This window comes from Camelus dromedarius, chromosome 19 (genome assembly GCF_036321535.1).
Source record: "Camelus dromedarius isolate mCamDro1 chromosome 19, mCamDro1.pat, whole genome shotgun sequence".
Classification (NCBI taxonomy): domain Eukaryota; kingdom Metazoa; phylum Chordata; class Mammalia; order Artiodactyla; family Camelidae; genus Camelus; species Camelus dromedarius.
The window spans coordinates 23,790,624-23,933,402 of NC_087454.1; the positions used below are offsets into that span (position 1 = coordinate 23,790,624).

The following is a 142,779-nucleotide window of genomic DNA, read 5'->3' on the forward strand; positions in this document are numbered from 1 at the left end:
GTGACTCCTGGGGGAGCCAGTTAAGTGGATAGAGCCCTTGTCCTTTGGGGAATCCAGTACAGAAGTGCACCCCTTCCCCCAGTCTGCCCCTCCCACCTCAGCTCTGCCCAGCCCCAGGCAGCTAGCTCAGGTGCCCTGGGGGTGGGGTGTTAGAGGGGACTGCACACCTGCCCAGAGCCCTCTCTTGGCTTTCTCTGGCTGGATCCAGCTTCCGTGCAGAGCACAGCTGTGAAGGAGCTGCCAGCTTTTCCTGGTGTCAAGGGTCTCTAAGTCACCAGGCAGGACCCAGGAACTGCAGAGCAGCACGAGGCAAGTGAGGAAACCAGCAGGAGGGACTCAAGGTAGACTTCAGAGTGAACTTCCAGGCAAGTGGTGAGTTCTTGGGGCATGCAGCCAAGGGGGCTCTAATCACACCTTAGCTTGAGGCTGATTAAGAAAAGGAGTGTGAGACTGGGCTGATGGGGCTCAGGGTGTAGAGTGAGAAGGGGAGGGCAGGGGGATAAAATGGAGCCTGGGCAACGGTGTCAGAGAAGAGAGATTTTTGGAACTGAGGGTGGCGGGATCAGAACGATAAGCATCGTTTATCAAGCCACGCACTACTATGTTTCGAGCGCTTGACTTGTATTACTTCATTTAATCCTCACATCAGCCCTATGAGATGGGGCCTGTTATTTATCCCCATTTGACAGATAAGGAAAGCGAGGCATAGAAGACTGGATTTTCCATAGTCACATAGCTAGAAAGTGGTTGAGTGGGGTTTGAGATGCAGGCTCCAGTGTCCATAAGCTTAACTGTGAAATTATAGAGCTTCTTATAGGAAGGAATGGACGCTTAGGTGGAGCAGGGCCCAGGTCCTTTGACTTTCCCTTTCCCCATTCCTTCTCCTTTCCCTCCCCACCTCTCCAGTCACATTCCATGTCTTTGGCAGGCAGGCCTGGGCCAGGTGGAAGAAACAAAAAAGCAATAAAAAATGACTAGAGAGTGGCTCAGTTATAGCATTCATCCAGGGCAGGTAAGGTATTAGGGGTGGTCCCTCAGTTCCTCCTCCCTCGCAGTTCCTGGAACCAGAGTCTGAGATGTGGGGTATTGGCGGCAGAATTTGGAGAGACCACCCCCCTCGTCTCTTTTCAGCTGCTCTCAGGCAAGTGGCTCCCATGGGGCCTCAGAGATCAACAAGTCCCCCAGGCAGGGCTCTGCAGGAGGGGCTCAGGAGACCCCCTCCCCAGCCCTGGCTCTGAGCCAGCTACAGAAGGGTTTTTCCAGCCCCCATCCCCTGTGTGGGAGAAAAGGGGATGGAAACTAGAATCGGGACCCTACTGGGCTGTCTTGTTTGCTGCTTGTTTGCTCAGCACCTGGCTCAGGGTAAACACTCAGGAAATATTCATTTATTGAGTTAGTGGACACACCTCTTCTCACTAAAGCTGGGGGCTCCTGGCCTGGTTTATGGGATGGGAGATGGCAACATCAGCCCCCAAGCCAACTCTGGGATGTCTTGACTCCATCTCTCAGCCCGAGTTCTCTCATCTGGGGGCTCCGCATATCCTCAGCATGTGGGATGGAGTGGGGATGAGGAGGAAGACCTGACAGCTGGGGTGCAGGGCTTCCCCCCACCCTGCCAGGTAACCTGCCCAGCATGATCACAGAAGGCAGTGGTCCCCAAGCTGGTCTTTCAAGGCTGCCAAATCAAATCAAATCAAAAAGCCTAAGCCAACCAAATCAGGTCTTTGAGGGTATGACCCATGTATTAGTATTTTTGAAACTCCTCAGCTGATCCCAATGTGCAGACATGCTTGGGAACGGCTGGTTGGGGCTTTATACCTTCTCAAAGCCCTTGCATATTCATTTTCCTACTTAAACTTCAAATTAAAACTTGCTCATTTCACAGGCAGAGCAAAGTTTTGTTTAATATATATATAATATTTATCAGATTCAATTTGTATTCCCTGCAGAAATTTTACAAATACAGAAATTCAAAGGAAGAAAATGAAAACTACCTGAATCTCATCCTTTAGTGACAGTTACTGTTGACACCTGTTTTATTTCCTTTATTTCCTCACTTCCATACAGTTGAGGAAGCTGAGGTAGAGAGACATGAGGAAACTTTCCCAAGGTCATGGGGCTTCCAGGAGCAGAGTTGAGAGTTGAACTCAGGGCACTGACAGAGCCTGTCCCATCAGGTTGCTGTGAGGTCTAAAGGGGCTGGTGCACTCCAAGGGCATCCATGGTGCACAGGGGTCAGTAAAAGGATGGGGCTCAACAGGGAAAGAGGGAGGCGGCCCTCAGGTTGGTTTTTATGCTGACCTTGTGTGTCCAGAGCAGAAGAATGGAGGCCAATGCCACGTCCACCGCCGGGCTCACAGCCATACCCGAGGGACTGCTCCGACTAGTCTTTGCTGGGGTCTGTGGCCTCATCCTGCTGGTGGGGCTGCTGGCCAGTGGACTGATGCTGCTGGTGGTGGGTCGGGGCCCGTGCGCCCCCCGCCCACTCCTCGCCCTGACCAACAGCCTCATGGTGAACATCACACTGTCTGACTTGCTCTTCCTGGTCTACGTGGTGCCCGTGCTCCTGCTGAGCTTCTTGCGGCGTGACTGGTGGCTGGGTCCCACCATCTGCACCACCAGCCAGGCTGCCAACAACACCACCATGTTCTGTACCTTCTACAGCATGGTAGCCACGGCTCTTCTGCGCCATGTGGCAGTGGCCCAGCCTGACGTGGCCCTTCCATCCAGCCCAGGCACCCGCCTGCTGCTCTGTGGGACCATGTGGGTCTTGGGCCTCACTGCGTCGCTGCCCAACTGGTTGTTTCAGCAAGTGGTAGTGGAAGAGGAGGCCCAGGCCTGCCTCTTGCTCCTGAACCCTGCTCAGACCTCCTGCTGCTTCACCCTACTGGGAGCCCTGGCCTTCCTGCCTTGTGTGCTGGGGCTGGGCTGCTCTTTCAGCCACGTGGGTTGGCTCCTATGGACACAACCCCGTGGCCCCATGGGAGAGAGCATCCGGGAGCACCAGGAAAACACAGGGCTCATCCTTGTAGTGTTGGTGGTCTTTGTGCTGATGTGGGGGCCCTGCTCAGTGCTGGGCTATGTGGCAGCTGTGGGTGACCTGCCTGCCACACCAATGGCTTTTGTGGCATCCAGCTTCTGCACCATCCTGGCCTACTCCAACTGTGCTGTCAGCCCCATCCTTTGCTTCTCCCTCTCCCGCCCCTTCCATGCAGGACTCAGGGACCTCTTCTGCAAGCAGGTGGCAGCCAGGCACCCCAGAGGTGTGGAAGGGGCTGATATGGTGATGGAGAGTGTCCAGCCTGGACATGGCAGGGCCCAAGGAGGCCTATGGGATCTAGCAGGTGTCTGAAAAGATAGGCTGATAAGAGGGCTGAGATTCAAGAAAGAAAGGAAGATCCCTAATGATATTAGATCCCATCCCCTCCATTTCACCAGCGGGGAGACAGATCCAGAGAGCAGGTGGCTCAGCAAAAGCGATACAGTAACTAAGTCAATGGGATTCAGATAGGTATTTATAGGCTCCACTACTTCCTAGCTGTATGACTTGAACAAGTCCCTTAACTTTTCTACACCTTAGTTTTCTCATCTGGAAAATAGGACCATGATAGTACCTTCTTCACAGGGTTGTTATGAAGATAAACCTTCTCAACACATATAAAGTGCTTAGAAGAATGTCTGGTGCTTGTAAGTGCATATGAGTATTGGTCATTATTATTATTACTATCTTATTTTTATTAATTCAGGGGTGCTTGAAGTGAGTGGACAAGAGGGTGGTCAAGGGACTTCCAAAGGCAGAGAGTAGTAGAGGAATGATCTGGGGGCCTGCCAGCCTGGGGTCCCTAATCCTGAAAGCTTGGCAACTGAATTGGGGGGAGGGGAAGAACCAGCTACAGCCTGGGGGGGGGGGGCTCATAGCCCCGGAGGGCATTTCAGTCACCTTTCCCTTCTCTGCCTGCCCTCCCCCAGCTCTGTCACACACAACTCTCAGTCCAATAAAGGAACACCATGAACTAAAGTCATGGAGCCGTGAGTCTGGGTCTATGTATTTCTCAACGGCCTCCTTTCTCCCCTGTGGTTTCTCTTCCTGATGTATCTGGGGCAGAGTCCCCTTTTGAGGCCCTTTCCTTCTCTCCAGAACCAACTGGAGGTCTTCACCTCTCCTACTCCATCCCTTCTGACAAGCTCCCAAACTCCATGCCCTCCTTCTGGCCTCCTGGGAACAGACTTCAGATTTCTGTGTTGGCTTGGGAACCAGGGAGATTGTTTTAATTGAAATTCCCAAGATCATACATTCTGCTTGGTAATGGTGTTACAGTTAAACACACACTGACCCTATGGTTAAAAAGCTTAGGAAACACTGGGTTGAACCAAGTCAAACTAATCTCTTTGCTATAGGACTAATCAGAGCCTCAAACATCCTGAAGGCCATTGGAACTCTCTGAGAGGGTCTCAGAGCAGGCAGTTTCTCAAAACCCATGCCAGTGTCCCGTGGAACACACCTTGGGAAAGAACCCAGGAGAGAAGCTACAGTGCTGAGCACAGTAAAGATGCTCTTGGTACCCTGGGGTAGTGACTCTGAGCCTCAGTTCCCCTGCCAGGCACGCATCTCCTCCCAACACTTTCCCATTGGCACCCAACGTGAGGTAAAAATGGGCTGATGGTTATGGGAACTTCCCTCTTCTCAAGCTGTGACCCCACCCGGTTTGCACTCAAAGAGGATCATAATGCAAGGCAGAGGGGCATCTAATTAAAAGGACAGCAGTGAATCAGTTCTAATTTACTATAAAATCACAAGAAGTAAGCAAGTCCCAAACTTTAGTATAATTAGTACCAACTTCTTGTGATGTGCAGGTTGGCAATGGCTGCCCAGAGGGCTAATCTGAGAGCGAACTTGCCCAGAGAATGGAGAAGTCCCCTTTCCCTGTGTTCCTGGTCCCTGATGGCCACAGGGATTTATATGTAAAGAGAGACAAGGAGGAAAGTGGTGTTTATTGTGCACTTAGTGCAGCAGGTCCTGTGCATGTCACACACTTCCTGCATACATATCTACATGTCACTCTGGCCACACAACAATCCTGCAAGGGAGGACTGACAGTCCCATTGCACAGTAACTCATCCTGGGCACATGTCCTGTGAGTCCAGCAGGCTGCCTCAGGAGCCCCCCTTTGGTGCCCACAGACCCTGACCCCTCCCCTACTTAATGCAGCTTCAACCATACTAGCCTCCATGCTATCCTTCAAACACACCTCAGGGCCTTTGCACTTGGTGTTCCCTCTCCTTGGAGCCCTCATACCTCAGGTTTCAGCATGTCTCCCTCTCTCATCTCAACCATCATCTCCTCAAAGAGGTCCTTCCTGACCACCTCATCTAAAATATCACCCTGTCACTCTCTATCCTCTTATTCTCTTATTTTTCTTCATGACTCTTATCATCTGAAATTATGTTATTTACCTATTTGTTTATGTGCTTATTGTGTTTCCCCTGTCCCTTATATGTCTCTGTTGTAGCTCTATGTAGAGACACGGCCTGTATTTTGTTCGCTGCTGCATCCCCAGTGCCTAGCACAGGTCTGGCACATAGTGGTTGCTCAGTAACTCCTTGTTGAACAAAAGAATGGAAGAAAAAGAGAGAGGAGAACCTGGACTCTGTCATGAAACAACATCTGCTATTTTTCACAGGAGAAAGGAAAACAACTTTAGTAAAAGAACAAAATTTACTTCAGTTTAAGGCAAATGCCACACAGAGACTGTCTCAGAGACGGGCACAGGACCAGACAGTGTAGAAACACCACCATCATGCATGACGGGAAGGGAAGCAGTGTCTGGCAGCAGACAGGGTGGGGCCTGGTCTCCACCCAGGCACGGGAGGTTCAGTGGGCTAAGGAGCCCCATGCGGCAGGAGAGACTGGCATGCATGACCTGCTCCGCATGTGGGAAAAGGCCGGGCAGCTGGGTGGACCCAGGGGTGAGATCATCTTTCTTGCCTTTCCCACAGCAGAGGCAGGGGCTTGGGTGCAGACGCCAGAGCCCAAGGCTGAAGGACCAGGGTTGGTTTAGTGTGATGTGATGGAACAGCGTGACCCTAGAGCCAAGACGGCCTTAAGGGGTTGCACTGGCAAGGAGGGGGGTGGGGGAAGCTGGGTGTGGGAAAATGGACTGTCAGGGCATCAGAGTTGAAGATTAACCCAGGCTCGTCTGATCAATCCTCTTGCCTTACAGATGTGGAAACTGAGACCGTAAAGGTAGACAGGCCTCGCTTGGGTTCCCACAGCAGGCAGGGGCTAGAGGCAGGACTCGCATCCTCTGTCCCCATGGGGTAGAGAGGCAGTGTGGGAGTGCTGGGGCTGGGCTGCTTTTTGCCCAGGCCTCTAGGTGGGCGGCAGAGGAGTGGGCACCAGGGACCCTGGGATGCCTCTGGGAGAAAAGGGGATGCCTGAAGCCAGGAGCCGACTGCCTGTGAGCCCAGATCAGGGAGAGGCCTGTGGATCTTTGTGTCTAGAACCAGTGTCATACTGGGCTTGAGAGGCACCAGAAAGAACCCCGTGCCTGAAAAACCTCCATCCCTTGTCCACTGTGTGACCTACATCCACCATTACAGCCTCCCCTTCATGGGTCTGCAGGACTCCCACTGCATGCAAGGGTTCCAGTGAGGGTTCACATGTTCGGGTACCTGTAAACTCAGCAGCCTCATGGGGTTCATTGGAAATAGGAACAGGATAGATACTGGGGTGGGGGTCAGGGGCCAGGTTTAAGAGTAGACACCACAGGAGGAAGGCAGGGAGAAGAGGCCTGGAGGTGGGAGGCCCAGCCCAGGCTTCTGGGTGATATACCAGATGGGATTACCCAGGTGGGCTGAGGGGGACCCCCATCGTCCTGATTAATATCTTCCTGGCTGGTCCAGAACCAGGTGTCAGGGAAAGAAGAGAAGAGAAGGGGCCCAGATCCCCACCTCTACCACCTGTACCTCCAGACTGGGTGTTTGGGCCATACAGGGAGAAGTCTTCAGAAGCCCCGCCCCTGGCCAGCTTCCCAGGCACAGGTGTTCCAAAGGCTGGGCTGGGTGGACTGTAGGGGGTCTGGGCACCCTGCCTTCCTTTCTACTGGACTAAACCCCAGCCATCTGAGCAGACCAGGCTTCAGATGTGCGTATGCAGAGGGGAAGCAGGGGGCGTGCGGGCCGGGGACTCGGGGGCCGAGTGCGCTGGGGCCAAGGGTGGGGAGCGAGGGCGGATGCCCTGCGCCTTCATGTAAGACACCAGCTGGTCCGGGATCTCAGCCAGCACGTCCCGGGCAAGGCGCGCCATGCTCAGCACGTGGTTGCCTGTGCGGTCCACGTAGTCCCTGAAGGGCACGAACTGTCCAGCGGAGAAGGCAGGGTCAGGTGAGGTCTCCCTCTGGACACCAGCCCCCCAAATCTCCAGGCCTGGGATCCTGTCCCACTCCTCCCCAGCCTCTGCTCACTTCACTCAAGCCCTCCCCCTCATGGTGAATTCCCTGAGGGGCTACTGTATCATAGTCATTGTTCTTTCATTCATTCAACAAGTAACTTATTGAACACCTAGTCCACGCCAGGACACACCATTGAACAAGATTCCTTAATCTCTGAAATCCTGGCACCAACCACATGCACTTAGCAGGCACTGAGGAAAAACTGAATGAATCCCATGGCTCCTGGAAAATGGGACCTCCAGGTCTCCTCTGACCTCTCCAGCAGAGCCCTCTCTCTGGCTCTTTGGCCCTGCTTCTCTTTCCTCTCTGGGCCAACTCCTACAGTCAGGCCCCTCTGGCATCCTCCCAGGGGTGGTCCTTCCAGGGGCGGTGGGGGGTCCACTTCTCCCAGCCCCCTGTGCCTCAGGCTCACTCCTGCTTCCAGGTCTTTGTATACACAGGTCCCACTTTCCAGGCGGTCCTTGCTCTGGTTTCTAGCCCCCTATCTTTAGTCTCTGCACCTGGAATGACCCTCCCTACCCTAATTTTTTTTTAATCCAGGGGGTATGGGGAATGTCAGTTCTTTTTTATTCCGAATCTCCTAAGCACTAGGAACTCAGTCTGCAAGAGATTCACAGAGGGATGTGCTTACTGAAGTGCGTTCTGGGGCTTGATTGGACAGGGATTCCCAGAGGACAAAGACCTGTCTGCTCCTTACATTCGCCATCCAACATGGAGATGCTAAGACACTGATTCAATCAACCGAGAAACGCCCATTCTTGGAAGGGGCTGCAGCAACAGTAAAGACACTTCCTCCACCTTCATGGGGTTGGCCATCTCACTTAGGAAGGCAGCCCAGCAGAAAACAACAGTAGGTGTGAGTAATTAGGTGTCTGTGTTCTGCAGGAGACCCTGGAGGCCTGAGGGCTCAGGGAGGGCTTGCAGAGCATTCCTGTCAGGACAGCACAATGCTAAGGGTGAGTCTCAGACATGGTAGAGAGGGGTCCAGCCCGAAGACTGACTCCTGTTTCCTTCTAGGCCAGTACCTACTGCCTCCCTCCAGGGCCCCTTTCCAGGGAGGTCAGCTCTGGCATTTTCTGTGGGGCAGGCAGGGTCTGGGCTTCACCTGGACAATGTCCCGCTCGGCCAGCTTTCCCCGGGAGGAGATCCGCACGTCATCACCATCCAGCTCCACCATGGCTGTGAGGGGAGGGAGGTAGAGGCACAGGGGTGGGTGAACTAATGGTGGGCACCTGGGCCTGGCAGGACAGAGACTGTTGGCCCAGAAGCCCACGTTAGAGATGAAAAAACTGAGGCCAGGAGACGGGAAGAACCCAACCAAGCAAGTCTCTGACTTCCAGCCCAGTGCTCCAGCTCCCCTACACTCTGCAGGCTCCCAGGTTGGAGGAGGGAAGAGGAAGGCGTGGCTCGGGGCCTCCTCCCCACAGCCTTAGGGTGTGGGCATGGGGTGCACACCCTGACACACCCCTCTCTGTGCAAACAAACGCACCCTCAACCCTGCCTGCTCACCCAGACAGTCGCACACACCTGGGCGTGAGCTCTCACTCTTTGGGAGGGATCATTTTCAAGGGCCTGAAGCCTCTGGGGAAACACGTAGGGGGATGGGGACTCACCGTCGAACTCCGCCTGGCCCACGCCGATGATGATGATGGACATGGGGAGTTTGGCAGCCTGGGAGACAGCATGAGCGGTGTGGGGTGGACCCAGCCAAGAAGGAGGTTATGGGACAGAAAGACGTGGGTCAAAAGAAGAAAGGCAGGAGGACAGGGAAGAAATGGAGGAGAAAAGGATAGAGACACACAGAAACACAGAAAAAGGAGGAAGAGAGAAGGGGAGGAGAGAAGGAGCCAGGAATACAGACCAAAGGAAACGGAGGTGGGGGCACCAGAGAGGAAGAGGGAATCGAAAGGGAGGGAGGCAGAGGGGGAAACAGGTCATAGGTCTGCTTCTGCAAAACACTCCCATTCCTTCTTCTGCCTCTGGGCCCCTATCGTGTGGGACATCTTTTATGTGGGCCTGGAGGGAGGACCAGCTGTGGCTGGGGCCCCTGTACAGGGAGACCACCCAGTAAGGGGAGCCATGTTCCAGGCCTCCCCCACTCTGGACTTTCTCTACGAGGCCAAAACGGGTTGGGTGGGATCTGGCTGGGGCAGCAGTCCTAGAGATGGTTAATGAGGGAGCGATGGGCGTCTGGAGGGAGTGGACCACCCAGGGTGATGAAGAGGTGGGTCCAGAGCTCACCAGCCAAATTCTTCATCAGCGGGCAACCCCTCCACATACCAAACCCTACTGCTGGCCCTCTAGACTCTACAGCAAGAAGCCAAGAGTGGTCCCAAAGAGGGCAGGGAGAACAGAAGCCATGCCCTAAGGGTTTCCCTAAAGGAAGGAGGGAAGCACACCTTTGGGCTCCCCATCTCTCCACCCCAACCCCTGCTCACGTTGACGATAGCCTCCTTGGTCTGCGCCATGTCCGAGATGACCCCATCCGTGATGATGAGCAGCACCGAGTACTGGGAGCCGTCCTGCACTGTGGCCGCATTCCTGGGGCGGGGCAGGGGCAGGGGCAGAGATCTGTCTGGCAGGGCTGTGGGCATGTCATCCCCACCCCTCATACAAGGACACTTAACACTTTGGTGGGGACAGCTCTTTGGCAGGGACAGCTCTTTGGCAGGAGGGGGTTTCTTTAGTGTCAGATCTCCCTGAAAAGTGGGGAAAGACGCTCCCTCCTGCCTTCCTGAGAGGACAGGGGTGGGAGGAAGCACCTTCTGAACTCTTGGGATGAGTGTCCAGTGACCTCCGCACTCACCTGGCCACATGGGTGACCACGGGGGCGAAGTTGGTGGGGCCGTAGAGCTGCACAGTGCGCAGGCTGTGGTGGTAGGCCTCCAGGATGCCATCAATGCCGCAGCACGAGGGGTTCTCCTGGTTGCCGTTCTGGGGGCACAGAGGGTGGGAGGCTAAGCCCAGGAAGGAAGGATTGCAGCTGGGTGGTCTGTGGGGGCAGAGTCAGGACGGGGGAGCCCAGCAGGCCTGGGGTCTCCTAGACTCTTCTCTGGTAGGGGCAGGGGGTGGGGGGTCAGGGAAGGGATCCTCCAGGGCCCATCCTGAAGGGCAGCGCATGCTCAGGGTAAGCAGAGTCCAGACCTGCTCCTTGCCCTACTCCCGGTCCCTGCTCAGACAGCTCCTTCGTCCCCCAACCCAGAGCCCTGACTGCTTCCCTTAGGGAACCTCTGGCAAACCCATCCCAAAATGACTGCATGGTCTGAGCTGCTCTGGAAGGGCCAGGGGCTGATCCATCCTCCTGTGTCCTGTGCCCAGCACAGTGGCTGGCACTCCACAGGCACTGAGGGACGCTGGCTGTGAGTGAGCCAGCAATGTACTCAATGTCCCCAGCTCATGGGAGGGAGGGAGAGGAGGTGGACTTAGAAGCCATCTCCACAAAGCCCTCATCTCAGCACCAACTCAGGGACTTCCTGGAATCACCTGCTATTGTCCATACCCAACCCACACCCCTTTCTCCTCATTTCTGGGGCCTCGGGGGATAGTTCAGTCTCACCTCCACCCCACCTCCACCTGGGTCTTGTTAGGAAAAGGAAGCCAGAGCTCACTGTGGGTGACTTCAGACACGGAGGGGAAGTGCTTGTGACCAAGGTGGGGAGTAGGTTCCTGGAACCTCTGATACAAGCCCTCCTCCCCACAGCAGGCAGCCTACCCTTTCAAAGGCTGCACCTTAAGTCCCCAGGCAGGGACGATGGGGAACGTCCCCCACCCCAGGCTTGTCACCACACCCCAGCCTGGTCAGCCCTCAGCCCTCTCTCCAAGGACCTCTTACCAGCGGGAACTCGTGGGACACCCTGCCATCAGGGGGCAGTTTGGCCCCAAAGCCGAGGGCAGGGAACATCTTGTCACTGTCATAGTGCTGAATGATCTCCCCGACGGCAGTCAGCGCCAGTGCATAGGCGTTCAGCTGGTAGGGGCTCATGTAGTGCAGGGACGTGGACTGCGAGGGGTTCCCTGTGACACAGGATGAGGGGACGGTGGCCAGCCTGGACACTCCAAGCCAAAGGGCTCAGAATATAGTTTATTTATTTACCCTCGACTCCTTTCTTTCTCTCTTACTGCACATTCAATCCTTTAGCAAACTGTGCCTGCTAGACCTTCGAAAGGTATCCAGAATCCCACCTGCTTATCCCCTCCTTCAAGATACCGCCACCGTCTGGCCTGTAGGATTATAGCAACCTCCTAACTGATCTCCCTGCTTCCACCCTTGTGCCTGCTGTCCCTCCATACTCGGCACACTAGCCTCAGAGACCCTGCAAACCTCAGGCAGCGAATCACACCTCTTCTCTTGCTCAAAATGCCCCAATGCTCCCATTGCACCCAGAACAAAATCCAAAGTCCTTATAAGGGCCCACAAGGCCCCACCTGATCTGGCCTCCAGTTACCTTTCTCCTCATCTCCTACCATCCTGTCACTCACTCAGTCCCAGTCTCTTGCCACTCCCACCTCAGGGCCTTGGCAATAGCAATTCCCTCTGCTCTGGGATACTTTTCCACAGATGTGCACATGGCTTGCTCTCTCACCTCTTCAGGTCTGTACTCCAGGGTACCATTCTCAACATGGCCTTCCCTGAGCGGCCTATTGAAAGTTACAGCCTCCCCCGGTACTCCCTACCCCACTTCCTGGCTTGATTTTTCACTACTATTGTCCATGTTTTAGTTACCTGTTTATTAATGAGAAGCAGTACAGCACAGACTGCCAACGTATTAATCCTCTCTTTACCTCCCCCTAGCTGTGTGATCTTGGATAGATGTTGGTTAAGAAACCACTCATCTGTTGAACTGAGGTAATAATAGTCCCTAACTCATAGGATTGTTGTGAGGATTAAACAGATGCTATTATCATAGCTCTCCTTATTGTTATCATTACTAAGGCCCCTCCCAGCTCTGACATCCCACCACTCTGTGACAGTAGGGCCTGCAGCCCTGAGAGGACACACCTGCAGAGGGTAAGACCTGGGCATTTTCTGACTGGCATAAAAATGAGCATTAAGCATGAATAACTAGGGTCCAGAACCCAAGGAAGGCTGTGATGTGTCCAATAGTGTAAAGTTTGGCATTGATTGCTCCTGGCCGCTTGGTCACAGCCCAACACTGGAGAAGGTCAGAAGACGGGAGGAAGTGGGGACAGCCTGAGCAAGGGGGACGACTGGAGCTGCTGAGCTGCATTCCTGCCCTCACTGAGGACCACAGAGCTCTGTCCTGACTCTGGTTCTCCCTTCCAGTCTGTGGGTTGGACTGCACAGGGGATGTGCAATTTGATGCTGTGAGGAAACACCTCTACTCCAGGGCTCTCCATAGGGCCAGAACAGCTGTCCCATTCCCCCAGGGAGACTGGGTATCCTTGAGGACAAGGCTGGCTCAGGGTATATGGGCCCAGAGCCCAGATATGTTAGTGACCATGATCCAATCTGGGGATACTTTCGCCACCTTGATTGTATCTTTGGTTCTCCAGGCTTAAGTTCCCTCTCTTCGGTGAGCATGAGTCCAGAGAGTATGGGAGACCTGCCTCCTAGCTAGAGTCAACCACCACAGCCCTGAAAAGCCCTCCCCTTTCCAGCCCCCCGGCCCTCATTCAGCTCCTCTGCCCATCCCCTCACTCACCATTGGAGGCCGTGAAATCAATGGCCACTGTGAAGTTGATTTGGGTCCTAGAAGAGGGAGAACAGCAGGCGAGTTACCTGGACAGAGGGAGGGCTGTGGGGAGGGTGAACCACACTGGACAGGGAGTGAGAAACCTGGCTCCCACCCCAGCCCCACTGCTTGCCAGGTGTGTAGCCTTGGTGAAGTTACTCATCTCCTTCTAGTTCTGGAAAACTGGAGTAGTAACACCAGCCACACCCTCCCCCAAAGGAGTGCTGTTAGCATCGAAAGAGTTAGGCAGTGTGAAAGCCCTCTGAAGATGATTATTTCTGTTGAGCACATGGCTGTGGCTACTTTTTCCCTTTCCAAACCCTGCCCTTTGGCCCACCTGAGGCCAGGGAAGTAGGGTCTCACTGTACTCCTGGCTCAAATTTGGAGTCAGATTCAGCGTTAAATCTTATTTGGCAAAAAAAGAAAGACAAATAGGCATTGTGCATCTCCTGAGGGAAGAACAAAACACCCCCCATTTAGTTGTCTTGCCAAAAAAATTGAACCTGAATCCAACGGAGCTTCCAGAACTATCTACCAGCTTACAGGCAACACAGAGGACAGAGGAATATGTTAAATGACACCATGGGGGATGCAGCCAGTAGAAGCCAGTCTGGGGGAAATTCTGTAGGGATGCCCGTGGATCAGCACCATCAGGATCACTTGGGGGTTTGTGAGGAGTCTCAGGCCCCCTGGAGACCTACTGCATCAGAATACCTTGGTGGGGTGCAGGAATCTTAGCAAAACTTTCAGGTGCTCGGGGGAACCACTAGATGACAAGATAATTATGAGACAAATCAATCAATTGCAATATATGGGTCTTGCCTTGATTTCTGATTCAAATAAGCCAGTTAAGAAACATTATAAGACAATGGGGGAAATTTGAACTGACTATAGTTGGTATTAAGGAACTATTCAATTTTTAGGTGTGATTATCGTACTTTGGTTACATTTTACAAAGAGAGAGTCCTTATATTTAAGAGATACATCCTGAAGTAATTGAGGGATGAGATATGATATCTGGGATTTGCCTCAAAATAATCAGAGGAAAGAGAGAGTGTGTGGAACAAGATCGGCCATGAGTTGGTATTTGTTGAATCTGACTGGAGGGTACTTGGGGCTCATTATATTTTTCTCTTCACTTACACGTGCATTTGGAATTTTTCCACAATAAAAAGTTAGGCTTTGAAGGTTCAGATTCAGGGTTAAAACTTTCTGAGGGTTTGGTTGTTCTAGATTCTGTGAAAGATGCTGATAGAACAAAGCTGACAAGGCACGAACCCCTGATAAAGTCTAGCTGTGGTTCTCACATGCAGTGAGAGTCAACAGGGGAGCTTCTTTAAAAAGATCCCACGGCCCCACTCCTGGGGATGCCAATTTAGTCGGTCTGTGATGGGGCCCCAGAATCTGTTTCTTCAATAAACATCCCTTGCCCTCATGCAGGGGTTCTAAGGAGGGGTTCTGGGATCACACTTGGGGAAACTGTTCTGGTGGCTCTGAGTTTTGGCTAGGGATGATGTAAGATGAGGCAGGGCTCACCTGACCTGCATTTAGCAGATGGTCCCTCTCAGAAACCACAGCCCTCTCTCCACTTGATCACAGCTGAGCTGCTGCTCATGGACCCTTCAATCCCCAGGAAGAGTGAGGGACATGGTTAGCAGGAGACCTAAGCCAGCATCTGCTGCCAGGTAGACCTCCCCACCCTCTTTCCCCCTCATCTGCTGCCTGTGGGCAGAGCATCCAGTAGACTGAAATCTCTGAGGGAGGAACCATAGGATGGCAAGAGCCTGGGTCCTTGCATAACTGTGTGGAGGACCTCCCCATCCATGCCTGCCACCCCACAAATGAAAAATAAGACTTTATTTGTATGAAGTCTTGAGGTCGGAGGAATTATTTGTTACAGCAGTTGACCTATCCTATTCATCTGCTGTTTGTTGTCAACTCTATGTGCAGAATACAGAGATTGTGTCTTTGTTAGAGGAAGGGAGACATCTGGAGGGTAAGAGCCCTGCTCCTGGGGCCACCCTTGGGAGGGTGGTTCTGGCTGGCAGGACTACAGCTGAGGGACATCACTGGCCTGGCTCTTCCAAATAAAGGGTGAGGAGGGAGGCAGGCTTGACTCCTTAAGTAGTCTTCCCCTGCTCTGGGATCTGAAATGGCTCAGGGAAGGAAGGGGCTGGAAAACAGGTATTTTTGTGGGAAAGTTACTCCCTTCAGGCTTGCCTTTCCTGCCTAAGGGCCAAACGCAGGCTGCTGAGCAACCAGCTTCATCTCTGATTCTGATGTGGGAGCAGAGGTGCCCATACCCTTCCTCCTGGGCCAGGTGGGCGAGGAAGGGAGGCCAGGGAGGAGATCTCTAGATATATGCCTGCCTGGACATGCACACCAGCCTCTTGCTTCCTGAAGCCAGCTTTCTCACTCAGGTTCTCCAGAGTGTGAGGAGAGGGGCGGGGGAGGGCCAGGGCTTGCAGCAGCCTGGCCTCCGTAAGCTCCTTCTGGATGAGACGATGAGACGAAGAGACGTCACAGCACCCAGCCCTTCAACTCCTTAGTCTCCATTACACCCCACCTAGTAGCTTCAAGGTGGGCAGAGCCAGGATTATTCATCACTATGGAAAAAATACAGCATTCGGTGACAGAAGAAACCCTGCCACTGGTTAGGCGTGCGGCCTCGGGCATGTTATGCAAAATAGACATAAACATCTTTACCCAGCCTGCTGGGTTCTTAAACTGGGGGAACTATGCAAATGAGAAGGATAAACAGGATGAAAATTGTTTGAAAATTATCATTGCTGAATAGGATAGAATGGAGCAGTTTTGATGGGGGAAGGGAGCAAGGGCAGAGACTGGATAGGCTGGGAGGAAGCGCAGGGAGGCCCCTGCATGACTGCAGGAAGGGTATGAGATTGGCGGGTAGAAAGAGAGCTTGAAACCTGGAAACTGTAGGCTCAAGGCAGCAGGGAGCATGTCATGGGAGAGTGAGTGTGGCTTCCCAGGGCCTGACTTTTCCCTCTGCCCTGGAGAACCAGGCAGCCAAGTGCCTGCTTGGCTGGGATGATCCTTTGGCAGCTGCCCTGCCTGTCTCCTTCCCAGACAGGTGTAATCACTCACCTGCCTGCACCTGTGAGTTCTAGGCTACCCACACCCTGCCCTGGCATCTGTCCTGGCAGGGAGCATGCTGGGCAGCACCTCACCTCAGAATCAGGCTCTTTTTTCTTGAGCTATTGGCTGGAGCCACCAGGCTGCTCTGCCCACCTCATCCTGGATGTTGACCCTTCTGGTTCTTCCTGCTCCTTAAACTTGTTTTTGACCATCCCCTGGCTCATCCCCCAAATCCTCCTACCCCTTGTATAAGTCTCTGATGATACTGGGCAGGCTAATTACTGACTCCACAGGTATCAGAAGCTCAGAGCAGGAAGGAACCTTAGAACTCACTATTTCCAACCACTTTGTGTGCCGAGGAGGAGAAACTGATGTCCAGGGAGGGAAAGTGACTTGTCCAAAGTAATCCAGCAAATTCACAACAAAGAGAGGCCTAGAGCCTGGGCCCCATGACTCTTAGTCCACGGCTCTTTCCGTCTGCCTAAGTCCTTGGGAGCTCTCTCTGTCACGGAGTCCCTACCACCTGAAGTCCCATCTCTGCACAGGAGCCTCACATGACCCAGGCTGGCCTCTGTGGCTCAGGAGCGCCCTCTGCAGCCCTTTAGATTCCAGGAAAATGCAGGGCTCTAGGCAAGTTTGAGCCCAGACATGGGGGTCTGCTCAGAGCCCAGGATCACAGGCTTCCCGCCAGGGCCTCAAAAAGGCCAGGTGGGACCAGAGCTGCTCATGTCAATGTGTGGGGCCCCTTCCCTCTCCCTGAGGCCAAAGAAACCAGGCAGTATCTCTCCTCACCCTCCTTTGATATAGTCAAGAAATGTGCACTCTGACTCCACAGCAAAGGAAAGCAGCGTGACCTTGAAAACAAAAAGGAGCTTGGTTAGTGGAAGAGCTTTGCTGACAGTTACAGGGCACTCAGCATGTGCCAGGTTTGCATACATCATTGCAAACAGTGAAAACAACAATTCTATGAGGTACTAATATTATCCCCATTTTACAGCCAAGGGAACTGAAGCTCAAAGAAGTGATGCATTGTGTCCAAGGATACAGCCAAGACATGGTCAGCTGAGAGAGGAACCCAGAGCCTGCACTCTTGACTTTGATGCCAAACTGCATCCTAGAAGAGCCCTGTCTCTGTCACTGGAGTACAGGCGCTCAAGCCAAGGAACTGAGTTTCTCCTAAGTGGACACCAGTGTGGAGGGGCGGGGATGCCTTCCTGACAAGGCCTAAGATCTGCCGATGCTGACGAGCTCCATGCTTCCATGTTCTGCTATTAATCCTGAAACGTGCCTCTTTGGTCTGCACTTGTTCCACCTCATCCCTCTAGAATCTCTTGATCTCTATCCTCTAAGGCGCAAGACTATCATAAGCAGCCTGTCCTGTCCCTGGAGGTAACTGAGTACCTGGGGCCTCCTCTCTCAAGCAGAGGCCTCTTGACCTATGCCCCTGGCAGTTCTGGCATCAGCTTTGCCCAGACAGGCAGCTACCTGGCAGCTCATTACGATAACGGTTTAGTATTGTGGAAACAAGTGAAAGCCTGGCAGCTGAAGTCAATTGAATGAGGCCGGATTGGGGCAGGGGGAGTTTTACCTATGTCAGGGAACTCCACTCTAGGATTTGGGGCACTCCCCAATTGGTGTAGATTCAGTCATCTTTATCAGCTCACTGGGTAAGCCAGGCAGGGCTTCTGCTTGACAAAACAGATGAGCCACTAGCCTGAATTAATGGGAGCGTCTGTGAGTACTGAGCTGGGCCTTGGAGATCCCTACCCACTGTGGTTATGGTCTTAGGCACCTGGATGGACTATGGCAGTGGCCTCTACACTGACTGATGATCATTAGACTTCCTGGGGAGTTTTTAAAACATCTTACCGCCAGAGTGAGGACCCCAAACCAATTACTTCACTGGGGAGGGCTCTGGCCCTGGATCTTTTTTTCAGTGCCTCACATGAGTCTAACCTACAGCCAGGGTTAAATCATACCCTCCAGGCCCTGGGATGAAGCAATTGCCTAACTTGCCTGGCCATATGGATTTACCCAGAGACTTGCTACTCAAAGTGTGATCCTCGGACCAGCAGCATCAAAACCACCTTGATGCTGGGTAGAAATGCAGATTCTTGGCATTTTAACAAGATCCCCAGGAGATGCTGGACATCTCCAGTAAGATATGAGAAGCACTAAATACAGATTCCTGGGCCCCAGCCTGGGTTTCCTAAAAGGGAACCCCAGAGAACTAGCCTAAGCACCTGCATTTTAGTAAGCCTTGAACCCTGAGTGATTTTTTATGGTAAAAATAGGGAAATGCTGGAGCAAGGCGAAAGTCGGGAGACCTCGGCTGGGTCCTGCTCTGTCCCTAACATACTATGTTCACCTGAGACAAATCACATTCTTCTCTGGGCCTCAGTTTCTTTATCTCTAAAGTAAGAAAGCTGGATGAGAGCAGTGGTTTTCAAACTTTTTTTTTTTAGATTGTACATCTAATATTTCTCAGCTGGGGAAGGTGCTGCCTCCCATAGGGGCATTTAGGAATGTGTGGGAGAGCTTTGGGGGGTCTCATGATGACTGGGGCTCTACTGCTAGCTATGGGCTGAGGCCAGGGGTGCTAAGCATCCCACCAGGTATGGGGAAGTCCTGTGAGAATTATTCTGCCCCAAATGCTGACAGCATCCTCACTGAAAAACACTGCAGCTCTGGACAAAGGAAATACTACTCGAGCCTGTGTGTGAAACAGTTACAATCAGAGAAGTGGTGGTCAGCCCGCTGTGAATGAACAGAGTACTTTACAGTATACAATCATATCTTCCATATGTCTTTCACAGCTACCCTGTGCATTTAGCAGGGTAGGGATGATGTATTAGCCCCATTTTACCGATGGAGAAAATAAGGTTCCTCGCAGGAACCCCAGAGCTCCCTGACTGTGGCCTCTTCTAGTCTGAAGTTGTAGTGGGCCTGACTCAAATGACTACATTTGGCTGATGCGGCCGTGGTCTTCTAGAGTGGAAGGGGCATGAAGGGTACAGACTCAGGTACGTTTGCACTGCAAAGACATAGGCTTGTTCTGTAAATGCACTGGTGGGCTCCACCTCAGGGCCTTTGCATAAACTGATCCCTACAACTAGAATTCTTTTTCCTCAATATCCTCAATACTTGCTTCCTCACCTTTAAATCTCTGCTCAAATGTCACCCCAGTGAAGCTTTCCTTGACTACTTTATATAAAATAATAGTTTTGTCTCTGGCATTCCCTGTTCATTTGCCGTATTATACTTTTCCCCCAAAGCACTCACAATCGTCTGACACACATAGGTATATGTGTGCATATATTTTTGTTTTTTTCTTCCCCAGGAGGGAGGAGAAACAGGAGGGCATGGATTTGGGTCTGTCTTGTTTCCAGCTGTATCCATTGTGCTTTGAACAGTGCCTGGCACATGGTAGTAATCATTTGTTGAAGAAATGCATGAATGTCCTGAAAATCAGCCCCAGAAGCCACTGGGCCAGTGTGATCCCAGGGTGGTCATGGTTAAGCACAGGCAGTGCCCACGGCAGCTGCCAGCTCTGAACTTAACCATTGTGCTCCCTGCCGTCTCCACGACTTTCTAGCTCTGTGACCTTGGTTGAGTCACTTCCCTATCTGTGGCCTTGGTTTCCTCTTGCACAACAAGGGGATGATAGTGTCTGCCTCTTAAGGAAACAACCTGTGAAAAGCACCTAAATGGGGAATTTCCCAGAGTAAGGGCCCAATAAATGCGACTTCTTTCCCTCTTCCTGCAGGAAGTCCCAGTGGGAGTTTCTCTCTGGGTTTTCTCATTCTGTCTCACAGAGCCTGTTGTGTCTCCTGCACCATCTACCCCCTGGGCTGTTGCTCCATCGGCCCCACCCCTCCCCACCCCCCACCCTCCAGGCCTGGTTCCCACACTCTGCAGGAGCACACACAGAGACATGCATGACTCCTGCCACCAGACCTAGCTCAGGGCTCAGGATGTCTACACCCGCTGCAGAGAGGGTGTGGATACTCACCGTGCCAGAATTCACGTATTTCTTTTTCTTCATTTTCTTTTTTGGGTTTACTACCTGCAGAAAAAAACAGTTGCCAGGTAAGAAGGAGCGTTTCTAAGCATTCAGGACTAACCCTTGGGTGTGGCCCCAGCCCCAGCAAGCAGAGTGTGAGAGGTGAAAACCAGGGGTCTGGGGGGAGGGGGGTTCAGGGAGGTTTTGTGAGAGACCGGTACATAGATTTATGCAACTGAGCTCACGATTAGACGGTTAGATGGATATCCCACGACCAAACACACCAGGAATAATATTTACTTAGCCTTCTCTCCCACTGCTCCCCTAAGCACACCCTCCACCCTATGCAGCCGAAGGAGGCTCGATATTGTAAAGGGGACCCCGTCCGTGCCTGCCTCCGAGTGTTGGCTCAGACTGCTCTGAAATGCCCTCCCTTCCTTCCTCCACCAAATCCAATCCTCCCTACTTCTCCTTTGAGATCCAGCCCTAGGGCTGCCCTGGGGCCTTTAAGGCTCCCCCCCACCACCACCACTACCACCACCACAACCACCCTTAAACTGCAGTTAGAACCACCTTAACTGTTCTTCATGTACAAGCTTTAATTCCAGAGCTATCATCAGAGAATACATCACAGGGCTAGGCAGAGAGTAAGTGCTTAAAAAACGCTTCTTGGTGGGCTACTCACTGGTCTCAACTGGGGGTGATTTTTGCCTCCCAGGGGACATTTGGCAATGTCTGAAGATATTTTTGGTTGTCACAACTGGGGGAATAGGCAGAGGCAAAGGCTGTTACTAAAAATCCTACAACACACAGGACAGTCCCCCACAACAAAGAATCCTCCAGTCCAAAATGTCAGGAGGGCCGAGGCTGAGAACCCCTGGACTGCGTCGGGAGGAACACCTTCCCCTCTGAGTCCTCCATGGGTCTTCCGCACGTACTGCATTTGTTCTCTAATTTGATCCTCACCAGCTGTTTTGTTTTTTATGTGGGACAGCCAACCTTTTCCTAATCTCCCCTCAAAGTAAGGTGGTTTTCATACCTGCTCTGTCATCTGTAGGTTTCTGGTGAACTCACTTTCCCTCTCTCTCATCTCCTGTTTTTGCTGCAGGGGCAGCCATCTTAGGATCCACTTCTGGAGATAAGGAAACTAAGGCACAGAGACACCACCTAAGTGGTGGTGTTTGCCTAAGGTCACACAGCTGGCCTGGGTAGGGACAGAATTAGAAACCAAGTTTCTGCCCTCAGGCCAGTACTGCCACCTTGATAACAAATACAACCACATTCCTTCACAAATATCTATGGGGTGGGGTACCAGTTCTTCTCCCACTCCAGCTGGAAAAAGAAGATATGTCCTTGGGTGATAGGTGACAAGGGCCACCAAAAAGGGGGTGTCAGAAATGTGAAGGGAGTTGGAGGAAGGACAGAGCATTCCAGGTGGGAGCATCACTGAAGGCTCCATGGAACAGGCGATATTGAAGGCAGATGTTGAGGGACAGGAAGGATTTGGGCATGAAGAGATGGAGGGAAGGCATTCCAATCAGAGGAGATGGGGGGCTGTCAGGGAGCACAGAACTGGGGTCCAGTTTGATTGCAGAACCGCAGGGGTGGAATAGTAATTGGACTGGCCTTTAAGATAGCCTAGAATGCCAACCTAAATGTCTGAACATTACCCAGCAGCCAGGAGGGAACGCTCATAACCTGTAAGCTATTAGGGAACATGATCACAGAAGGCTCTAGGATGTTGGGACCTGATGGAGCTGAGTACAAGGGGAGAGGAAGGAGGGACATCCAGGGCTTCTGCCTGGTTCTGCTACCTAGTAATTGCGTGACCTTCCCCTGTGCTTCAGTTTCCTTATCTGTAAAATGGAGGGAAAAAGTACCTACTTCATAGAAAGGTATGAGGATCAATACAAGTAAAGTGCTTTGGACAGGGTCTGGAATGCAGTAAATACTATGTAAGTGTTAGCTGCTATAATTTTTTATTGCTACTACTACTATTACCACCACCACCAGTCCAGGTGAGAGGTAGAGGGTCTAGAGGGTGTTGGAACAGGTCCTGAGCTATGGCAAAACAGCACCGTCATGAAGTGACCACAGATCTGGGACTCTAGGTGTGGCCCTGGAGGCAGGAAAGAGGAAGGGGTCAGGGGTTACCAGGCAGACACAGAAGGAAGGAAGAGCTGGATTTCAGGTACAGGAGGGAAGTTCAGGTGGTAGGGCTGGCAAGCTGTACAGGTGGAAATTAAGGGCCAGGGAAGAGAAGCCCAGAACCACCTCAGAGCCTCCATGGGCATGAAGCCACCCAGATGACGCAGTGCTAACTGACACATTCGTGGGATAGCAGCTCCCTAGCAGGCTATTGAGATGAGAGTACATTGCAGCCCCAGTGCCACACTGTGCCTCCATTTCCCAATCTGTCCTATGAGGGTGTGGAACTATGAGAATTGACTGCATCTCAAACTCCAAAGTAGCCCTCCCAGCTGAGGATAATGAACATGGACTCTTGGTGGGGGTCTAGGCGTCGCCCAAAGACCTGGCCACAAGCACATTTCTTTGAAGTCTTCTCTGTTATCTTTAAATTAGCCTGTACTCCACATTTCCACTCTCTAATTATAACTGTTTTAATATTAAAGCAATGATTTGTTCTCAGATCTTCATGTGAAGTGGGCACTGAGAAAGCATCCTGTTTGTTCTGGGGTTTCATGCACCACCCAGCACACCCCTTCCCCCATGTACCAGCCTCTCCAGTCCTAAGCGGCTGCACCCGAAGCTCCATGCAGGGGACCAGCGCACCCTAGAGGCCAGCCCTGCAACATCCCAACTCCTGGGCTGGAGTTCTAAGCCTTCTCTTTTCCCTCTCCTCACCAACCCAGGGTCCCCAGGGCCTGCAGGGCAGGTCTGGAGTCTGCCCTCCTATGCAAAGGGCCACTGAGTGGCTCCCAGGCTCCAGGAGCTGTGCTGGCTCTGGACACAATGGTGAGGGAGACATCACCCCCATCCCTGAGGACATCATGGTCTTTGAGGAAGAGGGTGGTGAGGGGCACAGGAGCACCAAGGACAGGCATCTATTTCAGACTTTAGGGTGGGGTAGGCGTGCAGGTGGAGACTTCCTGGAGGAAGAACATCAAAGGGAGTCTCCAAGGCCGAGCAGGCCCAACCAGGTAAAGGAGAGCAAAGCCCCAGGGGAGGCACCAGCATGAATGAACCACAGAGACTGAGCCAGCATAGATCAGGCTTCACAGAGCCTCAGGTGGTGTTATGGGGCTGAAAGTAGGGGTGGGCAGAGGGAAGGAGACAGAGCTGGACCCTAGGGGCTCCTAGAGGTGTGACTTGTGCTGCTACTGATACACCACCCCCCACCCAGGTTGCACCTAGACTGCAGTCACTGGTGTATGGCACACATGTGAAGGAGCTTGAGACTTATCTCATAGGTAACGGACCCCGCAGGACCTCAGCTAGGGTGGAGGCTGTGCAAACCAGGCCAAGGAGCTGGGTGAGATGTCCAGCTAGGTGTTAAGCAGGGCAGCAATGTGGTCAATTACCATGTCGGAGGAGTATTTGGGTTACCAAGTAGAGGATGGAAGGAGGCGGGAAGGCCATTAGGGGACTGTTGCAAAGCCCTCACACAGGGGAGATGGTGACAGTGGGGGTGGAGGGGAATGAAGAGGACAAATGTCAGAATATACAGGTGGTAAGAGGAGTGGGGTTCCATCGTGGACTGGGTGTGGGGCGAGGGGCAGGAGATGTCAAGGATGCCTCCTCGGATGCCATGGCCCCCATGATGACAGTACAGAAGGAACTGGCTGGCCAGGGGAGAGAGGAGGGTTGTGGGGGACTTTAGCCAGTGCACTCACTTTGGGAAGGCTAAGTCTGAGGAGTGGCCAGCAGGCAGCTGGGCATACGAGTTGGATACCCAGGCTGATGCCAGGGCCTGAGATAAGGATGTGGCAGAACACTGTTCTCTCTTCAGGAAGTTCTGACTCTAAAAAGACCTTCCTGAGTCCAAACTGACCTCCCAGTGTTGCCCTCCATGGTGCAAGGCCTGCCTTGGGGCTGCCAGAGTTTAATTCCTTTTCCACCTGATGGCGTTTCCAATGTGTGAAGACAGCACTTCTGCTTACCAGCACTGTAGCTTCTCTTGTTGATTGCAAGGGAGCAGGGATCAACCACTGAGAAATGAGTAATCTGACCTCCTTTGCTTTAAGCCTGAGAGATCATGGCCTCGTCTGAGCCTGTCAAGAATCCTTAGAAGTCAAGCTCCAAGAGATCTGACCCCTTCCCTTCACTTCCCTAAAAATCTCCTTAAAAGAGTCCAGGGAAAGATGGAGCCTGCTTCTCTCTGCCTGGGTAGGGGACAGGGACAGCTCTGTCTTTTATCCTTGCAGAAAACAAAGCAATTATCTGTGAGGATCAGAGCTCTTTCAAAGAAATTTATCCACGGTCCATCCTCACAAATAGCCTTGTTCTATTGAATTCAGTGTGGATGTATAATAAGCACCCACTGTGTGCACAACAGGATGCAGGCCAATGTGAATAGAGCAACAGAAAGGGCTACCACTTTGTCTGCCCTTGGGGAACTTCAGTCCAGCTGGAACACAAGACCATCCCACTTAGAACAGATACAGGCTGAGGGAGTGGACATATGGAGGGATTTGGACTCAGTGATGGGAGTCAAAGCCAGCTCTGCAACCTCACTAGCTGAGTGGCTACTGATGTGAGGATAGAGCCAGCTTGTCAGATGGTTGTGAAATGTAAATCTCCTGGCACCCAGGCACTCAACAGATGATACTGGGAGACAGCACTGACATAATGCTCACTGGGGGCTAGGCATTGTTCTAGTAACTTACTTAATTCTCAGTGTGCATGGCATAGAGGGGGGCAGGAACTCAGCCAGGGGCACGTGGCTAGTACGTGGTAGTCAGATATGAAACCCAGGCCATAAGTTAGGGTTATAAGTTTCTGCAGTTTAGTGGGTCTGGCGTGAACTGTGCTGTCCATGAAGTTCAGAAGGAGAGAGCACAGAAGGCTGGCCCAGCTGGGAAGGCCCCAGAGGAGTAGGGCCTGAGCTAGCTTTGGAAGGTGGGATGGTCTCCTGGGAGGGAGAACACACACAGACGAAGGCTCAGCCATAGAAACTGTTCTTTGAGGGCAAACACTATTATCTCCAGAGAGACTGGGTACCTTGTCCAAGGTTCTCCAGGACTAGACGGAGGTATCCTGACTCCTATTCCTGTCTTTCCTTCCAGAAGAGATAAGATATTCTGCAGGTCCTGAAACTGTTCTGATTGAACGCAGAAGCTATTCTGAATTCAGGATCTCAAGTCTCAGGCTCAGAAGCTTCTGATACTGTCTCTCACCTTCTGCCCCACCCACAGTTCTATCCCCCAACCTTGTTGGAAGAGCTCTCTTAAGGGGGCCCTATAACTCAGTGATCTGGAGTCAAACAAGCTTAGGTTGTCTGCCTCTTGATTCTGCCAGTTACTGGACCACATGTCTTCAGTCAACTCCCCTAATTTCTCTGAGATTCAGTCTCTTTGACAGTAGAATGGAACAATAACACCCACCTCACAAGAGAACATGCAAAAACCCCACCTCAGTGTGTGGAGAAAAGGGAACGCTCCTACACTATTGGTGAGAATGTAATCTGGTGCAGCCACTATGGAAAACAGTATGGTGATTCCTTAAAAAACTGAAAATAGAGTTACCATATGATCCAGCAATCCCATTCCTGGGCATATCTCTGGAGAAAACTCTAATTTGAAAAGATACATGCACTCCAATGTTCATAGCAGCACTATTTACAACAGCCAAGACACGGCAGCAACCTAAATGTCCATAGACAGATGATTGGATAAAGAAGTTGTGGTGTGATCTATATATAGATAAATACACACACGCGCGCGCGCAATGAAATACTACTCAGCCATAAAAAGAATGAAATAATGCCATTTGCAGCAACATGGATGGACCTGAAGATTGTTATACTAAGTGAAGTAAGTCAGACAGAGAAAGACAAATATCATATGATATCACTTATATGTGGAATCTAAAAAATGATACAACTGAATTTATACAAAACAGAAACAGACTCACAGACATAGAAAACAAATTTTTGGTTACCAAAGAGGAAAGGAGGGGAGGGATAAATTAGGAGTTTGGGATTAGCAGATACAAACTACTATATATCAAATAGATAAACAATAAGGTCCCAATGTATTGCACAGGGAACAATATTCAATATCTTGTAATAACTTATAATTAAAAAGAATATGAGGGGGAGGGTATAGCTCAGTGGTAGCACTCATGCTTAGCATGCACAAGGGCCTGATTTCAATCCCCAGTGCCTCCAATTTAAAAAAGTTAAGGGAAAAAAAAGAATATGAAAAATAATATATATATATGTATATCTGAATTACTATGCTGCACATCAGAAACTAACACAACATTGTAAATCAACTACACTTCAATAAAAAACAAACAAAAAACCCCAGCCCAGCACATGGCTCACTGTAGTCCTTAGTGACTGGAAGATATGTATTATAACAGCAAACCCCAGCCTTCAGGCATCTGCCTCACCTCATAGATGTTGAATTGGCTCTGCCCGCGGGCCAGCTCCCGGTAGCTGGTGGTAAACTCCCCAATGAAGTCATGGCTGCAAGGGAAGGCTGCTGCTGAGACCACGAGGCCCAGACTCTGCTCTGCCCATCCCTCCACCTTTCACATCCCTTCCCCTGGCTCCCAATTCTGCCCAGGGCCTCTGCTCCAGGGGTCCACACCAGCAGAGAGGCTGGGTCCCCGGGAAGAGTCCAGTGTCACCCGTCACCCATGGAACAAGAAACCTAACAGTCACCCAGCAAAGAGCAGGCTCCTGGAGAATGGGACCCACTTCTACTTATTTGAACAAACTAGCAATAGAAGCTATTTTGGGGACAACTGGGGAGATCTGAATATGAAATGAATATTAGACAGTATTCAAGAATTATTGTTCAATGTGTCAGGTGTGATAATGATATTTGTACTTATGTAGGAAAATACCCTTGTTTTTTAGACATTCTCAATGAGATACATAGAGGTAAAAATGCCACGATGACTGTAACTTAAACTGCATCAGCAAAGCACAGATAAAGCAACTATGGCAACATGTACCACTTGTTAGATTCAGGTGATAGGCTTAAAGTGTTCATTCAACTCTTCTCTCTACTTTTCTGTGTGCATGACATTTTTTCAAGAACATTTTTTGAAAAGACAATTAGTCCTATGTCCAGGCAGCTTGAGGTGTTTTCTGCAGTGTTTACACCTTCTGGATCTCTGCCCCACAAGTGTGTGTTGAGGTTAAGTACAGCCAAACCTTGTACAAAGCAGAACTCCCATCTTCCCCGTGATTGGCTGCCTTTCACCGTCACTGTGCCTGGTAGAGGGTAGCGGTTAATAGCCTGGCCTGGAGCTGCTGATAGAGAGTGATGCCAAGCAGGTGTCCCTGGGGCCTTGCCCCACCTTGAGCCCACACTGCGTTTTGTCTACATATTTACAGCTCTCAGCATTCGGACTGTGAGCTCCTTGATAGTGGGACCCAAGGGCATCTGTTGGCTGGCCCCAGCTTTCCCGGTAAAGGAGAAGTAGGGGGAACTCCAGGGTGAGATGACGAGGTGAGTCATGGGTGGAAACCTGAGGCTGACTTGCCTGTGATGTGGTTAAAGCAGAGAGGAGGGGACAGAGTGAGTTGGCACCAGAGTTTCTCTGCAGGAAGGTCTCAGGAAGGTGAGCTCTTTGGAAGGGGCTTGAGCCTAATTTAGACCTGGGCTTGCACAGCCCTTTCCAGCATCCCTGTCCACGTCACAGCCTTGAGAGGCACCAGTGGAGATTACAGGGCTTAAAGCCCTTCCATGACACTCCCTACTGCAGAATGGAGGGCTCACAAGTCAAGATAACATACTTGGATTTGGCTCAACAGACAAGCAGGAGCCAGTGAGGGTTCTACTAAAACTGTGAGAGGCCTGTTCTTGTCCTTGTTTATGAATTCTCAGTGACACTGGCTCCTTCGGGGCACTTAGACCCACAGAAGGGGAAGGCACTGGCTTCCCCAAGGCCAGGCTCAGCCCTACTCAGGCTTTGCCTCACAGCTCCTGGGTCCATTCGTCTGCGTTAGAGCTTAACTCTCCCATATTCCACTCCCTCAGGCCCTGATCCCTGCAAACAGCTCCTCTGATGAGCTGAGGGCCTACCCGCTAGATTTCAGTGAGTCTCTGAGGGCTGAGCTGCATCTTCTTCACCCCATAATGCTTAGCCTGACACAGAGAACATGGCCATGAATGCTCAGGTCACCAGTATCTGTCTACACCTCAGAACATACACATTTCAGAAAACTCTAGGGGGATGAGTGGTAGCGCGTATGCTTAGGATGCATGAGGTCCTGGGTTCAATCCCCAGTACCTCCATTAAAAAAATAAAGAAAATCAGCGAAAGATGTACCTTAAAAATTATTTAAAAAAAAAAAAGACAATTCTAAATTCTCCCAAAATGTGGGGAGATTTTAGGCACTGGCTGACTGCTAGGCAACTACTTGAGGAAAAGAGGCTTCTAATGCCTCTCACACCATATCCTGCAGGACACAGGTCCTCTGATGCCTCAGTGGAGCTGGGCAGGGATGAGCCAAGGGGGCAGTGGACCCTCCCCAGGAGAACCCAGGCCCCCTTACCCTCAGAGCTGCCATGGGTGGGGGCCTGGGCACAGCTCTCCCCATGAAAGGGCCCTTCCCCCAAGTTGCTGACCCCATCCCTGCTCACCTTCTGTCCTTCTGCCAGCTTACCTGCCATCTCGATCCCAGTCGTATACCTCCACCTTGATGGTCCTGTAAGGCAAAGGACCCGTGGTGGGATGGACTAGACCCAGCACCTACATGGCCTGAGGATGGGGCCCTTCTTATGCTCCTGGACCAAAAGGGGATGCAGGAACACCCACCAGGCTCCCAGGGCCCTCAGTGGAGAGGAAGCAGCCCAAGAGACAAAGGAACTATCTTGAGACCTTTAAAGGTTTTAGAGATGGGGCAGTCTCAGAGCTACGTAGGGACTTCCCTGAATTTCAGGGAAGATGTGGAAAAGCAGCCTCAGATTTCAGTTCACCCCACCTTCTGCTTGGCCACTGCAGACAGGGCACAGGTCCCAGCATGAAGCCATACTGTCAGTTTATCAGGGGTGGGGCTGTTGCAGTGGGAGTGTGCTGCTCCCCGGCTGTCACTTCTAAGCAGGGAGGGCTCTCCTGGGGAGGAGTGACAAGACTATGTGGTGGGACCCCAGGGTCCAAGAGGTCTGAGTGTTGGGCAGCCAGCCCTGCATGTCAGGGCTGGGCCCAAGGGCCCTGACTTGGAGATGGCCTGTTGAGCTTTTCCACACCAGACTGGCTCCTGAGTGAGGGTGTAATTATCTTCACATTTTAGCCTGGCTGCTTTAATTAGTTTGTTTTGACTCCTGAGCATGGGGCTGGGCTTCAGGAGCCCATTTTATTTTTAGCCTGTTTCCATGGCAACAGGCTAGCAGACCAGAAGTGGAGGAGGGAGGTGGAGGGTTGTGGGTTAACCCTTGGTGCCAGCCATCCTCCAGGGATGCCCAGGGACAGGGCAGCTGCCAGGGTCTCACTGCAGGGTCAGGGTCTGGGCGGGTGGGAGAGGCGTGGGGGAGCTGGGGTCTCCAGCCTTCAGGTCTAAATGGGGCTCACAGAGGTGGCTGCCTGGGCTTGTGTTCTATGAACATATCATCTTGCCCATGGTCACAGCCCATCTCCTCAGGTCTGTGGGAAGTCAGCCTTGGGGTTCCGGAACCCCCAGAAGGAGGCGCTGTCTCCCTTCAGATGAGCCTCCACGGGGCATGGGGGTGGGGTGCGGCTTTTGCAGCAGTGCAGGAACTGTTTTGGAAATGAAGGAATGCCCCGTAGGTTGTGTACCAACTGGATTTTTGTTATCAAAATGTAAAATGGGGCAGGCATAAAAGCCTACCATGTAAAGAAATCCTTTAAATTCTTGTGAAAAACAAAAAACAATGTCTCTCTGAGGTGAATTATTATGGAAAGAAAAAAAAAATCAAAAAATCTAGACCCCTGAAGATGGACTGATTGATGATCTGGAAAGAGTAGAAAGTGGCTGGGTATGGATTTGGATGCTGGGCCCTTAGCAGTGGGATCTGGGGATGTCACTTGATCTCTCTGAGCCACAAACCATCATTTTAAAGTAGAGAAAATAACGGCACTGCAGAATAGCTGGGAAGGTAAGTTGGTCAAACTACCTGGCATGCAGTGGATCTCTATAAAATTGCCTCCTTCTCTCCACTTTAGCATTCAGGCCACATTTGGGATAGTTTTTCACATGCAATTTACTTAAATCACTTGAGCCTGGGTACCTGGGCTCTGCAACTTCTGATTCCTAGAATGACAAGGCTGAAGTGACCTTGGTGGCACCCTAGCCTGGCCGCCTGGCAGACTGCTAGGGAACTTTTGAGACACACAGACCCCCAGGCCCTGTTCCTGGCAGCTCTGGGCAAGGCCCAGGAATCTAGTTCAAAGATTTCTAAAGTGGTTCTGCTGTACATGTTCTGGAGGGATAACCTCCAGCCCTTCATTTTCAGGTGGGGAAACTGAACCCTAAGGGTACCCAGTGACTTGCCCAAGGACACACAGCTGGTAAGGGTCTGAGCCAAGACGCTGCCCCACAATGCTGAAGTCTCCCAGTCCTTCCCCAGAGCACCCCTAGCTCTGCGGGGGTCCTTCAGGGACTCCAGCAAGGAGTACCTCTCCTAGGACCACCACCACCAGTCCTCAGGTGACTAAATCAGTGACAACCACATGCTCAGAGACTGTAGGAGGACCCCAGTCATAGCCACAGCCCTGGATACCCAAAAAATCACTGGGAGATTCTTTTTAAATCCCATGGCCAGAGGGCCTGATTAAGTTGGTCTGGATAGAACTTAGGCACGAATAGTTTTTAAAAGTCCCCTGGCTGATTCTAATGTGATGCCACAGCCTCTGACCTCTCCAGATGAGATTACTGGTTTTTAAGCTTGGTTACACATTGGATCCCCTGGGGAGCTTTAGCAAGCCTGATGCTGATGCCTCACCCCAGAGATACAGAATCAATTGTTCTGGGGTGTAGCCTGCGCATGGGAATTGTTAAAAACCCCTTAGGGGATTTGAACTTGCTGCTGAAGTTGAGATCACTGAATGTGAGATTCCTGTGCAAACTCAGCCCAGCAGCAATCACAGTCAAGGCTCCAGGAATGGCTGGCAGCCTAGAGGTCAGATTAGCTTGAAAGCTACAACCTCTGGCCTTGAGGAAGAAGGAGGTGAGAGAAACGGTGCCCAGAGACAGGGAGGGGCAGTGGCAGAAGCCAGGCACAGCTTTGATTACTTAGTGACATTTCTGTCACTATCCAGCCCTGACCTAGCAGCCCCAGGTCACCACACATGCCACTGTGAGCTACAGGCCTTGGCTCCCAACCCTTTAGCACAGGACCAGCAAAGGCTCATGTCAGACCAACTGAGACTTCTGGGGACAGCAACCAAGAGAAGGGGCTCCTGGGTGTGTGACAATGAACTGGGCCTCACAAAATGAACATCTTGTTTGACACAGAAAGACAGAACAGAGCCCCTAATCTGGGAGGCAGGGAGGTGGACAGGGCGGACTGCAGGCTCTGGGGCAGGTGGCCTTGGATGACAATCCCAGCTCTTCCAGGTACTAGCTGTGTGGCCCTCTGCAACTGGCTTAGCCCCTGAAGACCGTTTACTCCTCTGTAAAATGGGGTAATCAGACCCATTTTGGAGTTGCTGTGAGAAGGCAACTACATCATTCACACGGTCAGCATTGTTAAGCCTGAAATACTCAAGCCTTTCTTCCAAGCTCCTGTCTCCCAAATAATTTCCATTCACCACAAAAATGTCAGCTCCACAAGGTCAGGGATTTTTGTTTGTTTTGTTCATTGTTGTATCTTCAGCTTCTAGAACAGTACCTAACATATACTAGGTAATATAAATATTATTATTAAATATCTGTTGGCTAAGATCCCTTAAAACTTCATGAAGTAGGCCACATGGTAAAAATACTCTCCTTCCACAAAATCTCAAAGGGAGGCCCAGAGTGTATGGCTTTCCCCAAGTCACACAGCTGGTCAGTGGCAATGCCAGGCCTTGGGGCCAGGAGCTAGCACATTCTGTGGGTCTCTGAATGTGCGGGGCAGGAGTGAGAGCCCGGTGTGTGTGAGCCTCAGGAGGCCAGCAAGGATGGAGGATACCGGCAGAGTCGCCAGGCTTCGCCCCCGGCACACCAAGCATCTCTATAGTCTCCTCCGAGCCAAGCTGCAGGTCGGCTCCTAATGAGCCTCTCCTCTCCCAGGCAGAAGGTACATCTCCCTGATGCTTACAAGTCCTGAGGGCTGACAGGCCTTCAAGGGTTTGCCCTGAACTAACTGAGTCAGCCCATTACTCTGAGAGGCTTCGGGGAGGAAGAGATGTATGGGGCCTCACTAGGCCAGACAGCCAGCCTAGATGGTGGGGGCACTAGGCAACCCTGGCTATACTACAGTGACTTTGCTTCCTCTGTCTGAGTTCAGCTTCTGCATATGCGAACCAGGGATAAGACGAGCCTAACTGAGGCCATAGTACTGGCCTGGCCGCCCCCACCCCTGCCACTGTGCTCAGCTTGTGGTGGGCTTCAAAAGAGAAGCAACTGGTTCACCCAGGGGGCCGAAGTTTCAGTGATGTGAGAGACCCCAACTCCCGGGAATCCTCTCCCCTCTCCAGGTGAGGACCCAGCACACTCAGTACCCATTCACCATGAAGGTGTGAGTGAGTGATAGCAGTCCAACTCAGAGGAATCTGGTTTAACAGGGACAAATCCTCAAGTCACAGAATATTCAAAAACAGAGCAGGGGGACTTCAGGGAAGGCAGAAGGGCTTCTTATGATCACCCCACTTCAGCCTACTGGAGGCCTAGACTGGCTCTGACCTGCCCAAGCCCCTGAGCAAGGTCCTCCCGTCCCACCCCACTCACTCAACATTTTGGCCATTATGTCAGCAGAACACTGGCGTTAAGAATACAGATTCTAGAGCCAACCCACCTCGGTCCAAATCCTGGTTCTACCACTGACTGGTAGTAAGAACCTGGGTGAGTTCCATAACCTCTCTGGGCCTCAGTTTCCTTACCTATAAGATGTGGATAGTATTTGTAGCTTTTCCAGAGGAAGTACTAATTGTTGGGAGGATTAAATTAGTTCACATGTAAAAATTACCTCAGAAGTGCTACAGGAGCACTTCTCTCTGTCTCCCACCCTGGCCTGGGAGCAACCTCAGGAGGAGGCTTGGGTCTGATAGCTCAGTATGTCCACAGCACCCAGCACAGTATCCTGGGCCTGTCTGGCTTAGAAGACAGAGCTGCTAGATTAAATCCAGTGTGTTCTATGAGGCTTCAAGAGGTGCCTCAGATGGAGAGGAAAGTGGCCTTGTTTTCCTGCACAAGGTCCACCCTCTCCTGCCCTGAGGGGGCCTCCCAAATGCTTGTACCTCCCGAATGGTTGTTGGGTACATGAGTGACCCTAGGGCTCAGCGGAGGGTAGGCCCACTTGATTACCAGGCCAGTGTGACACACCTGACCCCTCCATTAAGACCTCTGTCAGTCATGTCACAGTCAATCTGTTCCTGGCTACAGAGGAGGGCCCAAGCTGCCCAGCCATCCTGGAGGGAAGCCAGTCTAGGGCTCAGCCTCAGAGGGGGAAAGGGAAGCCTGCCTGGGCTCTCCCCACGACCTGCACCTTCCCACTGCACCCTCACTGCCTCTCATGGCTGAACAGTGAGCCTAGGCCTCTGAACTGGGCTGCCCTCCTCACCATCCTGACAAGGCTGTATTCTGAGCCCCTGAGAGCCCCTCCTAGGTATTCAGGGTTGTAGGGGGCCAGTTGAACCCCCAAAACCTCTAGGCAGTGCAGTCAGAAATCCCAATTCCTTCCATCCCCATGAGAATGAACTGCCATGCTCTCCATCCCCTAACCTTGAATTTCTGCCCCCCGCTCCTTCCTCTCTATTCCAACATTTTTTCCCACATCATTTGTCCCACTCACCAACCTTCCAGCCTCCCAGAGCCTACTTTAGACCCTGCTGTTCCAGCCAGACTGTCCTCCCATCCCCCACCACTCCAGGACCTGGACAGATATGCAGCAGGGGTTCTTTTGGCTGGAATGCCTATTTTTGTCTCCAATCTCATTCTGCATAACTATTTAGCTATTTAACAAACATATGTGCACACCTGAGCTCCCTGTGGTCAGGTTATAAGCCTCCTGAAGATGGAAGTGTGGCTACATTCCTTTGAATGCCACACAGCTGGAGGCACAGTGCCAAGCACATAGTAGGTGCTCAATGACCATCTGCGGAACAGATTGTGGCTTTTCTGTCCCATCCAAGAGTCAGGAAAATAAGCCGTCTCAACTCCTGGATCAGCAGCCTAATAAAGAGGGAGACAGGGGTGCTTAAGGCTGTCCATCCACTCATTCCTGTCCCCCATCCCACTGCACACACCCTGTCAAGTAGCCACTGTGAACAGAGTCCCAGGGTGCCCGTGCCAATGCCACCAGCCAGGATACCCTGAGGTGTCTGCTCTGACAACCCAGTGTTCCTGTCAGAGTGGCCAGCAGAGGCCCAGCTTCCTCAAGTCTGCCTGGGCAGATCTGCCTGAGAAGCCCCTGCCAGCTGGGCTACCAGCTATAGCAATCACCAGGAAACCAGGCTGGGTTCTTGTGACAATGTAGACCAGTACCGTGTTGCAGCTCCCATCCTACGTGCCCCCTCTCCCCTGGCACTTACCACAATTTGTAATTATATGTTTCTCTGCCTGATTATTGGATTAATGTCTTCCTTCCCCACTAGCATGTAAACTGCAAGAGGCTGGGTGAAGGGTGGAGACTGTGCATTTTGTTCCCTGCTGACTTCCCAGCGTCTAGCACAGTGGCTGTCACATGGTAGGGAGTCAATAAACATTTGTGGACAAAATGCTGAATGGTACTTTATGCATACCAGAGCCTTCTAGTGTAGGTTGTGTCATGTAAGCTTCAAAGCAGCCCTATAAGGTAGGTAGATGTTTAAACACCCATTTTACAGATAAGAAAACTGAGGCTCAGACAGGTCAAAGTTTGCCCAGGTTGACAGTATTTTTCAGTCAGAGTCAGAATTAGAAACCAGGTATCTGTTATCTACACTCCACAATCTACACTCAAACAATGATGAGATGTAGTATGAGTAGCATCAAAAAACTCCACAAGCTCTTTGCACTGCACTCCTCATCCCCATTAATGGCAATCTGGCTGGCAGAGCATATCTTGGGATCTTGACTTCCCAGAGTCCTTCAGCCAGAAGTTGGAGCTGCTGGGGACCAGGGCACCTCTGCCTGCATCCAGAGCCACCATCTGGCACACAGCTGCCCCTCCACTAGGAACAATGAAAAGACCAGCTGCTGAGATCCAGGCTAGGGAACCCCAACACTCACCAGGGCTTCCCTGGAATCCTGGGCACCTCCCATCCCCCCAACCTGGGGGGCTTCCACCATTGGGAACATCAGACTGGGAAGAAAGAGGAAGGGGCTGGGAAGGGTGTGGAGAGGGAAAGGAGGGAAAGGAGATAAAAGGCAGACACTGCCCAGGAAGGCAGAGGGAGTCCACAGTCCCACCCTGTGCAGGGCCACCTGCACACAGCTCCAGGAGGCTCTGCTGGTGCTGATGGGACGGACTGCGTCAAAATGAACCACCTCCCGCACCTGTGCTTGGCAGGGGGGCATTTCCTTATCTCACCGATCATAGTCCCCGTTGCACAGGGCTCTCACGGGAATGGAGAACGTTTGCCAGACTGGGTTTAGGGTATTCTTCATGACCTCGGTCTTGTGGCAGATCGTGAACCTGGCAAAGAAGAGAGGGAAGGCTGTCAGTCCTGACCCCAAGGGAGGCAGAATCCAGGTCAACAGAGGGGCTGGCTGGTTAATTTCTACAGTTGCCAGACAGTGGAAATGATGGCTTCGTGAAGTGATGAGCTGCCCTTCACCAGCAGCACCCAGTGAGAAACAAGACAGCCATTTCTTGATGACACTGCAGAGAAGATTCCTGTACCAGGTGAGGAGTGTCAGGAGATGTGGTTCTCACCCTGCTCTCTCACCTGTAAGCCCAGGGAGTTGGCCACTATCTGACCTTCTTCATCTGAGATTCACGAAGGGATCAGAGGATGGGCGTTTGGGATGTATGAACCCTTGAAACCATCAGTGGAACTGGGTGCCTAAGTTTCACGAGCTTGCTGCCCCCCTGCCTGGAGCACTCTCTCCCCAGATTTCCATGTTCATAGCTCACCTCCTCACTTCCTTCAGGTCTTTGCTCAAATGTCACCTCTTTGACATGATCACCTGCCCTGAGCACCATTATTTAAAATGTAAAAACCTCCTGGTCCCCTGACTCGGACATCACCTAGTCCTCTTCCGAACTGCTTTTTCCATTGCATCTGTCATCATTTGACATTTTACATGGTCTGTCTTTCTCTTTATTTCTTTCACAGTCTGTCACTAAAATGCAAGCTCCATAAGGGCAAGGGTTTGTCTTCTTTAATCAGTGGTATATCTCTAGTGCCCAGAATAGTGCCTGGCACTACTTAGTAAGTATTCACGTAATATTTTTTTTTTGGAATGAATTAATGAATAAATGTATTTCTCAGAGGAGAGTTTCCATAGCTTTCACTGGCATTTTGAGCCAGTGAAATTTAAGCCCCTGGCTTAGATAATCTCTAAGACCCTTTCAGCTCGCTCTTCTAGTCTGAATCAATGAGCTTACTTTGCAAACTAGAAGGGCAGAATTGGCTTAACCCCAGCTGGGCCCCAATCCAGCGCCCCTGCCCACTCCCCACACCATACCTGGCTGGCCCCATCCTGGAAGCCTGCTCTGCCACATGGAGGGGCAGCCAGGAGCCAGAGTGGAGCAGGGCAGCGGGTGGGGGCAGGGGCTGTCCCCCTGAGATTTCCCAGCATCTACCCCAGCTACCTCCCGACTTGGAAAGGTCACCCAGGAAAGTGCTTGGGCCCCGCCCGTGCCCACACAGCCTGTGCCATTTCTTCTCAGGCAATTTTCAAGTCAAAATGTCATTCCTGTCACTGTGGCTCAGCATTTCACTTCTGTGCTCCTTCTCGCCCACCCACTGGAGTGTGAGGTACACGTGGGAGACCTCCCCACACACAACAGAGATGGTGACGAGGACAGGAATGGGGACAAGGGAAGGAGGGGCTGCAGGTGCCCATGGCTGGGGCAGGCAGGTAGGGCTGGAAGGGGAGCCTGGGTTGCGGGGTAGGGCGGGTGGCAGGGAGGAGGGAAAATCAGATCAGCAACTGATGGTGAAGGGAGGGAGGTCTGCACGGGACAGAAGCCCTAACCTCCCACCTGAAGCAGTCACACAGACCTGCCGTGGACCCTCTCAGCCTCTCCACGTCTCTGGAACCACTGCCTTCTCTATCTCCTCTCTCTTGCCAGCCAAACATCCTGACCGAGTCTTCTAAGCTTCTAAGCTATTAGCCTCATTTCCTCCTTGCTTCTTTTCTTCCTGAGCCCTGCATAGTCTGCTTTCTGCTTTAGACTCTTGCCCCAAACTGCTTTCTTTAAGCTCCCCCAAGCCCCTCAACAGCAAATCCACAGGCCCTTCAACTCTCTGCCACACTTGCCATGGGGGACCAGGTGCTAGTGTGGAAATGGTCCCTGCAGTCATCTTCTGCCTCAACTGAATTCATTTCAACAAACACTCAGGGCGTGGTGTTGGGGGAGCATTAACCAACAGGGTCAGGCAGATGTGGGGTCTGGTCCCAGGACCACCACTGCCAGCTGTGCAGCCCTGGGCAAGTGACTGAGCTTCCCTCTCACCATAAAAGGGGGTAAGAACTGTAACTAACGCTGCCAGGCTCTGTTCTAATAACCTATATTAACTCATTTAATCCTCATGACAACTCTGTGAGGAAGGTGTTATGATTATCCCATAATACAAACCAAGAGACTGAACCGCAGAGGGTAGCACTGCGTTGTCCAGAAAGGTAGCCACCAGCTACACGTGGCTATTTACACTTTTGTGAACTAAAATGAAATGAAATAAAATTCAGTTCCTCGGTCACGCTAGCCCCATTTCAAGAGCTCAGCATCTACAATGGCGACCATACATGACAGGAAGATACAGAACATTTCCACCATCCCAGAAAGTTCCATTGGGGTAGAGACTTGTCTGAAGTTACATAGGTAATACTTGGCAGTGCCAGGCCGAGCCTGGCTCCATCACCACGTTCGTACTCCCAGACAGTGATTCTGATTGAAGAAGACAAGGCAGGGGCAGTGCCAGAAGCACAAGAGGGTGCTTCCTTCCCTTTCCCTCTTGGCGTGGCAGGTGTGACATTTCACTACCTCCCTGGGTCCCTCCAGATCGGTTTCTCCAGCTGCCCTTGGTGTCTCCCTCACCCCAGCAAGATCCAGCCCATGATTGAAGTGAAACTCTCCCCTCCAAATAAACTCCCATCACCGCCCCCATCTGACCAGCTCCTTTGCTATTTTCAACAGTCTAGGTTCCCTGCAGCTCCACTACCAAGGAAGGGGCTGTGACTACAGTCCCCACCCAAGTTCTGTGGAGCGAGGTCTCACACTGTCCCCTTGCCCTGTCCTCCGCTCCCGCTTCCTCCCCTGCATTTCCACAGCACAGCTCGCTTGGTGCAGCACCTCCCACCTGTTCACCGTGTCAGTCACGAGTCTTTCCCTCTCCCCCGCCCCATCCCCATCCATCCCACACTTAGCTCTGCTAGAATAATCATTGGCAAACACTGCAACACACCCCTCTCATGCTCCACAACCCAAATCCCTCCCTCCTGCTGGCCGGCCAGCCCTCACCTCTAAGACAAGCCTGGTGGGCCCCTGCCCTCCCGTCTGGAGGATACCTGCATAGACATTTCCATGGATGCCCAGAACATCACTCAGATCTCTTCCTCCCTCCCTTAAGTCAAATTAAAGTCAACAAGAATTATTTAAAGAAATCCTGCTAGGAGTCCTTCTGTGAGACAAAGAATCCTTTTGTTATGCAAATGATCGTACCTAATTTTCCTTGTTTTGTACGCTCAGGTTTAAAAATCAGTTTTCCCTTGAACTGAAACGCACCTCCTCCCTGCCGCTGCCCTGCCCCCAACACACACACACACACACTCACACACTCACACACTCACATCCACCCAGAATTTCAGATTTAAGGAGACAGCGAAGCTCTCTGCCCCTCTGCTTAGGGCACGCTTGCTTTGTACATGCTGTTTCTCTAGCTTGCTTTTCTTCCCTGCTCCTCATCCCCACCCCCCACCCCCCGTGGACCCATTTTCTTCCTCTCCTTCAAAACCTACTTCCTAGTTCCTCTTCTCCAGCAATTTCTCTAATTAACCTCCCTGGCCTCATCTCTTCCTCATTCTGCAGAATCCCTGCTGTAAGTGGCCACAGCCTCCCAGAGCTGTGTTGCTTAAAGAGACCATGGAGACCACGTAGTCCAACTGGATCATTTTACTGATGAGAAAACAGGCCCAGAGAGGGTGCATACTTGCCTGGGGCCACACAGTTGGCTGCAGAGAGGGCCTAGGGGGACTAGAATCTGTCCCTCTGTGTACATCACTGACCTACATTGGCCAACGAGTTGTGTGTCTTTCCATCATATTGTGGGTGGCTTCCAGATTAGGGAGAGGAGAAGGAAATGGGGGCTTCAGAGATGTGAGGGATTTTGAATGAAGCCCGTGGCAGAATGTGGAGCCAGGTGGGGAAAAGGGTCTGGATTTGCCATGCTGAGTATGAAGTCGTGGGGGGACATGTAGTAATGGGGTGTCAGAAGGGCTGTGTGTGGACAAGGCTTAGGCTTAGAGATGTGGACTGATATGTGTGGAAGAAGGAATGGGCTATCAGAGGGGCTCCTCAATCCTGTCCTAGGCCTGTTTTTGCCTACTCCCTCCATCTCTGATATGCCCAGTACTCACCATTGCTAAGATCCTCAGAATAGCACTGTGGGCTTGGAGGCTGCTTCCAAAACCCCACCAGCCCCATCCATGCCACCAGGCACTATCCTGGAGCTCCTGACTTCCACCCAGAGCCCCTTTCCTCTCCAGAGCAGGAACCCCAGAGCAGCACCAGTAGAAGAGAGTCCAAGCCACTCTGCACAGCAAGTTACCACAGCCCACCCTCCCATTGATCCCAGAAGGTGGGGTGAGGCCAGAGAACTCACGTTCCATCCTCGTTGCTTCTGTAGAACACCAAGAAGGGGTCAGACTTCCCAAAGAAATCCTTCTTGTCCAGCTTGTTGGCACAGAACTGCATTGTGGCGACGTCCTGGTGGGAAGGAAGGAAACAGGGTGTGAGGCAGCAGAAGGCTAGAGGGTGCCCCAGGGCCCTGGGGAATCCAGGCACCAAGCTGGTTAGAAAGGATAATATCTCACATTTGCCCCACAGAGTGCCAGGCCCTGAGCTAACACTTCGGAGGGTCTCCTTTCATCTTCCAACCCCACCTGGCAGAGCAGCCAGCCAGTGAAGCAAGTGGATTCTGCAGCCGGCTGCCCCAATTTGAATCCTGGCTCTACTGCTTTGCAACTGTGTGACCGGGAAAAGGAGGTAACCTCTCAGAGCCTCAGCTTTCTCCCTGTATATGGGGCTGATTGCAGCACACATCTCAAATGGTTGTGGTGAGAGCTGAATGAGATCAGTTTGGAGCAAAGTGCAGGCACATCACACCCTTGAGGTCAATGTTCATGCACACAGTTCATCACTATTTTACTGAGCGGCTCAGAGGGGTGAAATGATGAACCCAAGCCACCCCGGGCTCAGTCACCTAACCCCAGAGCCCTCACTGTCCACATGGTCTCATTCCCTCACAAGTTTGTGTGGTTCCTAGAGGACACTCATCACTTTCACATGTGCTGACTCACAAGCGGTCCCCTATCTCTGAGGTAGATATAGCTGGACCTGACTTCCCACTTTACAGCTGAGGAGAGAAGAGTACAAAGGAGCCACAGCCACCTGGTTGGAACCACAACTCTGCCACCTACCAGCTGAGCAGCCTGGGGCAAGCAATGTAACCTTAACATCAAGTTCTCCTTTGAAAAATGGAGTAATAATGCCCCCTGTGAGCCTCTTGGAAAGACTAAGGGAGCTGGCATATGTTAAGTACCAGTCCACAGTGTCTAGCACAGAGCAGTTAAAAGAATCGGAGCCAACACTTGCAGTGTGCCATCTGCTTCTGGGCTAACCCCGATGAAACTGCCAATGTTCAACTAGTGTTTACAATAAATACTATTGTTATTCCCATTTTAAAGCTGAGGAGACTGAGGCACAGAGAGGTTGACACCCTTGCCTAAAGCCACAAAGCTAGTAAGAGGATTGAAACAAGACAGTCTGTCTCCAAAGATTAATAACTGAGATTCCAAATGATGACCCTGAATCATCAAGATAAGTTTAATTATGTTCTGTAGCCTCAGTTTGAGAAGTCAGAGAAGTGTGAAATCCATTTTAGAAAGGCCTCCCCTGTGCAAACTAGTTAAAATTAAACAAACAAAAAAAGACTGGCTCTGAAATTCATCTAACTGGAAAAATCCACCAGTGAGCCACACCTCATCCCCCCGACTCCCCCACCCCCACACAGCGAATATATGTGAGGCATTGCTGGGGGCTTATTTTTTGTTCAACCTGATCTGCCCTCCCTAACACCGCCTAGACCCGAGAACATTTGCCAAAAGCCCGTTATGATAAACTGTATTGTGCCATTATCAAATCCAAGGGCATAAAACAGAACTTCAGAGAGCTTTCTAGGCTGTAACCAAGGCAGGCTTCTTCCCCAGTGGGTGTGCATCCCATGGGGAGTCCTTGAGGCAAGGAACATGTAACTGTACGGGGGCTTGCTTTTGAAGGTGACGCTGAGTTATGCCAATAGTCATATGAACTATGCTTTGACTGTTCCTCTTAAATAAGGGTTAATCATACACATGTGACCCCAGGAAGAGGCTGGGTAAGTGTCAATAAAACGGACTGGGCCAGCAAGATTTGGGAGCAGCAAATTCTGGCTGAAGGTCAGAGGTCCTGCTGTTTGACATCCTTAGCCTGAGAGTGGGGCTCTCTGAGCACATGAAATGCCTTTCTCAAAGTAGAAGCATCTCTGGAATCAACTGCAGAGAAAATAAAGCAGCTCCTGCAATGTGTAATTTTTTGCAATTTCTGCCTTTTCACCCTATCTTTTAAAAAACACATTAAATTCTTCTAAAAGCAGGATTTCCTCAATTTGCATCTTCCCACATGTTAGTCAGGCTGCTTGGGATACCACAGCAAACAACCTTTCTCTCTAGGGTGGCGGTCTGGCCCACTCTAGCATGTTAGCCTTCCCTGACCCAGGAGAGGGCCATGTAGGGCAGAAGTCAGGCCCAGAAGCCAGCAGGTGGGCTGAAGGCTGGGAGAAAGTAGCAACACCCAGGATGGGAGAATGGAAGGTTTGGATCTTGCTGGCAGCCCCCAGGGTCAGAGCAAGGATAAGGTAAGTGCAAAATTTAAGGGACTCCAAAAATCTCAATAATCAAAATAAAGATTTGAATGCGATAGTTTAAAAAAATCAAAATGAATGCAAAAATCTATGATACATATAATATCAAATATCTAAATAAAGTCATTTTACAAATGAAGAAACTGAGGCACAGAAAGGTCAAGTAACTTGCCCAGGGTCACTCAGCCAGTAAGCAATGGCATTTGGCCTGGATCCAGAGCCCAAGTTCTTAACCACTTTCCCCTACTGCTCACACACTGTACCCTAAGAAGCACTTTTAAAGAGATAGAGGAACCATGGTGACATTTATTGTCTTCTCTAATATTTGCTGCATTTTCCAAATTTCCTGGAACTAGTATATTCTTTTTTAGTCAGAAAAAAGAAGACATTAATTAAAAAGAAAAAGAATCATTAGCCACAACTATAAAATTTAGTACTTCAGCAGGAAGGAACACAACTCAGGGCTGAGGGCGACCAGTGACCTCTGGAAGGCTTCTGCATTCACAGAGAGGCCCAGAGCCACAGCTTGCCATGACAAGACAGCTGAAGTAGGAGACCTGAGGTACAGGCATTCAGCGATGGCAGCGAATATCCCCTAGGCTGGAGTTTATTCTAACACAGATAGTGGATATTGAAGTTGGCCTAAGAGACTAGGCCTGTCTGTACACATTGACTGTAATAACCATGTTGAGGTCAAGCTGGTTTTTCTCTGCTGTCTTAATCACTGACTTCTCAAGCAATCCAGTCAGTTGTGTATCTGTTGATTTGGTCATTCAGAGGCTGAAAACCCCACACGGGACCATTTTTCCTCCCGCTCATTGAGTCTGTGTTTCTGGGATACTAACCAAAATCAATCAACTAAGGTTCATAGAAAAATGGAACCATTCAGCTATGAGGATGTTCACTGCAGTATTAATTATATTGTTTCCTATAAAAGAACAGATTTCATATATTATGACCCATCCATACAATAGAGGAGTGATATGCAGCTTTAAATTTGTCTTCCAAGAATATCTGGTGACATAGGAAAATAAATCTGGATATCATTTTCTACTAATTATAAGAAAAAACTGTATACTTGTACACCCAGAAAAAAAAGCCTTGGAGGAAATGCATCAAAATGTCAACAATGATTATCTCTTACTGATGTTTCTACTCTTTGTATTTTCCAACTGTCCGTTTTGAAAATGTTATCTTTTTAGTATCTGGAAAAATGTTTTTGTTTTGTTTTCTTTTGTTCTGTTTTTTTTTTAAACCAGAATGATGATTTCTAAGTCCAAAACATTACAAACTAACTTTTTAAAAGGGTGATGTCTAAATGCTGGTTATTCATCATGCAGGACGCTTATAGCCGTGCTAGATGCACACAACTTCCCCCAACATCAACCTGCATATTTTGAGTCTCAGGAAACCTTCACCACTTCCTCCCACTTCACCTTAGCTCTTTCTTCTTATCTTTCTCCCTCCCTCCCAGGACCCTTCCTGAGTCTCCCATATGGAGACACTGGGCTCTCTCTGAAGTATTTCTTTAGAACAACGAGAGTTCTGACTTTATCAGGATTCCAGGCTGCTAAGCTCCCCACCCACAAGGTCCCACACAATCTGGCCTCCACACTCACCTACACCCTTGCCTCTCTGATGTCACTCATCACTCTTCCCCTGACTTCTGAAGCAATCCAATCAGTTGCGTATCTGTTTTGGGCCTTTGCAAGAGCTATTCTCTTTGCCTGGACCCATCTTCTTCCAAGTAGCTGCAAAGGCTCATTGCTTCATCTGTATGTATTTTGGCATACTACATAGTATTATCCATGAATTTTCCTTCAGGATAGTAAAGAGTGCTATAAAATATTTGTTATAAAAAAGAGGCAGTGGGTCTGACAGGGTTGAGGCCCACTGCTGCACTGTGATTGCTGTTGGCAATTTCTGTCTCTCATACTAAATTGGAAACCTTGGGAGGGCATGGACTGAGCCAAAGCATATTTGATGAAACGAAATGAATGAATACATGAGCAGGCTGGTGATACCTAAAAGGGTGGGAGGAGGGGCAGCTGCAGCATGAAGCTTTGACTCCCTTGGCTGGTGAGAGGTGAGCCACACTCTCACCAGTGTGTGCAGGGACCTGACTGGGAGGCACTGAAACTGTGCATCCAGCCAGGAACTCCTGGCTCCAGAGCAAGGCAGGTCTGGGTGCCTGGCAAGCCTAGGGATAGCTAAAGGTCTGGGGAGGGAAAGGCAAGGAGCTACCTGCTCCCTGCATCCACAGCACCCCACTGCCTCTCTCCAGAAGCCCGGCCACTCACCATGCCTGCTAAAGGCTATTAGCCAGACATGTACCATGAAGGCTCATGACTCCACTGGGTGAGGGAAAGGCTCCCTGAACCAAGGCCTGGGCTAGAATCCTGCAGTCTTAGGCAGGCACTTCAGCCCCTCTGCATCTGTACACTGGGTCACTCACACCCACCCAGTCCCGAAACAAGTGGTGACAATCAAATAAACATGAGAGTCTTGGTCAACTCTGAGGACAATGTAAATACTGGTCAGTATTATATGGGATAATAATTGTTTTACTGCTGAACATAACGAATTCTTTAGTGATTCAGAGGCTCTTCAGGAGATTAAAGTCATCACTGTCAACATGAAGTATCACTGAATAATATTTTGGATCAAATTCTGATTGTTGGAACTTTCTTGGTATTTAAATTCTAGATGAGCAGGGTTTTTCTATAACCCATCAAAGTATGCTAGTGACCTGGTGGAGTCCACTCTAATTCTTTGCTGGTCCCTGCCCGTCCACACCATCCCCATGGATGAAGGGAGGGTTTGTCTACTTCGGCAGAATGTATTCATTTGAGCAGGAAGCCCTGCTCTGGTGAAAAACCATCTCTCAGACTCCACCCTCTTCCTTTGATCCTCCCACTGAATGCTAGAATGACAGAAGCAAAGCCTTTCAGATGTAATTATTTTAATTCAGCCAGATGCTGGGAATTAGTCTCTTTTCCTTGCAAATATTCTAGGGAAAGACAGAACTCAGCCAAAGATGCCCCAAAAGAAAAGAAGCTGACAATCTCAAGAGGAAGGGAGGGAGCCCCCACCTCCACAAGCTGTGAAACAGCTTAAATCAAAGAAACTGCTGCCATCCCTGGATGAAGGAGAAGAAGGGAGGAGTGGGGAAGCAGGAGGAGGAGGGAGAGCCTAAAGGGTATTAAACACAGACTGTTTACCAATACCAGAAGACTAGACCCAAAACAGCACCTAGCATCGTCTAGAGCTTTAGAGATTCCAAAGCACTTTCACTTACATTACTTCATTTAATTATAAGCTAGGAAGGAAGTCACCAGCTGAGCTAGAAGTGTGGGGGCAAACTGAATTTAGGCTTTAGGGAATTCAGATTCAGTCCTTCCCAGACATCCAATAGAAGCTGAGCCCCTGTTAGGCACAGTTGCCTTCATGATCTCCTTTAATCCTCACAGCGCCCCTATCAGCCCCAGCAAAGAGGTGGAGAAACTGAGGCTCAGGAAGTTTGAAAAGAAGCTCTAGTCAACATGTCAGCTGGGTTCTCCCCCTTATCTGAACTCCAGTAGCGTCCAGATCGCCAGCACTAATAGGTGTAGGAGTTTTCATCATCACCTGCTGTTACACATTTGGTCTGTGCTTCCTACTCATTTAAGCACAGATTTATGAAAGATCCTCTGTGATCACCTACTGCACACCACACCCTCTGCTGGGAGAACATGTGGGGAAGGTTTAGTCCTGCTGTTAAGTTCCTCCAGACCCACCAAGGTAAACAGACAAGTAGAGAAATCAGACTGAGCAGTTGTGTTTGAGTTGATTTGGTCATTGCTATATGGCCCTGGCCAATCAATTCTGTGTCTTATTCCCCAACTAGAAGCCCCTGAAAGCAGAGTTTGGGACACTATAACCTAGTAGTTAAGGACCCCGGCTCTAGAATCAGACTACTTGGGTTCAGATCTCTTCTACCCAGTGGCTGTGTGACCTTGGGCAGGTCCCTTAACCTCTTTGTGAAATGAGGAGCATAATACATCAGATATGATATCATACTATGTAGTACATTACATATTATAATACATCAAATAAGCCGATACTAACTTAGCACATTGTGTGGTTCAGAAAAAATTGCTCAATTAATGTTGGCTAACAATTTATACCTCCATACATAACAGCAGTTCTCAAAGTATGGACCAAGAACCCACATGGGAGTCCATGAGGCCAAAGCTATTTTCATAATAATGCTGATAAGATGTGGAATTTTCTAGAAGTTATCCAACAGTGATATCATAACAGATTGACTGCAGAAGCAGATATGAAACTCCAACTCTTCTGTTAAGTCAGACATTAAAGAGATTTTTTAAAATATAAAACAAAGCACTCTTCTCACTAAATGACTTGTTTTGGAAAATACAGTTATTTTTCAAAAAAGATGTTACTTCTGCTAACCTGTAATGGGTTAAACTATTGTTATTTTTAAATGAATTAATACATAATTTTAAATGTTTCTCAATTTTAATTTCTCATATGGTAAATATTGATAGCTAATGGATACAAAAGCTACACTGAAACTTCCCAGGAAGGTCAGAAAATGCTATTTCTCCTCATCCCTCCCAGTCCCACTAACCTGAGCTGGACCAGCCCCATGGGAAGCTGGATTCCCAGGTTACCCCAGAATTGGCCTTGTGCTCACACTTTGCTGCCCCCTCCTTTTCTCCTTATGATTCACTATGTTCCCACCTGCGGCTCCTAATTAACCTAAGGGGCATGCAAGCCTGGGTGGTTTAGGGAAATGAGTCTGGGTTTTAGAATCAGAGTGACATGGATTAGAACCCTAGCTCTACCACTTACTGTCCTTGAATAGGTGACTTTGCCTCTCTGAGCCTCACTGTCCTCATCCATAAAATGGGAGTGACAACGGTTATCCTACCTCTTAGGATTGTTGTCAGAAGTAGTGATAACATAAAATGCCCACCACTTGACAGATAGTAACTGTCATCACTACTATATTTTATCATCATTATCAGCCATTGGGTCCCCTGAGCCCCTTCTTGGGTGCTCAGCTACCCCTCAGCTGTCCCCATCTCCTGCTTCTCCATGGTCCCACAGAAGAAGCAAAATCAAGGGCTGCTGGATGTTGCAGACTCAGGCTTCCCAACACACACACACTCCAACCACACACTCTTACTCCCTCAGCCCCATCCAGCCTCAATCCTACTCCAGAGCTAAAAGTGAAAAATGAGAACTAAATGCCAAGCACCCGGGCTCTAAGACTGAAGAGGCCTCTCTGCTTCCAGTGTTAGTGCCAAGGCATTCTTGGCTCAAGGAAGAGTGAGTGGTAGCCATGATGGGGAGTGGAAGGGACCCTGACATGGCAGTCAAGGGACTAGGGCCCCCAGCCCAGCTCTGCTGCTGACTGTGGGTGAGCCCCTTCCCCTTTCTAGGCCTCAGTCAGCTCAGCTGTAAAAAGAGAAGATACCTTGTGGACTTCTATGACAGTTGTGGATTTCTATGAGTCAGGTCAGACTGAGGAACCCTATCTTGCCCCGATCCCTCCAAGGACACACGTGGTCCTGTAGTCACAGGGAAGTCAGCCTGCCCTCTGTCACTGCCCCATACCCACACCCACCAGGTCCCGTCTTGGAGTCCCTCTGCCACTCACCCTGCAGTTGCTGAGCTCCTCAGCAGACAGGATGATGGTGCCACATTTCTTCCCTGGGACACCACTGGGAGAGGAGAAGATGAAAGAATGGCAAGTCAAACAAAGACAGAGACACAAGCCTGAACTCTCCTTGAATCAGCCCTCTGCATCCTCCCCCCACCCCCCACCATCCAGCAGATCTGTCCCAAAGCCCCTGAGAAGACAGAGTCTCCTGTGGACTAGGGCACTGCTTCTTGGGCCAGGCCCCCAGGCCTGGAGCTGCCCCACCCCCTTTTCCCCAAGAGCCCACCAGGAAGGGTACTGTCTGCAGTGAAAGTCCTAGAATTGGAAAAGCATCCAGACTCACCCGGAGGCTTCCAGACCAGTGGTTCTCAAACTTTCCATCCAAAGACCACTTCTGTGGGCAAAAGACCTCGTGGGCTAGCCACCCCACCCTGCACCCAGCTGACCCCCAGAGTCCCGGAACATTCCAGCTCTGAGCCACTCTGATTCATCGTGGGAGGGAGAACAATAAGAGGGAGTAAAGCAGAGGGTATACTCTTGGTGACAGCTTGCCAAGCCCTGTACCATGGCTACCTCCCCTTGAACTTCTTGGCTGGGATCTTTCTTGGGAAGAAAGATCCTGGCCAACCATGTGGCTCCTCCATGATGTGGGCAGCCAGGACATGAAGTCAGCCCACCAAGAGAATCCCCTCTAGGAGGGCAAGTTCCCAGAGTGGAGCTCTACACTACCTCTTCCCTGGGGCAGGAGGAACTCCTCCCACAGCACCAGCCCACCCTACTCCAGTGTTTGGGACTAACACCTAGGGGTGTCCCAGGGTAGCCAGGGAGAGAGAAGAAAATGGCATGTTGTCCAGGAGCTGTGTGACTTTGGGCTCATTACTGTACCTCTCTGAGCCTAGTTTCCTCACCTGTAAATTAGGTGTGATTATAGCATCCATTTTACTAGCTAAGATGCACACACACACAGTGCCTGGCACAGAGAAGGCCCTCAGGACCATCATTTCTCCCCCTACCCACTTTCCTTTACGACAGTGCAAAGCTGATAAAATCTAGCCCCACTCTTAGGCCAGCCTCGAGGAATATACTTTGAGAACCACTGATGGAGCTCTCCCCAGCACCAGCTCTTGGAGGGAGAGACTCTCAAACAGAGGAGGCAAGGGAGGCATGGGAGCCAGCCCCAGGGGCTGATGAGACAAACCCAGCTCTCTTCAAATCAGATGAGCAGAGCAGGGGCCACATCTGAAGGTTCCCCTGCCACAGGCAGGTGGCAGTGCCTGCCAGCTTGTCCCCCTAGACTTGGGCAGCTGAGCTGAGCACCCCAAAGCTCCTCCTCCCACCCCAATCTGGCCATTCCTCGTAGTAAAGATTGATTTGTTTGACCAGGGAGAATCCTCACACCAGCCTCCTCTGTCCAATGTTTTTCCATCTGTTCCTCTCTTTGCCTCCTAGCCTGTCTTCTATTTCTGATCTTTCCTTCCCTCCTCTCCAGCCACAATCTGCTCCCACCTGCTCGACCTTTCTCTCTCTTCCTCCCTCCCTCTGGTCTTTCTCGCCCTCCCTCTCTGTTTCTCTCTCTGATTCCTGCTCCCTCTCCAATTTCTGTTTCTTCACTCTCCTTGTAAATTATCATCTACACCCTTCCTGGACTGTGAGCATCCCTGAGTCCCACATCCAGCTGGTCTGGTGGTCAATCCAGCTGCTAGGACCCCAACTTCTGGGAGTCCTTAGCAAAGGCCAGTAGAGCCTCGCTTACTCATCCAAAATGCTCATCTCTAGAGGCACCTCCAGGCTGGTTCCTCCAAGCAGATGCTCCCTACCCTGCCCCCCAACCAGGTGAGGACACTCCCTCCAACCAGGAGAGAGGAGAGGGAAGGAGTTGGGAGGGTCTTCACTGCCATACTTGCATGAGGCCAGCCAAAAGCAGATGGTCAGGGTGGGGGCTGGGGGAGCAAGGCTAGCTCATCACAGCTGGTAAGCAAATGCAGAAAGTAAAGATTTAGCTGAATTTACTCTGTGAGGAGGTTGACATCCAGCAGTGGAAGCAATGGAGGGGAAGAGGGTGAGGTGGGAGAAGGGAGGGGAAGAGTGAAAGGTGGGAGGCGGGACAAACCAGGCCAAGGAGAGAGGAAGGGAAGGGAGAGTGCCCAGCCCCTGCTGCTTCTCAGAAATAGCCCCTACCTCTAAGCCCCACCCTGCTCCTCAAAGTCCCATGAGCCATTGGGGCTGGGGATGCTGGAGCTCTGCCCTGGATAGGGGGAGGGCCAGCTGCAGAGTGGCCAAAGTGCCTGGGTCCTTGAGGAGAGACCTAGGGCCCTCACTGTGCCCCTGGCCAGGGCTGAATGCACAGTGGTAGGAGCAGGGACTGAGCTAGGAGTCTCAAGCCCCCTCTGCAGAGCTGGCTGGATGTCTGAGGACCAAGGGCAGAGATGTCTGGTGACCTACCCATTGGACACAGCTGGCATAGGTTTGCCCGTCCTGGAATTCAGGCTGAATGCTCCTATCCTGTGAAGAGTGAGAGAGGAAGAGAGGGATCATGCCATGAGCTGAGCACCCCCATCCTAAGCACGCTTGGCATCTGGATTCTTGGAGACAGGTTTCTGTTTTGCATCAAACATCAAAACAGGATCAAAAGCCACAAGCCAGGAGAAAGAGAGGTCTTCTTCCCAACCTACCTCAGGAGTCCTCAAAGTGTGGTCCCCGGACCAGCAGCATCACAACCCCTGGGAACGTGTTACAATGTGTGATGCCTGCTACACTGAACCACTGTTCTACCTCTTTGAGCCTCAGTTTGTGGGCTGTGAAATGGGGATATTGCTGAGAGAACCACATGAGATCACAAAGGTAAAATACTGTCTGGGCCAGAAGAGATGCCCAGTGAAAGGAAGCCACTCACAGGCCTAGCCAGGGAGACAACTAGACTTAGACACATGAAAACTTCAGTGGGGCGAATAGGTCCCCCTCCTTCACCAACATCCAGAATCTTAACACTTTAGATCCTGCTTGCCCTTTAAGGGCTCCATCCCCTATCCAAGTCTTCCTTTATCCCTAGAAACTGTCCTTCCACTGAAGATGGGCCAGAGGACAGCACAGGAAACAGACCCAAAGACTCATGGGCTTTTTACTCAGGTATTTAGAAGCTGAGAGAGGTAGAAATATACTAACTTCTGGGATCTCAAATTCTATAAGCTTCAGAGCCCCCTAGACCTGGGTTTGTTCCCTGTTCTCAATAAATGATAGCTGTTTATCACAATTTTCTGTGAACCCAGAGGAGAAGACTTTTGGAGGGCAAGGAGGCCTTTCTGGGGGCTCTGAAGTTATCACACAGTTACTAGGGATCAGAAACAAGGACCTGGGAGAGAGACCACCGCCACCCACACACACAATACATTTTACAGTTATTGATCATGGTAAAGGGACAGCATCTAGTGTGAACTTGGCAGAAGCAAGTGGAGGGATTTTCTCCCCACCTTGCCCTATGACCTGAACCCTTGTCCCAGTCTGCCAGCCTCTCTTGCCTGGGCCCTGCTCCTGGGGCTTCCTGAGAAACAAGGACAAAAGAAGTCACCTCCACCACTTGGCCAGATCTGGCTGGTCCCTGAAGCCACCCTCAGGCACCACTGTGGGAAGCCTCAGGATAGCTCATCCCAGAGCCTGCTCAGTGTAATAGCTTTCCTCTAAAAGCACTTAAAACTCTATAATGCAGAATGTCAGGGTCAGGGTGGGAGGGGGAGGATCTCACTATGCCCAGCTCTGGCCTACAACAAGGTATGAACAATCTGAGGAATACTCTATGTGAGAAGACCCCTGGGTTTAAATCCCAGCTCTTCTACTTCCTAGCTGTGTGGCCTTGGGCATGTCACTTCCACTCTCTGGGCTTCAGTTTTTTCCCCTATACAATGATGGGGTAAGGGGCGAGTGTGGACTACATAGTATCTCGGGCCATTCTAAGGAATATGGGGCTCTAGTTACTGAGCTGGAGTTCCTTCAAGATAACTCAGCTAAAAGCCCTGCAAGGGCAAGGCCCATGGGGGTCTCCTTATTTCTAATCGTCCATTATGACTGGCTGACGGCTTTGCCCCTACTCTAAGCCAGCCCTCAGCAAGGGTGGGCAGGAAGTTGGCCCATCACTGAGGAAGCAACCCAGATAGGCCCCACTCCCTGTATACTTACGTGAGGGACTTCTCCAGGCGGCTCCCGGGGGACCCCACGATCTCTCCAAGTGTGCAGAAGGCCTGGCCCAGAAAATCCTGTACATTCAGGGTACAAAAAAAGACCACTGTCACCTACTCTGCTCACAACCATCCCACCTCTCCCATCACCCCACCCCTGAAGAATGAGGGCTCTGAAATGACAGGATGCAGCATCAGACACACAGTTTGTGTAACAGTGAAGCCCAGGGCCAACTCAGAGTTTGGCACTTTCAGAAGTGCTGGGCAGTCACTGGCAGAACTCACGTGTTTGGATAAATCAGGGCTCTTGGAGTCAACGTCATATCTGCATGGAACACAGAGAGACGGTGAAGGCAGCTGGGGCATCCTGCCCAAAACTGCCTGGCTGTTTGAGCTGATCCAGGACCCCTGTTCTCCCCAAAATGGGCACTAACAGAGTGGGTGTTTCTGGGAGTAATAGCAGGGAACTGCAAGTGGGAGCTTTCTAGGGTGTTCGACCTGTTTCGTCTCTTGATCTGGGTGGTAAATGGATGGCAAAATGCACTACGAGGGAGGGCTCTTAAGATTTGGGCACTTCACTCTATATATGTTATACCTCATTAAAAACTGAAAAAATGAAATAACCCTGCTCTGCCACCCTGGCTGGTTCACAGGTGCCTGAGCCACCTTGCTCTTCACTGCCTGTTCTCCCACCTTCCCAGCTAAGGTTCGGCAGCACTTTGAGCTCAGTACCTTGCCTTTGACCTTCCCTGATTGTTTCCCTTTGCCCAGGCCTGCGCAGCCTGCCCTCAGGCCTGATCACTCAAGATGGAGATGTACCTCTGCCAGCCACAGGCAGGCTGATCCTGTGCTGGGCACCTCCCTTCACCTGGGGCTGGCTCACCTGCTGTCTCCCCTGCAGCCCTTCCTCCATCATCCCCCTCCCTCCCCTCCTGGACTTCTGCTAATTGTTACTTTTATCCCAGGCCAATCCTGGGCTTCCTCTAAGATCACAGCTCTCCTTCCCTTCCCCAGAAAGGAAACTCCAGCCCCAACCACAGGTCCTTGTAGCCCCACCTCCCAGCAGTGTTTCCTCCTCCAGCTCCATCTTCAGCACCACCTTCCACTTACAAGTCAAAACGGAGGTTCTGCTTCTCCTCAAAGAAGTAATCCACGATGAATTTGCGCACAAAGTCAGGATTGAGTGTGTTGTCGATGACTTCGGTGCGTCCGAACTACAAGAGGAGATGGGATGTAGACCTCATGGCCAGGCTGGTGGGGCAGGGAAGCAGTGGGCTCGGAGCCCCTCAGTACTGACCCCAGTAGTGATGGACCCATGCCTCTCCCACCTCCTGACCCCCACCTCCCACCCGCAGTCAAGGGGAGAGCTCCCTGATCTAATAGTGGAAGCCTTGCTCTTATGGCTCCAATCTGCATCATCACTTTATTTTCCCTTTCTCTATCTAGTCTCCACCCAAGTGAGATGATTTTGATACCTGGGTACCTGAGCAAGCCCTTCACTTTCCCACTTCACTGCCTTTGCCTATGCTGTGTCCTCCACCTGGCCTACCCTTCTCAGCCAATGGCATGCCCTCCATTTCTTCAAGATCCGTTGTTAATGTTGCCTCCTTCAGGAAACCTTCCTGATTCCTCCAACCAGAGAATTACTTCTCTCTGAACCATCATTGAACTTGTGCCACCAAAAACCACTGAGTGATCTTAGAAGTGAGTCCTGCCCCAGTCAAACCTTGAGATGACCAAGGCCCTGGCCCACACCTTGACCACAGCCTTGTGAGAGACCCTGAAGGCAGAGGATCCCACAAAGCTGCACCCAGATTCATGATTCCGTTGTTTAAATGGCTAAACTCTGGGCTAATCTGTTACTCAGCAATAGATAACTAATAAAGAGACTTAATTTTCTTGGTATCCTCTGCAACATATACTCTAGAATTTTGCACATATTTGACACTCAATAATTAAATCCCATTAAACTCCCCAAATGGCTTAAGGCAAGTCACTCCCTATTTTGGGTCATCAGAATCACTTGTGTTTGTTAAAACACAGATCAGATTGTATGCTCTGATTCAGTGGGTTTAAGATGAGGCCCGAGAATCTGCACTTCTAAAAACATAGGTGATACTCATGCTGGGACCTCCCTTGGAGAACCACTGGGCTAGACTGTGAGAACCCAAGGCCGTGTGGGGTTATCTGGGAAGCCCTAGATTTGGCACCCCCCCCCCTTTCCAACCAACCCCTTGTTCCTGTCAATTCCATCAGCTTTAGCTTTAGATTTATCTCTCCTCTCCTGCCTCCTCCACGGTGGCCTTGGTCAGGTTTCTTCACTTTCTCACCTCAATCCCTGCAGCAGCCTCCTCCTCCTAGCAGGTCCTGCATGGGGTCCAATTGCTAATGTTTAAAGACTCAGCTCCCCAGAAGTCCTGCTCCCCAACTCCCACCCCCAACCCTGTGCTCCCATAATCCTCTTCACATCCCCACAGCTGCACTCATCACATCCCCTGGTCATGGTCTAATGAGGCTCTTTCCACCCCACTCAACTGAGCTTCTCAAGCAATGGGAGGATCCAAGTTTTCCTCATGTTTGCAGCCCAGGACCTGATACATGTTTAACAGAGTCACAGCCTCACTCACAGATGATTATAGCACCAGAAACTGCGGTAAACACTTTGCACCATATTTACCTTATTTAATCTTTTTATGGTAGGCTTCCCCATATTATGGATAAGACAATGAAAGCACAGAGTAGCCAGGTAATTTGTCCAGGGTCACATGGCTAATAATTGCTGACTTCAAGGTATAATCCAAGCATTCTGGCTCATGCTCTCTAAGCCATGTTGCCCTACATGTAAGGTCCCCAGGGCAAGGACGGCAGAAGCCCACTGCTCCCAGTGACTGCTACATAGTAGGTACTTAGGAATTGTTGAATGAAGTAAGGTGGAATGAAGAAATGGATGAGTGGACTTGAGTCCCAACTTCATCACAAGCTAATTATATGACATCATCAGAGCCTTTCAAAGCCTCCGTTTCCTCATCAGAAGACGGAGAATAATACTACTTGTCCTGCTTGCTTAAGCACTTTTTGTAGGTGGGTGCTGGGCTACAAAAGTAAAGAGAACATGAATCTTGTACTTAAGGACTTCTCCATCCCAGGTGGCACAGTTCATACACAAATAATTACAATACAGTATGGTAACAGTGCTAAAAGAACTATATCAAAGGTCTAAGACAGGGTGTTCCCCCTTGGCTGGGGAAGTGTAAAAGCTATTAAAATGTAGAAAAAAGCAGATCACTGGGTGTCCTGTTTCACATATTAGTCTAAGTATCTGACTTCATAAAGTTCTGCATCTTTCATTATCTCTGAGCTACTTTAAAACTGTGTCAATTATAGAAAGCATAGAGTAATTCAAGTGATTCTTATCCACAGAAGTGCAAATAAATTTTGCTCAGTGGAATGCAATTGCTTATTTGATTACTACCCTGGGGATACTGACCAATTTTGCATCTATTTTAAAATTCATTTCAGCATACCTGATTGCCAGTACGTGTGTGGTGTTGGAATTATTTAAACCAGTTGTAACATCTTATGGGTTCCCTCGTTAATTAATAAGTTGAATAAATCTTGACCATGTGCTCATTTTGTATTTCTATGAGAATCATGATTCTATCTTTTAAGAAAGGTATCCTTTAACAGAAGATTTTCAAAAATACCCATGCTCAAGCCCTACCACAGGCCAATTAAATCTGAATCTCAGTGGGTGGGGCCTGAACAACTATTTTTTTTTAAAGTTCCTTAGGAGATTCTAAGATGCAGATGGAGTTGAGAACCTCTGATATACAAGAATATAGCATGAGGAAGGAAAAAAACTAACATTTACTGAGTCCCTATTGAATACTCAGTAGATCAAGCAGATGATTAAGTTATCTCATTTGATTCTCACAAAAACCTTGAGTTATTACCCATTTTACAAGTGAGAAAACTGAAAATCAGAGAGGTTAAGTAACTTACCCAAGGTCACACAACTAGGCAGAGCTGGGATCTAGACCCAGATATGTCTAACTCCAAAGCCAATTTGTATTTCATTTAACTGCCAAGAGTCCTCAAGTATTATGAAAGTCAAATAAAGATGAGGTTTACTTCACAAGCATTTATAGAAGCCTCGCTGTGCGCAAGGCCATGGAGAGGACATGGGGAGTTGAATAAGACAGGGTTCCTGTCCCATTCCCTAAATTCAATAACAATTTTTTTTAATGTATGACCCTGGTTCCAAAATAGTTCCTATATTTTCCTCTCCTGCCCTTTCTAATTCTTAATACCTCCTATCTTCAGATGAAAAGAAAATTTCTCCTCATAGCTTTCTAGAATGCAGACACTCCAGGTAAACACCCAGGTTCGAGAGAATCCTCTCTTAAGGAAGGGACTTACCTCCTCCTCAGTACCCTTTCTCTCACTAAAAATCCCTCCAGCAGGATTTTATATAAACCCCAGCCCAGAAGGAGCAAGTATTCCTTTGCGCAGCCCCCCTCTTCCCTCCACTCCTGGCAGAGACGCCAAGGATAACACCCATTAGGGAAGATGACAGAGCTGCTTTTAAAATGGCACTCGAAGCTTCAATAGAGGGGAATTCCCTAGAGATTGGTCTCTGCCAGAGAGGAAAATGGAGCTCCCCTGGAAACAGGACAGGGAGGGGGACTCCAAGGGCATCCAGTATCTCCTAGAGAGGGAAAGGGGGCAAGTGAGCCAGGCTGGGCAGTGATAAATTACCAGGACCAGGGGTAATTAACATATGCACATCACAAACAACTGCAAAATCTTCAACCCAAGGCGTTACTAAAGATGTTTTATAGCCTTCATTACTTGGGCTAATAACAAAGAAAAAGAAATATGAAAACTTGGATTTAAAAAACCCAAGAAGCCACCAGGTCCCTGTCAGGCCCAATTTACACCCCTATTAATGATGGTCAGAACACAATTGACCTGATGTTTAAAAAAGAAAATCAATTTGGCTGTATTTCGTTCTACACAGAATTAGAGAGTTTTCAAGCCAGAAGGGACTAGGAGAGATGAGGTATTAGCAGTGGGAAGCACATGAAGGCACTGCATGAGATCTGACTGCTGTGCAGGGAAGAAGGGGAGGGTGGGTTAACCCCTCACCACCCGTAATCCGGAGCCAAGCCAGCCCTGAACACTTTTCTAGCTCCCTAGAAGGGCCTGTCCCTTCCTCTGGTCCATTCTGAAGCCTTTTGTCCATACTTGGTCTCCGAGGATGGGAAGGGGCCTCACACTGCTCACAGTCTGGAGCACAGACCACCAAACACCAGCGGGCACAGGAATCCCCTGATTAACAAAGCTGCAGAGAAGCCCAAAATCTGAAATCTGCTTTGTTTTACCAAGTGATTCTGATGCAGAGAACCCTGGAGAATTGTTGGGTAGGTGGTAAGTGTGAACTGGGGAGGCTGTGATGTAGAGAGGGCTGAGCAATTAGGGAGGTGAGGGGGCTTTGACCCCAGGGCTGGGGCAGCCTCCAGGGGAAGAATAAGAAAGTACAAATGAGAAATAAGACTGGAAATTAGGGTATTCACCCTCTGAAAAGCTTACTTTTTGTCCCTGGCAACAAAACCCAGTGGGAAAAGCTCCTGACATATTACAAAAGATGCTCCCAAGAGCTCCTAAAACCCCTAAGACTAAGCCCCAAGAATATCAATTAAGCAGCATTAATTACATATTATCAGTTCCAGTGAGACCCTCAAAGGGGAGGCAGACTTGAAACGTCTTTAAGGGCTAAATTAAGTGGCTCCCAGGGGCTGCGCCATACACTTATAGAAGTTGAGGTTTATAGGGACAGGTGGACAGCTGTCCAGCCAAACTTCCCTGGGACAAAGACCACTGCAAGTCTGGGACTGAGAACGCAGGTCAGGCAAGTAAGGTATTCTGTCCTACATCCAATTACAAGGCTAGGAGGCGGTGAGCCTATGTCAAGACATGGGCCTCCTGACCAGCAGGAGGCCTAGACTGATTTGGAAGTTTGTTCTCTGTGCTGGAGAATCTCCTGCTGCTGCCCGCCACCCCCCACCACTCAGCTCCTCTGTCCTGATCTACACTCCTAGAGGTTGTTTTCCATCAAACTCCACCACCTGGTTCCCTTGCCCTATGGGTTCCAGTAGGGTTTGGCCAGCAGGAGGCACTGGCACACGGCAGATGGGACATGAGAGGAGAGAGGTTGGGGTATTTCTTCCCACTCTGGCCCAGTCTGAGCATCGTGGTTCTGGGAGGGGCTGCCTCCCCCAGGACCACGCTCACCTCTCACTCACACACAATAGCACTCTCTTCTCCCTCTGCCCCTTCAAGCCTGGGTGGGAACAGCTCCCTGTCATTGCCAGACCTTGGACACTAACTGTCCCTTGTGAGTATCCTCAAACTTACCCATACCTTTGAAAGAAATCCTTTCAATCTCTTCAGTGAAACCAACTGAGTAGAATTTTCTTTTCTGCTGGGACCCTAATATATTTTCTCTCACACAAACACATTCACACTCATACAATTTCCAACTCAACTGAACATAAAGCAAGCCAACAGTCCCCACCTCCATCCCATTCTTCTCAGACACTGTGTAACATTCATGTCACTAGTAAAGTGTGTGACTCCTGCCCATGCAGCCTAGATACCCAAGGTCTGTAACAACCCTCTGGGATGCAGGGTCCCAGCACAGCTGTCCCACTTGAGGGCCTCAGTGGGGACTCTCAGGAACCAGGGCTCCCACCACAGCCTCCACTTGGTAGAAAGTGGCCATCTTGGCCCCACCCACACCAGTGCCAGAGTGAGAGCCCAGCAGGGAAGGGCAACTGCTAGATTAAAACCAGCTCTGAGCTGGCTGTGACACCCCAAAATTGAATGCAAATGTCTGTACACATCCTCATTTTCTGGAGAGAGAAGCCATGATTTTCATCAATTTCTCAGAGGGAAGCATGTCTTCAGAAAGCTTTAAGAACCACTGACTCTAGCTTTGAAGGCAGATCTTTGGTTTTCCCACATAAAGTAGGAAAGTGAAGTAGTTAATAGAGCAATCTGGGGCCATGCTTCCTGTATTCAATGCTTGGCTCTGCTATTCACTGGTTGGGTGACCTTGGCCAAATCCTTTACCTCTCTGTGCCTCAATTTCCTCTTTGGTAAAATGGGAATGACCATTTATTCACACATTATAGGATTTGGGGGGCATATATGATTTAGTATACGTAACATACTTAGAAGAGAGCCTGAGATATAAAACATGTTCTGTAAATTTAAGATTCCACACTTAGTTATTTATAAATCCCAAACCCTGGCTCAGCCATCCAAGAAGTGTATATCTCCCAAGTCCCTGAACTCAGCCCTGTCTCTGAGATGCTCCTGGCCCTAACCACTAACATTCCCTACTCATCTTCCATGCCTGAGGAGGCTTCTGTCCTCCATCTAAAGGGGTCCTTTGTACTTGAGTACCCTAGAGTTCCCAGTTCTGTGCGGTCTATCTCCAGACATCTTCCACATACAGAGAAAGGCCCAGGGGAAAATGCAGGACTAGCCCTTTGTTCTTACAAACCAGCTGCTCCATTAACATCCAGGCTCTGCCCTCCCCAGGGGCTCCCCACAACACCCAGCAATGCCCCAGGCCTTAGTTAGAAAAAAGGCAGGAGAATGTATAAAGTTTACTTAGAGACCTGGGCCTAGAGAAGAAAATTCACCCTGGCCACTGGCAGGGAAAGGGAAAGCAGGAGGAGCCCTTGGGCAAGGGAGCTGCTACTGAGAGTGGAGAGGAGGGGGGCCCTTGGCCAGCTCATCCTCAACTCAGACACACTGACCCTCTGGCTTGGAGATGTAGAACAAGGCAGCCTGGGAAGAGGCTCTCTGTTGCTTCCAGATTTCTAAAACCTGGGCCCCTCTTTTTCCTCACAGCCCACTTGCTGGGGGCAGTGAAAGCAAGCAGCTTAGGGGTTTCTCCCAACATTCCAGTCAACTCCTCCCAGATGCCCATGGCTGGGAGCCACTAGGGGCTGGAGCCAGGGAGGTGTACATGGGTAGCCAGGCCAGTGGCCCAGGACCCACTCTGACCAGGGTTCTGTTACTTATTATCTATGTGAGACAACCTGGATAACCCCTCAGTGGGTGCATTTCCTCATCACTGAAACACAGCAAGTCCTTCCTTCTCCTGGGTAAGGATAGAAGGGAATGTGCATGAAGGGCTGCATGGAGCATCTGCTGCAGAGCTGGTCTTCAATACGAGTAACAACCCTCATGTAGCTCTACTGCATGCCATGCACTGCTTTTCCCACCTACTAACTCAATGTTCCTAATAATCTTATGAGGCAGTACTATTATTATTTCGTTTATAGATAAGTAAACTGAGACAAGGCTCAGAGAGATTAAGTGCCTTGCCCAAAGTCTTACAGCTAATGAGTCATAGGATCAGAGTTCAAACCCAGGCAGTCTGGCTCCAAATCAGGAGTTGATCTAGTCAATAACCAATAAGAGGTTAAAACTGTGAATGAGGCTAGCACTATGTCCCATCCAGTCTTTACCCCAGTCCAACCTCTGAACTTCTTCAGTGTTTACTGTCCTTTCTACCTTGTTAACTCTTCCTGTGGGGCTGGGTGGTTCTACAGGTCAGGTGGCACAGGTGAGTGCCCCCGACCTATACCTCTGCTCAACCCCCACCCCACCTCCAACCCCTAAACACACACAAATACACACACACACACACACACACACAGTCCTGGCCCTTCCTGTGATTTCCATAAATATTCGTTGATTAACAAGTTGACTTAGAACTGAAGATTTTAGGGCCAAAAGAAACCCAATCCTCTCAACCAATGAGAAAAGAGAGACAGGGAAGCGGATGGAGTGCTCTGACAGAGGTCACATAACTGATTAGGAAAAGGGTTGTGACAAGATCCCAGGTTAGGTGGGGCTCAGGCTCTGAGCAGTGCACTCTTCTCCCAGAAACCTGTCAACAGCCCCCTCTCTCAGTTTTCTCCCTTCCATCAAATCCTCCTCCTTCTTCTGCTTTATATCGTGACTTCTCATTTTCAAAACCTTTCCACACATCTATCATCTCATTTAACCCCCAATTGACCCCACGGAGATGATTTTATTATCATCCCCATCTTACAGATGAAGAATGGAGCTCCAGGAGGCTGGAAGGGAGGGCCAGGGCTCCCAGGAGTGACGGAGGCACTGTGTCCTGTGGTGCTCACCACAGTCCCCTGCCTCAGTAATGAGTGGGTGGCTCTGCAAGCCTGAACAATCAACAATCTTAATGGCCCCTGATTTAAGCAGCTCTTGTCTTTTTGCAAATTACAGCTGGATGAAGTTTCGGAGCCCTCCCCCCAGCTGCAAAGCCCCCAGTAGCTGTGTTGGCCAGGACAGAAGGAGGCTGGAGCTGACAGACTGCTCTCTACCTCAAAGCTGCCCACCTTTCCCCAACCAGAGCTCCCCTATAATTTTCATATATTATTGATGGCTTCTTAATTGGGGATTCTAAAAGTCTTGCTGCAGAGCCCAGCCCCTGGCCCCTCATGAATCATATTCACTGGGATTAAAATTAGAGGCCAGAAAGCTATCTGACTTAAATAGAAATAAGAAAAGGGAACATGCTTGGCTCTGGGAATAGGGGCCTGGGTGGGTGCCCAAGGCTGGGGAGAAAGGCCAGATGTCTGGGCATCAGGAAAGAGGGTCTGGGTTGTAGGAAGGGGCACAGAGGACCTGGCCCTATGCCAGGTCCACCACCATCTTGGGGCTAGAAATTTCTCTCCAGTTCTCTCACAGGAGGGGTCCAGGATTCTGTGGCCATCCACTCCTTGTAGAGTGAGAAAAACCAGGCCCAGAGAAAGCAAGGGGCTTACATAGAGTCACACAGAGTAAACCACGACATCTGTGGACTAGTGGCCTCCAAGACCACTTTCTGTTTTGTTAAGGCCTCTAGGTGAGGAAGGGCAGAGGTGGAGATGGGGGACATGAGGCTCTGACAGCCTTTCCAGTGCTCAGGCCTGGACAGAGAAGGCTCCTGCCCTGGCCCCAGACACCAGCAGTGGCCTGTGAAATTTTACCAAGCTTATAATAAAAACTTCCTGCCAAAAAGCTTAGTTCCTAATTAGCCATTGTTCCAGATAATCTGTTAAATTGTCCCAGCTCCTGGGGGAACAGCCCTTTTACCAATAAGCCTGGCTGCCAAGCTGCTGGCAAAACGTTCTCCACTGGCTCGTGCCCCTGGTGCTGCCTAGGTGGCTGAGCCTCGGGTCCAGCTGCAGCACTTCAGGAAGGGGAAAGCCTGAGAAAGCCTGTACTTATCCCCCAGCACACCCCACAGGGTCCGGGGTCCTTGTCAAATGGCATTAGGATGTCTAAAATCATACATCAGCGGTTCCTTCCTCCAGGTAAGGCAATGGTTTCTCACTTAGGGCTTCTTACAAGAAGAGCCATTATTGAGCATTTTCTATGTGCCAGTCACGTTCCATGAATTAGCTCCTTTAATCCTCACAGCAGGCTTGTGAGCCTAAGCACTTGCCCAAGAGCCCCAGCTGGGAAGGTGGTGGCCTGGATTTGGACCCAGCTGCATCGACTTTGGAGCTCATGCTCTCAACAGTTCAGCTGCACTGTAAAGTGTGACTGTACCAAAGAGTAAATAGATTTATCAGCTACCAATGGACCCAGCCCAGAACCTCAGGGTTTACTAGAAAAGCAGGCTCTTTTCTCCAAATGAAATCTTAGGCTCCTGTCTAATGTATCACACAGAATAAGCACTTTTGGTTGAATGGGGGAAGGGGTGGCAGGAGACACACACAAATTCACATATCAAACCCTGGTGCTAGAAAAGCCCATTTTGAAAGTCAGAGGTCTGGGAAGATGAGAGGAGCAGGGACTCAGACTCAGAAGACTACATCACATTTCAGCTCTGCCATTTCTAGCAGCTGCTGGGTGAAGCAAGGGTTGTCTTCCTGCTTCTGACCTTTCCCCTGCCTTCCATGCTGCACATCAGGGCCAGAGCTGTCCTTCTGAAACATAAACCAGCCTACATCAGTCCCCTGCTCAAAACCCTCAAATAGCCTCCCACCACACTCAAAGCAGTGTCTGAACTCCTATAACTCAAAGCAGTGTCTGAACTCCTATATGACCTATAAAGCCCAACAGGATCTGTCCCTGCAACCTCTGTGACCAACCATATGGCCCACTGTCTTTATTATCCACACCACTCAAATTATACTGGCCTTCTTTTTGTCCTTTGAGTGCAGTGAGCTTGTTCCTACCTCAGGGCCTCTGCACCTGCTGTTCCTCTGCCTGGAACCCACCCACCCTGAGACTTACCCATGGCACTACTCAGAGTTCAACTCCAGTGTCATCAGCCCCTCAGCTGGGCCTCCCTCAATGCCTTCCCTAACTAAAGCAGCTCCCTTCTCCCCGGTCACTTGCTATCTCATTGCACTGTTCTTTTTCACAGCACTTATTGATCAGTATGTGAAATTATCCAATTTCTTTGCTGATTACACTAAGCCTCTCCAGAGCAGGGACTCTGCTGTCTTGTTCTCCACTATGTGCCTGATCAGTGTATGGTATACAGTAGGTGCTCCATAAACGCCTGCTCCCTGACTGCTGACTCTGGAAACCATGATTCAATCTAAGACCATGTACTCCCAACAGGGCTCCAAATGAGGCGGCACCTCCCCTCCTGAGCTGATCTCTCCTCTCTCTCCAGCAAACCCTGGGTCGCAGTCAGAGTGAGTCACAAACACTCATGGGCATGCAGGCCAGTCCCACCCCCAGGCTTTTCTCATGTCAGGCCCCATTCCTAGAATGCCTTTCCTTCCTCCCAGCATCCTTCAGTTCCCAGTATGGTGCCACCTTCCCCTGGAAGCCTCCCCAGCCCTCCTGGATTTTTCCCTGCTGTAAAGTGCTGAGAATTAGTGTCTAAACTACTTGAGAGGCTCTCAGACTAGCTATAGTCTGGAACTTGGGACCTCAGAGAGGATCTATTCCAACAAGAAGATGAAGCAAATGAGGCTTTTAAATCCTTTTATGCATGTGTCTGGTCTCCCCAGCTCCCTGTAAGGCCTCTGAGGGAAGAGACCTCCGTGCTAAAGCTTGCACCCTACAGGATATCACAGTGTCTTTCTCAAGTTACTTCCTTCTCTTGGCCTCCACACTGCTATCTATAGAATAGGCTGCTTGAGGGAAAGTATACAAACTGCCTGGTACATTGCCTAGAGTCCATCTATGATCTATTAACAAGAGCTACATTTTAGCAAATGCCTACCTGGCTCCTCCCACTTATCCTATGGTATCTTGAATCCTTAGACAAGTCAGCAGGTAAGTATTGCTAGTTGCCTATTTTACACTTGAGGAATCTTAGGTTCAGAGAGGATAAGTGTCTAGTACAAGGCTATACAGCTCTAAGTACCAGAGTCCTGACACAAATTCAGGTCTGTCTAACTCCTAAACCTGCCCATGATCCCACCCCTCCTCTGTGGTTCAATAGGGAGAGATCCCTGGTTTCCTAGCTGTGTCACCTGGGTAAGTTCCATCACCTTTCTGAGGTCTGGGGATAATCTGTACCTGCCTGCAAAGTTGTTATAAGGATTAGGGACGGTGAGTATGAAATGCTGGGCACACAGCAGGCATGTGGTAAAGGATGCCTACTGTTACACAGCAGATTTTCCGTATATCTTGGTTGATTCTTTACGAGTAGCTCAGACAGAGTTATCGGGGAGCAATCTTGGCTGCTGGGATACGGGTGTCTGGAGGACTCAGAAAGAGCTGAAGGTGGATCAGAGTTGGATAAAGGCATGGGTACAGTGGATTTTCTCTGAAGCAACAGAGTGAGGGTGGGCACACCAGATGGGGGCTCTGAGTGTTTGGATGCAGAGAGAGGGACAGAGCTAAGAAGAACTTCTTCCCTAAGAAGGCAGGTAACAAGCCCTGAGGTAGGGTGGGAAAATTGGAGTCAAACAGCTTGGGTTTTGTTCTTTTGTCTATAAATACATTATTTTAAATTATTTTTTAATGAGTGTCATCCATCCTAGGAGTGGGAATTACATTCGAAAGACCCTAATTAGGAGGACTTACCTCAAATACATTATTTCCTGGGCACTGGAGAGCTTTATTAACAGAAGAATGTTAGCAATGATTTTTCACAGACAACAGGAAGGTGCAGAGAGACACCTGGATGGTTAGAAGTGCTATACAAGCACTCAGACTCTTGCACAAGCAGGGCAGGAGAATCTGTAGAGACCAGTGACCTCACGCCTTGGGAGCGGACCTGGGCTTCTGATACCCCCAGGTTCTCCCACAAGTGGAGGATGGTGTGGCTGAATTCTCCCCAGTTCCAGAACATCATCCCTTGGCCTGCCTCCAGAAGGCTTTCAGGCAAGAGGCAGGTTCTGGGACCTCAATGAGTTTGTAAGGACAGGTATGTGACTGGGGGCCACTTGCTAATATTAGGTTAGAGTCTAACTTTAACTTTCAGGCCATATGAAATTGCCAACATTTTCAAATTGCTAATCCATATGGTTCAACCTAACACATGGGTGCATGTGGTAGAAATCAGCCTGAGTGCTGCTTTCAAGGTTGTACAGGCCCTGGTCTCGAGGTTGAGTGGAAGAGATGTGCTTGCACCCACCCCTGATTGTGGGAGGATGCAGGAATCTGCCCCCAAAGGCCCGACAACTGTGGACAGCCTACTGGGGTTAGGTGGCTTCATAACAGGTTTGAATCCCAGCTCCACTGCATGGTTGTGTACAAACCGCTTCAACTCTCCCCACCTCAGCTCCTATCTAGATCTGGGCTGATAATATCCCCTCGCAGTGGCTGCAGCACTAGGGATGAGCCAGCAGAGCACACAGCAGGGGCTGAATCCATAGTAGTTCATTTCTTATGGCCATTTCTAGGGTACCCTGTTTGGGAGAGGCTCTAACACCAGGCAAATAAGTTGATGTTTTGTCTCAGGGCCTTGAGAAATGGGTAAATTCTTGAGCTGTGATTTTGAAAGCCACTGGAACCCAGAAAAAGCCCTTTTCTTTTCAGGAGGAGCTAAAAAGGATACTCTGGGGGTGAGTGTGGGGGTGATCTTCTGGGCCAGAACCAGGGAAGATGACTGGGGTCTGGAAGGGGGCAGAAGCTACCACAAGAAAGGCATGGCTTTGTGAGCAGACAGAGAGGAGATGGCCCGGACAAACACCAGCAGGGGACAAAGGCACCAGAGGCCGGGAGTGGGGCCCCTGCATCATCTGTAGCCACCATCCTGGTGGCCGTTTGCCATGCTGCAGTGCTCTGCTTGGGCACCACACAATGATGGCATCCTTATGTCCAGCCTTTCCTGAAAGAGCCCTTCCTGATGAGGGACCCCTCACACACAGGGTTGAGATGATTCTCTTCAAGTCCCTTTCCCCCAAGAAGCCCTCACTCCTTGGAACCAATCAGGTCCTGCAGCCCCAGGCTGAGGAAAGCACTTGGGTTTCACAGGAAGCTGGAGTATTCAAGAATGTTGGCTGTCTCTCCTGGGCTCCTGGTGTGGGCAGGGTCGGTTTAGTTCCTGGGGTCTCCAGGTGTGGCCGTTCCCACAGTGAAGGAGCCACCTGGGTGCCCAAACTGGGAAATGGCACATTACAGTTTTTATTTCCAGGCATTTCACAAGTGTTATCCTTCCAAGAAGGTCTCATAACCCCGTTTTACAGATGAGTAAGCTGAGACTTGGAGAGAAGATAAAATACCTCACTCAGGCCACATAGTAAATCTCAGAGCTGGGATGGAAATCCAGGGTTATGGACATTAAGTTCAGGCAGTTGAGTATTATTCATGACTTCCTTAGGGACCAGATCCAGAAATACGAGATGGGTTATAACAAAGTTATGTAGATCCTAGGCAGCTAAACAGCATTCCCCAAAGGTCAACTAGAGAACTGAGGTCAACATAGGAAAAGGTCTCTAGTGGAGGATCACAGCACTCCATCCTATTCTATCCCTTTTCACTCGTATAGACAACAACTGCAGCTGACCCAAGACTAGGAGGCAAAACCAAGATGCTAAGTGCGCACCCATCACACAACACGATCGTCACAGACCATAACAATAGATTGAATCTACCAAATGACATATAACAGATAAATGTAAAATCTCACATCTAGATTCAAAAACTCAATTGCCAAATCTGAGCTGGAGGAATACTGTTTGGATAGCAGATCATTTGAGAAAGACACAGGAGTCCCTGAACTCAATACGAAGCAAGTAGAAGACACATGCCAAAAAGGCCAGTGGAATTCTAGGTAACATCGACAGATGTATAAACCTCAGAAAAAGACACACAGAATGCAAAGACCAAGGGAGGAATGCGATCATATAGTTCAAGCCTGGGTGAGGAGGGAGCCAGCCCAGGATGCTCTGGACAGAAGGGGACGGCACAGGACACACACTTTGGGAAGAACATCGACAAACAGACATTTGTTCTAGGGAGTGTGCCAGATTGGAAGGGACAAGAGACAGTGATATTAAGAGGGAGGGACTCCTGATAGAAATGATCACATCTAGGTTTGCCCCAGAGGGGACTAACAGGGCACCATGAGCTGTCCTCACTGATAGAAAGAGCGTGTGGAAGAAAAAGTCAACTTACTTTGCATACCTAAGGAGGGCAGAATTAGGAACAAGCAGAATTTTGCCCTTTATATATAATTATATTATACTTCTGACATCATATTCTAGAAACTATTTTCACATTACCTCTCTGTGCTTCAATTTCCTCCTTTGTTAAATGGGGCCAATAATAGTAATAATAACAATAACAATGTTGCTGTTCCCTCCTTCAAAGCATAGTGAGGATCAAATGAGTTGCTACATGTAAATGCTTAGAACAGCGTCTGGTACATCCCTATTGCATAAGTGTTTGCTGTTAGCATTCCTATTGCTGTTATTGTTATTATTGTTACCTCCCTGAATTGAAAGTGAGCTCTGGCTCTAGACAGTGTCTGGTCCCTCTTTGTGTTCCCAGCATTCATCCCCTAGCACACAGTAGGTGCCCAACACATGCTCATTAAGTCAAAGTTATATGGAGGCTCATATCAAGGTGCTCCAAGGAAGATCACTGCAGATATTTAGAGATGAACTGTCATTCCCAGCTGGTGGTAAAATGTTCAACAGGCTGAGGTTGCTCAAAAATAGACTGAGTGCTCAGGCAGGGACGTGTGGTAATGTGGGTCAATCAGCAGGACACCGAAGATTCCATGATACCCATCTCCTCCATTCCAAGGGGCCCTTGGCCAGGATAGCCGCTTGGCAAGGGAGGGGGAGAGTTCACCCTGCTATACTTTTCAAATGGGAACCAAGCAAGGCTCCCTTTTCTCAGTGACAGCATTCCTGGGACCCTTCCTACTTAGCCACCCTGCCTTTTCCAGGACATGCAGGATGCCCTGGCAAGACTTAATGCAAATAGTGCTCAATTTCCTGGGCTAAAATTACATTTTCTTGAGTCAATTTTCATAAAATGCTGTGACAGATTTAGGTGCTGGGAAGATGGAGCTTTCTCAGAAGGCATTAAAATGGCCCATACAGTTAAAATCAGCTGAAACCCAGCAGCCAGGGGCTGAGAAAGCAGCTTTCATCCTTCAGTGGCCTTGTGCAAACCAGGGGTCAGGACCCTGCCTGGAGAAACTGCTGTGCCTGTGCCTGACTCCCTCTGGTCATGGGATGACTATCTCTCAGCCAAGATTCCACTAACAGAGAGATGTTTTGCAATGCACTAGCAGGTGGAGCCATGAGAATGTTCATGTTCCCTAGGAAAAGCAGTCTTCCATCCCAGGGGCAGTTTCATAGAAAGGGACCTGGATTAATCTTTAAACTCTCCATTCCTGATACTTTCCTCTACGAGTCACACAAAAAAATCAGGCAAAGAAGTAGGGCCTTGATGTGTTTGAGGGCATCTTCCCTTCTGCAGAAATAGCTTGAAACCTGTGTCCCAGGGGTAGTCCATGAGACAGTGCTTTGCCACCATCACCCCTGAAGACTGGGCATGGTGCTGATGGCCCCTTGTAAACAGGGTCAGTCTCCTGTCTGAGATGCTGAGTCTATGACCCCAGCAGTCCTCAGCCTGACAGTTGTGGGCTCCGTTGAGTTGCCTCTTCCTGTACCTTCCTAGCCTCACCCACTGAACCCCAGCCTCGCTCATCTGCTCGCTGTCTGTTCTGGATGGTCACTGTTTGACTCTCTAGATCCACTCCTGGCCCTTCCCCACCTTACTCTGCCCGGGAGGCCAACAGTGTGGACTGGATCAACAGTCCTTTGCCCCGGTTCCTCCAGTAGGCTTCCACCAATGGGATGTGAAGGCGGAGAGCAGAGAATGAGAAGAGAGTGAAGTTGCCTGGGCTGACCACGTCCCTTCACTAAGGGCCCCTGCTCCTGCAGGGAAGCCCCTGTGGGGTTCCAGAAACCATGCCCTCCCCTTACCTCCTCAGGCCTGTAGTCTCACCGTCACTGGTCCCCGTGATCCACCACCCATCATTGGCTTTCCCTGTACCCTGCCTACTTCTTTATAAATAACCCTATATTATGTCCCTCAGCTACCTAGGACCTGGACTGGCTTGCTCATTCCTGCCCACCTCCATGCCTTTGCTTTCACCACCATCTTTGCTGCTAGGCCCTGTGCCACGTCCCCCAGCTTTACTGAAACCCAACTCGAATCAGCTCCTCCAGGTGTATGCTCCCATGGCACTGGGGTCTAGTGCCCTGATTCCAATACCTGAAGCCAGTCCTGCCCCTCCCTATACAACAGGGAGGTTGAACCAGCTGATCCCTGAAGTTTCTTCCAACCCACATTCTCCTTTGCTCCCCATCATGTGCCCCTTAGCCAAATGGCTTGTGTTTAGGTTCAAATTCCATTTAAAAATCCAATGAGCTACCAAGTGCTTCAGCCAAAATGACATCCTGGTTGTAACTTTCTCTCCTCTGAACTCCCATTCTACCCTCATCAACACCTCTCACCACATCCTCTGTTAGCATTATTCATGCAAGAGAATCTCCCCTTTCAGGCTGCAAACTCCCTAGTTCCATCTTGTATTTTTGGTGAAACTCTTTTCTTTTGGCAAAGCTCCCTTCCCCACCCCCCTGCCCTGGCACCTCATAAATGCTTTTACTGTTGCAAATATTGACTGAAACGGAGGAGTGACCCGTAAGACTCGAACACCCTGGAAGACACTGTACAATGATATTTACCAAATAATGACTCTGCAGCAGGCACATTACATCCATCATCTTGCTCTGCCCTCACCACAGACCTACAAGGTAGGTGTTACCCCTGTATTACATGTGTGGAAACACAGAGGTGAGGAAACTGGCTCCAGAAAGGGCTGGAGCCAGGAGTGAAAGCTCAAGAGTATTTGCCTCCAAGGCCTCTCACCTTTCCTGTGCTCCACCCCACAGTGTGTGTGACAACAGATGCAACAACTAGGGACCCTGACCCAAATGCAGACATGTCTCATTACAGAATGTAATTAAGGGTTTGCAGAGCAGCGCCTTCCTGAAGAGACCCTTTAGATTTTCCTGAATGAATCATGAAGACATTAGCACGTTCTTGCTCTCTGTGAAGCTCGGCCAAAAGGCCTCAGAAGTAATTAGCTCACTTAGGCTAACCATTTCCCCAGCAATCTGGTTTACGCTTCAATTGGCTTACAGCCTTAGAGAGGGCAAAAAGGTCAACTTTAGCCCAGCCCCTGTGGAAATATTTCCTATACCTTTTATGGATAAAATTCATCCCCTGCAGCAACTTGCTTCTGCCAAACCTGGGGGAGGGAGGAGCAGGGAGCAGGGCAGGTGATACTCTGGCCAGTCCTATGAGGAAGAGGAGGTTGGTTACTAAAGTCTCAATTTCTGAAGCTATTCTGGCCATTCTCGTTCTCATCATGTCACCTGGGACCCCTGCCCCCCGGGGACTCCTGGCTTTGGTCACCTCATGCACCATTCCCCCTCCTTCCCTTTCTACAAGCCTTGGGGTCTAGACCTGTGTCCCTCTGCTCTTTGGAGCTGCCTCTGCCCCGTTAGCCATTGCAGCTTCCCTCTCTCAGTGGAGACCCCAAGCTGAGTCTCTATCCAGGGGCCCTGGGGCCTCTCTCCTAGCTCCAGGTGGACAAGGTCAAACCCCTACTTATCCCATTCTTGGGCCTCTTCTGGTCACCAGAAGAAGTGAGCTCAATTTGCACAGCTACAAAGGCCACGGGAAACCAGCTTTGGCTCTGAGTCCAGTAAATTCAGCCCCACCACTTCAACCATGGAAGAAAACATTCTTCACTTCCCATCTTTAACCTCATCCTTGCTTGGTCAGATCCTCTTCTCTGAGAGTAAGGAGGCCTGCTCCTTCTGCTGTTCAGACAGGTGCCAGGGGCCACAAGGACCCTCCCCCTTGACCTAGTTCCCCCCTTTTATTCTCTGCACCTGAAAACCAGCTGGCATGGAAGGTCTGAGGGAGGGAGGAAGCAGAGACAAGAACAAGATAAAAGCTGCCACATCCTTGCCAGCTTCTGTGGCCTGGCTCCTTTTCCTAATCCATTAATTCTTTCAACAGCCATTTATGAACACCTACTGTGTGCTGGACACATTCCAGGTGCTCTAGATATAAGAGTTAATGAAATAGATGAATATGGAGCTGACACATGGGAAACAAGATAAATAAGTAAACCAGAGTTTATGCTGAAAAGTGATAAGGAGGCAAAATTCAGCAGAAAGGGCATATGTGTTGGAAAGGTGGAAATGTCAGATTGGGTAGCCAGGGGAGGCCTTGATAGGCTGATGTCTGAGTCAAGATCTGAGGGAATCGTGGAGGAGCCATGTGAATATCTGGGAAAAGAGCACTCCAGGAAAAAGGAACAGAAAGTGCAAAGGCCCTGAGGCAGGAGGAGGCAGCTATGAATGGAGTGCAGTGATGGAGGGGATGAGCAGTAGGAGATAAGGTGAGCCAGGTAAAGGAAGTCAGATTATGTAGGGCTACCAGGCCACCATTGTGTTTTGCAAGATGGGAGCTGCTGGAGAGCTCAGAGCAGAGGAGGAACAGAATTTGACTTGGGTTTTAATAAGATCCCTCTGGCTTCTGGGTGAGGAACAGACTGATGGTATTTAGGAGACCCACACCTACCCACTAAAAGTCCCTGTGATTCTTGAGAGTGAGCCCTTCAAGTCTGCCCTCTCCTTATACATCCTGTCACAAGGGGCAAAAGGCACATGGACTCAGGTACGAACAATGGAATTGAGATAAGGATGGAAACGTGGGTCGTCCCAGATTATGGCAGAGCTTGGAAGTCAGACTAAGAAGCTGAAACTTGATTCAAGCAGAGGGGAGTCACTGAAGGTTTCTGAGCAGGAGAATCACCTAACTAAAGCTGTTAGTTAGTCACATTAGTCAAAATCCACAGGAAGGCTGCTGTGGTGGAGACGCGGTGCTAAACACTGTACACATGTCTCAGGCCATGATCTTGCTGGGCCTGGACTCCCTGTCTCCCCAAACAGACTGGGGCTCCCTGAGGACAGAAAATTCCCTCTATCTTCAGTCTCTTCCTGCATTAGCAGGGACAAGACTCTCCCCTCTGCATACCCTACTATTCTTCACAGGGCTTAGGTCCTGCATTTGGAAACACATCAAGTGGGACGACTCCAGAGTTAGATGACAAGACAGACACCAGAGACAGGCTAGTGTTTCCAGGGTGGGAAAGGGGCTGTACTTACCTCCCGCCACTGCTTGTTCTCCATCCCTTGAGTATACATGACGCATACTGTGAGGAGAGGAGAAAAAAAGGGTTAGCATCCCTAGCGAAGAGGAAGGTGTGGGCCCCAGAGAGGAAGGTCCTGGGTTAGCAGTGTTGGATCGGGGGAGGTGGAGGGGTTGGCGTAGAGAAGGGGACCTAGAACATGGGTATGTCTGGGAGGGGCACCCTTTGGGAGGAGGGTCAGGGGCTATTTACATCTAGGACAAAGTAAGTGTGAAGTGTGAGGCAGGAAGACAGGTGGGCATGACAATGGACTGGGTGGCAGAGGTGTGGCAGGAGAGAGAATGTGAAACCTGCCTTGTCCCTTTAGAGCCCAAGGCAGCCTCATGAGGCCTATTATTACCATCAGCCCCACTTCACTGATGGGAAAACTGAGGCTCAGAGGAGGCAAATGACCTGTCTGTGGTCATACACTTGAGTGGCATTGCCTAGGGCTAGAATCTTGGGTTCCAAAATCAGTGTTTGTCCCCCCAGACCACAGCCAACTGGGGTTCTTAAATATATGGGTTTCCCTAGGACTAAGACCTTCTGGTCCCAGACACCCTGACGCCTCCCCGCCTGCTTGGTTGTGTTGAAACTTCAAAAGTACGGGGTCTGGGAAGGATCAAACATACATACACTTCCCCAGCCCCGCCCCAGTTCTGTTTCTCCAGACAGTATCCGTGAAATGTTGGACAACCTGGATGCAGTGGGAATGGTGCCTAGCACATAGTGAGCACTCAGGACAGGCTCCAGTGTTGGCTGCTGCAGTAGTCATAACGCTGTTGTTACTATTATTACTGTCAGAGCAGGACTTACGTGGGTCAGACTTGGAGAACATGTCTTTGTCCAAAAGGTTCCTGAAAGAGGGGGAGAGAGCAGGAATTAGCGCAGCCCAAGGATCTCAGAGGATTCAGGCTGTTACTGAGACCAGGAGGATGCCTGGGGCCTGTCCTCCAGCAAAACAGGAAGCAGGAGGCTCTTTCAGCACAGTTTATTAGGGATCATTAAAGCTGGGCAGGCCCCAGAGGTTCCTCCCTAGGATGTGAGGTGATCCCTACCTCCCTCCTCCACCATCACCATGCTCTCCTGCACACCCCAGTGCCCTGGATCCTGCTGCCCCTTGTTCTCTGGCCAAAGCCAAATCTGCCCAAAAGTTCTAGAAATTCTGTTCTAGAAATTCTCCTCCTACCATTTCTCTGTCTCTGAAAAAATACAATAAAATCAAGCCATCAAAACTTATCCATTCAATGTCCCATTCTCTCAGGGCTCCACATACAGCCAGTTTATTCAATCATCTCATCTGTGCCGATGGATTAATGAATAACAACTCTCAGGGGATGCAGACTCATTTGAACAGGGTCTTTCTGTGGTCAAGACCAGAGCTAACACATGGCCCTAACAATCAGACTGGAGGTCAGGCAGCAAGATGATGGACACAACGTTTTGGGGCAGAGAGGTCTTTGAACAGGTGCTGAGCCCCTCCCGCCCTGCCTCTGTGCAATCACCACTCCCACTCACTGAACCCCAGGCACTGTGCTAAGTGCTCTGCAAATATTAGCTCTCAATTCTCACCCCGCCCTGCAAGGTCAGTACTGGGTAGGCATCATCCCATCTAACAGATGTGGAAGTGGAGGCACAGGGAGATCATATAAGAGCATGTCCTGCACATCTGGTCTCCCTCACTCTACAATGACCTACTGCTGTCAGGAAGCAACACATCCCAGTGAAAACTTAGTCTCTGGCTGGGAAGTGACTCAACCTTTCTGAGCCTGTTTCCTCATCTGTACAATAGAGACAATAGTGCCATCTTTAAGACTGTTGCTGCTCTACCCTATCTCCCCAGCCCTCCTAGTTCCTGTACATACCCATGGTTTCCTCCTGCTTCTCTCCCAAAGGATTTCTCTGGCAGGCAGGGCTGCAAATACCAGGAAGTTTATGTTACCCAGGGCAGCTCTCAACCAATGATGGGTGAGAACTGGGGGATAAATACACAGCTTTCTCACTCCCCCACCAAGGACAGCTCTGAGGTGTGCTTCACACAGCCTCCCCGAGGTGCCCACCAGGATACTGCTCATTAAAGACCCTTGTTGACTCGGGCAAGGGCTTCATTGCTGAAGGGCTTCCTGTGAGTCCTCCCACCTGTTGGAGTTACTGACTCCTTCCTACACTGCCCTAAAGTCAGCCTCTGCCCTTGCCAGCCATCTCAGCCATGTCTGATCTCCTTCCCAGATGTTCCCAGGGGTTTTCTCAACTACCCCCTCCACTCCCATGCTCCCCCTTAAGCCCCTATGCCCCTTGCTCCCTTTCCCCAGAGAAGAGAAACAATCAATACCAGGTTGTGTGGCTTCCTGCCAGCCAACTCCAAGTGTCAGAGCTGGATGGGACCCTCAGGATCATCTGTTCTACCTTCTCCTTGAGAGGGGCGGAGACTGAGGCCCAGGGAGGGGCAGGGAGTGGTCATGCCCCACAGCAAGCAGTGGCGGAGCCAGAAAGGTCTAGAAGGAGACCTTCCCTGAGTCATCATCATCAAAGCCATCAGCAGTGATAGCCTGTCTGGACAACTTGACCCGCAGTCAACGCCACCACCCATGCCCTCACTCTGAGGTAAGAGCCAAAGACCAACCAACAGATAGACAGACAGATGCAGCAGCAGACTGGTGCAAGCATATAGCATCCTCTGCTGCCTGGGGAGGCCCCACATCGTGTTCATAAATCATCCCAGCTCCAGTCACCAAGCAGATTCCCAGACATGTCCCCAAGAGAGGGATCCCCAAGTCCCCATCCTCTGCTCCAGTCTCTCCATTCAGGGGCCTTTCTCCAAAGGCAGCTATCACTCCATGACCCCAAGACACAGAACCCCTCTGCTGGCCCCCATCACTCTTCTACCAGACCTACTCCCAGTGGCTGTCACTTTGGAAACCATCTGATAAACCTCCCAGCCCACTGAGTGAGCATCAGATGAAATGATACCCAAGCAGCTCTGAAAAGTAGGCAACAGGAGCTACAGGTAAGATACCACTTTTATATATGCTCATCCACACTGAGGTGGCCTGACCTATACATGGGTTGACCTCCTCCTCCTGCCATGTGCTAGGATTCAGGGCAGGAGCATCTCCCTTGACTTAAACAAAGGAGAAAAATGCTTAAGTTCCAAAGATGACTCTACAGTGGGGGTACATAAGGCATGGTTGGGGATGGGAGTGGGGAGTGGGTGTGGTAGGGGGACTCTTCTACTAAAGCAAGTGCTGAGGTTGATTTTTGAATTCTATAACGAAAGTCTATAATTATATAAAGTCCTAGAATGTTCAAGCTGGAAGGGTCTTCAGAGGTCACCTTTTCTAATTCCTTTATAAATTAGGAATGTGAGACTTGGAGAGAAGTCAATTGACTGCTCCAAGGTCTGGGTCTCCTCAGGTTTAGATCAGGAGCTCAGGTTTAGTCATGTCTAGGCTAGCAAGAAAGTGAAACCCTGGATTTCAGCTAGATGTCTGTATGTGTGCGTGTGTGTGTGCATGTGTCTGTGTGTGTGTGTGTGTGCATGAAAGAGAGAGAAAGTGATTGAAAGAGAGAGCAGGAGACAAGATATGAGGTCTTACCTTCAAAGAGAAGCAGATCGGGCCAACCTGGGCAAGAGGCACACAGCTGGACTATGAAATAGAACCTACCTAGCTTCGGTGGCTCCCTGCCCAGTGACGTTGAGACTCTCACTGAGCCCTCTGCTGAGATTATCCTTACAGAACCATTCCTATTAGTTCTCCTCAATTTTGCCTTCCCTGGACAGACACTGACTAACAACCATTTCCCCCTGCCTCCCCTGAGCTCTCTCTGGCCCATACCGTGCAATCCTCTGACTTGTAGGACCCATTACCATACTCAGCACACCAAGGACTGCAAAAATTAGGGTTGCCTCTATCTCTCACATGGGGCAGGGGCCCCAATTCTGCTCCAAGCCAGCCCAGCACCTGACTCAGAGCAGGGCCCTGGAAAACTGGATGGATGAAGGGAAACCAAAAGGAACGGCCAGATGGGTGAACGAGGCTCTGGTTTCCCGACCTGGTCATGCTCAGGGCCAGACCCTATACTTCCTCTTAGCTGTAGAGCCTAATGTTTAAACGTCTGGGATGCAGTCAGACAAGCTGGGTTCACATCCCAGTTCTGGACAAGTTATGTACCTTCCTTGTGCCTCAGTTTCCCCATCTGTAAAATGGGGGTAAAAATAGTTCTTCCCTTAGGGCTGCTGTGGAGCACTTAGACATAGTGAGGCTCATCAGACAGGTCAGTCATCATCAACATGGTGCTGAGCAGAACAGTCACTCTCTTGGAGAATGCTCAGACTCACTTGGTGATAAAGGAGATACAGGATGGGTAACACAAGCCACCTCTACACTTACAGATCCAAGGAAGCCCACCCCATCACATACATTCCCAGTGCCCCATTGTAAAGTGTACATTGAATTCTCCACTGACTGAGGACAGCCTCCCTCACCCCCATCTCAGGCTCCTCCTTGGCTTCCCTTCCTTGAGGATCCTCTGCTCCTTTGCCTGGGTCCTTGCACCTTATACCCACCTCTGATCCCTCATTCATCCACACTTACCCCTATCCATGCCCCGCCCTAACTGCTTGTCCTGACAGAAGCCTTAGGGTTGCTGAACGTGCTCTCTTGGCCTAGAGATGGTGGCTTCACCTCATAAGCAATGGGTCTCTCACTTTCTGGGCCTTGCTCCTGCCCCTACTTATAAAAAGGCAGACTTGGGCCCCATTCCCAGAGTCTGGTTTTGTAAATCTGGTCAGGGCCCTGGAAGCCATGTTTTGAAAAACTTAACCACCCAAGCTCCCCCATACACACTGGTTTTATTTGTTTGTTTGTTTTAAATGGAGGTACTGGGTATTGAACCCAGGACCTCATGCATGCTAAGCATGTGCTCTACCACTGAGCTGTACCCACCCTCCCAACACTGTGTTTTTGATGGCAACAGTCCAAACACCACATGTTGGAACATTGGGTCTTAGGGCCTCAGTTTCCTGCACTGCTAAGATACATGTATGTACAGCACTTGAAAGCTCTTATATGACCCTTACTCTGATCCAGTGAGAACTCCAAAGCTCAGAGATGGAAATGACTTGCCCACAGGCACACAGCCAGTAAGAAGCCGAAGGGTAGAAAACCAAGTCTTCCACATCAAAGGAGGGCCCAAATTGCAAGGACACAGAGAGACCAGACCATAGGTGCTTTTCTCCACTTTTGAGTCTTTGGAGAACTCAGAGAGAAATTTTTCCCAACAGGCAAAATGTATTTTTTCCCTAAAAGAGCATAAAATCCTTCAGCATTCCATGCAGCAGCCTGGAGCTTGGCTTCTTTTGTTCCCTAAATCAAGGCCAGGGAAGCAGAGCCAAATACTTCTTTCCTCCCCACACTCCCTAAGGAATCATTTCCAAATCAGTGGCAGCAATAATGATCATGCAATGGGCAGTGAGGTCAAAAGGCCCAGCAAGGCAGAAAGCACTGGAAAGGCCAAAATGAGAAATGCCTGGTGCTAAAGAAGTGGGCCTAGGGTAATACCTTCCCACTGAGAGGCTTAAAAGAGTCAAGGTAGAAGCTGGGGGCATCCAGTCAGAGAGAGGAAACAAAGCCATGATCTCAGGGCGTCCCATTCTGAGAGGGAGACACAAGTCTGCCCTCAGGGAGCTATGGTCTGAAAAGGAGACCCAGCCCCACCCCTACCCCAGCCGACCCCAGATAGCGTGAATCTGATGTAAAGACAGTGCTGCCTTACAGGGCCCCAGTCTGAGGGGAGACACAGCCACTGTCTGGGAGCCTGAATCTGAGAGAGAAAACACTGAGAGGTGAGGCACAGACCTACCTTCAGGGAGCCTATACTTGATGGAGAAAAGTGTCCTGTCCTCAAGGAGCACCAATCTGAGGGGGAGTCCTAGCCCTGCCCTCAGGGAGCCCCAGTCTGAGGAAAGGCTCAGCCTAGCCCTCAGGAACCCTGAGGGGACACACAGACCAGCATTCAGGGACCCCAGTCTGAGGGGAGATACAGCCCCATCCTCAGGAAGCCCCAGTCTGAGGGGAGACACAGCCCTACCCTCAGGCATCCCCAGTCTCAGGGAAGACACAGCCTGCCTTCAGGGACCCCAGTCTGAGGAGAGACACAGCCCTGCCCTCAGGGAGCCTTACTCTGAGGAGGAGCCCCAGCCTTGTCTCAGGGAACCAAGACTGAGGGAGAGACACAGCCCTGTCTTCAAGAAGCCCCAGTTTGAGGGGAGACACAGCCCTGCCCTCAGGGACCCCAGTCTGAGGAGAGACACACCCATGCCATCAGGGAATCTCAGTCTGAGGGAACACAGCCCTGCCCTCAGGGACCCTGAATCTGAGGGGAGACACAGCCCTGCCTTCAGGGAGTCATAACCTGAGATAGAGACACAGACCTGCACTCAGGGAGTGCCAGTCTGTGGGGGGACACAGCCACATCCTCAGGGACCTCAGTCTGAGGGATTGCCCCAGCCCTGCCCTCAGGGATCCTCAGTCTGAGGGGAGAAACAGCCTTGCTCTAAGGGAACCAGACAGAAGGAGAGACACAGCCCTGCCCTCAGGGAGCCCTAGTCTGAGGGGGAGCCCCAGCCTTGCTCTCGTGGACCAAAACTGAGGGGAGACACAGCCCTGCCCTCAGGGAGTCCCAGTATGAGGGGAGACACACCCCTGACCTCAGGGAGCCCCCGTCTAAGGGAAGACACAATCCGGCCCACAGGGACCCTGAATCTGAAGGGAGACACAGCACTGCCCTCAGAGAGCCCTAATCTGAGGGGAGACTAGCCCCATCCTCAGGGAGCCCAGAATGAGGGGTAGCTCCAGCCCGAACTCAAGGAGCCCCAGTCTGAGGGGAGACACAGCCTTGCACTCAGGGACCCTCAGTCTGAGGGGGAGACAGCCCCATCCTCAGGGTGCCCTAGTCCGAGGAGACACAAAGCCCTGCTCAGGGAGCCCCAGTCTGAGGGGAGACACATTCCTTTCCTCAGGGACCCTGAATCTGACGGGAGACACAGATATGCCTTCAGAGAACTCTGGTCTGAGGGGAGACACAGCCCCATCCTCAGGGAGCCCCAGACTGAGGGAGAGACACAGCCCCATTTTGAAGGAGCCCAGGTCTGAGGGAAGACTCAGCCCTGCCCTCAGGGAGCCCCAGTCTGAGGGAAGACACAGCAGCCCTGCCCTCAGGGACTCTGAATTTAAGGGGAAACACAGCCCTGCCTTCAGGGACCCCACTCTGAGGAGTGACACATCCCTGCCCTCAGGGAGCCCTGGTCTGAGGGGAGACACAGCCCCATCCTCAGAGAACCCCAGTCTGAGAGGAGACACAGCCCTTCCCTCAGAGAGCCCCAGTCTGAGAGAGACACAGCCCTGCCCTCAGAGAGCCCCAGTCTGAGTGGAGACACAGCCCTTCCCTCAGGCACCCTGAATCTGAGGGGAGACACAGCCATGCATTAAGGGACCCTAGTCTGAGGAGAGCCACAGCCCTGCCTCAGGGGAGACACAGCCTTGCCCTCAGCCTTGTACTCAGGGAGACTTGGTCTGAGGGGGAGACACAGCCCCATACTTAGGGTACCCCAATCTGAGGAGAGACAAAGCCCTGCCCTTAGGGAGCCTCAGTCTGAGAGGAGACTAGCCTCATCCTCAGGGAGCCCCAGACTGAGGGGTAGCCCCAGCCTGAATTCAAGAAGCCCCAGTCTGAGGGGAGACACAGACTTGCACTCAGGGAGCCTCAGTGAGGGGGAGACACAGCCCCGTCCTAAGGGTGCCCCAGTCTGAGGAGAGATAAAGTCCCGCTCAGGGAGCCCCATTCTGAGGGAAGACACAGCCCTGCCCTCAGGGACCCCAGTCTGAAGAGAGACACAGTCCTGCTGTCAGGGAGCCCCAGTCTCAGGGGGAACACAGCCCTGCCCTCAGGGACCCCAGTCTGAGAGGAGACACAGCCCTGCCCTCAAGGAGCCCCAGTCTGAAGGGAGACACATCCCTACCCTCAGGGACCCTGAATCTGAGGGGAGTCACAGCCCTGCCTTCAGGGATCCCAGTCTGAGGAGAGATACAGCCTTGCCCTCAGGGAGCCCCAGTCTGGCGGGGAGCCCCAGCCCTGTCTCAGGGAATCCAGACTGAGGGAGAGACCTAACCCTGTCTTCAAGGAGCCCCAGTCTGAGGGGAGACTCAGCCCTGCCCTCATGCAGTCCCAGACTGAGAGGGAGCCCCAGCCCCAAACTCAGAGAGCCCCAGTATGAGGGGAGACACAGCCCTACCCTCAGGGACCCTGAATCTGAGGGGAGTCACAGCCTTGCCTTCAGGGATCCCAGTCTAAGGGGAGACAGAGCCCTGCTCTCAGGGAGCCCCAGTCTGTGGGGAGACACGGCCCTGCTCTCAGGGAGCCCCGATCTGAAGGAAGACATGGCCCCAGCCTCAGGGAGCCCCAATCTTAGGAGAGACACAGCCCTGCCCTCAGGGGCCTCAGTCTGAGGAGAGACACAGCCCTGCCCTCAGGGGCCTCAGTCTGAGGAGAGACACAGCCCTGCCCTCATGGAGCCCCAGTGAAAGGTGATGACACAGAACTGCCTTCAAGGAGACTGAATTTGAAGGAGAAAGCTGTCCTGTCCTCAGTGAGCAGTAGTCTGAGAGGAGACACAGCCCTGCATTCAGCAAGTCCCAATCTGAGGGGAGACACATTTACACATGAACTAAATTGCTAGGTTAACTGATAATCACACATCTTGATTGTCTCTAAACAAAGCCCATAAATGCTGTATGGTTGCACCAGCAATGACTGGCTATGGAATAGAAGGAAACAACCTAGAGCACTCGTCTCAGCCTTTTCTGGACTAGAGGTTCCTAACAGAGGTCCATGTACCCCCTGAAACTAAAAGCAAAATGTGGGACACTTGTCCAAGGAAGCATTGTTTTTTTGGAGAGCTTTCATCGTATTTCTCAAAGCGGTCCATGAGGCTCAAAAGGCTGAGAAAAGATGGTTTAACTTCTTTCCAACAAGCTTCCCTAAGGATCCCTCCAACCTGTGGTAAAAGGTTGAGAGCACAGACTTGGAGCTTCAATGCTGGGTCTAAAACCCAGCTCTGCCCCTTATCTGTATGACCTCACTTAGCCTCTCTGTGCCTTAGTATCCCCATCTGTAAACTGGGGATAATAATAGGTTTATATAGGTTTTCTGAGAATTAAAAGTTCATATATGCAAAACAGAACAGTGTCCAAAAATACAGTAAATTGCAATTCAATGCCTAGCATACAATAAGTGCTCACAAAAGGCCTGTGGAGAACGAGATGGCTTCTACGGTTGTCCCATGTTCTCCCCTCCATGCTCCCTAATGCTGGGCTGGAGGAGGACCTTGAGTGCCTGCATGTCCTCACCCACCATTGCCTAACAGCTGTTGTACAGCCTTCACTGAGGAGATCAGACTGGGGACAGGTGAGCCACCATCAGGGAGAAACAGGAACCCTGAGGAGGCTGGAGAGACCCTGGGGCCTGAGGGGCCTGCCAGCAGCACCCCATTTCTCTATGGAGCAGTTCACCAAATATCTGGCCAACCCCAGACAGTCAGGGAGGGTGGGAGAGGGCCACATTAACCATTGATATAGCCTGCACCAAATCCTTTGTTGGGTACTTAACCTATGACACCCTACTCACCCTATGTATCAATTACATAGGGTACAAGGTACACATTCTATAGGCAAGGCTAGGCATCTGGGGCTGAGGTGTGCCAGTGTTACTCAGCTTGCCAGGAACACTGAGATTGAACTCTGAATCCTGAGCCCATTTGGAGGTGCCATGGGAGCACCTGCATTACTAAAACCCAGGGTCTCCCCAAGCCCCACCCAGGCTAGCAGTGCCCCTCACATCCTCACTCTCCCATTTCCCATCTCCAGTTTCATCAAGGCTGCTCCCAAAGGAACTGCTGAAGAGAACTGGAAGGCTCCCCATCACATCGCCATCTCCCCCTGCCCTGCTCCCCATCCTAACAGGCAGGAAGACAAGGAGAGAGCTGAGGAGGAGAGGGACATTGGCACCCAGCCCCTGGCACTCACCCATCTCCCCTTTCAGATCCCATTTCTTACCCGTGTGCACTGTCTCTCTGCCAAGCAATCCGGCCAAGGTCTAAAAAGCAATTTTCACATGGCTTAAAGAACTTTCCTTCCTGGAGCTATTTGCATTTTTATTATTATTAATTATTATAATAATTGTTCCTCCTATGCTGAGTGACCAAGGGAAAAGAGCATAAGCTCTGGCCTCAGAATTGAAGCTGGAATCTCCACACAGCAACATGGTAATTCTGTGACCCTGGACAAGCTACTTAACCTCAGTTTCCTTATCTGTGTACTCAGTCACATATCTGCCTTGTGCAGTTGTTAAGCCAATAGCTTAAAATAGAAATGTAGGAAGCATGCTCAATTCTTCTCTCCCTTATGCCCCTTCTTGTCCCATTCATCAAGTCTTAAAATTTTTCTACTTCAAAAACACATCCCAAATTTGTCTACTCTTCCCCATGCCACCATCACTATTATCTCTCACTTGGACACTGCAGTGGCCTCCTGCCTGGCAAAGTGTTTCAGTTCCTATCTCTACCCACCAGTCCATTCTCTTCACAGTAACCAGAAAAAATTTTTTAGAAGGCCAATCAGATCATGTTACTCCCAATTTAATCCCAGTCCTCAACTACTGTTACAATAATAAACCAAACTCCTTAGCAGGGGCACAGGGCCATGATCTATACCTCTCGTTTCTTCTCTTACCTCATCCTCCTCTACTCCCCCAGCTCTCACACTGATCCAGACACACTTCCCACCCTCCTGCAGTTTGGGAAGCATAGCAAGGTCTTTTCTGCCACAGGGCCTTTGAACCTGCTGTTCTCCCAGTCTGAATCACCCTCCCTGCAAATCTTCCCCCAGCTGGCTTTCTCTTCCTTTGGATCTCAGCTCAATATCACTCGCCCATTTTGTCGAAAGTATCCCCAATAACTATAAACTTATTTGTAGAACACTTATCTTGAGCAGACACATTGGGCTTGACTTATAAGTGTATTTTTGTTTATATCCCCCCTACCCTACACCAATGTGAGTTCTATGAGAGGAGAAAGTTTGTCTGTCTTGTTCACCACTATAGCCTCAGCCCTTCTCATTATGCTTGGCACAGAGAAGACTCTCAATAGCAAATGAGGATCAGTATCAATTATCGAGTGACTGAATGTATTAGCAGACTTCAGTTACTGGTATCAGTTATCATTATTAAGTTTATTTAGCACATTCCAGTCTATACAGACCTTACAAACATAATCTCTTTGGTCTTCGTAAGAAGCCCTAATAGGATGTGAGCAGGACCAGTATTCCCCCACCCCTTCAATCCCTGCCCATTTTACAGACAGAGAGACTGAGGCTGGAGAACTTAACTGATCTGGCCAAGGTTTTAGAGTAGGTAAGGCAGGAATTTCACTGACTTTCAGTGTTTGCCCAGGATTCTTCAAGGCCCAAAGGCATAAAGCTCTCCTATTGGGACTTTCAGGCACTATGCTAGGCCAGCAGAGGCAAGTGATGTTAGGGGACAGAGGCACCTTGCAATGTCATGGATTCAGGCTAAGTTTTTTTTTTTTTTTCTTGCCCAGAAAACTCACAGGAAAAGAGGTAGTCAGGGGTCCGGCCAAGCTGTGCTTGGAACATCGGTCCCCAGTCACTTAACACTAGCTGTCCACTGACAGTAGGAAAATCTGAGGAGCCAGTCCTCATAAATACCAAATTCTAGACTCCTTGTAGCCCCAGGAAGCCCAGGTAGCCTACGGGTCACTTGGAAAGCTTCCTTTTGGCAGAGGCCATGGCTGTCCACCCAGTAAGCATTCCTCACTCCCTTCCTGCCAACAGAATCTATACTGGTTCAGGTGTCTTATGGAGATGCCCTGACGTTAGAGAAGGTAGGCTCTTGTTTCTTGTTACTATCAACTGATTGTGTAACCCCCCAAATTAATACATTGAAACACTAACCCCAATGTAATAATATTTGGAGATGAGGTCTTTGGGAGGTAATTAGGGATATTTGAGGTCATCAGGGTGGAGCCTTCACAATGGGAATTAGTACCCTTATAAGAAGAGATACCAAAGAGCTTGCTCTGTTCTCTCTTTCTCCACCATGTAAGAGAACACTGAGAAGGTGGCCATCTGAAGCCAGGAAGAGAGTCCTCACCGGAACCTGACCATGCTGGCACCCTGATCTTGGACTTCCATCTTCGATAACTGTGAGAAACAAACTTCTGTTGTTTAAGCCACCCAGTCTATGGTATTTTGTTATGGCAGCCCAAACTGACTAATATACTGGTCTAAGGTAGACATGAGACCAGGCTTTGGCCGTTGAAATAGAAGGGTAAGTCTGCTAAGAGATTTGGAGAGGGATTATGCTTTCCAAATAAAAAGAACTTTCTAAAGAGAGGCTTTTGGCCCAACGCATTGCTTCCTGTCTTCAGATGTAGTTGTGATGCCTAGAACAGAGTCAGTCATTTTGTAACAATGAGGCCCACCATTTGGATGATGGCAGAATAGACAGCTGGGTCCTTGATGGTAAAGTGAGCTGGTAAACCAGAACTGAGCTAAATGCCTACAGACTCACTGTGGTCTGAGAAAAATAAATGAATTTTGGGTTTGAGCCACTATCAGATTTTCTGTTATCTATAGCCAAAGCATTCCTAACTGAACCTGAACCTGACTCCTCTGTGCCTCAAAGCTTATTCCAGCCTTATTCCCCTTACCTCTCTCTTCCCAATAGCAGGTCATATTCAGTAAAGGCCTTACGTCTGAGCAGGAAGAACTGTGGGCTGGGAGAGGAGGGATAGTAAGCTACTACCACATGGTCTGGATGTCATGGAAGGCTGGCTGCCATCCCATGACTCTTCTCGGTCTCTGCTCCCTGGGGATTCCAACAGCTCTGGGTTTGCCTCCTAGAACCAGAGGTATTCCTGAGCATGGAAGGCTTCTCTCATCCCTGGAGACAGAGTACCTACTTCCCGATTACGTCTACCATGGTTGGTACCCAGGCCCTACCATGATCTTCATCGTTGGAGACCCCAATCCTCAACTTCAAGAAGCCCTCAAGGCTTTGAAGTCTGAGGAAGCTAGATTTGGATTCCCCTCTCTAAAACGTATTAACCGTACAGCCTTAGGTGGTTCCTTTAACCTGAGCCCTGATTTCCTAATCAGCAAAAAGGGAAAATACTATTATCTACCCTACAGGATTGTTATAAGGTTAAAAAAGATACAGTGATTGTGGTAGGCAGAAATCTAAGATGGTCCCCAAGATTCTTGCCTCCTGGTGTACAAGTCTGCATAATCCCCTCCCCTTGAGTATGAGTGGGAACTGAATATGATGGAATACTCACTTCTGTTACTTTATTTAAGTAGCAGACTGGGGAGAGAATCTCTCGCTGGCTTTAAAGAAGGAAGCTGCCTTGTTGTGAGAGGCCCACATGGCTAGGACCTGAGGGTGGCCTGTAGGAGCTAAGACGCTGGATCCAACAACTAGCAAGAACACAGGACTTTAATCTTATAGCTGCAAGGAATTGAATTCTGCCTACAACCTAAATGAGCTTGGCTTGGACCCCAAGCCTCAGATGAGATCACAGCCCCTGCAGACACCTTGATTTCAGCCTGGGAGACCCAGAACAGAAAACCCAGCTATGTGGTGCCTGGGCTTCTGACCTAAAGAAACTGTGAGATAATAAATGGCTATTGTTTTAAGCCCCTACATTTGTGGTAATTTCTTTTCTTTTCTTTTTTTGGGGGGAGGGGGTAATTAGGTTTATTTATTTATTTATTTATTTTAATGGAGGTACTGGGGATTGAACCTAGGACCTTGCGCATGTTAAGCACGTGCTCTACCACTGAGCTATATCCTCCGCTCTGCGGTGATTTCTTATGCAGCAATTGAAAACTAATACAATAATCTCAGTTTGGACCAAACTGCTATTTGAGTAGGTTAAAAACAGCTGAGTATAGGCAATTGCATATGGTTCAGCCTAACACAGATGTAAAGCACCTAGCACGCAGTAAGCACTCAATAAATCCCACTGTTATTATTCCCCTGGCTCCACTAAAGACTGCCGTGGAGCATTTAATGGCTGAATGGACCTCCTTTTTTTTTTTTTAGCACTGCCTCTAACAGCTGCCACGCTGCCCCCAGGCCCTTCTTTCCCCAAAGCCACCATCCCCCTGCCTGTCAGAAGAATTCGTTCTGAGACCATTCACACCCCTTCTGAGAGGCTGAGGGTCCAGTTCTTGAGCTAGGCTGCGCCACTCATGCCCCAGGGCAGCAAAATGCCAATCTGAAGAGACAGTAGAAAACAACATCTCTGGGGCAGCAGCAACAGCTGCCCACCAGCCCCACGCCAGCTGGAGGGGAGGGGACAGCTGCTTGAGAGATCCCAGCAGGGCTAAGCCACCGCCTCCCCTCCCTGCCTTCCCTATGGGTCTCCAGAGCCCCACCATGTAGAACTGTGCATTGCTTCTGCCAGCAAGACCCCATGGAAGTGCAAAGATTTCCTGTTACATAAAAAATGCAAATCGCTCTTTCTAGCCAACACACTGGTCTGGATCTCTGCATCAGATGAAGCATAGAGACGTGAAAAATAGTGGGGGCCTTAGGGAATGGGACACTGGACAGACGAGTTTTGACTGGGTCTTCAGGGAGGCTGATAAAGTCAGGAGAGGTCTGGAACATATCATCAGGGGAAGGAGAAGCTTGTTCACTTTCTACAATGTCTGCTGGAATTTGATTTCACAAACCATCTACCCTACTCACTCCAAAAACAACGCCTCAGAATCTCGAAATATATACAGTGTGTCAAATATATGTCAAAAAAGCTGGGGGAAAAATAAGACTTTCTAGATAGATCAAAACTCCAGGACCCACAGAAACCCTGGGACCCAGCTACAGAGACAGATTTTTAATTTACTTTCAGGTGTCAAACAATAGGCAACATACATTACTATTCGTGGATTAATCCATTTAATCCTTCTAACTGTGATAAGGATTATCAAGGATTATCATGCTTCCTTTACAGATGAGGAAACTAAGGTCCAGGTTAAGTACTTTACCCAAGGTCACAGGGATTTGAACTCAGGTAGGCAGACCTCATAGACTCATGTTCTTCAGCACTGAGCCAAACAACCAGAGGCTTTAAAATATTTGGCCTTGAGTTTACCAAAATCAGTAAAAACAATTGTTTAAGAATGGACTATAGGTTAGCCAAAGAGACACCAAACATTAAGCAGGGGGCCCAGACATGTCCATCCTACAGTGTCATCTGTAGTGGTCCTATTCTGGGACTCAAACTTGCCCCTGTCCCAGATAGCTTTGTTTAGCTAGAAGTGTCCTAGAATAGTCATGGTAGGGGATCAGGTCCTCCCCTGGGCAACAGTGGGGACCTCCTAGGGCTGCAGGGGTGGCAGGGACCTTCCTAAGGAGCAGAGAGGGAAGGGAACTAGCTCCCAGGACTGCTAGTTTCCAGTTCCCTTGAAACATTGGTCCCCTCATCCCCAGCTGCCCATTCTGAAGCCCCCCAGAGTTCTCAGCCCACCAACCCCTCTGCCTGCCCTACTATTGCCTGCCCATCAACAAGTGTCACTTAGATGCTCAGGGCAGGGACACCCTATAGCCTCCTCTCCTGGGGCCCAGTCAGTGCTGACCACGGAATGCAGGGGAGGAGGCTTTAACTGTCATAATTGCTGGCCATGGAGTATAGAATACGCTGGAGAAAGCTATTCCTTGCAGTTCTCTCTCCTCCCCCATCCTCCTCCTCTCTTCCTCCTTTTCCTTTTCTCTCCCCTACTCTCTCTCTCTCTCTCTCTCTCTCTCTTTCTCGATCTGTTCTAGAACCTGGGTAGTTGGACCTGGTTGAGGCAAAGAAATGGATTTACAATTTCAAGCCCACCCACATTATGTTCTTGCCTCCCCTCCATTCCTCCCTCCTCACCCCTTCCTACCAAAAAACCTACTTCCCTACCCTCAGGCTTTTGGGAGGGCAGGAGCAGGGCCTGGATCATGCCCTCCTTGGGCTGATGTCCTACGAAAGTGAATGGACACCAAGGTTGATACCAGAACCACATCCCCTGGGAACTCATATGTATTCTTAGGTACCTCTTAGGCAAAAGATTTGAGTCCTATGGACACCTCCAATTCCAGAGAGCAAATAGGAGAGGACAAATGCTGCTGCCTTACAGTAATCATTGTAGCTATTTGTTGAGCACCTACTGTGTGCAAAGCAAATGCAAAGTAGCGTGTTGGATGCTTTGCAATCCTCTCCTCCTGTAAATTAATCCCTCCAACTTGTTGGAGGAATTTTTTTTGAGTAGCTGCAATGTCCCAGTAACAATTTCAAGCATGTGGGCTACTTCAGTGAACAAGTTTTCTCAATAAATACAGATTTGTTATTTATACTCAACAAATGGGAGAAACTGAGTCTAAAAGTTTGCCCAAGTGGTGGAGCAGAATCCATTTTAAGGTTCCAAAGTCACAATGCTATGTGCCATCTGCCTCCTCTCCTCTCCACTGGAGCAGAGGGTTCATGGGTCTGAGTCAGGGTGGGGAATCCCTGCCCTCAAATGCTTATATAGTTACTTTGGGGGAAGAGGGACAAAGTCTACACACCTGAGATGTCTTCAGAGGTTTTGCGCTCAGTATGTGAGAGACCCTGTGGCCCAGGCTGAATACTCAGCACCCAGAGGACACAGAAGACAGTGATTCGGGCTGGGTTCTCATAGGTGAGAACGATGGCTGGAAGTGGGGTGCATGAGGCCAGGCTTTTCAGGATGGGGGGATATGAACTAACAGATGTGAAGGAGGGGTGAAATCTGGATGAGGAATGAGCTTTCAGAGGCTCTGAGGTGAGAAGGATCCTGAGACAGCTCTGACACAGGCCCGACTGAAGGCTGGGAAGGAGTGGCAGGCGCAGGGATGTGTGGTTGGCAGAAGGGAGGCAGGCTGTGGCAGTGTTGATGGCTGAGGAGGTGAGACTGGAGCTAATGGGCCATTAGGAATCTCCCAGCAGAGTAATGGCAAGATGCAAATGGCCTTGGGAGATAATTCTGACAAAACTGTCTATGGGACTATAGGGGAGACATGTGGAAGTTATTGCAGGAGCCCCCAGCAGGGCCTGACATACTTAAAGGCCCCACCCCCAAATCCTTCCCTTTCTCACGCCCTAACCCAGCTCCTCTGGCTCTATGTACACCTCCCCAAAGCCACAACTTGGGAATACAGGGTTGGGGGCTCATGAGGGTGGGTGAAAGGTCTGACCAATGAGGGGCCTGGAAGATGATAGGGTGGGTGATTTTGAACAAGGGCACACCTAGGACCTTGGAAATGCTGTTGGTCATTTGGGACAGGGGAATGGTTTCTTCAGCAGAACCTAAATGGTGGGTAATGCATAGGCCACAGTACCCCTCAAAGTCCCAGCAAGGCACAGGGTGACTGCACTAGGGAAAAATCCCCCCTCCCCTACATGTACCCCTTACTGCCTGGGGCAGAGGTCCCCTCAGATAGAACCTGGCAGAGACCCAGCTTGGGGGAAGAAGTTAGCTCCAAAGCCTGTGTGACATGACTGAGGATTTGGGGATGGTACCCTACAAAAACACTCCTCCCCCTCCCCTGCTGGACTCTCAAATTCCACACTCAGTGTTCTAGTCCTTTGGCTTAAGATTTTGTACCCAAGTTATGGGTTTTTTTTTTTAATGGTGCCACTTGAAGTTGTTATCAGTTATCTACACCGCAATATAAATGAGTCAATCTGATCCCTTTCTTTCCAAGAGTCAGTTTGTTGTTGGAGATGAATTTAGAAGCCTGGGATCTAGAACGGTGGACAGGTGAGGGAGGAGAGGATGAGGGTGTTGGGGCAAAGGAAGGGGGAGAAAAGAGGAAAGGAGGGCACAAAGGCAGAGGCTGGGGACGCCTGGGAGGGATGAGGCAAATCACACTCCTCTGGATTTGGTGAGGGGATGCTCAGAAATAGACTGCGTGAAGATCCTAGTTATCCTTTCACGACTTCCCTCTCCCTACTCAGGCGCCTAGACCCCCATTCCTGTGTCTTCTCATCTCCTCCCAACAACAACCGGAGTGCAAACTTTCCGGGATACGACCCTAAGCCTGGCTTCCCATTTCGCCGTCGCCACCCGTGGCTGGGCCGGACAGGCGGAGGGACGCCCTGGAGAAGAGGACACTCTTGAAGGGGGCGCGCGGAGGTAGGGGTTGGAGCCGAAGGCCCCGAGGGGCTCTGGGTCCAGGGGAGGGGCAGGGGGACCCGGCCAGTGGGAGGCTCACCTGCAGGACACGGTGATCTCCACCTTGGTGGCTGGGATGCTGCCCGCCAAGGAGTCGAACTCGCTCAGCGACGCCATGTCCTCGGGCTGTTCCATAGCCCACCGCGCCCCCCACCCCAAATTAGTCAATCCCCGCGCAATTCACGCCTCCTCCGGATCAACCGAAACCCTGGGCTCTCCCCCAACTCCGGAGCCGAGGCTGGGCAGCAAAGGGAGGAGAGAGCAGAGCGAAGAGGGGGCGTGGGAAGTGAGAAAGGGAAGGGGGGCGGAGGGAGCGGGGGCCGCGGATAGAGGAAGGGGTGCAGGTGACGCGACGAGGAGGCTGGGGGCCCAGCGGAGACGGGGAAGGAGCCCAGGGAGCTGGGGAGCAGCGAGGAGGGGTGGAGAGACGCGGGGAGTCGTGGAGAGGGACAGCGGGAGAGGGGCGAGGAGCTTGGGGCGGGGGGCAGAGGGGCGCAGAAGAGGGAGAGGGGCGTGGGGTGCCGGATGGGGCGCGGGATGCGGGGGTGGCGGGACTCCGGCAGCCTGGAGCAAGCTCCGAGCAAAGGGGCTGCGCCGCCTCTCGCTGGATCTCCGAGCCGGCGGCGGCGGGGCTGGCGACGCGGCTGCGAGCACCACCTCCTCGGCTCGAGCTCCGGCTCCGGGGCGCCCGGGCTGCGGGAAAATCAAATCTGCCCGAAGCCGCCGCCTCCGGCCACACGGCGCTGGCTGTGTGCGGGTCCTCGAGCGCCGGAGGGGGCGCCCGCAGGGGCCGGGGCGGGGCCGCGGGCGGGGTCTACGCGCGGGTGTGAGTGTGTCTGTGTGAGCTTGCGAGTCTGTGTGCGTGTTGCGGGCGTGGGTACGCGGCTCCAGATGCTGGGAGCGTGTGTGTGTGTGTGTGTGTGTGTGTGTGTAGTGGGGGTGACAGCTAGAGAGAGAGTGTGTGTGTGTGTGTGTGTGTGTGTGTGTGTGTGTGTGTAGTGGGGGTGACAGCTGGAGCTAGTCCCGGCGGTGCGCGTCTCCATCAGCGCCCGCCCTCCACTCCCCACCTCCCTGAGGGGTCCTCATACCTAGGGAGGGAGAGGGATGTGTGAACCAAGGGGCATCTGTTTGAGAAGGGTCTATGCGGAGCCAGGGTGGGGAGAAACGTGTGCAAAAGAGACAGCACCACCTCCAGACGTTTGGAGGGTCTCTGCTGAGGGTGCGCCCCAACGGGGAGTGGATCTCAGTCCAGAAACAAGACTCTACATCTTTTGGGGAAGCATATGGGGGCGACCCCAGTGCGCGGAGTGGCCGCCTCGGTTTCCCAGTAAGGGTGGTTAGCTCTAGGCAGGGTGGGTGCACAGGCCCTCCCCCATCCACTTTTGGCTCCGGCCGGGCCTCGCCAAAAGGAGTCATTCACCTAAGCCACGCGCCAGCGCCCTCCCCATCCTCGGCCTGTCGTGACCACTAGGCTGTGCCAGCCCCCGGGTCTAGAAGCTTCCTCAACCAGAGAGAGCGGCCCAAGCTCCCCAGACTTCTATGCCACCAGCACCGAGTAGGCGCTTACCGTGTGCTGGGCTTTGATCCTAGCCGTGCGAAAGAGGAGAGAGTTGAGGCGCCTCTCAGGCAGCCTTCATCCCAGTCAAGCGCCTCACGGCCCTACCCTGCCCCTTCTGGGCCTGGGTTCGCAGCGCTATGGCGTCTCTCTAGGACTTCACACAGAGACTCTCCAGGAAATCCCCCGCAGCCCCTCCTCGGTCTTAGTCTGCACTTTGCTGAGCAGAAGCTTCCTCTACCGCGCCCACCGCCTGGCATTAGGACAGGACTCGCCTCTGCGCGGGTGGGGGAAGAGGTCCGGGGAGGCCTACAGCCTGAGGCTGGCCCCAGAAAAGCCACGCCCTCCAGGCCTTGCTTTGGCAGCTGGGCCTTAACCGATGCATCAAGATTCTGTTTGAAGTCAATTCCCAGAACGTCAGATACAGCTAGAGTCAAAGATAAATACAAGAACACATTCCTTGGTCTGGGTTAAGTGTTTTATGTTTACCCATGGTTCAGGATCCACTGGACCTGGGACCGACCTCAAGGACAAAAGCACTTGGATTCCCAGGGCAGAGGGGGGCTGCTGGGTGGGAAGGCCCCACTCTCTGGTTTGGGTATGAGGCCCTCTCTCCATGGACGGGCCTCCTTTCCTGAGGGATGCAAAACTGGGCTTGGAATCTCTGTGACCTCCAATCCCCCAACCCCACATACCTGTCTTAGACAATGCTCCAAACATACTTGTGGAATATGCTATTCATTCTTTCTACCAGCATTTACTGATTACCTGCTGTGTATCTGGACAGGTGCTAGAGCCCCTTGGAAAACTTCCTTGGTAACAATGATAACCACCATTCTATTTTCAAAGAGTCTATCCTGGACAAGACACCATGCTTAATTTTTTTAAATGTATTATTCACATTATAAAATCTACCATTTTAAAGTATGCAGTTCAATAGTTTTTAGTATATTCACAAGGACTATGCATGATTTTAAATTCTCAAAATAAGTGTTAAGTATGTATTATTATCCCAGGGAGGCTAAGTAACTAACCCATGATCACCCAGCTGGGAACTGGCAGAGTAAGAATTTGAATCCAGGCTATTGAGACCAAAGTCTCTGAACAAAAGTCTTGACTGCCTCTTAAGATGGGGCCAGATGATGGATGGTCTTAAAAGCCATCTATGAAATGAGGCCTAGTTGAGGAGGACAAGTGGGAGCCATTGCAGGTTACTAAGCAGGTGAGTGGCGAGACTGAAGTTCTACCATGTAACATTGTAACATCTGGCAAAGCAGCCCCTGGGTCTCTTTCTATAAAGATTCTGGAATCTTTCTGTTTCTCCCCATTCCCTCTTAGTCATTGCATTTCCATTGCTGGCTCTTTGCCCCATCCCACCCCCAAAAATTGTATCACGCACCTACTCTGTGCCAGGTGCTTGCTCTCTTAAGCTCAGAGAATAAAGAGGTGAAAAGGACATAGTATCTGTCCTCAAAGAGTTCCCAGGCTAGTGGGGGCCCCAGGACAGGCAGAAAATACATCACAGTGCAGCATGAACGTGTTGTTGAGGTAGGTATAAAGGGCCCTGGGAATAGAGAAGAGTGACCAACAGTTCTACCTCAGGAGTGGGCACAAGGGAGGGTCCGGAGAAACTGAAAAGCAGAGATGGTACTGAGATGGACATTGAACATGTCTGTTTGGTTCTCTCAGAAGCAGTTTCTGAGAAAAAGATCTGAATGTGAGTAGTTTATTTGAGGGATTAGGAAGCACTATGTGGGGAGTGTGGATGTGAGGCAGGGAAGGCAGCCAATAAGAGTGGTTTATCAAACTAGTTATCACTGTGGGCAGTTAGGGCTCATTCCCACTGAGGAGCTCTGGGAGACCATGTAGAACACACCCTACACTTAGCCCACCACAGGGGTGAGGGAGCAGTGGTGTGTATACACCAACTTTCATCAGTCACTGGCTCAGTGGCTGAGGGCCACTTCCAGGCTGAGGGCGTTAATTCCTGGTACTTCTGGCCTGACCAGCACAGAATGGCAATGCAGGTCCCAGAAGCCATAGAAAGCTTCAGGCAAAGAAGTGCAGGTTCTGGCAGTTGGATATGGGGCTGGAGTGCACCGCAGTGGTAAAGGTGAGGGTATAGACAGGACAGTGGCTGCTTCAGATGATGAACTTCTGCCTGGAGGACAATGTTGAGCAGATGCTCCTGGCAAGGGAGCAGCATGATTAAGGTCCAGAGAGCTGTGTTTGTGGACCCAAGTGTGGCTAGAGCACAGGATGAATATGAGGCCAGGAGGTGAGGGGCCATGATATAAGGCCAGAGGCTTTGGCTCCTCTGGGCACAGAGGCTTTTCAGAAGGAGACACTGAAGACCAGATTGGGGTGGTCTGGTCTGAAAGACACCCCTCAGGTACATGGCTAACCAGTGAGCCCCAGAACACAAAACTTGCTGATCAGGCCTAGGGCAAAATACTCATAGTCCTTGCTCAAATGACTTGCTGATGGTTCAAAAGAAGCCTATGGGCATTGCTATTGGAGAGGTCATTTCCTCTCTGAGGGATATGATAGTGCCAAGTAACTGAGGTCACCTGTGATGTTAAACCAGGCCAGCCGGCAGGCCAGCAAGTGCTGCATACGTGCTGTCTGGGCCTGACAGCCTGGATTAGAACCAACCATGGCCCTGGCCCACCCCGCCACGTAACCAATGCTTGTCCCTCTGATTACACACTGTGAGCACGGAATAGGCCATGCCCAGAAGATCTGGAATAATCAGCATCAGCGTTTTGCCTTTGCCATCCAAGACTGCAAACATGCTCTCCTCTGACCTAATCTGCAGTGTTAATGATGGCAGAGCAATTTGGAGAGGCAACTCACAGCATTGATAAGGAGAGGAAAAGCACCACAGGGCTGAGGAGGCAGAGCTCACAGATGAGGCAGCTGCTGCCCTCTCCCCTCCCCTAGGCATGTAAATGCTGCCCTCAGATCTGCTCTGTTTGAAGATGGGGATGATAAGAGCAAAAGAACACAGAGGAGTGGAAGAAGGAGTGCGCATGGGACAGGGAAGCGGGGGCTGTCCCTATTGCACCTTAGAATAAGCTAGAAAAAGGTGTTCTTTATTTTGGATAAATGCAACCCTGAGCCAGCCAGGGCATATGGCTTGTGGAGCATAGTGTGTGTTGGATTTGAGCCTCTACTTACCCCCTTGGCTGGATGCCCTTGTGAAGTGAACACCCTGCAGCACTATATATGGGAGCCCTGGGGAGAGAGGGAGAAGGCATGACAGGAACCTGAAACCACCATGGCAGTAAAGAGGTGGGGGAGATGCAGTGTCTGATTCCATCCATTAATAGAAATGCAAAAAAAGGCTTGGTTGGAGACCATCTAGGTTAAACCCTTTCTTTCACTAAAAAGCTTCGAAAGGGGAGTGATGGAGTCAAGGTCACCTGACTCTTCTCTCAACAAGAAACTCCACTAATCACAGCCTGGTCAGGCACCCAAGTGCAGTGAGGACCTGCCTAAGAAGGTCTAGGGAGAAGCCGTGTTCTGTTGGGCTAGAGGAAGAGGCAGAAGCGGGCCGCTGGGCTCTCCACACCTCCAGCCCCCATTCCTCCTGGAGGGTGGCAGTCTCCCTGCCAGATGCCCCACCACCCTGACCAGAACCCCACCCTGCCCCTCCTTTCTGCCTCTTACCACATCACAGCACCACTAGCTCTGTCCATGTTTCACCCGGGCAAAGGGAAGCCCCAGGACCTTTCCGCTGCTGGCCCAGCAGCCTTTCCCACCCCTAGGATCCCACCCTGCCCTGCTCTGGATGGCTTCTGTCTGCTGCCCAGTGGGAACTGGCTTCCTCTCTCACTTCTCTTCTTCCTTCCAGCCTCACCTGCTTTTCCAGGTGAGGGAAGCCTCCTTGCCTTTACAGTCTAGCAACTGGAATCTTCACACTGGCCAAGGGATCCACTTGAAAGCAGAGTCAGATTGTGTCACTCCTCTGCTTGAGACACTTCCCCGGCCCCCTTCTCTCTCTGTAGTAAATGGATTCCCTGGGCTATGGGCTCTGTAAGCACCCCTCCCCATGACCTCTCTGACTTCATCTTGTCTTTCTCTCCCCCTAACGGACCCCATTCCAGCCACACTGGCCTCCTTATTGGCCCTGCAGGCTCCTGTTTCAAGGTCTTTGTACCTGCTGTTCCCTCAGTCCCTGTGTCCCTTAGGTCCCCCAGATCTCTGATCAAATGCTCCCTCTGCAGGGGGCTCTCCTGGCCACACTACCTAACACAGTACCTTGATACTCTCAGCCCCCGACCCTCCTTTATTTTTCCTCATAGCAGTATTCTTGTCTGTTTTCCCCACTAGAATACACATTTTATGCAAGCAAGAATTTTGTTCATGGTTGCATTCCCAGCTCCTAAGATAGTGCCTAGCACATAGCAGGTGCTTAGTTTGTCATATGACTACATGAAAAGTCTACCCCTCCCCTCTGAAACATCGACTCCTTCATGAGGACCCTTGGCTTCCACCTACCAGTCCCAAACAGGGCCTGAATTCTTTGCCATCACATACATTTCATCTAGCCTTCCATCCAGAAAACATTTATTGAGCATCTATTATGAATTCAGTTGTTGAGCTGTTGACAACTAGGCCTCTTGGCCAGTACCACAGAGTAGGGAAGGGAATTCTTACTTATTTATTTTGTTTACTAAGAACATACCATATAATAAGCACAGCTGTGAGAATTCAACATCCATCACATTTAATCTTCACAATAACTCCATGATGCTACTGTCCCATTTGACACATGGGCTAGTTCATTACCAGGGATATAGAACTGAGGGAGACCCAGTCTCCCCAGCTCTGTCCAATGGAGTTAGAGCACTCATTTTGAATTTATGTTCCAAAAATCTACAGAATAATGGGCATTATCTGTTCCATTTTACAGATAAGGAAACTAAGGTCTAAAGTAGTTCAGTACCTTAACTTATCCAGGATCACACAGATAAGTGGCAGAGACAAGATGCAAACCCAGGACCGTGTGGGACCAAAGTCCCTGTCTTTGCCCAACACCAGGCTGCTTCCTTCCAGTCTTCACTCAGGGCCTGTCCAGGAGCCTCAGTGTCTGCTGACATGGCCACCAGTCCCGGGCCCCTCACACATCCGCCAGGCCTAGTCTAGCACCATGTGATCAGTGCTCAGAGCCCTGTCTCTTCTACTTTCAGCCTGTCCAGCATAGATATCACAGCTTGTCACTACCTCCCCACCCCCACTGAATCTAATATTTAGCTTACTATTGTTAGTTGTGGTGTTGGAAACTTCAGTGCTGCAAAGGACTTTAAAGATATTACAATTCACCTCTATTTTACAGATCTGGAAACTGAATCCTAGAAACTCAGAAAGAAATTGGTCCAAAGTTGCTTTGCCAATAAGCAGCAACTAGAGGTAAAAACTAACAGGAGCTCAGGTTAGAATCAGTCTCCTAGATCCTTTCTTCTCTCACCTCAGCTCCTTCAAGAAGGGATGGGTCCCCTTGACTTTCTGTTGATTGATACACACAATTGTGCCATCTCTGGGCCTTCTGAGGTAAAGGTCAAGGTGAATCTTCATCTTCCCACCCTCACCATCAGCCTTTTACACACAACCAGAACCAGCTGCATGGTCACGTCACCCCTGGCCTTTCTTCTTGCCATTTCCTCTCCACTAGGCCCACATTCAGGTACCATCTCTTCCAGGAAGCTAGCCTGGATTCTCACCAACTTTCTTCTTCCACCGAACCTCCAAAACACATCTCTTAGGTAGATTTTTTGTGTTCCTCCTCTCCCACCTAGCAGGGGTTGTGCCCTGAAAGCCTTGGTCCTTGGATCTTGGTCCTCCACAGCCTGGGCTTCCCTAGGTCTTAGCCTCCCTCTCTTCCTTTTTACTAGATTTAATTACATTTGAATACATTACCCACCCGTCAGCCAGTCTGCCCTCCTGAACTCTCTCTCCACTTGATATAAGCCCATTTCCTCTTATTTGTGCATCTTGTGGAAATGGAGAATGAATCCTCACATTTCTTCAGAAGCTTAAAAGCAAAATATGTCCCTCCCTGAAGTCCCATCCTCCCACCAACACATTCAATGTCTTCCTGATTGGTATGCTCAGGCCTGGTGAGGGATGAAGCAGTTGGATTTCTACATGAAAGGTCTTTCTCGATTCTCTTCGCAGAAACTCCACTCATTTCTCCTCAGCCACAGTTGCTGAGTGTCTGCCTAGGCCTTGGGCCTCTCTGCTCCTTCCCACCTCAGGCTGATGGGTAGGGGTGGGGCTGTCATTTCACCCCAGCCCTCAGATTTTCCTACACCGCTGCCCCTTAGCATGTCCCCTGGCTGTACCTGCACTGGGACAGTCTAAAAAGCCACCATGGGTGAAATGCTTTTTTTTTTTTAAGCTCTAAATTCATTTTCAGGCCAAGCTGCCTGTATCTGCTTGCCTGGCTGAAGAAAACTGAAACGTGCACAAATGCTACAACCCTGGCTTTGTGTGGAAGCTGAAGACTCAGTGGCCCTGCCCCCTGAGCTCGCCTGCTTGCATCTCCAGCTGCCTGCATTGATTTCCCTGAATTTTATTAACTCTGTCCCCTGCACTGAGAGAGGAGCTCATCAGACACACTTCACATCTTGCCTCCTCCACCCTGGCTAAGAAAAGTTGCCCTGATTACAAGAAGTATGTGTTCCCCAGTTCTCTGATAATTCTATCAGGACCCAGGGTGAGGCTCAGGTGTCAGGCTTTGGGAGCTGCTGCTGACAGCCTCTCAGAGGCCGCCTGCCCGCCTGCCTGGGGGCAAGAGGCAGAGTGCTGGGTTGTCTCCATTCATGCTGTGACCTTGAGCCCCTCACTGTATCTCTGCTTCTTAGGTACACTCTAGCTTAAAAAATGGGAGTAATAATACCCATACCCCCACCCCCTCCAAGTTGGTATGAGATTCCAATTAGACGAGGATGTACTGGGAGCTACCTGGGGAAAAAAAATGCCATCATAAAAATGCCCAAATTTAGACCAGAGAGGGGTTAGAAACCAATTCTGGGCTTCTCATTCTACAGATGGAAAAACTAAGGCTTGGGGAAGTTGCCAAGGTCTCAACGACATGGCTTGAAAACCAGCTTCCAGATTTTTTGAGTTGGAGGGAGGGAGCAAAAAATGGTAAAGAAACCATTCCTGTGGGAGTTTAGGGTATGATGGAAGGAGAGAGCAGACCCTAAGCTTGAAGCTCAGTCCTGCTAAGGCCCAGACAACTGCTGTGGAGTCTTCATCCATGAAATGGATTCATCTATGAAACAGACATTATGTCTTATTCACAGGCTTTCAGAGAGGACTGAATGGAATAATGTGTAAAGAACCTGGCACGTGGTATGTTTCCCAAACATGAGTTCCTTCCCTTCTCTTATTTTGTCTTAAACAATATCACAAATGCTTTCAAAATGGGAAGGCCAAAGGGAACATTTTCTCTTAGAGCTGAATGCTGCCAAAAAGAGCTGTGAAACTTGGATTCCCTTTCCTTTGGGGGCTTCCCATATACAGTGAATGTGAAATGGCCATTTTCCCCATCAGCGTAATGAGAAAGTAAAAATACTGCTTCTCCCTCCTTCTCTGCCACCTCAGCTGTACAAGAGCTTTCTCATATGTATGCAGGTCAGCAGTTTTTAATGGAGCTGTGGCCAGATCCTCACAGAAAGGAAAGTGATTTCTATGAGATTAGCTGAGTGGTGGGGCTAACAGTTATGATCCAATAAACACACTGATTAGGGCCATTTGTGCTCCATCCCTCCCTCCTCTCCTTCCTGCTGTGCCTTGATGGGCCTGGTGCAGGCTCTGCTTGGAAGAAACTTGGAGACAGCTAAGGCTGGGGCCTGGGGATGCTCTAGGGTGGAGCGGTCAGATTGGACAGCCCAGCCTGCAAGGTAGGAGATTCAGGTCCTAGCCCCTGTCCTGCAACCAGATCATTCTTTTTCTGCACCTCATCCTCCTTCTCTGTATGTCAAAGGTGGAGATAAAAGGGCTGACCTTGGGATCAGAAGTTCCTAAGTTCATGCCCTAGCCCTGCCTTTTACTAACCATGCAACCCTGGGCCCTTTACTCCATCCATTCATTCCCCCTGTACACAGTTTTGTACTACGTGCCTTTGGTCCTCAGTCTTCTTGTGTGCAAGTGGGGATCATAATGCCAATCTCAGAGGATGGTTTTGGGGATTAAGAGAAAAATACATAAAAGAAGTTTCCACAAACCACAGAATAGAGAAAGGGCAACAATAGCTTTTTGTTTTCTTCTAAGGTTCCTTCTGGTTGACTCTGATTCTACAAAAACATTTGCTACTGCTGGGCCCAAAAGAGGGGCTCCAAAATTACTTGCTGAATGAATAAATTCGACTGTAAAGTGGAATATTAAGTGGCTAAGAGGGAATTGGGCCCCAGGCATAGGGCCTCACCCAACCCTGCCATACAGAGGGCTTCTCCATCTAGTCAAGGAAGCAAGAAAGAGGGCTGGCAGGCCTGTGCCAAAAGAGTGCCTTCCTAGACCTGTTCAGTGCCAGGCTGATCTCTCAACTCTGGTCCCATGCAGTCTCCACAGTTGCTGGCCTTCCACATCCAAGGGATGGCAGGCCTGGCTTAGAATCATGAAAGGCATTGGTAGGCTTCTGCCTTTTGAAGAAGCTGCAAGACTAAACTGTATTCACAGTGGCCTCTAGTGGCAAATTTCCAAAACAGCATGCTAAATGGAAACTTGGCAGCTAAAGGAATCTTCTCAGAATGACCTAGATTCAGAAATTGAGGGCTAATAGAGACCTAGTTCTGATCTTCGCTTGATGAGGAAGCTGAATTCCAGAGGTAAAGGGAGTCATCCAAGGTCACACAAAAGCTGACATCTCACTGTCCACAAACCTTTGCCCCATACTGGTCATCTGTGGTTTCACATGCAATTAGGGATCATGAATTACCTATCTGGAAGAACAAGGACTCAATATCAAAATCAGATCAAGCTGGCCTTAGAATGAGACACTAACATGTTTTCTTCCCCTACACTTTGCTTCTCTTTCATCTGTTAAAAAAAAAAATGTTACTGGAAGATCCCTTATCCTCATATTTACCTTAAGAATAGTAATCTGCTCTATAGGCAACAGGGCTCCAAGGCCATGAAGTGCTTTGTAGGCAGTAAACTCCGTCACTTAAACAAATGTGCTTTTCAACGTTTCCTCCTCCACACGTCGCAAGAATGTAGTGCCAGAAGGGGCCACAGTCACGGCTCAGATTGGTAGGAATCATTTCACTTGTGCAGGGAAAGCTATTTTGACATATTCTGGAAACACAATCCAAAAATAAATCAAGCTGAGGACTTCCAGAGGGCTTAGTGGAAAGGCTTTGCTGCCATACCAGCTAAAGCCAGGGCTTGGAGACTTGGGGTAAAGCTATTCCTACAAATGGATCTCAATCTTTTCCTGACAGAGAACATTTTTAAAATTTGATTCATTCAGCAATAACCTCAAAGAACTGCATAAGGTGCTGAGGGGACTCCCAGAGGGGAATAAGACAAGGGCTTTTGCTCTCAGAGGCGAGCCCAGTGGGAGGAATAAGTGTGCAAGGACAGGCCACTGAAACACTGGGATGAAGAGGCAGGAGAGGTAAGTGGTGGCTTCAAGGGCCACAGGTAATAACAACAGCTGTTTCCTAAATGCTAGTCCCTGATCTAAATACCTGCTCTAGCTCGTTTAATCTTCACAATAGCCTTATGAGGTTAGGACCGTTATCCTCATTTTATAGTTGAGGAAACTAAGGAACTGAGATTAAAAAACTAACTCATCACACTGCTGCTAAGCAGTGAAGCTGGGTTCTGAATTCTGACAGTTTGGTTACAGAGCCCTTTTCCTTCAATATCATAATTGCTGATGCCTCCTCTGCATTTCTGTGATGTCTACTAAACCATATCATCTTACGCACCCTGGTGCCCACATAGGATCTGTGTCACACATGGTCTGATGTCCATGGTGTATTAAAGTGGGAATGGAAGGCAGAAGGGCACTGTTTCTTAAAGCTTCATCTTAGCAGTCAAAGTCAAAAGCTGATAAAGTTCATCCTATGCTTTAAATCCCTTCACTCTTCCAAGACTGGTCTAGGAGGCAGAAGAAAAGGTTATGGTCCTGACTCCTCTGTGCTCTTAGGAACCACCTCCACCAATTTCCTGTTGGACAAACTTGAACTCTAGGATCTCACTAACTCAGTGTTACTGACCAACAGTCTGGACCAGCAGTCACCTTCTTCTGGGAGCTGGTTAGAAACAGAATCTCTGGCTGGATGCTGAATCTGGCTCTGCTTTCTAGCAGGCTCCCCAGTGATTCTTGTGTAGGCAAAGTGTGAGAAGCCCTGGGCTAGGGTACTTGGGGGCCATGCACTTTACAGTCTGGGAACCAAACTTCTTACCCAACCCATGGGCACTCATTTGAAAGCTTCTTTCATTGGCTTATCTACTTTCAACTTCAAGCCTTCTCCAAAAAGTCCAGACTCTCCTACCCTTCCCACCAAAACTGTATCTTTCCTACTCCTTGATTAGCTCTGATGGTCCCACAACCTACCTTCATTAATCTCCATCTAAGTTACAAACTCATTGTATAAGCCACTGATCTATTTGAGCTGTGACTGCAATAAGCTATCTGTGCCCAAGCACATCCCACTTTTATGAGACTTGTCCTAATCGTACTTACCCTGAGAGAGTATGGGCACTCATATAACAAAAGGATCCACCAGGATTCCTTTTACGCAAGCTCCCTTTATAAAGAATCGAGAATTTTTACATCTCTGGCTAACTGGCAGAATCACTAGAAATTGCGAAGCAATTCAAGTTTTACTCTTTGAGGTGACATCCTTTATGAAAACTGGCATATGCTTGCATGTATGATCACTTTGGCATACATTTGGTGTACTTATCTAGAAACAAGGAACTGTGCCTGTGTGGCTCACAACCTTCTTTGCTTCTCAAAGTAGCAATAATACATTTATACCACTCCCATGACCTGGGTGAAAGGGATTTTCAGGATTATAATTCTGAGAGGTGAGTCAAGGGGTGTCTTACTCCTTGCTCCTAGAGGGGGATCCAACTATGTCCACCCAGTCCAGGCTGAAGGAAATGTATTTCTACTTTCTCAGACCAGGACTTTGCACCTCAAAACTATCTCTGGGAAGTTACAAATCATTTACATAGTTTGTTATTAGGTTTTGCTTTTTTGTTGTTAGGGAAAAAGAGAGAAGAATGGAGAAAGAGGCTGAATATGAGGAAGGCTTGGAGAACAGAATCTTGTTTGGCCATTCCATAAAGTAAATCACCATTTCCAAAATGTGTAGAGTGGTAAGAAGGAACATTAATCTACAATCTCCTTTTCAATCAAGGAGATAACTCATTTAAGAAAGCAAACACCACAACATATATTGCCTCTGGGCCCATAATGACATGCAGGCATATCTCTTGCAAGTTCAGGAAATGGTTCCAGTCTCTCAGCACATCCATCTGGTTAATCTATAGCGGCTTTCCCCTCACTGAGAAATGTTAATCAATTGTCACTTAACTTCTTTCTTTGGTACTGCCTTTTATTTATTTATTTATTTTTTGATACTGCCTTTTAAAAGTCAAACCTGCTCTTGAATGGAAGAAGCCCACTGGAGACCCACAAACCTAAAATGGTGTGAAAATTTGAAAATGAGCCCTGCAACACTACTTGAGATGGTTCAGAGGTTAAAATGGCTATCAGAACCTCCTACAATATTTAAAAACAGGGGGAGGCTACAGCTCAAGTGGTAGAGTGCATGCTTGGCATGCACTAGGTCCTGGGTTCAATCCCCAATACCTTCTCTAAAAATAAATAATAAAACTAATTACCCCTAAAATATTTAAAATCAGACCACAGCAGTGATTTCAGCCATCAATGGCATTTTATTTTGGAATTTTCTACATATTACATAGGTATTAACTTCCTTTCTCTAACCACCCCCTCCCTAAAAAATCAGAAAAATTAAAAAAAAACCCATATAAAATCTCTTATCTAGTTTCTTTAAAGTCTTAGATTTAAAAAATTCAAGTGGTGCTTCTCCTTTATGAGAATACTGCTTTTTAAGGAGAATTCATAGTCTGCCCTTATGCTCACTACAGATTTCTACTCCTTCCTAGGGAAAAAAATGGTCAATGCTTCTGCTTCTTTTTAATAAATTCATTTCTCGATTATTACACATTATCATTCCCCACTTGACACCTTCTTAGAAACTTGATTGTTGGATGCATTTTTCATTTGGCAAAAATTCAATGTGGCTTTGCGTGGGATGTCTAAGTGCCAGAAACAGCAGTGTTGATGTTCTGGTTTTGAGAGGGAAAATATATAGAGATGCATACAACCCCTGGAAGAATAAATGCAAGAGACTGAAACGGGGGGCGCACACAGTTAAGACAGCTGATAGACACTACTTGTTTCGAATTCTGTGGCTGTCAGCCACCAAACACTGCAGTGTAGACCAGAATATAAATTTCCACAAGAAGAGGTTGATTAGGCACTACGGAATGACAGAGTTGGCTTCACTTAGTTTCAAGTACACAGAGCAGATACCACAAGAAGGAGCAGTATGAGTCATTTGCAGTGAGCAGTAACCCGTGAAGGATCATAAATGGACATCTCTGCAAATGCTCTGTTAACGCAGGCACTGGGGACCACAAAAGAAGTATCCTATTAAAATACACTTCCATCTCTAACTCACCCAAGACCCCAGGCCTCCTCAGCGCCACGATCTGCAAGGCCAAAATGAAGTTTAGAGTTACGTGTCATTCTAGGTCATCTGGAATTTGGTTCGCTGGGGTCATCTCAGAAGACCTGGGTGTGCCCAAGAGAGCAGCAAGTCTACCCAGAAGGGTATGCCTTAATGATCTTCACATCGTCCACGGGGCGGTCTTGGGAGTTTGTTTCCACCATTCCTACTCGATTCACCATTCCTATACCCTGGCACACACGGCCAAAAATGGTATGTTTCCCGTCAAGCCACTGGGTGGGAGCTAGGGTCACAAAGAACTGGCTACCGTTGGTATCTGGCCCTGCATTGGCCATTGCAAGAATTCCAGCCCCTGGAGGGAAAAAGAAAGAGAGAAAAGAGTATAAATAACCCTCAGAGCCCCAGGCTGGAGCTCTACACCAGCCTAGAAATAAAAGGAAGCCAGATTTTGTTCTGGCCTCTATCACCAACCACTGACCTGATAACCTTCCCCTCAGGGCAGTCTCTCTGCCGAAGCACAAAGGTTAACTACCCCACTACCCTGATGTCCTCATCTTCCTTGTTTTCAGCTACTCCTTAGCTTCTATCCATTATGATACCCACTAACCACTGGACCATGTTCCTAATTCCCCTCAAAAATCCAGGAAGGTCTCCTCTGTTTCTTTGAGAAAGCTTTTGCTTTCTTATGGTTTATAGCAGCAGCATTCAACAGGTAGTTAGAGTCGAGATCACTCAGATCAGCACTCTGACTCTCTCGGGATTCTGAGAGGCGCTGCTTTCTCTCATCTGCCACGGCTCTTTGTGGCGCCTCAGCTGGGTAGCTACAGGGCACCATGCCACGGTGTCAGGCATTCACCTTGAATCACAGCCAAAAGAATGAGCTTTTAAAACCCATTCCCTTTTCCTACCCAGTCTACCCAGAATATACACGTACCCGTGAATTTCAAGTCTGGATGAAGTTCATCTTCAAATTGCTTGCCATAGATAGATGCACCACCTCGACCTGCCAGTTAGAAGATGAGAAACCAATCAGCCAGTCCTACATTCAACCTCACACTAAGAGCCATGGCCCAGGGTCAAAGTATTTTTTTTTGGAGTTCAGGAAAGGAAAAGGCAGTAAGACCTCTGCTAATAAGTACATTTTAACTACACAGCCCAGCAGCAGAATCAAGCACTGACAGAGCACTTTCAAATCACTGGTTTCATTTAGTTAAGATGTTTCTTTTCAAAATAATGCTGAGTGATTTTTTCCTGCTTATTAAAGTAATACACGTTCACTGTCAAAAATGTAGAAAACATAGAACATTATCAAAGGAACATTAAAGTCCCCTGTAATCTAACCATCTACAAATAACCACTATTCATAGCTGGAGATGTGTTAAGCAGTCTCTTAATTTTTCACATGTTTATGAGTGCTTTAGATAGGAGTGCCCGAAGCCCTAACCCTGCACACACCACAGACATCGCTAATCAATCAGCATTCTTCCCTGCTGAGCTTACATTGGCCTCAGAATTCTTACCAACCCAGAACTCCAGGCAACTAGTTTTAATGGATCAGAGATGGCATAAGAATCAAAACCTATTTGATGTTTGCTATTTATTTTGCTTCATCTTAACCCAAATGAAGGAAAATAAAATTCATTTAAGTCATAGATATCTAGCTTAAGGAGAAACAGGGATAGTGGTAAGTGGCAATGTGGCAGGAAGAATAATGTAACGGTAGGCAGAATTCATTGAGAGGAGGGGGAGTGTACTGTAAGACGAATAAAAAGAAACACGGCATTGGGAATGTTTTGTTTGCAACATCCCCACCACATGTTATTTATATTATGTCCACAAGAATCCACACTCCTGCTGTGCCAAAAACCCAGGTTTTGTTGTTAGAGAAAAATATGCTAAATATGATTTTCCCACAGGAAAAATATGTCCTAACAGGAGATAACTCTCCTAATCTATTATTTAGTCAACCATATGCCTTGTTGAACTAGTTTGGTTTCTCTAAATTGACCAGCCAAGACAAAACAGCCTGGAACAAAGTGAACACTGGATTTATTAGCACTGTGCTTGCCTGGCAGCCAGGGAACAGCCTAGAGCTCACCTCCTTTTACAGCCTGCTGTGAAAGTAGCATGTTAAAGCACCATGTCCACCCCCAGAGGCCCCTGGGCCTGGGTAAGGTGTTTCCAAGGTAAAAAAATCCTTTGCTTTATCTTTTAGGATGCTCCACCACAGGGAGCCTGTCACTGCCCCCGGTTCAGGAAGAAAACACTGTTTTCATGCAAAGAGGAATGGGGATGAATCCTAACAGACTTGGGGAAACCTCCCACCTGGCCCCGGCTACCTATCCTTCTGGAAAATTACTGAGCACCAAACTATGTAAAAAATCCATTCCAAAAATTCCAACTTGCCAGTGTACCTCCAAATAGCAATTATATAACTAATATGTTCCCTCTGACTAGAGTCAAGGTTCCTGCCTGAGCCTGGGTAGGGGGTGGTTAGTGGAAGTGCTAGGGCTGAAGATGAGACAGGACAGAGAGGGCTGTGGGGGCAAACCAAGGTCAAGCCCTACACCCAGGCCTTTAGAGAGTGAGCACGCTGAGGATGAAATTCAGAAGTGTGCTGTCAGTCCACAGGCTTAGTCTTGGAAGTACGATTCTTGCAAGCCAAGGTCTGCCAGAACCTCAAGACCCCTGCCCTCTAGGAACTGAAACCCATCACATAAATGGCACCATAAACAGAAAGAGGATTACAGGATAGGCCAGTCAAGAGTCACTCGACTGGGGTTTTAGAAGTCTGGGGTTTTAAATAATCAGGAGATGAAAGGAAAGGGCATGGAGGCCCTTTTTTACTCACTAGGCATAGTCTGACCAACTGCAAGTAGTTTGGGCCTCTAAGGCACCATTTACTCATAATATGTTATCATTTCATAACCTAATTCAACTCAGTAGGGTTTGCAGCAAAATGTCAGAAAGACAAATAATTCCAATCAAAACATTCCTTTGGGCATGTGGAATAGGGGAAAAATGGTAGGGGGACAGGGAGTGATTAAAGAGTTCTCTGGTGCAAAGCAGGTGACACAGATGCCAATGATCACTTATAAAGCCAACAACTGGGAAACTGCAGTAAAAAATATGCTGTGTGCCTCTGCTAGTATAGATACAATGGAGACAGGCACAGGCCTGTTTTCTAAACTCTATCCTCAAACTTCTTTTACTTTTTCATCCTCTCCTGATATGCTGAATATTTCAGACATTAAAAGATACAAAGAGTAATATGACAAACAACTGTGCACCCTCCCCTCAAGAAATAAATTGTGGCCAATCCAGCTGAAGACCCCAGACACACACACCTCTACATCCCTTCCTGACTCCGCCACTCTCCCAAGAGCTAACAATTGCTTCGAAGGATCATATTTTCCTCTCAGGTAACCACCATTCTGATCAGGAGTTTGTCGTTTCTGTGCATTTTCTTTTCTATTACATATGTATGCATCCCTAAAAAAAAGTATTAATTGTTTTGCATGTTTTGGGGTTTATATAAATGGTATTATTATACACAATGTATTCTTCTGCAACTAGCTTTTTTTTGTTCACCATTATAAGGGATATTCATCCATTTTGTCCCATGCAGCTCTCTGTAGTATTTATTCTGCTGTATGATTACAATACAATCTTATCTTTTCTCCTTGTGATGGATATTTTGGCTATCATAAACCATGCTTACACTGCCTCCCAAACTCAAGTGCAGGAGCTCTAAGAAACTATATCTCATGGGGGATATGCAGGCTCACAGTTTATGAACATTTCACCATTAGCTAGATTTCCCAGAATATTTTGCCAGAAGTGGTACCAATGCGCACCCCCACCCACAATGCCCTCACTTTCACTCTTACAGATCTAGGTCCTTTTGCCAGGCTTTCTAACATCTGTCAGTCTGAAAGGTGTCAGATCTCTTGTGGTGTTCCGTTTCCCTGAAGTTGTGCATGATTGCATGTTCACTGGCTATTTTGCTTTCCTCCCCTGTCAACAACCACTTCTCTACTGAGTGGTCTGATGTTTTAAAATTCATACATATTATATATTTGGGTTATTCTGGATACTAATCCTTTGTGAAGTTAATGCTTTTGCAAATAGTTTCTTTTTCTGATAAGAAGGCACAAACAGACTCCTTTGTCTTTCACCCATAGCTCTTTCCTCATCTTCCTTCTTTGAAAGCAGAGGTGATGTCAGGAGTAGCAGCCATCCTACAATCATAAGAGAAGTTTGAGATCAAAGGCCAACACAGTGAGAACAATGGAGTGGAAAGACATAGCAAGCCTGGGTCCCTAACAACTTTGCTGGGCAGCTGAATTAATGCCTGCAACTGCTTACCTCCAGACATTTTGTTCTGTGAGAAAAACAAAAGCTCTCTTTGTTTAAGCCTCTGTGGTTGAGTTTTCTGCTACTTGTAGCCAAAAGCATCCCAAATTGATACAATCACTTTGTTAGTAACAGTAGGAAAGGGGAACTGACTAGTGGAGCTGCTACTGAATTACCAGGGCAAATGGTACCAAATCTAACACAGGAAACAGACTATGGTTCTCCAGGAAGCTCTGTAGTTCTTAAGACAGGAGTTCCCTCTTTCTCACTTGCCTTTGGGGTCAGAGAGATCTAAATTTCAGTCCCACTCCACCACTTAAGCAAGATACTTACCCTCTCTAAGCACCAGTTCCTTGACTGTAAAGTAGGAATAGCAGTAGTACCCATGTCTCATAGGACTATTATGAGAATCAAATGAGACAATGTATGGAAACCATGTAGTGTATAACATGAAGCAAACACAGTAGTATCAGTGATGATGAGCCCCCTTTAACAGAAATAACATGAGTATTTTCCACGAAAGGCTACTGTAGGTCATGACCAATAGTCCACCTGGGGAGCCAGGCTGCCTGCGTTTATCCCAGTCCCTCTGTCTTCAAACCTCTACCACTCCCTCGCTGCTCCTTGCTCTCTGGGGATAGCTTTGCTTCTTATGTCACTGAGAAAAAGGAAGAGAACTCTCACATCTTCTCACCACCAAATCCACTTTCCTCCCTACATTTCTACCCACTTACCTTCCTTCTTCCCTTATTAATATGCTGTATAAGTAACTTGTTCAAATGGCTATCCCATCACCACATACTAATCAATCCCACTCACCTTTAAGGAACTTTACAACTACAATTTTCCCCTCTCCTGCATCAATTTTTCTTTCTGCTGGATCATTCTTATCAGCATAAAAATATGGTATTACTATTTCCCATTTTGGAAAAAAAAAAAAAAAACAACCCACTTTGTCTCCAAGTATCCTGCTATTTCTCTGCATCCATTCCCAGGAAAACTTCATTCCGCTTCTTCTCCTGCCTCTTGAATGCTCTCCATTCAGATGTTTGCCCTCACCACTCCACTGAAACTGCTCTTGTCAAAGTCATCTGTATCACCACGTTGTTAAATCCAATGCTCAATCCTCAGGTATCACCTTGCCTGATCCACGAGCAGCTCCTGACAGCTAAGGTCACCCTTCTTGAAGTCCCACCTTACTGGCAGCTCTTCATCTTCCCCCACTGGCTCCTTCTCCTCTTCTCTTTCACAGGGGTTAGACCTGCACTGATGTGTGGATACTTCCCCTTCCAACCTTTGCTCCCTCACCACTTTATCTTTCACAGGTGTTACCCCAGTAAATCTCTTGAATATCTAACTGTGTCTTGGCACATGCTTCCAGGAGGATCAGAACCAATAGAACCACTGTCACTGTAGTCCAAACTACAACAAACTCTAGCTTTAACAACGAAAGCTTCTAGTTGGTGTTCCCTGTTTCCAGCTTTGCCTCCCACTTTCCGTACCAGTCTCTTCACCACGTGGAAGCCACAGAGATCCTTTTAAAACAAGTCTCATCATGGCAGTCCTCCGCTCAAAATCCTCCAGTGACACTTCATCTCACTTAGGACAAAATCCAAAGTCTTCACCACAACTTACAAGAGTTTCCATGATCTGGTGCTCTCATACCTCCTGCCACTCTCCCCTTCACTCACCTGCTCTGGCCATACTGGCAGAGCACATTCTCGTCTAGGACCTCTGATTGCTGTTCCCTCTGTATTGTCCTTGCCCCTGACAGTCTCATGACTCACAATTTCAGTTTATTCAGAGATCTGCTCAAATGCCTCCTTATCAGAGAGGTCTCCCCTAATCACACTATCCAAAAAGCACTTCCTTCACTCTCCATCCCAGTGATTCTCAACTAGGGGTGACTCTGTCCCCCTGGGGACACTGAACAATAAGTGAAGACATTTTTGGTTGTCAAAAGAGAGTTCTTGAGTTCTTCTGAGAGTTTCAACTGGCAGCTAGGAGGTAGAGGTCAGAGCTGCAGCTAAACATCTTACAATGCACAGGACAGCCCCCACAACAAAGAATCACCCAGCCCAAAATATCAATACTGCCAAAGCTGAGAATCCCTGCTCTATCCCCTTATATATTATTTTTTCCATATCATTTGTCATGCATGACCGGACAGTATATTATGTATCTATTTCTTCACTGTCTCTCTCACATTACAATAAGAGTGCCACAGGGCTTTCTTATTCATTATTATATCTCCAGCTCTTAGAACAACGCCTGGACTATGGCATGAGTCTAACAGACATTTGCTAAATTGATTAACAACCAAAATAAATAATAAACAACCACATTTTTTTGAGCTCCTATTTTGTGTCAAGCCTGTGCTGACCATTTTACAAACACCTACTCGTTTACTACTCACAACAAACCCATGAGGCGCTTATAACCACATTCCCCATTTATAGATAAGAAGGTTCAGGAAGGTTATACAACTTATCTACATCTAATAAATATTCATGTGAAGCCAAGAACCAACTTCAAGCCCAGTGAGCTTCAAAACTCTCTGTTCACCTCGATGCTACATTACATTGGCATATACCATGGCTGGATTAAATGTCCTCATATTTTTCTTAGCCCAGACTCAAGAGTCCCAAATAGTCTCTGAATGACGTTAGATCAAACCTGAACTCCTATCTGGGAGCCTCTATGAACTGGCCCCATGCTGTCTCCTACTACTCTGCACACACTGCCTCAAACTGCTCCTCCTTTACCATCCCCTAAACACGCAGTTTGGTGGCCTTAGCAATCACATTTTATGCATTTGTTCTGGGCAGGAAAAGCTGGTTGGGTTATGTCACAGAGTCAGTCCAGAGTGAGACACGACACCTGGTGTGGTGGGCATTCCTTTACACCCTACATGCCTCTGTCATTTGTGTCTCTGCTCTGTACTCATTTTTCTTTCTAAATCTAAAATGCCCTTCCCTGTCCTCTCAAGAGTTAAAATTCTACATTTCCTTCAAGGCCCACCTCAAAATATGCCACCATCCCATTCTGTAATCCCACTCCATTGTACTTTTCCTCTTATTATAAATTATTCCAATCTATGTTATATACATAATTCATAGAGTACCTCCATGTATTTGCATATTTATTATATTATTACTAACGAGTCGTTTCTTATAATGAATACCTTGTCTTCCTGGTAGGGCAGGGAGCTCTGCAAGGAAAAGAAAAATGCCTTGGTTTCTAACGCTTAAATACTCCTGACAGGCCTTAGAATAGCACTGGATACCCAGGAGATTCTTAGCAAATATTCACCAAATGCATAAAATTAACAATGCGCTTGCTGTTCAACACATTAAATTTCAGGTGTTCCTGGGGCTTCTAAGAGGAGAGATGAAACCAGAGTGAGGATGATGCATAGCATAATCAGCATGTAATTAATCACCACAATCACGGCAGCTAAGTGCAAAGCAAGAAGTGAAAGGAAGAGCTTGATAGGATGCCATGTCTCATAGGAAGGGGAGAAAGAGAAGAAGTTAGTAGAAACAGATAAAAGATATCCAGAGGGCTGAGGAAAGAGCCAGCATAGTTATTACAATAAAGGAAACTTAAAAGAAGAAAAATGGATTAAAATGAAGCAGGAAGTCAAAGATATTTGAATTGAGAAAATATCTGGCAAAGGTGTATCAGAAAGACCATGGAAAGAATAGTTCCAGAGTAGTAAGACTGAGGGACAGCTGGGGATGGATATGATGCATCAACCTGCTGAAGAGCCCAGGATACCACATGCTGTTTATCTGAGATATTCAGCAAAAACTGTGTTACCTAATCAGCTAGAAGCCCATACTAGTGATCCAGAAGGGCCTAACTCCTGTTTGCCTTCCACAACAGGCCTGCCAGTAGGCTTGGCTCAATCACTCATTACACTTGAGGCTGAATGCAATTATTTGGAAATCTTTTGAGTAATTCAATTTCATTAAAATTACATCATGGAAATGTGACATTATGAAAGGCTGCAAACTAACTACAAAAATACAGGGAAGCTCTGACATGAGTTCTCATATCTGAGTCACTTCCAATTCTCATACACTAATCAAGGACTCTCTCAGGTCACTGGTGTTATGAATTAAAATTTTATCTCATACCAACAATGAGAGAGGAAGAAGACAGGAAAGAAGTACATCAAAGTGTTGACAGGACATTTTCAGAAAAATAAAATGGAATGAAGCAGAACTAGACTCTGCCTCCCCTAATACTTGATGAAGCAAACACAAAAAATTCAATTTCTTTCAAAGCCAAAAATTTATCAGAAACAACCAAACAACAAAAGGGAGACAAACTTATTCCAAAGATTCTGAAAAGTCAGTCAAGGGAAGAAATAAGGGATTTCTTCTGCCTGCACTCCCTAAAAGTAGTAATCAGGAAAGGAGTGTCACCCAGAGAATTCTCACAAATACCCTCCAATTCTGAGAAGCCAACAAGGAGAGTGGGTGAACAGCCCTGAAAAAGTTAAGGAGAAGCCCTTGAAGGCAGAAGCCCACACACCACAGGTGCTCAGGAGTGGCAGGTCAGGCTAACAGCACTGGCCAACTTAGTGGGGTGGAGGAGCACTGGGCCATAATGGGACCAGGATGTGCTGCTCTAAAACAGGGAACTGTGGCATGTGAGTATTTCAAGTTGAAGGAATCTGAGAAACGGCAGGTGCAGGAAGGATTTTCTGACCTTCTCCTGAAGTGATCATAAGACCCTCATGTGGTAGGTGCCCTCCATATACCCAGAGGAAAGGAACATCCCCACCTTCAAGACAGAGGGACACCAGGAGGAATATGAATGAACAAGCCTTGCTAAGTCTCTCTAGTTTTACTACACTGAGCTCATACTCATACCCCTTTTGTTCTATCATATTTTCCCACGACTTCCCACTCTTCATCAAACCTGGCATAAAAATGCTCAGGGTAACCCCTTCTTCAGGTCCTCATTTCCTTTTAAAGGCTCTGATGTCATGTAGACCTTATATTAAGTAAACCTGTATGCTTTTCTCTCATTAATATGTCTTCTTTTATAGAAATCCAGGTGAAAATGAAAAAAAGGTATGAGGATATTTTTCCTCTGCTACCGCTAAACTCAAGAGCTACCCAGGGCTTGAGGTTGGGGTAGAGGGACACCACCAGCAGGGGAAGGGGCCCTGGGACATGGCTTTAATGGAGTCTGGGAAAACAGAACAGAAGCTAGCCCTCCCACAGGAGCTCACTCAGCATGAGCTGAGCTGGTGTTTTCTCCCACACCCTTGTCAGGATAGAATAAAATGGAGAGAAAGCAACCCAGCATTTGGGATGGGGAAGATAACTGGCCCCCACACAGGCAGGGAGAGTGACAAAGACAATTCACTTGCACTGTACCCGAGCAAATAAAAGGTAAAGCCAACACTAAGAGTGGATAAGATGACAAGAAATGGCACGGAGACTATGCAAACATACACAACAAATGGAAAGAAAGAAAGAGAGAAAATATATCCAAGAAGGGCTTTTCTGTGGCTGTTTCAAGCTACAGATGCTTCAATAGAAATAAGAATCCAAGAAAACAAGAGCTCAAAGACAGGATAATAAATCAGTGGAATAAGGTGAAAAGATTGCAGAGTTAAGGAAACAGATTGAGAGTCAAATGACACCAAGACAGCACTAATAAATAAATAAAAGCAGCAAAGAACAGAATAGACATGACTCAAAATTGAATAAGGCACAGAGTAAAGGTCTGAGATTATTTCAACGGATGCAGGAAAAAATAGAAAACCATCACCTCACTTACTCAAAAGAAATGTGACAGATATATGGAAGACAAAGGTGATGAAACAAAGAATAACTATTTCCTGAAATAGAAAATCCGTTAAGTATAACAGAGAAATATTCAGAAATACAAATAAAAAAATTTTCCCTGAATTGAAGGAAGAAGTAAATCTGGCTTCAATATTCTCCAAAGCCATGTTCAAAATCAGAAGGCAATGGAGCAGAAATGTCTAAAAAGATCTGAGGGAATTAGTCTGGCCCAAGAACAGTATACCCAGTTGGTCTTTTTCAACTATAAGGGTAACAGGCAGAAATTCTCAAACATGGTTGAGTTTGAAAATTAACATCCTCCAGCCCTTGCAATAAAAACCACTCAACAAGAAATTCTGCCCTCTAGAACTGATGAACAGAAAAGCCTAGTGGTGAGCACCGAACCCTCTGAACCATAGAACTCACACTGTAGCTGAGGGGCTCATGGGTGTAGAATGGAAAATGCTATAAACTCTGATAAGGAAAAATAAAGTAACAACAAAAAATTGGGAGCAAGGGAGAGAGGACAGGTGCAAGATAATAGGGAAAAAAATGATTTTATATATATATATAAACTGCCCCTGGTTCCTAACACAGAGCCTCTAAAATGCTTATAATTTCCTAAGTGATAAGAACACTAGGAGTATCTTTTGTTCTAATATTTTGTCTTTGACCCTATCCCTCACACAGGGCTCCTGAAAACCTTATCAATTCCTAAGTGATAGAGCACTAGGAGCATCTTTTATTCTAATGAGGTGACTCTGAGTGGACTCCTGGATGGGGGCTGGTCATCAGGAAGATCAAGGCATGATCAGAAGATTGGAATCTTGAGTGCCTGCCTCATGCCCTTCTCCAAAGAGGGAAGGAGGGGAGAAGGGCCAGAAATGGAGCTAAAATGGATCATGCCTACACAAGGAAGCCTCCATAAAATCCCAACAGTATAGGGCTGTAGAGTTTCAAAGCGGACAAACACATCCACACAGGGAGGGTGATACACCCCAACTCCATGGCAACAGAAGTTCTATTCTTGGCACCCTCCCAGACCTAACCTGAAGCATCTCCGTTCATTTGTACACTTTACCATATCCTTTAATAAATTGGTAAACGAAAGTAAGTATTTAGGTTTCCCTGAGTTCTGTGACCTGCTCTAGCAAATTAATCAAACCCAGCTGGTGTCTCAGGGAATTGTTTGTGGGTAAAAACACTTCTATACATTTGGTGACCAGAAGTGTCAGAAGTGAAATGTACTGTGTGAGCATGTAAAGGAGAAACTCAAGAGGGAAGAACTGGTTTTTCCCTAACACAGTAGGCAGGCAAAACCAAACTTTTCCTAAACAAAAGGAATGGGTAGAAATTTAAGTACTAATTTCTTTATCTTTCATAGCAGGAAGTCAATTTACCCATTAAATATACAAAATTAAATACAACACTTTTTGTTTTAAAAACAATAACATGAATGACATAGCATGACATTATTTCCATCTAGCTGGTTATCCATCCTTTTAATAGGTATCTGAAAAAAAAGATGTCTAGAATAATGGCCACCATTATTCTAGAGGTAGGATATTGGCAGAATAGTTGATGATACTTAGGAATCTTTAGGAGGTATACTTATGAGTGATTTTTTTTTTTTTTTGGTCTTTCTTGAACTTTTTTCTATATTCTGTATTTTAAAACGTGTCCATATATATTGAAAAAAACTGAATGCCTCTTGGTCATAAAGGATAAAGGACAACTGGGAACAACAAAGAAGAAAAAGACTGAAAACAGACTGTCACAGAAAGAACCAAGTTTATTTAAAGGCAAAAGAGCAGGAGTAGGAATTAGCAGAGAAAATGCAGACTGAGAAGCAAGGGGCCGTGAAACTTAGAAATGTTGTCATGTACCAATTTCACTAATAAATCCCACCCAAATTCATACCTCCATCCCAGACCTTTCCATGACCTACACACTCACATCTCATAATTTACTCAAAATATCTAATGGAAGATCTGACAAGTATTTCAAATGTAATGTGTCCAAAACCAAATTCTTGATGTTCCCCTTCCAAATATGCTCTTCTCTCAGCCTTCCCCATTTCACTAAATTCAAGTCAAAAACCTTGAAGTCATCCTTGACCATCTCTCTCTCTCTCACACGCTTACCCCTACCCCAACCCAACCTCAACAAATCCCATTGACTCCACTTCTATCAAAACATAACCTGAATCCAGTCACTTCTCAACACTATCTCTACTATCAATCTATCCAACCACATATGTCTAGACTGGACAACAGCAGCCGCCTCCTAACTGCTTCCCAGCTCTCATTTTTGCCCCTACATCTATTTTCCAAACAGCAGCCAGAGTGATCTTTTTAAAGCCTAAGTCAGATCATGTCCCTCGTTTGCTCAAAACCTTCCAACAGCTCCCATCTTATTCAGAATAAAATTCAAAGTCTCTGCCATGCCCTACAAGGTCCTACATGATCACCTACATAGGCTCCTGCCTCATGGCCTCTGGGTGTACTCTTCCCTCCACCAGGAATGTTCTTCCCCGAGTCAAAAGGTTCATTCCTTCAATTCCTTCAGATCCCTGCTCCAATCACACCTTCTCAGAGAGGTTCCCTGACGTTTCTACTAAAATCACATCCCCACATCCTTTTCCTGCTTTATTGAGAGTAGGAAGTTTTTTTGTTTTTGTTTTTTTTCACTCACAGCCATATCCCTAGAGCTCAGAAAAATATCTGACACAAGGCTGGTTCTCAATATTTGTTGAGCAATTTGAATCAATTTGTGGGTTCAATAAATAGTGGGTTCTTTGACTGATTAATTCAAATCAAGAATCTACTATTTTCTTTTCCTCAAAACATTACAAATGTCCTTCTTTACTTCTGATTATCCAGACTACTCTAATGCATTACTATAATTCAGGCAAATATTATTTGCTTTTAGTAAGAAATACATGGAAGTTACAAGAAACTGTGTAAAGCCCAGAAGTCAAAATTGGTTTCTGGTCAATTCCACATGTGTGTGTCTGGGGGAGAGTGTGTGTTAGCAAGGGCAGGAGTAGTCACCAGAATCAACTAACCTACTCCCTGGTACGCAGAAGAGGGCCCTGGCTGCCTTATACCCGGTTATGATAGAATGAGACTACAGAAACTAATGCTGACTTAACTGTACCTGTCCCTGTTGGGTCACCTCCCTGGATCATAAAGTCTTTGATGATTCTGTGGAATTTGGTGCCATTGTAGTAACCTCGACGAGCCAGTTCAGCAAAGTTCTTACAGGTCTTCGGAGCATGCTTCCAGTACAGCTCCAGCACAATGATTCCCATGCTGTAGGGGGAGAGGACAGTAGACTCCAGTCAAGAACAAGTCCACAACAGACAGGAGCATTATGGGCCAGCTCTAGGACTCTGCATTTTCAAGCTTGTAAGTTATGAGATTGTGATAACCATCAGATTTCATGCTCAGCAAAGGAAAACAACACAATGCCAATAACATAAACCTCTTTTAAGTAAAACATGCAGGGGCTTCTGATACTTCTTTAAGGCAAAACAACCGTGGACAACCAAAAATTCTAATACCTTGTATACATGAAATCACTGATCATTGGAAACCAATATAACCCCAACTCCTAAATTAGGGGGAAAAAAATCTTACACTTAATTTGTAATTTTTTTAAGTTGGACATTAAAATATTGGGAATTCATATTTATTTATGCAAACATGTTTCTGGGTGGGGGGTAGAAACTGGGTAAATTAGAGACAGAAAGGTTTTCTGTGAATATCTTTTTTAAATGTTTATATTTTTGAGTCATGTAAACTACTATCTATTCATAAAAAAAATTCAATGGGAAAAAAAGGTATAGTTTGTGTGTATTTAGGAAGGGTGCAACAAAGGCAAAACCTGATTACTTCTAACCCTTATAGCTGCCCAGTGTGCTAAGCGCTTTTCCCCTTGAAGTACTGCTAAGAAAAAGGAAGTAAGACTTAGGACAGGTGCCTTCCCCTCCATTTCATCACTCACCTAGATTTTAAGCTCCAAGAATGTGAGAATTGAGTCAATTCTGGATAGCCTGAATACCCAGGGCCAAGCGGTGTAAGCATTCTATAAACATGTGGTATGCGCTAGAACAGAGCTTTTTAGAAGCCTTTCTACTGGCAATTCATCCTTCACACTCCTAACATTCAACATGGATTAACAATTACTCTGCACAAGACACGGTTCTAAGTGCTTTTCCTCTCATGAAGCTACATTCTGGTGGATATTTTTAAAATACAGGGGATAACTTTTTGGAATGGTGATCAGAAAATATCTACACAATTTTGAAATGTGCGTACTTTTTGGCAGCAATTTCAACTTCAAAGTTTCTATTCTATGGGAAAACTTAGTGCTTAAGGATACAATACATGTGAGGCTGTTCATTCCAGTATTCATCCTAACAAAAACGAGAAGCAATTTAAATGTCCTTCAAAGAGGGGATGACAAAAATATGAAATATCCATACTATGGAAGGCTGCATGTACTAGTGAGAGAAAGAAAATTACAGAAAAAAAAAAATACCGTATGATCATATGATCGTATTATTGCTTAAAAATAGAACATAAAAGAGAGATGTCTATTATCTACATAGAAAAAGATCTGGAAGGTCATCTAACAATTATTAATGATGTTTTTACAGAGAAGGGTGGCTTTCACTTCTTATTCTATACATTTCTACAGCTGCTTGGATTTAAATTCCTATTTATTTTGTAATTTTAAAAAATTAAAAGGTGATTCCAGAAATTACAGACTTTCAAGTTGAGGCCTGAAGAAGTAGAATTTTCCCATGTAAGAAAGTGGGCAAAAGCAGCACCTGAGAGAACTGTGCTCTGGTGGAAAGCACCACAGGGAAGAAAATAACGTTAGAGAGATGATGGCTGAACTTTGGCTTACTGAGATGAGAATGGCAGATGTAGCCAGAGAGGTAGGCAAAGGCTAGATTAAAAAAATCATCCTGAAGGTCAGACTACAAAATTTCAATTTTATACTATTGTTACAGTAAGAAGTTATTTAAGGTTATTTGTCCTACTTTGGAAAGATCAATTAAATTTTTTTTTCCAAAGAGGCAATGGAATGAATGGGGCTAAAGAACATAATCAAGAACATATCTGAAGCAGTCAGAACAGGCTCCAAATGAGGTTCCCCTTTCAAGCTACGTGGGTTAAATCAAGCCATTTAATCTGTCAATTTTGCATTTCTCCTGCTAAAACTGGAGAGAAAGTGAAATAGTACCTACACGATTTGAGTTGCTAAGGGGATTAAATTAAATGTGATGCTACACTCAGGGGCATGGCATTAGCTGTTTGGTGCTCAATATTATCACCCTTTGATAGGGGGAAATAAATGTGCTTCTTCCTGTGTCCTCCTAATAATCTGGTTATACAACTGTGCTACTTACAACGTTAATGTTTACACATCTGTCTCCTTCACTACTGAAAGCTTCTTAAGGCAAGGCTGTATGTGTTTTATCCACCTCTGTACCCTCAGACCCTATGTCCCCACCTGTAGACTCAATACACGCTTGTTGAATGAATGAATGAAAGAACGGAGGGGTGAGAGGAGGGCAAGCGGGCCGCTGTAGCTACGGTCTCAGCGCGCGTCAGGGCGGAGCTCGACTCGGCGGAGCTCCCCACTCAGGCCTCCGGCGGTCCTCACGGTCGCGGCTCCAAGAGGAGGTCGGCCTCCCGAGGAACAGCGCCAGGAACCCAGCCCCGCGGCTAACCCTGGGCTCCGCGTCGCCTACGCCAGCCGAGCCCCAGCGGCCGGACCCTCACCTGGTCTCCAAGTATACGTTGGGCGGCTGCCAGGAGTCCGGAGGGATCGCCGCCATATCAAAGCTGGCGGAATCCTCCTGTGGCAGCTGCTACTTCCGGCGTCGATTCTCCGGAGACCAGCCGCTGATGCACACTTCCGGTTCCCGCCGTTCAACTCGAGCGACGCCAAAATTTGAGGGATTGAGACAAGGAAGGAGGAGGATCCCACCTCCAAGGCCGGGAATTTGGGGTGCGAGGAAACTAAGGTTTGCAAGGACGGAGAAAAGTGCAAGCTCTGTTAGGTGTGGTCTCCAAGTGGAGAGAGACCGCGCCACTCTCCGGACGCTCTGAGTGGTTCGTTTAGGTGTGGAAGGCGGGAACAACCAGCAAATCTTTACTCCGATTGGAGTTAAGTCCTAACCTTCAATGCGAAGAATTTCCTAGTCCCGCAACAAAGCAGGGACCGAAGGGGAGGAAGAATGGGAGTGAATACAGATGAGAGATGCCGGTAACTAATGCTTGTAAGGCGCTGTACATTTACATAGCACTTGAACATTTATTATTTTATCTACTCCGAAAACAATCCTATAAACTAGATGTTGTTATTCCCATTTTTCAGATGTAAAAGCTTAGACTCAACAGTTAAATGACTTGTTTATCTGTCCATAGCCATACAGTTAATCAGAGCTTCTAGACTCCAGAGGCAAAGAGTCTGGGGAGAGAGGAGGGGGAAGGGCAGGGATGAAAATGAGAGATAAGAAAAGGGAGAGACAAGAGAATGAAAATCAAATAGATCAGGGCTAGAGCAAGGCTTAGAGTGACTGTGGTTGGGACAGATGCTGCCCCAAGGTTATTAGGAGGGTTTGCTCAGGATCAAAGAGAAGCAAAGTAGAGGCAATATGAGGAGGTTTGGAGGTAGGACAAGAAATAAATGGGGTAAATAAACACATTGTAAATGCCTTGCACACCACTTAATAACGATGGCTAAATGAATGCTTACTTTGTGCCAGGCATCTAGCTAAGCACTACTGTGTACTTTGACATTGTTAAAAATCAAACACAAATGGAGCCCAGACTTGAAAGTTCCCTGAGCAAACCAGTTTACTCATATGAGTAAAACTTAATTTAGCTTATTCTGTAAAACAAGCAAAACTTAACTTAGGCCACTTCTTGTTAATGCTTCTGAAAATCATAAATGAAACTTAAACTGTTCCCCAAAATTAATGTGAAGCAACCACTTTTAATCCATACCCTATCAGTAGGAAAACTAGTATTATAACTAATCACTGTGAATAATAAACAGCCACTGCCTCCTCACAATATAAGCTACTTTGTAAAAATATACCTCTGAGCCTCATTCCATGTTCTAAGTGCTCCCAGTTTGCAAAAATTGTGTGTGTGTGTGTGCACAATAAACTTTTACTAATTTACCAATGTTTTACTTCTACTATTTCTGAACTTTTAAAAAATTGAGGTATAGTTAATTTACAATATTATATAAGTTTCATGTGTACAACCTAGTGATTCACAACTTTTGTTATTCTCCATTTATAGTTACTATAAAATATTGGCTGTATTCCCTGTTCTGTGCAATATATCCTTATAGCTTATTTCTGAACTTTTGACAATGCTTAATCTTCAGTCCACGCAAAGTAGATATTGCTGTTCCCTTTCTACTCTGAGGAAACTAAGGCTTATACAGATTACATAACTTGCTCAAAGTACCACAGTTCAATCCTAGTTTCCTTAATTGCCAAGTGGGAATAAGGGTATACAAAGTTGTAAAGGTCAAACTAGACAGTGAGCTCCTTGAGAGAGTAACTGGGCCTCCTTCCCCTCTGTGCCCTTCTTGCAGAGGACTTAACATAGGATGCTTAGGTTTCATTGAATGAATAAAGGACAGAAAATTACATTTCAGAGTAATGAGTGCTGTGCTAATGTAAGGTCTAATTAATTTAACACTTGTGTTCATACCCTCATTATGACCCTTCAGCTGGATGGAAGAGTTTTCATTATTGGCCCATTCTGTCTGTTATCTGAGGTGCCTTTCTCTGGACCTTATGTAGTTCCTTACTATATGTCTTGGGAGGCTTGGGGCAAATTGGGGTTTAACATATGAATAAGACAGTGTCTTGCTGGCTCATTCCAAAATCCTTCCTCAAGAGGCTCAGTATTTGTTGTCCTTTTTGTCCCCAAGAGAACATTAGGTGTCCGTGACTTCAGGAAGAAGTTGACAAAAAGACCTGGATTCCTTTTCTGAATTCACTATTAGATTAATAGTTCCATTGAATCTGTCAATAGCTTGTCCTTTAACTTCATTTATTCTGTATCTAAGCTTAATGTGTCTTCTGAGTAAGTTTCCTTTATTAAAAACAAAATTGTAAATGTTTATAGAAACATTTTTCTAGCTGGGAACTTTAAGATCATCCTCTTTCTCTCTGCTCCGTATAAGTGACACATCATCAAGACATGTCGATTGTTTTTTCCAAAGATCCCCAGATTGTATCCCTTCCTTCCCATTCCCACTGCTATTTCAGACCTTTAACACCAGGATTTTTTTCAGAAGTCCCTTTGCTGAATTCCCTGCCTTTTGGCTTTCCCCCGTTAATCCATCTTACACACACAGCAGCAGCAGCCAAAGCCTTCCTCCTGAAATACTACAAGCTATTGCCACGAAGTGTTAAATGGTTTCCCTTTGCCTATTAAAGTCCTGAAATCACTTGGCCTAGACTTGAAGGTCCTTCACTATTGATGCCTCACTGACTTCTCCAGCCTGATTTCCTACTATTTTCTTATTAATTCCTTAAATGTGGCATCAGCATTCCCATTTTAGATCTCTGCCCCAGCTGTTCTTTTTCCTTGCAGTGCCTTCCTAAACCCCGCCCATGCCCTTCTTTCAGCTTCTTCAGAAAACCTCTCTACTCTTCCTGTCTATAGTAGACGCTCTCCCCTTCTCTCTTCTTGGTCTTTAATTCGGCGACACCTTCCATTGTTGTCTAGCCGCTTGTGTCAGATTTTCTTCTCACCAAGTTGATTGTTAACAACCCATGTTAGGGACCATGTCCTGGTCGTGTTCAGTTCAACATTCACACAAGACCTATACCAGACCAGAACCTGAACAAGAGAGAGCTCCCAGGGAGAAATTTAACCTTTCCGTAAACCTCAGCTTGGTATGAGCGCAAATGAGGGTTGTTGACGTTGTTTCACGAATGTAAAGTCCTTTGTAATGTCCGGCGCAGAGTAAACTCTCAATAAACTTTACTAAGTGGGCCGTGTGTAAAACTGAGTGACTTGTTTGCTTGCCTTTCTCTCTTTTAGATCCCAAAGATAAGGGCCTGCCCACCATTTACGTATCCCTCCCACCCTCACCCCTTTACGGTACGCAGCCTGTACGTAGTAGGAGACTCAACACTCACTCCCTGAATGAATCAATTCAGCTACGAAGTCTGTGTTAGCGCAGGTAAAGGAAAGACCCCGGCAAGGACTGAAGAGGACCGAGAAGAACTAACAGGACGCCAGGGGGCGCAAGAACTCGGGTCTCCAGAACTCGCGATAGTTCCCGCCCGCTCCGAGACATCCCGCTTTCTGCTTCTGGCGGAAGCGCGGGACGGGAAGAAGGAGCGCTGCCTCTCCTGTGGCTTGAAAGTTGCTTCCAGGTTACGCTCCCGGAAGCAGGAAGTTGTCGGCATATCCTCCCCGCCCCGCGGCTTGCTGTCCCCGAGGCGGGAGGAGCCCGAGGGGCGCGGGCCCCGCATGTGAGTGACTGGGGCCCGAGGCCGGGAGGGGGGAGGCAGCTCTGTGACAGCCTCGCCACCGCACCTGTCAATGATATCCTCGCGCAGCCCACCGTTCGCTGCCTCTGCCACACACGCCCCTGCGTTAGCCTTTTCTGAGCCTCTGGCGTTTTGCAGACTGACAGCATCCCCCAGCAACTCCCCTGGTGTCGCCTTCACTAAGACGTTTCCCTTTTTTAAATTGGCTCTGCCCAGGAGAGCAAAGCAAATTCGACCCTGATTGAACTTGTTTCGCAGGCGTCACAGCAATGTCCAAAACAGCGGTGCTAGCGGAGTGTAGATTTTACTGTCCCTTTTGACATATTTCTAATTTCTTTTGTATACTGAGAGTAGATTCCCCGCCCCCCTCCGAAACATCTTTTTCTGATCATTGTTAAGGAGGGATCTTTCTTCCTTCCTTCCTTCCTTCCTTCCTTCCTTCCTTCCTTCCTTTCTTTCTTTCTTTCTTTCTTTCTTTCTTTCTTTCTTTCTTTCTTTCTTTCTTTCTTTCTTTCTTTCTTTCTTGTGATCTTGGTATATGATAAGCCTGACATGTCGGATTTCAGAAAGGAATATGACTTGGTTTATTGATCCGAGTAAATTAGCTGTTTGCAACTGCCTTCTAGAACAAGGAAATTCACCTGCCTCATGTTGCGTGGTATTTTAAGACCATTAACTCTGCAAGCTACACTTTGGTGTGAGAGACGACATAGCCGTGGTATTCGCCAATATATTTCTTTTAAAGTACTTGGCCATCTCCTTATAATAGGGACTACTCTCAGATACTTACTATTCTGACTTTCTCCGTTTGCTGATTTGGTTGTTCCATGGTGAACCTTCTATGGACATCTTTCCCTTAATAAATTTGGTTGCATTATCACAGTTTCCCTCTAAGGAACAACATGCCTTAACCTAAATTCAGTTTTGCTACACTGAAGTTTTGACTGAAGTTCACAGCTCACAACTTGAATACTACAGGCTCTGTTTGACCTTTCTGATTTGGACCAGAATAATTTTCAAGATCTAGTTTGGATCCCTGTTCTTCCACGGCTGCTCTAAAACTACACACACACAAATGTCCAAGTGTGAAATTCCTAACCTGCTCACCTAAAGTCTCAGGCTAATGTATTTTTAAAAAATGGTAAGAAGGAAAAGCAAAATAAATAAGCCATTAGTTACATTAAATTAGTTTGGGAACAGAATGATCACCTTAGTTCCTTTCTATAAATTTGTTCAACAGACATTGATTAAATTTCCGTGTCTCTGAAGTGAATTTCCATGTCTGTTATTAGTTTATGTTATTTTCTCCACTTATTTCTGCTCTCAAGAAACAATATAGTGTGAGAGGGAGAAAAGGAAATAGATGTAATACAAGATGATAGAATTGTGTTAAAGGTTCAAAGGGCAGAAATCAAGGTTGGAATAGAGTTTACTCATTGGCCAAAGTACTAGGGGCTAGGTTTTGTAGGCAGAGGAAATGATGTGTACAAAAGCAAAAAGATGTGAAATAGTAGGGCAATGAAGAACATGAGGGAAGAATGGGGAATGAGACTAAACAAGTAGGCAGTAACCAGACCATAAAGGACCATGCTAAGTAATTTGGACTTCATCTTATAACAATAAAGTATTTAATTTGGGTATTGAGACAAATGTTTTAGATACGTAATCTTGTAATCCTTTAAAAACATTGTTGGAAAGACACAATCATCCTCATTTATAAATGAAAACTCTGAGGCTTAGAGAGGTTGAACAGTGTCTCATGGCCACAAAGTAGATGGAGAGTCTAGTATTTGCATCTAACTTTTTCTAACTCCAGTGCCTGTGTTCTTAACCACCATGCTGTATTCCCTAGCAGGGCATGGGGAGTCAAGGAAGGTACTTTGAATAGATGAGCAATGTGAACTAGTTTGTGTTTTAAAGAAGTAATTTGTAGAGAAGGTAGAGGATGGATCAAAAAGGAGAAGGAAGATGGAAAGTGTAGAGATTAAATGTATCTTTGTGATGGTCTGTGGGAGAGATGTTGAGCACCTTGACTGCCATTAATGTAGAGCTAAAGAGGAGGTGATGAATGTGAACTATGCAGGATGTAGAATTGAGGATTTGGTCATTGGTTCGTTGGTGGAGATGAGGAAGCAGGAGGAGAGAGATTGCACTTTAGAGTTGCCTAGCTGGCATAGCTGTTTATTTGGGATAACTGAGAACCTCTGGGGTGATGTCATATCGGTGTTTAGGACATATTTATATTATTAAAGAAATTCTGTATCAAATAGGACAAAGGAGAGATTTACATTTAGTCTGACCTCTTAACCTGTTTTCTGCTTTAAACATTTTTATTGATACATTCTGTCAGAGTCACTCTATCAGCTATGCTTCTGTCCTGTGTTTTCCTAGACTGAGACCCGGAAGGAATTGTGGAGAACATCTCATCATAGCTGTCAGTTGCTTCCTTTTATTCCTGAAGTAATCCCTCAGAAGTGAACAGCTCCCTGGCTTACCTCTCCCAGGCCTCTCCTGAAAGCAGGATTTCTTAACCTCAGCATTCTTAACGTTTTGAGCAGGACAGTTTGTTGTGGGGAGCTGTCCTGTGCATTGTAGGATGTTAACTCTTAACCCACTAGATGCCTGTAGTACCCCTGCAGTTTTTGTTTGTGTGTGTCTGTGTTTATGTATAACTTTATTTGGAGCAAAATACATCATCTACAACCTATTGCCAAGTGCATTAACATGTGTCCCCCTTGCACTGAAGATGGTAGCTTTCAGTTATATAAGAGATTCTTTTGTTTAAGATCAGAAGTAAATATAGGTCTAGGAGACTTGCTGCAAGATGTTAGTTGTGGCCATGTTGGAGAAATTAGATATCTCAGGTTTTCCTATCTGTTCCCTTTGGTTTTTCTCTTCTTGAGACTTTGAAATTGGCATGGAGAAGGAAAAAAAGTCATTGGAAAATACTGAGTACCCCTCCAGTTTTGACAGTCAAAAATGTCTCCAGGCATTGCCCGATGTCCCCTGGGAGGCAGAATTGCGACGTACTGTTCTACAGCAGTGTCTCCTAGTTGGGGGTGTGAGATTTGGAATCAGCAGGGAAGAGATTTGAAAACTTCTGCACCTGAGTCACACTCCCAAGGTTTCTGACAATTCAGTATATCTCGGGTGGTGCGTGATTCCTTGATTTCTGTAACTCTGCTAGTGATTCTGCCTGTGCCCCTGCAGGTATAAGCCACTGTTAAGAGTCAAGCTTGCTGTTCGGAACTTCTCTCTGTGGCAAAGCTCATTTCTGCCAGAGTTGGACCTTCTTTCTGGAGGTAAAGGGATTACTATCAAGCTTCAGCTGATTTCACTCAGTCCTCTCATACTCAATGCTTAGCCATGACTTTGTGTTTGATTATTTTTTTTAAGGGACAATTTGATTTTTTAAAAATACAAACCTTGTGTTGAGGGTTGACTTTCAGTTGATCGCAGCAAAGGAGCTGCTCTGCTAGTATAACTTAAAGGGACAAGAATTTTTTTGTTGTTTTTTTAATTAACATGACATCCACTAGATGCCAGTAGTACTCCCCATTCCTCCCCACCCCCTCCTGTAGGCAACCTGTTTTCTGTCTCTAGATTTGCCTATTCTTGACTTTTGATATAAATGCAGTCATGTAATATGAGTGTTTTATGACTGTCGTCTTTCACTGAGCATAATGTGTTCAAGTTTCATCTATATTGTAGCATGTGTCAACACTTTATTCCTTTTTATTTTCCAGTAATACTCCCTTGTATGGGTATTATTATCCATTTTGTTTATCCATTCAGCAGTTCATGGATATTCGGGTTGCTTCCATTTTTTTTTTTAATGTTGTAGAATTATCAGTTCTTTTGTTTCTTTTGGGGAGGGGATGGGGGAAGGTAATTAGGTTTGTTTATTTATTTATTTTTTAATGGTAGTACTGGGGATTGAACCCAGGACCTTGTGCATGCTAAGCATGCGCTTTACCACTAAGCCATACCCTCCCCACTGCTTCCTTTTTGAGCTATTATGAATAATGCTGCTTTGAACAAATGAACTTGTTCATGTACAAGTTTTCATATGGATATCTGTTTTAAATTATCTTGAGTGCATACTTAACACGTGGAATTACTGAGTCCTATGGTAACTCTATGTTTGAATTTTTGAGGAACTTCCGAACTGTTTTCCAAAGAAACTACACCACTTTACATTCCCACCAGCAGTGTATGAATTCCATTGCTCAACATCCTTGCCAACACTGTTATTATCTGACTTTTTAATTATAGTCATTCCAGTGAGTGAGAAGTGGTTATCTCATTGTGGTTTTGATTTAAATTTTCCTTATAGCTAACGGTATTAAATATCTTTTCATGAGTTGATTGGCCATTTCTATATCTTCTTTGGAGAAATGTCTATTCAAATACTTTGCCCATTTTTTAATTGGGTTGTCTTTTTACAGTTGAGTTGTAAGAACTCTTTATGAACTCTGAATACCAGCTCCTTATCAGATATATAATTTGCAAATATTTACCCCCATTCTGTGGGTGGTTGTTTCTTTCTTAATGGTATTATTTGTAACACCAAAATTTTGTTAATTTTGATGTAGTCTAATTTATTTTGCTTTTGATACTCATGCTTTTGGTGTCATATCTAAGAAACCATTGCCTAATCCAGTGTTAGAAAGCCCCCCTACAACCCTAACTCTAACCCTGATACCATAAACAAAAATTACCTCAAAATGGATCAAAAAACCTAAACTTAAGAGTTAAAACTATAAAACTCTTAGAAGAAGACATAGAAGGAAAACTGTGGTTTCAGGAAGCATCCAAGTTCATTCTTTGGCATGTGGATATTCAGTTGTCCAGCACCATTCGTTGAAAATACTCAGTGCTTTTTGAGGTTAGAAGCACTTTGGGGATGAAATATGTGAAATAAGAGAACCCTCTGCAGCAAGAAACAACAGCAACAACAACAGAAGAGAAAATAGATGTCAAGCACTGCTTTCCTCATGTAAATGGAGAAAAACGTTGTTCTGTAGCACAAGCACTTTAAGAAAAAACTGTTTAATTTCATTTTACAAATGTTACAGAGAGAAGTCTATTTTGCCTTTAGTTTTTGCCTTTTATTCTCTCGCCACTGTGAAACAATCTGGCTTTAAAATAAATATGAGAACACAAATTGAATTTTGAAATGAGTTCTAGATCTTAGGTCTTTTAAAGTATATAAAATACAAACAGAATGCCCTTTATTGTCTAAAATTGTATTTACAGAAAAACATGAGGACTCAAACCTGCTAGGTCTGAAGAGCTCCCAGGCCATGGTTTTGTGGTGTCTAAAATCCTTGCTCTGCCAGGAACAAAACATAACCATGTTCCTCAGTAAATCTTGTCTTCAGTTATCAGTTCCTTTTCTTGTATTGCTAAAAAGTTCGTATGATGTAAAAGGAAAGAAATAATTGATCAAAAACACTTTCCATACTCCATTTCTTTTTATTTTAGTAAATTACCAGTAGCAGATCTCCTGTGATTGGTTTCAGAAGTCATTTGGATGGCACTAGTGTTTCTGAGTCCCTTTAGGAATTTATTGCACTCTGGACTGGTGCTCGTCAAAGTGTTTGGGAACCAGTGCTGGTCTGTAAACTCGTTGTTACTAGCCTACAATTAAGAAACACTTAAAAATTTGTATCAGAGAATTGGGAAGAACTGGTCCTTCCCCAAAGGTGGTCAAGAAACACTGTTCTAAGGGAAGTAACCTTGAGGAGAAAGTACTCTAAAGAAACTAACTTTTTACATTTATTTTTCTCTCTCTCTCAGGGATTTTGTATTAGAAGACATGGATCTTGCTGCTAATGAGCTCAGCATTTATGACAAACTTTCAGAGACTGTTGATTTGGTGAGACAGACAGGCCATCAGTGCGGCATGTCAGAGAAGGCAATTGAAAAATTTATCAGACAGCTACTGGAAAAGAATGAACCACAGAGGGGGCCACCCCAGTATCCCTTCCTTCTAGCAGTGTACAAGGTAACAAGGTGTTCTGATTTGGAAATAGCTTAGACAGAGCACAAACTCTGCAGCATTCACCCTAAATATTCATGTTGACTGATTCCACCATTGAACCTTGGTTTTTCTATGAATAAATTGGCCTTTACTCTTCATTACCATGTTTTATTAGGAAATTTAACTCTTTTGTTAAATGTCCTAGGTGAAAGCTGTGTATTTATAATTAAGTGTATTTGTGCATATTTTTAAATGGTGGATATAGCCTTGGTCCATATGATTGAAGCTTGGTGAGCCTTGCAGTTCCCACAGTCCTCAGACTTTAAATGCTTTCAGAAGTGAATGTAAATGTCTTGTTTATGAAAATGGATTAGTTCTTAAAGCACTTTGGAAGTAATAGAAGATGCCTGTTTTTTATGGGGGGGAGGTGCATTAAAATGTTTTGTTTGCTGGGACAATTATTAATCCATTTCCTGTCTTTCCTTGTAGGTCCTCATAACCCTGGGATTAATCTTGCTCACTGCCTACTTTGTGATTCAACCTTTCAGCCCATTACCACCTGAACCAGTGCTTTCTGGAGCTCACACCTGGCGCTCACTCATCCATCACATCCGGCTGATGTCCTTACCTATTACCAAGAAGTATATGCCAGAAAATAAGGGAGTGCCTCTGCATGGGGGTGATGCAGACAGACCCTTTCCAGGTAGAATGCTGCATGTACTACTTATTAGGTAACGGCTTTCTTGGCAGTATATCATGTGAAAGGAAGTAACATTTATTGATATCTAATGAGAGACACTCTCCCTATGTTGTCTCATTTAATTCAATCCTCAGTAAAACCTCATGGGATGGGTTTTATTACCCCATTTTGCAGATTGAGAAACTGAGTGGTTTTGCTCATAGAAGGGATCTGAGTATATCTTATTCTACTGTTTTTTCTCCTATGATCCCTATCTATGGTAGATATTTTAATAAATAGCTATTGATTTTTTGAGAGCTTCTGAATCCAGATCCTCTAATAGTCCTTAGCCTATTGGGCTAGGTTTTTGTCTAGGTATATCCCTCTTTTTCAGTTTAGTCTTTTCTCTCTGTCTCACAGTTCGCTTATGTAGTGCTCCTAAGTATACAATTTTGCCAATAAGTTGAATTCAAGAAACACTTAAATTTAGTAACAACATATCAATAGTAGCACAGGAATTCCTAGTCCGGTAGGCTGTTTTAGGAGTTGCCTTTTGAGAATAGTATAACAAGATAAGACTCGAAGTTTACTTTATGAGAACAAATAGATACTATTTGGGGACATTATTTTATGTATATTTTTATTAGTTGTTTATCTTACTTGCCCATATGAAAGGATGCATAAATTAATATCACAAATGAATTATGGAGCTTTTTGTGTAACCATGTTCTGAAACCATTAGGCTCCAGCATAACTATTTAGGAAGTATGTTTTCTCTTCAATGTTGTTTTCAGGAAAAATTTAGTAGTTAAAGCTAAACCTTATAATCATAATACCATTCTTTAAGCCAAGACCTAGCCAGTCATAAAAATCATCATTTGGCTTTGAAAGCTGTTTTTGTACCCTTGAGGAAATTATGGAAAGATTTCCAGAATTATATCAAAATCAGAGGAAGGGAACATTGTAAAACAAAAACCCAGCCTATAAGTTTTTTTTTAAAAATTAGTTCATATATTTAGACTTTTTAACTCCAGATATATTTTCCTTGTACTTATTGGGAACGTTGTTTTTGAAATGTCGTCAGCAAAGCTCATACAAATGAAGTTTCCACCTCCTATCAGGAGCATCCAGAGCATGTAGGGGAAAGAGACAGAGAAACTTGTCAGTGAGGGCAGCCTGTGCTGCTTCTTCACATGCATCAGTTTCTTTTCCTGTCTTCCCCTCACAGCCTCCCTAGAGTCAGCTTCTGCTCTTTGGCACGTGAGGTGAAGTCAACAGTTTTTAGGACCAGATTGATGGCATTTCTACTTTCTTTCTCCCCATCCTGTGAAGTACAACTCCACAGACTGTTGAGTTAAGAAATAATAGTCAATGGACAATGATTGTTCATTCTCTGTATTGGAGCTTAAAAATTTAAGAAACATTTAGTATCTTGTCGACAAGCCAGATTGTTTGGCCACTCCAAATGAATATTTTGCCTTGCAGGTGGAAATAAAAGAAGTCCTTAGAGCTCACTTGTAAAGAGAGAGCATTGGAAGGGTGTGGCTTTACGTCTTTAATGTTGTTGATTCTATTAAAGTGCTGCTTTTACTTGTAAATGTGAATATCACACCCTGTTTTCCTGTGTGGGATAATTCTGGGAAGCTATAGACATGTAAAACTAACAGCGCTTTGCAGAGCATTTGGAAGGAAACTTAAGAATGCATAATGCTATAAGGAGAGAACAGAAACATATTGGGGAGAATTAGGTGCAAGAAGTGTGAACTGCCGGGCCTGTAAGAGGGCCAGAAAAGTAAAAAATATATAAATTATTGTTCCTGTTGTCATAATGCCAGAAAGCAACTGCCTTTCAGTTAGGACTACTTAGCAACACTTTTAAAGTAAATGTGGAGGCAGAATGGTGTGGCAGACTCAGCTCCCCGTAGGAAAGCCCTTCAGCATATTGTCTCCTTAATAGCTGACTGGTTATCTGACACTCCCTGCAGCAGTGCCTTGGGAATGATGGAAGGCGACGGGAGCGGCAGTGCTGTACCAGTGGTGGTAGGTTTCCTCCTGACCACTGGTGGTTCTTCCTCTTGACTCTACCCAGGGAACAAAAGGCAACAGAAGTGGGGTTCTTTTTCTAGATTTCAGCTTCGGGTAGGAAACCTTGCCCCTAAGTCCTCTTCACAGGGAGAATGAAGTGACTCTGTAGTGACTCATGTATACGTCCCACTCTGCAGCAGAAAATAAATAAACTGACTTGTTTAGTCTTAACAGATATCAGGCCCTGTTCAAAGGGCTTTCGATATATCAACTCACTTGATCTTTATAATGTTCCTGTGCACTAGATTCTGGGTTTATGTCTGTTTTAAAGATGAAGACACTGAGGTACAGTGAGATTAGCTCACTTGCCCAAGACCCCAAGGTTAGTAAGTCATGGAACCATGATTTGAACCGAGGCAACCTGTCTTCAGAGTCTGAGCACTTAACCTCTGATGTGAGGCATTTGTAGCCACATGGTATACCTGAAGAGTCTAGCTCTAAGTTTGATTTTAGAGTTCTACACTCCTTCTCTCAGGTCACCAGATGCTTTCTCTCTCAGCTCCCCAGTCCCTGAAGAAACAAAGTTTTTTCTGGCTGGTACTGCATGTCCAATGATAAATGATCCCCCTTTAGAATTTTCCTGAACTAATCTTTTCCTAGACATTCAGCCCAGCTCATGCTCCCAATCTGCACCCTTATAGGTAATGTTTGACTTATTGTTTGACTTAATCCTTTCTCTTATTAACCCATAGGTTTCCCTTCACATTCACATTCTTATTTCACTGCCCTAGCCCCAGCTTCATATCTTTATAGCCACTTTGACCCTCCAGCCATCCTCTTGGCTTTCACCCAATGGAATCATTGAGTCTTAGAGCTCAAAAGGAACTTTAGAGTTGATTTAGTACATACTTTAAACATACCCCTGTTTTATAAAGAGGAAATTGAAGCCAGGAGATGTGAAGAGCTTGCTTACCCAGCTAAAAGTGGCAGACTAGCACTTGACCCTTAGTTTCTTAACTCTAGTCTAGCACTCTTTCTGTCACGTCACATTTACTGCTCTGCCCTCAGCTAAGCTAGGTTCCAGCATGTTCGGCCCAATGATTTTGTTTACTTGGGGCATTTATAATTTTTTTGCATTTTATTTTTTATTGAAGCATAGTTGATTTACAATGTTAGTTTCAGGTATACAGCAAAGCAATTCAGTTATACATAAACCCACATATGTTTACACATGTATTTTCAGATTCTTTTCCATTATAGCTTACTACAGGTAATTGAATATAGTTCCCTGTGCTATACAGTAGGTCTGAGCATTTATAATTTTTGATTTACTACCCATATATACTGAGGAGGCCCGGGACAGTTCTCATATACAATGAGAAGGTGTATCTCTGTATCTGTACTGCATAATTGGAACTTTATGTATCCATGAACTTTCAAGAGAAGGTTGAAGTGAATCTACAAATATCAAGGAGATTTGGGAATAGCAGATCATTCATTGACTTAGAACTAAGATTAGGGCCTAATCAGACTTAGAGCCCAGGCCAGTGCCCAAAGATGAAAAGCTGAGACCTATTTATTTGTAAATAAAAGAATAAAGTGATAATAGCTCTGTTAAGCACTTACAGTATAACAGGCACTGTGCCACGTACTGAGCTGTGTATTTCTTGGTCTTCACAGCAGTCATATAAGGTAGTTAACATGTTTATGTCCATTTCAAAGATGAGGAAACTGATGTGCATGGAGATTGACTATCTTACCTGAAGTTTCACATTTAGAGATAAATTTTTATACAAGGAGAATTCATAAAAATAGATGGACTCTGTGGTTTGGAATGGTTCAAACGCTTTGCTTCCTAAAGGCAAACCTGTGGGCAAAATGATTTCATGGATTCCTTCCATCCCTATAGTGTATGAAAGTGGCTCCAGGCCTGCTGCCACCCATGCAGGGGACCTGGCCATGGGCGCCTCCACCATGAAGACTTCACCCCTGCCTTATGCCTAGCATGCTAGAAGTGCTAAGCAAAACAAACTGCTGGAGAGTAGCCTGATTAAATACTGAGCACACACCAAAGTCACAGAAACTCTGTCGTGGACTTTGCGGGCTTTTCTTGGGTACGTTTCTAATATGAGAAATCTAATATAAGAAATCATGAGGTTATATTTATTTAATCTTTATTTTGAGGTTTCTCCAAATTCAGATTACTTGTTTGAATTTTCTCCCCATGGACCTAATCCTATTGGTAAAGCTTCCAAAAAGTCAAGATTTCATTCATTCATTCAGTGAATGTGTATTGAGACCTTGTTGTACACCAGGCACTGTTCTCAACACAGCAGCGAACAAAGCAGACAGTCCCTCTGCTTTTGTGGAGCTAGTCTTGGCTTTGTACCTTTCTTCTTCCCTATCCTTTTCAACCAGTGGGAGGGTTTTTTTGGTCCTGGAAATAAATCTTTTTTTTTTTTCCTCTTGCCAGGTTAATCTGTGTAAAAAGACTCTCTCCACTCAGAATTTCAGGGTATGTTATTGTTGTCCACAGCGAGCCAGCCTGAGTGCATTTTCTTTGTAAACAACTCTCAGGCACCAGGAAGCTTCCTGACAGGCCTTGGCTCACCGCTTCTCTGCAGAGTGCCCAAACTTCAGAGAAGGCTGGGAAGTTACAGTTTCTGCCTTTCTTAACTTCAAGGCTGTGTTTTTTCTAAGAGACTGTTTTTGATATCTCAAACAGCAAAATGATTCTATAATCAGTGAGAATTTGGAATACAGTTCATGGGTTTTATTGAATTCTTACCTGTGGAGTTTCACTTCTCTGTCACACCTTTTTTTTCTTTTTTTAGGGTAAAATAGCTAGTATAAGGAGGCTATCCGGAGTAAAGAAGCCTTAGAAATCAAAAGAAAGTTAGGAAGTTGCTCTCCGGCTTCCACTGGCCTTTCTGTCTGGTGCTGCAGAAAGGGTGGATAGAAACAGTGGAGGACTAGAAAGAAGTGAGATGCAGCATTTTAGATAATTGAAAAAAGCTGTGGACTGGGATGGCATGGGATGGTCTGCTGTGTGCTGTTGGCTGTTTTCTAGGATGGGATTTTGCTCACTCTGTGGTATGTTGTCTGCAGCCAGTTGTATAGAGAACAAATCAGATTAAAGTTTCTCAGATAGATGGAGGCCAAGTTGAAGTCTAGGCATTTCTCCCTTTGTTTTGGAAATTCTATGAGAAGTGGAGAAAGAACCCCAACTGTGCACTGCCCCCGCTCCCAGACACTTCACTGTCTGGTGTTTCCTCAGTCCCGTCCCACCAAGTAGGTACATTCTTTACCTACCTTGATGATGAAGGCTGCAGAGAAATCAAAAGTAGCTCTTCCTCCTGAAGTGAGGGCTCCCCTAATTCAGATGGATGGTATAAACTACCCCATTCCAGTGATCCTTTTTTGTCATCCCCTCCCCCTTTGCTGGCCACCAGCCTGGCCACAGGGCCTGTCTTCCAAGATGACTGAACTCTACACTAAATGTTAATATTCTCAACTTGAGTTTTCATGGTCTCCAAAGACTTTTTTTTCTGGAAAATACATAAAACACATACGAAGACAGTAGAGAGGTGTAAGATGTTGATTTTTAAAAATACACTTCTGAAGTATATAAATTTTCTCACCTTTATCCATCTAACTCTTCCACCCAAGCAACCACTGGTAATAATTTGATATACATCCTTCTGAATTTGTCCATGGCTGTACAGATTGATATACTTAATATCTGTAAATATAAAATACTTTTGGTTTACACACACAAGACAGGGCTTATGAACATATTTTTGGCTAGACATATTATATTAGTTTCTAAGGCTGCCATAACAAAGCACCACAGACCAGGTAGATTAAAACAACAGAAATTCATTCTCTCACAGTTTTACAGGCGAGAAGTCCAAAATCAAGGTGTTAATAGGGTTGTACTCCCTCTCAAAGGCTCTAGGGAAGAATCCTTCTTTGCCTCTCCAGCTTCTGGTGGTTGCCATCAATTCTTGACAGTTCTTAGCTGCAGTAGCCTAACTCTGGTTTCCATCTCTACATGGCCACCTTTCCTCTATGGGTCATTGTGTGTCCTCTCCTCTTATAAGGACACCGTTTAGATTGGATTTAGGGTCCACCCTACTTCAGTGTGACCTCACCTTAATTAATTATATCTGTAAAGACCCTGTTTCCAAATATAGTCACATTCTGGGGTTCCAGAGGGACTTGAATTTTAGGGAGGACACTATTCAACCCAGTATACACATTTTTCAGGATTTCATATTGTTCCATTCTGTGAGTATTCCATTATTTAACAGTTTCTAGATTTTTTGCTATTATTTAAAAAAAGGACTTGGGACATTCATATAAACATATTTTTATATACATATACGATTATTTCTATAAGATAGATTCTTGAAAGTAGAGTAACAGGGTCAAAGGGCATGCACATTTTATATTTCAATAAATACTAACAAATTATCTTCATAAACTTACACCAATGTGTAACTTTCATTAAGGCATATGCTGATCATCAGCACTGGATATTATCATTGTTTTGCCAGTCAGAAAACTGAAAAATGGTATCTCCCTTTAAGTTGCATTTCTGTGGTTATTAGTGGAGTTGGTTGGATGTCTTCTCATGTTTTTTTCAGGCAATTTATGTTTATTTTTCTGTGAATTACTTGTTCATATTTCTTTGCCCTTTTAAAATTTTTGATCAAATAGGGTTTATTATATATTAGAGATATTAATTCTTTGCCTCTTAATATGCAAACATTAGCTGAATCTGTCCATTTTTTTCCTTTATGACATCTTGGTTTATGTCTTGCTTAGGAAACCTTTCTTGCTCCCAGACTTATAAAAATCATCTCATATTTTTCTCTAATATTTTTTAAATTTGTTTTATCCATTTAGCTAGAATGTTTTTCAGTGTATACCAAGGATAGGGAGCATACTTTGTTTTCTTCCAAATAGATGGCCACTTGTCCCAATATCATTTACTGGATCCATCCTGTATTGAATCAAAATTGACCTTTATCACAAAGTAAGTATTCTCATATGTATATATACTAGATCTGTTGCCACGTTCTTTATTGTGTTTTATTAAGCTTTTTATCTGTTCCTTGTAAGAACATACAGTTGATTCTCATTATTTGCTGTAGTTTTGTTCTATAAAGTTCCTGTAAACACTGAATTAGTGAATACTGACCCATTGTCCCCAGGGGAAATACAGAGTTTGGTTCCTGAAAGCCTCTGGCTACATTTTCATCAACTGATCAATACATGACCCTGTTTTATGTATGTGTCTGTTTAAAGACACCTTATTTAAAAGATATTTTGATTCATTAACATTGAACTCACAGTCAGCACTATAACTCATGTCTGAAAAAAGTTTATTTAACACATGTATTTTCTCTGTAAGGTACATCACAGCCTTCTTTCACTCAGGAACACTAGGTAGTACTTCAGCACTATACTTGGGGGTCATTTTTTAAAATTCATAAACTATTTTTAGAGCAGTTTTACATTCACAGAAAAATTGAGAGGAAAGTACAGAGAGTTCCCATATACCCTCTGACCCCCTAAGCACACAGCCTCCCTTAGGGGCCACTTTTAACAGCAAAGTCACCAAGAAAAACACACACACACACAAAAAGTGGCACTAAATAGGCAGCAAAAAGGACACTTATTTACAGTATGAGAGGTGAAACAAAAAGAACAGTCGCCTTGTTCCACTTCAGCTGGGATTTGTCACTTGGTATTGTGAAAGCACCGGCAGTATTGATTTGCAGGTTACAAATAAATTGTAGGGAGTCGGCAAATTCATAGATAGGAATCTGTGAATAATGAGGATTGGCTGTACTATTTTAATTATAATAGCTTTATAGAATGCTACTAATTTTTTTTATCTGGTTAAAGCAAATCTCATTATTTTTCTTTTTCAAGAATTTATTATCTACAACTCCTACAATTCAATAATAGAAAGACAAATAACCCAATTAAAAATGGGCAAAAGATTTGAATGGACATTTTTCCAAAAAAGATATACAGACAGCTGATATGCACATGAAAAGATGCTCAGCATCGTTAGCCATCAAGGAAATGCAAATCAGAACTGCAGTGAGAAGCCACCTGATACCTACCTACCTAAGTATGGCTGTAATAAAAAAAGACAATAAGAAGTGTTGGTGAGGATGTGGAGAAATTGGAACCCTCATCCATTACTGACTGGAATGTGAAATAGTGCAGCTGCTTTGGAAAACAGTTTGGCATTTCCTCAAAAAGCTAAACATAGAGTTACCAAATGACCTAGTAATTCTACTCCTAGGAATGCACACAAGAGAACTGAAAACCTAAGCCCACACAAAAACTTGTACGCAAGTGTTCATAGGAACATTGTTCATAATAGCCCTAAAGTAGAAACAACCCAAGTGTCCAGCATCTTATGAACGAATAAACAAAATGTAGTGTATCCTTATTATGGAATAGCACTCAGCAATAGAAAGGAATGAAGAACTGACAGGTGCTACAACATGGATGAACCTTGAAAACTAAATTAAAGAAGCCAGACACAAAAGACCATGTATTACATTATTCCACTTATATGAAATACCAGAAGGGGAAATCCATAGAGAGTGAAATCCATAGAAAGTGGCTTAGGTGGGAAAGGGGTTAGAATGGGAAGTGACTGCTAATAGGTACAGGGTTTCTTTTTAGGGTGATGAAAATGTTTTAAAATCAGATAATGGTGTTGGCTACACAACTCTGAATATACTGAAAGCTGCTGCATTGTACACCTTAAATGAATGAATTTTATGATATATGAATTAAATCTCAATAAAGCTGTTTTTAAGAAAATGTATTAAATACACAGAGCAAAACAATGCCCTTTCCCTCCAGTCCTGCCCTCCTCATGCCCAGCACAAAGAAAGGCACGAGCCCTCCAGTGGCCCAGGAGTGGTCAGAGATGAGGGTCTGCAGGTCCCCCATGTGCCCAGTGTCCACCATATAAGGCTCTTAATATATTAACTCTTTCTGTACTCCTAGGGAGTATCCTCCATTGATTTTAAGCAATGACCCTACTTCATAATTCATTTGTATTACCAGGATGCCTTCTGGCACTTAAATATTTCCCATAGTTAATTTGGCAGGGAGTGGATTGCTACCTGTTGCTTTTCTCACATATTTTCTCTTCTAGATGAACTTTAGAATGCAGTTGTCACAGCCCCACCCTATCCCCACTGTCACCAGTAAGAAACTCTGATGGGATTCTATCCAAATCCAAATATATGTGTGTTATATATGTGTGTGTGTGTGTTTCTGCATAGACTTGACATTGTTAACATATTTAGCCTTCTCATCCAGGATCATGGTATGATATGTTTATTTATTCAGGTCTTATGTTCTTCAGTAAAATTTTATAGTTTTATCTTCCATGCTAAATTTATTGCCAGCTATTATGAATTAAGTTGTTTTTCCATTTCAGTTTTTAAATGATCATGGCCAGTAGTATAAGAACACTATTGATATTTACATGTCTAGAGATCTCTATCTTGTGTTCTGCCACATTATTAAATTCTCTTTTCTTGTTTTCTTTTCCTTTCTTGATTTTTCTTCCCTGGGCTTTCTTCACTTCACTTGCTTTTCAAAACATCTCTACCTGGAAATCCCAAAACTATCTAAAGCTCAGAATAAAACTAAAATAAGTTACAGTTAAAATGATCTCTTGGTCCTCTTAGGTTCAGAACTGCCTGCTCCTAGCCCATGAAGCACCTTTGTGTAAATTAGAAGACTTTCTCCTGACACTTTACTCTTGTCTCCTGGGGAAATCATCATAATTAATTTGTTCATTTAGAATATGACACATTTTCTTTGGAAAAATGTGGTAATATTACATGCAGACCTCCAGTGTCTCCTGTGCTGGTGCTGCCTTAGATGAGGAGCTCTGGTTCCATCTCAGCCTGCACAGAGGTTCTCTGCAGTGCTGCTTAGAGCTATAGATTGTGTCATCACTGCTTCTGGAATCACCCTTTCTTCCCAAGCCCACTGCCTCAGTTTAGACTCTAATTATATTTCACCTCTCATCATAGTACAACTCCTCCCTCCCCAAAAAAGGGACAAAAACAAAATACAACCAGCTTCCTCTTCCAAGCCTCTCTCTTCCAGGGCACCTGAATCACAACCCAGAATAACCTTCCTAGAAAGAAGCCACAGAAGCCCTCATCACAGTCTTCCTTGGCAACCTCTGTCCTTTTATCCCTCACCCCACCGCATCCTCCGTGCTCTTCCCACCACACTCTGGCACCTTGGTAATTCCTGTGGCCTCTCTCAGTTTTCTCATCTGTAAAATTAGAATAGCAATGCCTCATCAATAATTA

At 47.6% G+C, this 142,779-nt stretch overlaps 4 protein-coding genes across 8 annotated transcripts in view; 2 read left to right on the forward strand and 2 right to left on the reverse strand.

Annotated features, from left to right (window-relative positions):
• The first annotated feature begins 2,323 nt into the window (after nt 1–2,323).
• LOC105101418 (allatostatin-A receptor-like) lies at nt 2,324–3,352 on the forward strand. The gene has a single exon (XM_010994604.3). It carries the CDS (start codon nt 2,324–2,326, stop codon nt 3,350–3,352), a length of 1,029 nt encoding a protein of 342 aa, XP_010992906.3.
• A 2,345-nt stretch (nt 3,353–5,697) lies between these two features.
• CPNE5 (copine 5) lies at nt 5,698–92,884 on the reverse strand. Of its 3 annotated transcripts, XM_031434815.2 has the most exons (22): nt 91,735–92,884; nt 74,206–74,246; nt 73,367–73,413; nt 53,766–53,869; nt 52,941–52,980; nt 52,657–52,733; nt 50,929–50,988; nt 48,830–48,880; nt 48,484–48,547; nt 40,518–40,621; nt 36,059–36,163; nt 29,053–29,094; nt 26,823–26,898; nt 20,256–20,309; nt 17,036–17,097; nt 13,115–13,161; nt 11,284–11,465; nt 10,258–10,385; nt 9,890–9,992; nt 9,065–9,122; nt 8,557–8,630; nt 5,698–7,357 (listed from the first exon to the last, which is right to left on the reverse strand). In XM_031434815.2, exons 1-22 carry the CDS (start codon nt 91,827–91,829, stop codon nt 7,139–7,141), a joined length of 1,833 nt encoding a protein of 610 aa, XP_031290675.1. In that variant the 5' UTR covers nt 91,830–92,884; the 3' UTR covers nt 5,698–7,138. The 3 variants fall into 3 exon arrangements, with proteins under 3 accessions (XP_031290675.1, XP_010992775.1, XP_064332520.1); XM_010994473.3 differs by lacking the exon at nt 48,830–48,880 and having other exon boundaries at nt 91,735–92,883; XM_064476450.1 differs by lacking the exons at nt 26,823–26,898; nt 40,518–40,621; nt 48,484–48,547; ... (6 more) ...; nt 74,206–74,246; nt 91,735–92,884 and having other exon boundaries at nt 36,059–36,104.
• A 12,270-nt stretch (nt 92,885–105,154) lies between these two features.
• PPIL1 (peptidylprolyl isomerase like 1) lies at nt 105,155–122,289 on the reverse strand. Its single transcript, XM_010994472.3, has 4 exons — nt 121,963–122,289; nt 119,324–119,478; nt 106,933–107,001; nt 105,155–106,350 (listed from the first exon to the last, which is right to left on the reverse strand). Exons 1-4 carry the CDS (start codon nt 122,016–122,018, stop codon nt 106,130–106,132), a joined length of 501 nt encoding a protein of 166 aa, XP_010992774.2. The 5' UTR covers nt 122,019–122,289; the 3' UTR covers nt 105,155–106,129.
• A 3,258-nt stretch (nt 122,290–125,547) lies between these two features.
• The window catches only part of C19H6orf89 (chromosome 19 C6orf89 homolog), a 31,113-nt gene continuing 13,881 nt past the window's right edge, over nt 125,548–142,779 (forward strand). For 2 of the 3 annotated variants that reach the window (XR_010376886.1, XM_010994470.3), the window contains exons 1-3: nt 125,548–125,696; nt 131,517–131,724; nt 132,190–132,403. Coding sequence is in view for 2 of the 3 variants with exons in the window: in XM_010994470.3 (XP_010992772.1) it covers nt 125,695–125,696; nt 131,517–131,724; nt 132,190–132,403 (424 nt within the window). In the remaining variant the exon portion in view is untranslated. Of the gene's footprint in view, nt 125,697–128,924; nt 129,017–131,516; nt 131,725–132,189; nt 132,404–142,779 lie in introns of all 3 variants that reach the window. The other variant, XM_010994471.3, reaches the window with a different exon arrangement.

Bases quoted from the DNA above. Each gene is read 5' to 3' on its own strand.
- LOC105101418 (XM_010994604.3), top strand. From the start codon at position 2,324: ATGGAGGCCAATGCCACGTCCACCGCCGGGCTCACAGCCATACCCGAG.
- CPNE5 (XM_031434815.2), bottom strand. From the start codon at position 91,829: ATGGAACAGCCCGAGGACATGGCGTCGCTGAGCGAGTTCGACTCCTTG. The intron at 52,981-53,765 runs GTAAGTGGAAGG...TGTTCCATGCAG, and splicing joins CAGAACCTCCGTTTTGACTT to ATATGACGTTGACTCCAAGA. The intron at 29,095-36,058 runs GTGAGATAAGGA...TTTGCCTTACAG, and splicing joins TGCAACGGGGACTATGATCG to GACCATCAAGGTGGAGGTAT.
- PPIL1 (XM_010994472.3), bottom strand. From the start codon at position 122,018: ATGGCGGCGATCCCTCCGGACTCCTGGCAGCCGCCCAACGTATACTTG. The intron at 107,002-119,323 runs GTACAGTTAAGT...TCTAACTGGCAG, and splicing joins AGGTGACCCAACAGGGACAG to GTCGAGGTGGTGCATCTATC. The intron at 106,351-106,932 runs GTACGTGTATAT...TTTTCCCTCCAG, and splicing joins TCCAGACTTGAAATTCACGG to GGGCTGGAATTCTTGCAATG.